We start from the raw sequence: 141,099 nt of genomic DNA on the forward strand, positions 1-141,099 counted from the left end.
TAGTGTAAGAAATATACATGTCAAATGGTTTGCAGCAATTATCTCCAGCTGAGGGTGGGAATATGGATAATTTCTATTTTCTCCTTTTTTCCCTTTTCTGTATTTTCTGAATTTCTAGTGTTATTATTGATTGTTACCGTAATTTTTAAGTTATTAGAAACACATCTATATCCAAATACATACAAAAAAACTATCAGTAAAAGGAATGTGTTGGTGGATGGGGAGGTGACCAATTGCAAACATGTTTAAACTGCTTAACACCTTCATGTTACTTAGTAAGGCACACTGAAAGGAAAAAGAGTCAGAGGAAAATTCCTGGCTCTAAAATAATTATAATAAAGATTCTGTAGTGATTACTGAGAGGCTGATATTACATTGGAAGAGAAGCAATCAACAAAAAGGACCACATCTGAATACTGGGGCTCCACAATCCCTGGAGCTACTCAAGACCAAGTTGGAAGAGTTTCTGGCAACCTGTGAGACAATATCAAGTGATTTAACATGCACATAATTGGAGTCACAGAAACAGAAAGGAGGAACAAGAGAGATATATATGAATATACATAAGAGTGATAACAAACTTCTCACCAGAAGCTATGCAAACCAGAAAACAACTGAACAACAACTCTAACGTGCTAAAGAAACTGTCAACTTAGAATTTTATACTCAGGGAAAAGAGCTTTTGGAAATAAAAGTAAAATAAAGAATTTTCCAGACAAAATCTGACATGACTCCTTGCCATCAGACCCACACTACAAGAAATGTTAAAGGAATTTCTTCAAGCAGGAAGAAGATGATACCAGATGAAAACCTGGACCTCTGTACAGAAATCAAGAGAACTGGAAAGGTTAAATATGTGGGTAAATATTTAAGTGTTTTCTTCACATTCTTTTAAATTTCTTTAAGAGCTGAGTGACTGAAGCAGCAATAATTTTGCATTGTGGTGTTAGTAACATATGTAGAAGGAAAATGTATGAAAATGATACCATGAAGGATAGGAAGGAAAATGGAAGAACATGTTGTGAGGTTTTCGGTGTATTAAGGGGTGTAGTATCATTTTAAGATAGATCATCATAAGATAAAATTGTATACGGCAAATATTAGGCAATTACTGAAAAGATAAAACAAAGAGGTAGAGCTAATAAGCCAAGAGAGGAGATTAAATGGAATGCTAATAAAATAATAACATCAAAAAAGTCAGGAAAGGAAGAAAAAATGAAAAAACATATGGGGAAAACAGAAAGCAAATAAATCCGAACAAATTGATAATTATATTAAATGTAAATTTATACAGGAAGTCCACTTTAAATATGAAGACACAAATAGGTTAAAAGTAAAAGGATGGAAAAATATGTACCATGAAAGCACTAATCATAAGAAAGCTGATTAGCTTAATTAACATCAGACAAAGAAGACTTCAGAACAAGGAATATTACCCAGGCTAGGGTGGGACATTTACATTTTATAATTATAAAGGGGTCAATTCATCAAAAAGACATAATAATTCTAGATATATACAAAATCAATAACAGAGCATCAAAATACATGAAGGAACAACTGACAGAAACAAAATGAAAAATGGGCAAATCCACAATTACATTGGGAGATTTCAATATTCTGCAGTCAGTAATTGATACAAGTACACTAAAAAAATCAGTAAGGATATAAAGAATAGAATGACGTTATTAGCCAATTTTACCTACATGACATTTATAAAACATTCCATCCACTAACAGCACAAAGGACATTCTTTTCGAATTCACATTGGACACCTCACCAAGATATCCCATATGTTGGGCCATAAAACATGTCTCAGTATAATTAAAATAATTGAAATCATACAGAGACTTTTCTATAGCCAGAGTGGAATTGAATTAGAAATAAATAACAAAAATATCTGGAAAAGCTCCAAATACTTAGAAGTTAAACAACACATACTACTAAATGTTACTTTTGCTTTCAGTCAAGACAAAATATCATGGAAAGTATTTACCCTCCCACACGAAATAGCTTAAAAAAAAAAAAAACCTAGACAAAATATGCAAAACATGTCACTCAAGACACTGGACATCAGGCAATAAAAAAGAGTTATCCCTGAAATATGGAAAATGAATGAGGTGAGTTTTCATATTGCCCCAGATTACTAGCTGAAGGAAGTTTCCAGGGTTCAGCATAGGGAGGGGAACCTAGGCCGTCTTCCTAAATTAAGTATACAGGGGTGCGAGTCTGAAGAAGTGGAGATGACCAGAGCTCACATGACAGAGTTCCAGAGAGGAAAGAGCTGCAGAAACAGAGAGAGAGAAGTCCAGAGATCTTTGGGTGTCTCCCTCAAATATTCAGAAAACTACTGATCAGTACAAGTGAGGAAACTACCCAAAACCAGGAAAGTAATCACCAAAAAGGATTGTAGGAAGCAGTGCCCAGAGATCACACACAGGCAGGAATAGTATCTATTGTCCAGTTAGTGTGAGAAATCTCATAATTCAGGGAGCATCAGTTAGAGCTGTGATTCCCAATGGAAGGCAATTTTGTCCCCAAGGGAATATTTGGCAAAATCGGGAGACATTTTTGGTTGCCCCAACTGGGGGCATGCTAGTGGTATCTAGTATGTAAGGGCCAGGGATACTGTTAAACATCCTACAATGCACAGGACAGCCCCTCCCTATAAGAAATTACCTGTCCCAAAATTTCAATAGTACAGAGGTTGACAAATCTTGGGTTAAAGTAATACAAAGGATCTTGCCTCAATGGTAATAAGGACTCTGAAAAACAAACTGAGGGTTCTAGAGGGGAGGGGAGTGGGAGGATGGGTTAGCCTGGTGACGGGTATTGAGGAGGGCACGTTCTGCATGGAGCACTGGGTGTTATGCACAAACAATGAATCATGGAACACTACATCAAAAACTAATGATGTAATGTATGGTGATTAACATAACAAAAAAAATTAAAATAATAAGGGCACTTGAAGTAATGAGCACTGGGTGATGTATGCAACTTTTGAGTCACTGAATTTTACCTCTGAAACTAGTAATACAGTATGTGTTTGCTAAATTGAATTTAAATAAAAAAATTTTTTAAAAATTTATTACAGCAGCTATAGAAAAAAAAATTAAGTCTAGTCTAAACTATGTTTTGCCCCAACTAACAAATTTTTGCTCATGTAAGACCTGAAAAGGTCAAATTATTTCCACATAACTGCATCCCAGAACAAAGCTCAAGAATATTTTTATAGGACTATAAAAATATTCAGTATCTAATAAGGTGAAACTGACAATACTTGATATCCAATAAAAATTTGCCAGACAGGCAAAGAAGAAGAAAAACACAACCCATAATGAGGAGAAAGATCTATTAAAATTGACAGAGAAATTAAATAGATGATGAAATTAATAGAAAAGGGCATTAAAACAATTATTTTAATTGTACTCCATATGTTCAAGAAGCTAGAGGAAAGACTGGACATGTTATGTAGAGAAACAGAACATATGAAATGATCCAAATCAACTTTTAGAATGTCTAAGATGAAAAATATACTGGATGGGATTAATGACAGATTACACATTGCAGATGAAAAGATTATGAAGACCGCAATACATACCATCTAAAATGAAACACAGAGTGAAAACAAACTAAAAACATAAATAAATAAACAGCATCGGTGAAATATGGCACGACTTCAAGCAACCAAATATATAGATCAAGTCCCCAAAAGACAGAGAAGGGAAATTCAAAATATATTTGAAGAAATAATGGCTGAAACTTTTAAAAAATTTGACAACTATAAACCAGCAGATCCACGAAGCTCAACAAACCCAAACACAAGAAACATGAAGAAAGCTGCACTAACACATACCATAATCAAATTGCTTGAAATCAGTGATAAAAAGAAAATCTTAAAAGTAGTCAGAAGGAGCGCCTGGGTGGCTCAGTTGGTTAAGCAACTGCCTTCAGCTCAGGTCATGATCCTGGAGTCCCAGGATCGAGTCCCACATCAGGCTCCCTGCTTAGCAGGGAGTCTGCTTCTCCCTCTGACCCTCCCTGCTCTCATGCTCTGTCTCTCTCTCTGCCATTCTCTCTCTCAAATAAATTTAAAAAAATCTTCTTAAAAAAAGTAGTTGGAGGAATGGGGCACCTGGGTGGCTCAGTCGGTTATGTGTCTGACTCTTGATTTAGGCTCAGGTCATGATCTCAGGGTCTTGGGATTGAGCCCCACATCAGGCTCCACACTCAGTGGGGAGTCTGCTTGAGATTCTCTCTCTCTCCTTCTCCCTGTGCTCACCCCCATTTGCACACCCTTTCTCAAATAAATCTTTTTTAAAAAAAAGTAGTCAGAGGAAAGGAGAATGATACAGAAAATAAGTGTTGGCAAGGATATGAAGAAATTGGAACTCTTGTGCTTTGCTGGTGGGAACGTCCAATTACGAGGTGCTGTGGAAAACAGTATGGTGGCTCCTCAAAGAATTAAAAATAGAATCATGTATGATCCAGTATTTTGATTTCTGGGTATATATCTGAAAGAATTGAAAGCAGAAATTTGAACAGGTATTTGTAGAATTATGCTCATAGCAGCATTACTCTCACTAGCCAAAAGTTGGAAGCAATCCAAGTGGCCAACAACAGAAGAATGGATAAATAAAATGTGCTATGTACATACAGTGGGATATTATTCAGCTTTAAAAAGGAAAGAAATTCTGATTCATGGTATAGTGTAGATAAACCTTGAAGACATTATTATGTTAGGTGAAATAAGGCAGTCACAAATGGACAAGTACTGTATAATTTGAGTTATATTAGTTACTAGAGTAGTCAAATTTACAGAGCCAGAAAGGGCAATGGTGGTTTCCAGGGGTTATGGAGAAGAAGGAAAGGAAAGTTGTTTGATAGAAACAGATTTTTCCACTGTGCAAAATAAAGAGTTCTGGGGATGGACGGTGGTGATAGTTGTACAACAGTGTGAATGTACTTAATGCTACTGAACTGGGCAATTATAAATGGTTAAAATGATAAATTGTATGCTATATATATATTTTACCTCAATTAAAAAATGAAAAAAGATGATATTAGGAATAACTTTATGTCAATAAGTATGACAACTTGGATGAGATGGACAAATTCTTGAAAGACTACCAAGCCTCAACCAATAAGAAATACATAACCTGAAAAGTTCTGAGCATATTAAAGAAATCAAATACTTGTTAAAAACCTTCCACAGGGCGCCTGGGTGGCTCAGTCGTTAAGCGTCTGCCTTTGGCTCAGGTCATGATCCCAGGGTCCTGGGATCGAGTCCCCACATCGGGCTCCCTGCTCAGCAGGAGGCCTGCTTCTCCCTCTCCCTCTCCCCCTGCTTGTGTTCCTGCTCTCGCTATCTCTCGCTCTGTCAAACAAATAAATAAAATCTTTAAAAAAAAAACCTTCCACAAAGAAAACCTCTGGCCCAGATAACCTTCAGAGGTAAATTCTAGGAAATATGTTTTAAAAATTCTATTCAAACACTTCCAGAAAATTAAGTAGGAGGAGCAACCTCCCAACTCATTCTATGAAGCCAGTATTACTCTTTTTTAAAAAAGATTTATTTATTTATTTTAGAGAGAGAGAGTGAGAGGGCATGCAAGTGCAGGGAGGGGCAGAGGGAGAAGGGGAGAGAGAATCCCAAACATACTCCCCACTGAGCATGGAGCCTAACATGGGGCTCGATCTCACGACCCTGAGATCATGATCTGAGTCAAAATCAAGAGTCAGACACATAACCGACTGAGCCACCCAGGTGCCCCCAGTATTATTCTTAAACCCAAACCAGATAAAGATTTTTTTTTTTTTTAAGAAAGAAAACTACAGGTGGATATCCTCCCTGAATATAGCTGTAAAAACTCTTAAAAAAACTTATTCAATCAAATCCAAAAGCATGAAAAAAAAAGACAGTATATCAGAACCAAAAGGAGTTTACACCAGGAATGCAAAGTAGAGTTAACATTCAAAAATTAGTTAATGTAATTTACCATTTTAAGAGAATCAAGAAAATTAATGTGACCATCTCAATAGAAAGAGAAAAAGTTATTAAAAAATTCAACATCCAGGGACGCCTGGGTGGCTCAGTTGGTTAAGCATCTGCCTTCAGCTCAGGTCATGATCCCAGGGTCCTGGGATGGAGTTCTGCATTGGGCTCCTTGCTCAGCAGGGAGCCTACTTCTCCCTCTGACTGCCACTCCACCTGCTTGTGCTCCTTCTCTCTCTCTCTGATAGATAGATAGATAGATAGATAGATAGATAGATAGATAGATAGATAAATAAATAAATAAATAATAAAATCTTAAAAAAATTTTCAACATCCATTCATGATTAAATCTGTCAACAAACTAGGAATAGAAGGAAACTTCCTCAATCTAATAAAGGACATGTTTTTTAAAAAATACTAAATTAACATCATATTTAATACTGAAGGACCGAGTGCTTTCCCCCTAAGCAAAGACATCTACCCCCAGCACTTCTGTTTAACATTGTACTGGAGATCTTACCTATTGCAATAAGGCAGTAAAATATATGAAAAAGAAATATATATGATATATATCATATCTATAATCAGAGAAAGGGAGAGAGACAGAGGCAGAAAGAGAGAGGGAGAGGACACTATGTATAGAGGAGTACATATGAAGATAACATTCATCTGAAAGTCTAGAACAGGGATCCATAGACAGAAAATGTATTAGTAGTGGCTTAGTTCTGGGGGGAGGGTGGGGACAGGGTATATGGGAGTGATAGCTAAGAGACAGAGGGTTTTTTTCTTCAGGTGATGAACATAATCTAAAATTGACTGTGGTGATGGTTACACATTAGCAAGTCTGATATCACTATACATGTATACTGGAATTGAACAACCAAGTAAATGGATGGCAACGGTGGAAGCCAGGTTTCTCACTGTCGGCATGGGAAGTACAGATAAGCAAGTGGAGAAAGCTAGAATGATTCATGTGGTAATGGAGAGTTGGCTACATCAGTACGAATCCATGTTCACTTTAATATATATACAGATGGTTACGTATAGAAATATTTACAGATGTGTGTGTATGTGTATATACTCAAGTTAGTACATATGCATATATTTCTTTGTTCTGTCAGCTGAGGAACTAGAAGCAAGAACACCCCAATAGCAATGAGTACACTTAATACCCAGCTCTTGGTCTTACCATTCTCCAATAAAAGGAACCAGGGCTCCTTGGAGAAATGGCTGATTCTAGGAATAGGTCAGGATATATATAAGATGATCCTAGAACACCTTGTACAGCAAGGAAGTGGTCAAAAGAAAACCCTTACATTGACAGAATTATGTCAAAGGGATACACACACGGACTGAAAGAGCTCTCAATAGGCAGAGATGGAACAATGAACAGTAAGATAACTTATTGGATTACAAACCGAAGTGTAAAATAAATGTACACGAGTGCATATTATATAATCATACGATTGAATAAATAAATAAGTGGGAGAGAAGAAATAAATCTCCCGTGTAGTAGAATTCCAAATAATTTATATAAACATTTCCCCCTCAAAGTGGTGGAGCGTAAATGCCCATTCCTTAAATACAAGCTGGGCATAGGGACTTCCTTCCAAAGAGTACAGTATGGGAGAGGTTCCTGGGTGGTTCAGTCAGTTAAGCATCTGACTCTTTTTTTTTTTTATGTTATGTTAATCACCATACATTACATCATTAGTTTTTGATATAGAGTTCCATGATTCATTGTTTGCATATAACACCCAGTGCTCCATGCAGTATGTGCCTTCCTTAATACCCATCACCAGGCTAACCCATCCCCCCATCCCCTCCCCTCTAGAACCCTCAGTTTGTTTCTCAGAGTCCATAGTCTCTCATGGTTCGTCTCCCCCTCCGATTTCCCCCCCTTCATTCTTCCCTTCCTGCTATCTTCTTTTTTTTTTTTTTAACATATAATGTATTATTTGTTTCAGAGGTACCGGTCTGTGATTCATCAGTCTTACACAAATCACAGCACTCACCATAGCACATACCCTCCCCAATGTCTATCACCCAGCCACCCCATCCCTCCCACCCCCCACCACTCCAGCAACCCTCAGTTTGTTTCCTGAGATTAAGAATTCTGCATATCAGTGAGATGATATGATACATGTCTTTCTCTGATTGACTTATTTCGCTCAGCATAATACCCTCCAGTTCCTTGATTTCGGCTTGATCACAATCTCAGAGCCCTGAGACCAAGCTCTGCAGGGAGTCTGCTTGAGATTCTCTCTCCCTCTCCCTCTTCCTTTGCCCCTCCCCCCTCAAATAAATAAACAAATAAAATTTTTTTTTAAAGAGTACAGTATGGGAAGGGAGGAAATAGAGTAGCTTTATGGTAGATAATCCTAACAAACATTCTCTTGACCAGGTCAGCATCAACAGTGATGAGTCCTATCGATAGCCTGTACCTACCCTGGACAAAATGTGATAAAAGGGGCATTTATCTGTGATCTGCCTCCCAAAACCCTGTTAAAAATAAAATCCAACTGGGTAAATTTGCAGATCTGATTGGCTTTATTAAGCAGTTCATGAATTGAGCAGCATCCTATCTATCAAATTAGAGAGATACTCAAAGGAGTTGTACAAAATGGGAGGTTTTTTATAGGAAGGAAGGTGGGGCAAGGAAGTTATTAGCAAAAGAGAAGAAAGGATTGTTTCAGGCAAGATCACCTTCCCTTAGGGGGAAGACCAGGAAGTCTTATCATGCAGATTACCTCACTTTCTTTTGGGAGATGAATAGCAAGGGCCCATGTGACAGATTACCACATTGGTGCTGACCAGAAAACTCCTGACTGACCAGTTAGGACTACATTTCTGGGGGAGGTTGAAACTACAGTTAGGTTAGATATTAAGCCCTAGTTTGGTGACTTGGCCTAGCATCAGTGACTTCATCTTGGGACTATGGTTTTCTTTGTAACAACCCATAACCTCAGTCTCATCATGAGAAATACATCAGACAAGTCACAACTGAGGTTCATTCTACAAAATACCTGACTGGTACTCCTCAAAACTGTCAAGATCATAAGTAACAAGGGAAGTCTCAGAAACTGTCATACCCCAGAGGAGCCCCAGGAGACGTAACAACTAAATGTAATGGGATCCCGGAACAGAAAAAGGACATTAGGTAAAAACTAAGAAAATCTGAATGAAGTATAGTCCTTCATAATAGTAATGCATCAATATTGTTTTATTAATTTTGACAAAAGTACCATACTAACATAAGATTTTAGTAATATGGGAAGCTAGGTGTGGGATATATGGGAACTCTGTAGTATCTTTGCAATGCTTCTTTAAAACACAAAATATTCTCAAAGTTTTGTTTTGTTTTGTTTTGTTTTGTTTTGTTTTGTTTTAAAGAAACCTGATGCCCAATCCCATTCCCCAGAGATTCTGATTTAATTGGTCAGCTTTGTAGCCTGGGTATTGGGAGTTTTAAAAGCTGTCCAGGTAATTCTAAGGTACAGCCAGGTTTGACAACCACTGGATGAAGGCCAGGAGCTACATGCATATCAACAACGTTTCTTCCCCCGAATTTAATCTATAAAATCATATTTCTTCAACAGATAGTGTTTCCCGCTTATAGGATAAACAGGTGGGACCAGACAAAATATCTTTCCATTTTCTCCTACATTAAACAGCGCAGTTCAAAAGAGCTCTCTGTGATGACGAAAATGTTCTATACCTACTCCCTCCAGTGCAGTAGCTACGAGCTACCAAGCACTTGAAATGCGGCTAGTATAGCTAAAGGAGTGAAATTTTAATTCAATTAAATTTAATCAATTCAAATTTAAGGGGCAACACGTGACTAGTGACTACCGTGTTGGACAGCACTGATCTATAAAAACACAATCAAGTTCCTAAGCAAAGATTTCTTAATGTTCTTTTCTGGTTTTGGACTCCTTTGTTCTCTCTCCAACTCCTTTCTTCCTACAAGTCGGAGTCTCTTCTTGGCTAGGAGGCGTTTTTACTTTAAAACAGCAGTGCAGGTGCTCCCGCACCCCCCCCCCAACATTGGCAGCAGAAGGGCTTGGCGTCCTCCCTGGCCTCCCCCACCTGCCGTGCCTGCTGCCTACTGCCGGAAGCAGAGCATTTCCTCCAAGGCCCGACCCCCCTTTAGCTGGAGTATGTTGGTTCAGTCCAACTGTAATTTTTCAACGGCCCTCTCTGGAGTTCATTCCAAACTCCTACAAAAGAAAGGAAAACAGGGTCGCCTGGCAGAGGGCTGCAGATGTTCTGCTATTTGTCTGCGTTTAAAAAATAGCTTCTCCCCAACCCTCGACCATATCCACGAATTTCTGCTATCAGCACAGCTAATGACTACATTAAGCATTTGGAAGGTCTGCATTATTGTATTGCTGACAGCTTGGTGGCAGAATACAATGACGCTATAGATTGCCGAGGCTGGCTGAGTAGTCGGAAGAAATAAGCATTCTGGAGGGGCTGATCATAGACAACTTGCCGACTGCCAGCTCCCCACGCTGACTCCTGAAAGCAAAGACCAAAACCAAGGTTTTTGACGTACTGCTGCCGAGCTGGGGCCGTGACCCTTGTCACACGTGATGCCGCAAGTTCAGCTGTCTTTGCTTTTTAATAGGCGCAGGGTTTGTGTGGCTTTAATGATGCAAAGAGGTGGGGAGAGGATGAAGTTTCTTAAAAGTAACAGCTTCAGCAGTCAGACGCTGTCCCAAGCTTATTTCCCAGATCAGGAAGAAATCTAGGTTATCATGAGCAATTAGCAGAGGACAAAGAATTGCAATGAGCATGAGAAGTAGAGATTCTAAATTGTGACGCGCTTGTCCGCAAGACCTCTGGTAGTCAATTTTGCCACATCCACAGGACTTCGTTCGGAGGCTGTGGTTTCAGGATTTGTCTTATTAACAGCTTCACTGACATATAATTTAAATACTGTACAATTCAACCATTTTCAATGTACGAGTCAATGATTTTTGGGAAATGTATATTGGTGCACCCATCGGCACTCTCGAGGTTTAGAACATTTCTCCCACCACGAGGGTATCTCTCGTGCCCATTCGGTCACTACATGTTATCCCCAACCTTCCCCAGACCTTAGGCAACCACTGATCTGCTCTCTGTCTCTATGGGTTTGTTCGTTCTGGACATTCCATGTAAGTGGAATCAGCAATATGTAGTATTTGGGGCTTGGATTCTTTTACTTGGCATAATATTTTCAAGGTTCATTCATAGCATAGCCTGTATCTGCACTTCATTCCTTTTTATGGAGGAATAATATCCAATCCTATTATATGGTTAGGCCACATTTTGTTTATCCATTCATCAGTTGATGGACATTTAGGTTGTTTCATCTACTGTGATTAATGCTGCTAAAAATGTTTGTGTACAAGTTTTCGTTTGGACAAATATTTTTAATTCTTCTGGGTATATCCTTGGAGTGGAATTGCTGGATCATATGGTAACTCTAGGTTTAACTTTTTGAGGAACTGCCAAACCATTTTCCAAAGTGACTGTGCCATTTTATGTCTCCACCAGCAATGTGTGAGAGGTCCATTTTCTCCACATCCTCACCAGCATGTTATTTCCCATTCTTTTTTTTTTTTTTTAGGATTTTATTTATTTATTTGAGAGAGAGAGAGAAAGGGAGCACAAGCAGGCGGAGGGGCAGAGGGAGAGGGAGAAGCAGGCTCCCCACTGAGCAGGGAGCCCGACGCGGGACTCAACTCCAGGATCCATGACCTGAGCACAAGCAGGGGGAGCGGGAGAGGGAGAAGCAGGCTCCGCACTGAGCAAGGAGTCCTATGTGGGGCTCGATCCCAGGACCCTGAGATCAGGACCCTAGCTGATGGAGCCACCCAGGTGCCCCTATTACCCATTTCTAAAACTTAGAGCCATTCTAATAGGTGTGAAGTGGCCTCTCATGTTTGGATTTACATTTCTCTAATGGCAAGTGATGTTGAAGAGCTTTTCATGAGCTTACTAGCCATTCATAAACGTTCTGTGTTGAAATTTTTAATGGAATCAGTTGGGTTATCTTTTTGTTATTGAAACGTTAAGAGTTTTATTTATATTGTGGATCCAACTTCCTTATCAGGCCTATTTGCAAATACGGTCTCCAATTCTGTAGGTTATCTTTTTACTTTCATTGTTTTTTTAAGATTTTATTTATTTATTTGACAGAGAGAGAGAACAAACAGGGGGAGCAGGAGTGGGAGAGGGAGAAGCAGGCTCTCCGCAGAGCAGGAAGCCCGATGTGAGGCTTGATCCCAGGACCCTGGGACCATGACCTGAGCCAGAGGCAGAGGCTTAACGACTGACCCACCCAGGCACCCCTCTTTTTACTTTCTTAATAATGCTTTTGGAATAGCATAAGTGTTTAATTTTGATGAAGTCCAATTTATGATCTTTTCTTCTTTTATGGATTATGCTTTTTAAAAAATCATATCTATGCAATTCTTACCTAATCCAAGGTTAGGAAGATTGTCTCCTATGTTTTCTTCTAAAAGCTTTACAGCTAACAAATTGTCCTATCCTTCTACCTCAACAAATATACCTTCATAACAACCTGGAAGGCCAGGTTCAAAATTCTTGGACTCAAAATTCTACACCTAAATGTAGTGACATGGAAGGGCACCTGGGTGACTCAGTCAGTTAAGTGTCTGCCTTTGGCTCAGGTCATGATCTCAGAGTCCTGGGATCAAGCCCTGTGTCAGACTCCCTGCTCAGTGGGGAGTCTGCTTCTCTCTCTCCCTCTGCCCCTCACCCCTGCTTGTGCTCTCTCTCTCTCAAATAAATAAATAAAATCTCAAAAAAAAATAAATGTAGTGACATGGAGAATACCAGCCTCCAGCAAGTGACCCGCCAACTATCCCACTCCTCTCCTCACTCTGGGCTCTCCCCTCACTGAGATGCCTCACACATGCTTGTGTGGACTTACAAGTCCATGCTTCTAAGTTCCATCTCCACTCTTCCCAAAAGACAAACAGTCGCCTCCTGGCCACCCCTCAGGCAAATAAGTGCCCACACTAACTGTGGGTGTCCCCGGGAAGGCAGGACCTGGAAAGGAGCTTATGAAGGCTCTGGAAATGGGCTTGTGGCTATTCAGGCAGGGAATTTCAGCTTCTCAGGTATCTACTGTGTGGTCTAGAAGGGGGCCAAGGGCCCTGTGCAGGCACATATCTTTGTTTCCACTGTCTCCTTCGCAAAATGAGGCCCTCTAAAGCACAGGAACCAGAGTGGGGCTCTTCTCGCATGGGTCTAAGTGTGGTACTAAGCCTGCTAAATCCTTACGGGGAGAAAGATAGAGGAGAACTAATGGCCAGTGGCCCCAAGGACTTGCCCACAGGAAGCCTTGCTCCTCCGTGGACTCCTCTCCAACACTGAAGACAGAAATGGGCACCAGGGCAGGATGACCAAATTAATTCATTTCCATCAAGGCAAAGGGTGGGGGGGCAAACTCAGAGGGAATGACTCGGTGTTGGGCCTTGCAAACCTGGGCTACTGTTTACCTCCACTTTCCTGTCTTCTTTCCCAGATCAGATTTCAACCTACATTCCCACAATCTCATCTGTACACCTAAGGTTTAACAGGGCTGTCTATGGGTCTCCAAGGCCCAGTGGCTGGGACGGGGGAAGCCTATTTTGGGGTAAGGACCTCCTGGCTCCAGACTCTCCTCACTGGTTGCATCCAAAAGCAATACCCCTTTATTTTAGAACTGTAAGTTTGTACCTTTTGACTCCCTTCACCCATTTCAAAACATACAAACTTCCAGTTATAAAATAAATAAGTCCTGGGGATATAATGTACGGTATGGTGACTATAGTTAATAAAACTGTATTGCATATTTGAAAGTTGCTAAGTGAGTAAAACTTAAAAGTCTTCATCACAACAAAAAAAAAGAAAATAATTTTTTGGTAATTTTTTGTGGTGATGGATGGTAACTAGACTTACTGTGGAGGTCATTTCGCAATATATACAAATATTGATCATTATGTTGTACGCCTGAAAGTAATATAATGTTATATGTCAATTATACCTCCATTAAAAAAATGTCTCCGAACATTGTCAAATATCCCCTGGGGGACAATACTGCCCCTGGTTGAAAACCACTATACTAGATGGAATATTATACAACCTTGACGATAGGTTTACAAATTCTATGTAATAGAAAATGTCTATGTAACAATATTAAAAAAGCAGAACAAAAATATATATTCATAGCAAGGCCACAATTATGTAATAAAACAGTATGTGGATAAAAGTTGTAAATGTAATAAAACAATGAATGAAAAAAAGGCAATGTGTCTTTAAATGGTTATAAACACCAAGACCATTGCTAAGTAGTCATTCCTCTAGTTGTGTGGATGGCCTGAAGTTCCTCCCAGAATAGACACCATTCCCACCTTCACAATGAGCTGCCTGGTTTGAGCAGAGCCAGCAACTCTGTTTATTCATGCATGAGCAAGCTGCTGATAGCAAAGCAGTGCAATGCAGGGAGACATTCAGCTCTGGACTGGCCATGAATTTGTGTGCTTCTGTGTTGCAATTCCCTTGGTGCAGGTGGGACATATGATACTCATTCACTCAGCACCAAGGGCTGGCCAGGGACTCAGGACCAACTCAGCAGCAGCAATCTGTCATCTGTCACACACCTTCTTGTATTGCCTTTCTCAGCTTGGCTGGAGCCTCTGAGCCATGCACAAGTAACCATTTCAAAGACTGCCCTAGACACTCGGACTCTGTTGCAGTAGAAGCTTACAGAAGACAGATGCCTCCAAGAGAGGGATGGCAAACAAGTTTGGGGGCATGCTGACACCCGGCAACACAAACTGGAAAGATTTTGAAGAGGGAGAGGAATTAGAGTTGACCCATGCACAGTGATGTGGATGGGTGCTTTCAGGAACAAAGAAACATATAGCTGCCAGGATCTTAATGAGACAGAGACAGAGGATGATACCTGACAGCGTGAAAATAAAGAGGGAGAGACGGTGGTGGGCTATAGCATCCCAGAGAATGGCTGTCTAGGTCCCATTCAGAGCACTGATTTCTATTCTTTATGGATTTCGGGAAATTCTGGTACTATCACTCCATACAACAATTATGATCAAGCTCTTAAAGTCCTAATTTTTCCTCTCCCTAGGGTTCTGTTCACCACCCATCTTCCCTTCCATTGCCCATGTCCAAAAAAGGTGATAGCGTATGGTATAGAAAGTTCATTTCAGTAAATTTGGGGTTTTTAAATTACTTGTGCATTTAACAGACACTTCCTGAGATTGTACCATGTGCTAAACCCCATGCTGGATGTTGGGACTATCATGACGGATGGAACAAACATGGTCGCTGATCTCATGAGATTTACATTCTATCAAGGGAGAAGGGTAGACAGAAGTAAACACAGAAGCATAATAGAAATGTTATCAAATAATGACAAATGACTATGAAGACAAAGTAGCAACTGGAGGGAGGGTAGGCAGAGAAAGCATCTCCTGAGATAACCTTTGAGCTGAGAACTAAATGATGAGAAGGAGGAAGCCCTGCAAAGACCTGGAGGAAAAGCATTGCAGGCAGAGGAAACAACTGATAAAAATGTACTGAAGCAGGAACAAGCTTAGGTTGTCTGAGGAACAGCAAGGAGGAGAAGGAGGAAAAGAAAGAGTGACATTGGAGAGGCAGGCGGTAACGGGTCATCTAGGGCCTGGCAGTCCATGGTAATATGTTAGGATTTTACTGCAAGTAAAATTATAATTCTTGGGAGGGGTTTAAGCATCCATCCCTCCATCTTTTGGTAATAGCACCCCAATTTCCTTGTTGGAAATGCCTTCTTTCCCCATTGGAAACAGTCCAGTGGGACTGTCAGTCTAGACGTACCAGAACCTTGGCACAAGACTCTAAATCAGTAGAGTATACTCTTGCCAAAGATTTTTTCCTATTGATTTTTTATTTTATTTTATATTTAAATTCAATTAACATAGTGTACTATTAGTTTCAGAGGTAGAGTTTAGTGATCCATCAGTTGCATATAACACCCAGTGCTCATTACATCACATGCCCTCCTTAATGCTCATCACCCAGTTACCCCATCCCCCCACCCACCTCCCCTCCAGCAACCATATAGGAAACAAACTGAGGGTTCCTGTTGATTTTTTAACAGCTTTCTTGAGATGTAATTCACAGACCATAAAATTCACCTATTTAAAGTGGACAATTCAATGGTTTTTAACATATTCAGATCCAGGCGACCATCACCCCAGTTGGTTTTGATTTTCACCACCTCAAAAAGAAACCCTGTACACTTTAGCTGTCATCCCCTCCACCCTCTTTCATCCCTCTCCCACTCCAGTTCTAAGCAACACTAATCTACTTTCTGCCTGTGAAGGATTCCTTTTTCTGGACATATAATATGAATGAATTCATATAGTATGTGGTCTTTTTGTCTGGCTTCTTTCGCTTAGCATCGTGTCTTCAAGGGTCATCCATGTTGTCACATGTATGAGTACATCACTGCTTTTAATGGCTGAATAATATTCCATTGTATGGACAGATCACAATTTGTTTACTTGTTCTTCAATTGATGGATGTTTGGGTTGTTTTTACTTTTTGACTATTATGACTAGTGCTGCTATGAACACTTGTGTACAAGTCTTTGCGTGGCCATATGTTTTCCATTCTCTCAGATACATAGGACTGGATTTGCTGGGTCATATAGCCACTCTATATGTAACATTTTGAGGAAAGGCCAAACTAGTTTTCACTTTGGCTGCACCAACTTACATTACAAAGAGCAATGCTTGAGGGTTCCAATTTCTCTATATCCTCACCAGCAGTTGTTATTTTCCATTTTAAAAAAAAGTTACAGCCATCCTAGTGGGTGTCTAATTGTGTTTAGAAATGTCTAGAAATGGTACCTAACTGCGGTTTTGATTTTCATTTCCCTGATGCCTAGTGATCTTGAACATCTTTTCATGAGTTCACTGTCTTTATTGTATGTTTTTGGAGAAATAGCTATTCAAATCCTTTACCCATTTCTTTTTTTTAAGATTTTATTTATTTATTTGACAGAGAGAGAGAACAAACAGGGGGAGCAGGAGAGGGAGAGGGAGAAGTAGGCTCTCCGCCAAGCAGGGAGCCCAAGGCGGGGCTCGATCCCAGGATCCTGGGATCATGACCTGAGCTGAAGGCAGATGCTTAACCGACTGAGCCACCCAGGCGTCCCTCTTTAGCCATTTCTTAATTGACGTATCTTTTTTTTTATTGAGTTTAAAGAGTCATTTATATATTCTGAATACTAGATCCTTATCAGACATATGACTTGCAAATATTTTCTCCAAAGATTTTAATTACAATTAACCAGAGATTTCAATCATGATGACATCTAATTTATCTATTTTTTTCTTTGGTTGCTTGTGCTTTTGGTGTCATATAAAAGAAACCATTGCCTAGTCCAAGGTCATGAAAATCTACCCCTATGTTTTCTTCTAAGAGTTAAATAGTTTCAGCTCTTATATTTAGGTCTTTGATTTATTTTTTATATATGGTATGAGGGAGGGGTTGAATTTCCTTCATTGAATGTGGATATCCACTTATTGGAATATGTTGTTGTTTGGCGGTTTGGTGACTTTGCTGAACGAATTCCATAAAGTTTTTATTCTTTGTTGTGTGTAGCCACTAAAGTATCTCTTCTTTTAGCTTAAGGGTCAGCTAATGATTGGACAAAGGTTTCCTTAACCTAATAGGACACTGCTCCATCCCAAATTTTCTTAGCAAGAAAGGGACCTCATTTGTATTGGGTTTGTGGCATCTAAACACCATTTTAGTCCTTGGGAGTGCTGTCAATAACTTTCATTAGAATGCATTTAGGGTTCTTCTGAGGGCATTTATTGTTTCCTGCATACTGTGGGGGAAATCAAACACTGCTATGAAGTAGGTGGCCTAAAGGTAGTTTCTTTGTCTACCTTTTATTAGGGGGTGACCCTTTTACCCACCACCCATCACACCTCTCCCCATTCAGGTTCTGGCAATCTAAACACTGATGTTGTCTCTCTCTCTGTCACATGCACACACATACACACATGTGCACACACACACACACCAAGCACTTTTTCCTTCTTGCCTATGGGTTAAATGTTAAGAATGGAAGTTTGTCTTCAATGTTCAGTCCTCAACCACTCTTTATCAATAATGTCTGGCTAACTGTGGACCTGTCACTGTAGCCCCCAACTGTCCAGAACCTCTCCTTCTCCCTTCTCACAACCTGTCTCTTCCCTTCTTTCCCTTGTTCTTCATGATCAGAGAACCTGCGTGCATGCGCGCGTGCACACACACACACACACATGCACACACATCTCCTGGAATAAGGGGCTTCTCAAAAGTTGTTGATTTCATTTTAATCACCACCATCTCTGTTCCAGGATGGTGTCATACCTTGTAGGATGGTGATATGCCACTGTAGGGTCTTTCAGCCCTGGCCTTAGTGCCTTGGACTTAGGCTACTATTCAATATTTGCTAAAGGCCGAAATTTCTTGGCCCTTTTCACTCTCTTCACCTTTCTTGGACTTTTTGTACTAGAACGAGAGGATTTTTTTCTTGAACTTGTATGAAGCAGTCTTTTTATTCCCCTCTGCATCTTCTTCACCTGGAAGGGCAAACAGGGTGATTCCAGAAGGGCAATAGGTTGGAAGAAGATGGGGGACTGAATGGAAAGGAAGGATTCATGAGGAGGGGCAAAGGCTAATGAGGGGTTTTATGCCAGATAAGGAAAGGGTGGGAATCTTGGGGGAGGAAATCAATGGGAAAGAAGAGGAGGCACCTGAGTGAGGTGGTCTTACCTTGCCACTACCTATGGATCTGGGTCGACACTGGCTCCTCCTCTTCTTTCTTTTTGTGCTTCGAGTTAATTGTTTTGTGCTTAGGGTTGGTTGTTCCATAACTGTGCTAGCTTTCTCTGGCTTCCTGGTAACTTTAGCTATGTTGAAGTCTCCCAGTGGTCTTCTCCAGAGCTCCTGACCAGACTGTAAAATACCCCTTACCAGTACAATGAGGAGCCACACCCTTTGGCTTTGTTTGTTCAGCTAGGGGATATGGGCAGGTGGGTGGTAGCTTAGACATCACAAAGCACCACTCTTGGCTCCTCCCTGGGGGGTGGGGGCGCTGGGTAAACCAAGATGCTCTGATTGGAGAGAGTGGGCATTTTCTCAACAACCCCTTCAAGAGCTTTTCTGAACTGACCCGCCAACCTTTCTCATCATCTGCACACTTGGCAGGCAGAAGGTGTTTCCTCCAAGTTCTGCCCTATAGCCAATCTCATTCCTTGTTTCATTCTCTTCTCTCCCATCTTTCAGCATTGCCTAATATTTTGGATGTCTTACCTAAAATGCTTCCAAGATAATGTGACTGTATTTTTCTATGGAGATGCTCATCACCCCACTTCTTTTCAACAGTTTTCTCTTATGCACCTTGAAGGCCATTCACTTCTTGGCTACTACCAGGAAACTGTCCCATTCCACCCATCTTTTTTTCCCAGTGTCTTTGTAGATCTCCTCAGTTTTCTATTCTATAGTATGAAATTACTGCCTTTATCAACAGTCAAAACAGTGTGGTACTGGCATAAGGGTAGACCCACAGATCAATGCAATAGAAGTGAGAATCCAGAAATAAGCCCATATAGCTAAAGACACATTTGTTTTTGAGAAAAGTGCCAAGAACATTCAATGGGAAATAATGGTTATTTCAACAAATGGTGCTTTGACAACTGGATGTCCACTGGAGTCTGCTTGAGGTTCTCTCTCTCTCCCTCTCCCTCTGCCCCTCTCCCTTATGTGTTTTCTCTCTCTCTCTCTCTCTCAAAAAAAAAGAAAGTGAAGAGACAGAAGTGGATGCATAGAACAGGAGAAAAATTTTGTACGTCATAAACCCATAAGGGAAATTTATCCAGAATATATAAAAGAACTCTTTCAACTCAACAATAAAAAGACAACCCAATTTAAAGTGGTCAAAAGACCTGAAAGGCACTCGTCCAAAGAAGATATACAAAGGGTCAATAAGCATATAAAAAGATATTCAACCTTATTAGCCATCAGAGAAATGCAAATCAAAACCAAAATGAGATATCACTTCACACCCACTAAGATAGAAATAATTAAAAAGTAAGATAATAACATGTATTGGTGAGGTTGTAGAAAATTAGAACCCTCATACCCTGCCTGTGGAAATGTAAAATGGTGCAGTGGTTGGAAAAAGTCTGGCAGTCCCCAAAAAGCTAAACATAGAGTTACCAGCTGACCCTGGAATTCTGCTCCTAGGCATATATCCATGAGAAATGAAAACTACGTCCACACAAAAACTTGTACACAAATGTTCATAGCAGCATTGTTCACAATAGTCAAAAGGTGGAAACAACTCAAATGTCCATCAACTGGTGAATGGATAAATAAATGAGGTATATCCATATAGTGCAATATTATTTGGCCATAAAATAAATGGAATTCTAATACATGCTATAACATGTATAAACCTTGAAAACATGCTAAATGAAAGAAACCAGTTGCAAAGGACTATATATTATATGATTCCATTTATATGAAATATCCACAATACGCAAATCTATAAGCACAAAAGATATTAGTGGCAGCTTAAGGCTAGTCAGACAGATTGGAAGGTGATGACTATGGGATGTAGAGTTTCTTTTGGTCATCATGAAAATATTCTACAATTGATTGAGGTGAAGGTTGCAGGACCCTGTGAATATATTAAGGCAATGATTGCACACTATAAATAGGTGAATTGTATGGTATATGAATTATATCTCAATAAAGCTATTTGAAAAAGGATGAATAAGAACTGCCCTCATGAAGGTAGTTTACTAGTTAGTGCTTTATAATCAAAAAATGCTTTGCAATCAGACCTGGTTCTGAGTCTTGACTGTACCACTCACGAGCTATGTGACCTTAGGTGAATCATTTCCCCTTTCTGATTCTGTTTCCTCATCTGTAAAACAGGGTTAGTAATAGTACCTACCTTATAAGATGATTGTAAGGATTAAATAAAATAAATGGTGATTTTCAAACATGAAAATATGAAGACCCCAAGAATATATTTGTGGACTCTTGAGAATATGTCCCATGGTCTCAAGACTGAGAAACACTGCCATTTCCATTCATCACCATCACCAAAACCAATGCTGAAGCAGACAAGGTAACACAATTCACTTATGTCAGGTCCCCAAGATCATCCAGAATATACTTACTCTTTAAATCTAAACAGAACATTTTATACTTACCATAGAGAACTCACTGACCTTAACCCCCTTGAGAATATCTCCATGGCAACTGTAACTCTCACATTCTGCTGGAGGAAGTGTAAACTGTTAGAACTACTTTGGACAACTGGTTGGCAGTCAGTATACCTACAATGGAATATTACTCAGCCTTACAAAGGAAGGAAATTCTGAACCATTCTACAACATGGAACCCTGAGGACATTACGCTAAGTGAAATAAGCCAGGCACAAAAAGATAAATACTGTGGGATTCCACTTCTGGGAGGTACTTAGAGTTGTTGAAATCGTAGAGACAGAAAGTAGAATGGTGGTTGCCAGGGGATGTGGGGAGGGTAGAAGGGGGAATTGCTATTCGATAGGGATAGGATTTCAGTTGTGCAAGATGAAAACATTCTAGGAATCTGTTATACAACAATATGATATTGTTAATACAACTGAACTATACACTTAAAAATGATTGATGGCCAATTTGATGTTTTGTGTTTTTTAACCACAATTTTAAAAAATTTTTAAAAATAAAACACTATCGACATTAAAAAAAAAAAAAAGAAAGAAAGAAAGAAAAGAAAAAGGGTGTTTGTTTACTGTTGGGCCACCACAGCCAGAACTGCAGGCTGCTGGGAAAGCGTGTGGTACTAACCCAGCGCTAAAGTCCATCATCTCCTCTGTTTATTTGCTCTGGCATCAGGGTCCAGCTTCTCACCTCAAGTCCAACACAGTGGTCCTCCACCTTGGCTGCATTTGGAATCACCTAAGATTAAAAGTTTCTGATGTCTGAGCCCCACCCTAGAGATTCTGACCATCTCTGTCTGGGGCAGGGCCTAATAATTTAAAAAACAAAGCCAAGTGATTCTAAAATATAGCCAGGACCACTTACACCGAGATGTGAGCTGGTGTGCAGGTCTCCTTGGGGACTTCAGATGGAGTTTCCAGGCCCGGTGCACTTTAAGGGGCTGAAATGGAGTAGCTGGTGGGGATGGAGAGGAGATGGAATCAGCTGAGCTTGGGGATGGTTGGAGTGGTTGCAGGGCTCCATGGGTAACTTCCAGGTTCCTGGCTGGAACAACAGGAAGGGTGGCAGTGTGACTGCATCAGGTGGGGAGCCTGGAGAGCAGGGGGTTTGCAGGGAAAGACCCCGAGGGTTTAGGAGACCCATGGAGCCTGAGATGCCTGTCAGGGCTCCGTGGAGAGATGGTGAGTAGGGAATCGGATCTTGCAGGCTGGAGCTTGGGGACAGGTCCTTGGCAGAGGTCAATTTGAGTATCACTGAAAGACATAGGGATTGATGCAATCACCCTGGAGAGGAAGTGTAGTGGGAATGGGGAGTTTCAGAACCAGACTCATGAGGACTCCAATACTGGCTTGGGAAACTGAAAAGGGAAGTGAATTCAAAATGGTAAAAAGTAATAATGGGTAATATTTATTAGCAACTCATTTGTGCTGAGCACTGTTCCCCGAGCCCTGTTCTAAAGGCTTTACTCTTTTAACTTGACACACAACAACCTTATGGTCATTGGAAATGAAGCCTCTAACCACTTTTTGATTTTGGGCAGCTGAGAGCTTTCAAGCCCCACCCCTCCTTTTTTCCTTTCTGCCCCATATCTGCACCAGTCAGGTGCTCTGTCCTTGGGCATCACCGGGAATTTCCAACCATGAACGGCCCCGCGTCCATGCATGAACCCCCACTCCATCTCCACCCCTCATGACAACAAGCACCCAATGTTGTTGTTCCCCACAAAAGGGAACCTGAGCCCTTCTCCTTGGGGAATCCTTGTGCAGGTTATCATGTGAGTAATCAACTGTACTCGTTTCCTGCAGCTGCTCTAAGAAAGTACCAGAAATTCAGTGATGTAAACAACAGAAATGTCTGTCCTCACAGTTCTGGAGTCTGGAGTCCAGAGTCAGTTTCACTTGTCTGAAATGGTCTGAAATTAAGGTGTCAGCAGGACCACACTGCCTCTGGAGCCTCCAGAGAGCAATCTGTTCTTAGCCCCTTTCCGTCTCTAGCAGTTGCTGGCATTCCTTGGCTGGTGGCCACATCTCTCCAATCCTCAAAAATAGCACCTTCGAATCTCTCTCTGGTCCATCTTCATATCACCTTCTCTCTGTGTCCCTCTTATAAGGATACATGTGACAGCAATGAGAGCCCACCCAGATAATCCAGGATAATGTCCTCATCTCAAGATTCTTCACTTCCTCACATCTCTAAAGACGTTTTCTTCCAATAAGGCAACACAGGTTCCAGGGATTATGGAGGACCCGATGTCTCAAGGAGCTGTTTTTTCACCCTACCACAACACATGTGAGTGCCTACATGTCTTTTGTCCCAATGTCCAAAAATTCTTGCATGAGTGAGGACTCCCCAGTATCCAGCAAGGGATGGTAGGCACCCGAAAAACCAGAAATATTATTCCCAACTCACAGATGATGGGACTGAGAGAACACCTGAGGCTGGGAAAGTGGGGCAAGATATGTTTGGTTCTGTTTTCTTTCCATGGGACCCCTCCGTCATTTACCTGAAAAATCTCACAGGTCCTTAACAGGAAACAGGCAATTAGTGAAAAGGCCATCTGCAGGGCAATGAACTGGCCAGGACGTGTTGGAGGAGAAGAAAAAAAAAAGTTGAGGCCCAAAGGAGCCCACGGATCCCTAGGTATAGAATGAGCTGATGGTACTGTTGAGAAGAGCGAATGCCCTGAATGCTCTATTTATATGGAATTAAAGCTACAGTTGTGTTACATCATCCAACGTTCGGTAAGCAGCAGATATTCAATTTGCATTAGTAGTGGCCTTGACGGTAGTTACCCTGACCTACTCTTTTCCATAATGATCAGGCTTACTTTGACGTTTTGTTCTCCCCAGTGCCTTATCAGGTCCTCCTCCGGTTTCCCCTGACAGTTTATCTAGCACATATGATTAGCTGCATCCTTCAACATTCCTCAGTGAGGTCTGATTCCGTTCAGTTTTCCCACCAAAGTGAGGAGATCTGGGTTCAAGTCCCAGTTCTACCACTAACTGGCGGTGTGCCGGACACAGAGCAAATCCCTTCTATGTGGATTTCGGATTTCACATCTGAAAAGCACGGGAGGTGTATGGCCCTGTCCAAAAGCACACAGTTCTTTATGGTGGCTGGAGCACCCTGGACCATCCCCAGACAGAACTGAGCTAAAAGGAAACTCTTAAGCCACAGCGTCGCTGCCCCCCACCGGCAGCTGGGGACTCTGCAACGGCTCAAGCTGGCCCTGCATCGACTACGTGGCGTTAGGCAAAGAAAGGCAATCATTCTTCTCTGGAATGACTGTAACAGATTTCATTCTTGGCAATTACTGTAGATGGGAACGAGAAAATTCTTTCATGATGAACAAAAGCTTTTGTGTCTTTTCCAAGCAGTGGAAAACTGCCTAGACGGATACACCAAACCGCCCTGATGGAAGACTTTGGAATGTCTAATTTGAAAACCAGGCACGTGGCAATACAGTGAAGGCCTCTGCCTGCTTTCTCCTCCATCTCTTTTCCTCTCCCTCGCTGGCGCCAAATGTAAACAATCTCTCCTCTGGAAACTCTAAAATTTCACCACAATCATTTTGTATTGGTTTTAAGCAAGTACCAAATTAATTAGCAAAATAGCACAGCCAAATAAGCAGCTTAATGTGTTCCCGGGGTAGACAGCCTTTAAAGAGTCTCTGTATTCCATACTGGCTAAACCATCTCCCTCTAGCATAGGACGCTGGGGAAAGCATGGGCTCTGAGCCTGATAAAGTCAGGCTGGAATCCCAGCGCTAGGATTTCCGAACTGTATGACTTGGGGCAAGTCGTTTGTTAACCTTTCTGGGCCTCCACTTCCTCATCTATAAAATTAGCCTCGTAATAGCTACTCACTATAGCAAGTGCTAGGTACTGTGGAGGTACTCGCTAAACATACATTGAGCATGTGCCATGTATTTCTTTTAAAAAGTGGAGCAGGCATGGTCAAAGAAGGTACATGACTCAGTTTCTCCATCTTGACTGGTTCTCTTCTGTTTGGAAGGATTTAAGGTGGGTTGAATTAAATTCCCATTCCAGCCAGATGAGCCTCCAGGAGTCATAGGTTTCTCTCCTACATTTCCTTGTTGTCTCCTATAGTCTCCTGAGCTCAAGGCTATAAACTGGGACATAACCTTCTGGGGTGAGGGGGAAGTGTCACCAGCACTGCTAACAAGGCTGGATGTAGACCACCCCAAAGGCAGAAAAGATTTAGAACATTCAATTGGTCTCTGCAAGAGAGGGCAGGGGCTTATACTCCCCTCCTGCAAACCCTTCACAGAATGGCCACCCCCCAAGTTGGCCTTGATCCACTGACTACCCCTCCCATTTCCTCCTCTGTCACACATGCTCCTTGCAGAGCTTGCCAAACTCCCACTCTTTGATCTTCTTGGCATTCATCAGGTTATTCCCTAGGTCTGGCAGAAGACTTATATGCCCACTGAAATGCAACTCATCTTACAAGTTCGAATGGCCCCTCTGGGGACAGTATCAGGACTGAAAGTTGAGGTGCCTTTCTGTGGCATATAGTGAAAATAACAGCTCTTTAAAATGATGAGAGCTGATTAGAGCAGTTTAATCCCTATTAAAGCCATCACAAATGTAAGGTTAATTTTTTAAACAAAAATGAGAGTGATATTTATGTAGTATGCATAAGCCAATTATGAACATAAATCAATTAATAAAAAGTTAGTACTACACACCAGATGTCAGCTTATTGCCAGATGCCAATATTTATAACCGTATCTATCTATATCACAAACATACCCTGCTGCATAGATGAACATATAATCACTTTTGAATTATATGATTACATGTGATTTATAGATTTATATATGACAAAACACAATTAGCCAAGGGAAAAACCATAAAGATGGTTGAGGTACTCAGCAGCCTAAACAATAAAGGAATACCAAAAACTAGAATATGGTACCCAAGCAACAATGATTTAAAGTCAGAAATGTAGTATGTAAAGACCTCACACTCAGGTTTGAGGTTACCATGACTGAAAGGAAACTCTGGTTCTAAACTGTAAACGATAAAATAAAATAAAATAAAATAAAATAAAAGTTTTATCCACTTAATTTGACTGAGCCACTCTAGTGGGTTAAATAATGCCCCCCCCCCCCACTTAAGTCCACCTGGAACCTCAGTCTGTGATCTTATTTGGAAGTAGAGTTTTTGCAGTTGTAATTAGTTAAGGATCTCAAGATGGAATCATTCTGGATTTAGGATAAGTCCTAAATCCAATGACTAGTGTCCTTATGAGGAGAGGAGAGGACACAGAGAGATACACAGGAGAAGGCCATGTGAAGACGGGGGCAGAGCTTGGAGTGATGCAGCTACAAGTCAAGAAATAACAAGCACGAGAAGCCAGGAGAGAGGCAGGGAACAGATTCTCCCTCAGAGCCGCCAGAAGGAACCAACCATACCTATGCCTTCATTTCAGACTTCTGGTCTTCTGAACTGCAAAAGAATACATTCCTGTTGTTTCAAGCACCCAGGTTGGGATTACTTAATACAGCAGCCTCAGGAAACTAATACAGCCACCTCAACTCTGATATCCAAACCTGAAAAAGCACAAAACTGAGAACTAAAAACCCTATCTAATTTGTGAATATAGAAGCATAAATTCTAAATGAAATATTAGCAAAGCAATTCCTGAAGAATAATACATACTAGTTCACTATGACTGGGCACGTTTTTTTGTAGGCATACATAGGTGTTTGATTATTAGAAAAAACCTATGAATAGTATTCACATCAGAATAAAAGCTATATGACCATCTTGATAGGTGTCGGGAAGGCAACTTCTAAAATCCACATACAGGAGTGCCTAATAACTTTTCTTTTTTCTTTTAAAGATGTTATTTTTTAAGTAATCTCCTCACTCAACGTGGGGCTCAAACTCATGACCCCGACATCAAGAGTTGGCACTCTCCACCAACTGAGCCAGCCAGGTACCCCCTAATAAGTATTCTTAATACAGTATGATTATAAAGATATTTCCTTAGCAAGCAATACAATATACATCTGAATGCATATATGTGTGTATAGATACACACATATACTTCCTAGCTCTAGCCATTGAGAGGCAATGAGCACACCTAGTGCCTAGATCTTGATTTCTAAGTACTATTATCTTTGGAGAAATGGACTGGGGCAGCAAATGTACAAGATGAGCCTAGAGCACCTTGTAGTAGCAGAAAGTAGGAAATGCTCAAAGGATAAAAGGATGGGGACGTGCCAACGGGATTCAGGAGGCAACCTGAAAGAGCACTTAATGGCTAAAGTTGAAATGACTTGAGCAACAAAATAAAGTCGTATCAGAGTATAACCCAAAGTATAAAATAAATATCCATGAGTCCGCACTGAGATAAATACACGATTGAATAAATAAATGAGAGGGAAAGGAAAGCTCTTTCAATTCATAACTAGAAGGGATGATGAACATAGCAAATTACCATTTGGCAAACACCACAGTAATAATTACTTCAAGAAAAATCATCAGCAGATGCTAAAATTAGTGGGTAAAAGTATGATGAGAAACAGGATATTTACATAGTCTCAAAATATATTACCATAAGATATTTATAATTACTGAGGGAAAAATAGTAACTCCACAATGAAGAAACCTGGCAAACAATGATGATCAGCATTACCATCATTGGTATTGGGACATAACATCAGGCACCTCTTGACATGGTGCCCTAAGAAGGGCGCAGCACCACTTCTGTGGTGTTCTTGCCAAAAATGCAAAATCTGAATTTCACCAAGGAAACCTCAGACAACAAAATTGAGTAATGTTCCACAAAATAATTGGCCAGTTCTCTTCAAAATTTTCAGAATCAGTAAAAGTAAAGCCTAAGAACTGTCCCAATTCATAAAAGACAAAGGAGACATGACAACTACATGCCATGTGCGCTCCAGATTGGATGCTGGAGCAAAATATATATATATATATATATGTTAGTGGAACAATTAATAAAATTGTTTTTATCAGTTTGGTTTTTAACAATCTGTAGACCTTGGTTTAATAATATTGCATCATTTTAATTTTCTGGTTTTGATATTTGTACTATGATTATATAAGATGTTAACATTTAAGGAAGCTGGATGAAGGCTATATGAGAATTCTTTGGACTATTTTGCAAATTTTTGCAAATCTGGAATCATTTCAAAATCAAGAGTTAAATTAAGAAATAAATTTAAAGAAACTAAAACTTTTTAAATTATAGTGTATCTCATACAGTGGAATTTTATGCAAATATTAAACTTAGGTTTCTCTTAAAGTAATAGGGTGTCAATGAGGAAACACTCACACTATTTTAAATGGAGATATATATGAAAATTTTCTGTTTTGTATGATCCCAATTTTGTATAAGTATCCATAGCTATATGCATAGCAGAGCAAGAAAAATAAAGGAAATATGTCATCACAGTCTCCTTCTACTTAGGAATGCAAGAGATAAACTCTAAGAACTACTAGGATAATTCAGTTAGGTGGTTGTAAAATAAATGTACAGGATTTATGGTATTCTGTATGCCAGCAATAACAAGTTAGAAAATACAATGTTAAAAGAAAATCCCATTCACAATAAAACCTTTAGAATACTGGGAAGAAGCTTCCACTTTAGTAAAAAGGTTGTGAAATCCAAGTAAGTAAGGAGAGCTGGTAGAATTGGTTAAATGTGAGGGGAAAAAAAGAGTGAATCAGTATCTTGCACTATATGTTATTGAGGGTAGCAGAGTATACCACCCCCAAATATGCCACTTTGGCATAAGGATTATTTTGAGCTAATTATTTTAAGACACTGCAGGCACAGAAGGGGCTCTGAAGACAGAGTAGAAGTGACCCTTTTGTAAAGGAAATTTACATTAGAAAGATGGCCTGTACCAGGAAGAGAGTTATTACCAGAGATCCCTTTTTCATCTTAGAGACTTATCTGCAGGAGACAGGGCAAATTTGGTATACTAAACATCTTCTCTTCTCACCTTCCTGTGAGTTGCCTCTGCCCCACCCCTTAGAAGCCACAGGCCCCTATCCCCTTCCATAGCTCAGGATGGTTTACTAATCTCAATAGTGTGACCACCTTTTGGGTCTCATATCTTTGGGGGGCTCCCGTATGTGCATGCATGTAATTAAAATTGTTTATTTTCTTCTGTGAATCTGTCTTTTAATATAAGGGGTTCTCAGCCAAGAAACTAGAAGGGTAGAGGGAAAATTGTTTCTCTTCCTCTACATCATTATAAATACCCCATAACTATGAATTAAACAGTTAAATGTGAAATATTTAACCACTGGGGTAAAATAAGCTGGGCATCATTAAGGTGAATACTTAATCTTAGAGGAAGGAATAATTCTTTAAGCATAAGTAGGTAGAAGCTGTAAAGAAAAAGACTCCTAATTTTGACTACACAAACATTTTAAATTTATTTATTTCAACATGACCATAAATAAGAATAAAATAGAAATGACAAATTTGAGGGGGAAATGTGATATGTGACAGACAAGGGTCAATAACCTTAATATATAAAGAGCTCTTACAAATAAGCAGGAAAAAAAAGACCCCAACACAAGAAAAAAAATTGGCAAGAGACACGGACAGAAAAACTACAAATGGCAAAAGAAAGAGTGGGAGAGAGAGACAGCAGGAGAAAGAGAGGGAGAGGGAGGGAGCGGGGAGAGAAAGGGAGGGAAGGTTGGAGGAAAGAACAGAGGGAAGGAAAGCAGAGAAAGAATGTATGACTTCACTAGTAAGCAAAGAAATGTAAACAAAATATATTTTCACCTGCGAAATTGGCAAAAAGTAAAAAGACTTACGTGAGTTTGGTGAGGATGCAGAGATAAGTATACTCCCATAATGTAGTGTGAATGATGATATAAATTAGTGCAACTTTTCTGAAGTGCACTTTGGCAATATAACAAGAGCCTTAAAAGAAATTCATTCACTTTGATCTAGAACATCCAAGTATTCAATGGATATATCAGAACTGTTCCCAAGAAAGTATGCATAATACACAGCGGTATTTATAGGAGCAAAATATTGAACACAGTATAAATAGGCAACACTAAGGACATGGTAAAGGAATCTTGGTCCACTTATCTTTAAGAAAAAATAGCACGCAGCCATCAAAAATTATCTGACAAAAATATGAGAATTATAAGAGAAATACTTTTGAAATACAATATATTGTTAAGTAAGATACAATATAGGGTGAAGTGAGAAAAAGCATGCTACAAAATAGTACTAAAATATAATCTCAATTTAAATATATATATATATGTTTAAAATATATAAACACCTCCACCATTTGGCTTATTTCAAATGTAACAGGAAAGTCTGTTTTGAATATATTGGGAAATTCTAAAAGCAAAAAATTTTAAAACATAGTTGAAATTGAAATGCTGTGATATTTTAATAGAAGAAAGTTCAATTATATGATTTGAAATCATATATGCATATATATATATAATTCATTTCTTCAATAAATATTTATCAGGCACTGATTATGTGGCAAGTACTCTAGTAAGCTCTGGGGACACAACTGTGAGCAAGAACACAAACCTGTGCTCCTGGCATTTACATTCTGGTGCAGCAGTTGTATTCAACATATAAACACACAAATAAATATATATCTATGGATTTCAATAAGTGCCTTGAAGAAATATTACAAGTTTCTGCCACCACACATAAAGGGGGCTGATTTGTTAGGAGGGTGAGCATGGTGTGCAGAGCATACCAAAAGAACTATAAGTTGTTTTCTGTAATGCTGAAGGGATTCTTATTTTAATGGGCTCATTAGCAATTATTAGTGATTTTGCCTTTTTATCACTTTTGCTATATTTTCCTAAATTTCAGCAATGAATATGTATTACTTTTATAATAAAAAATAGTAAAATACTTAGCAATACACTTAACCAAGGAGGTAAAAGACTTGTACACTAAAAACTATAAGACACTGATGACAAAAATTAAAACAGACACAAAGAAATGGAAAGACATCTCCTGTTCATTGAGTAGAAGAATTAATATTGTTATAATGGCCATACTACCCAAAGCAATGTACAAATTCAGTGTAAGCCCTATCAAGATCCCAATGACATCTTTTACAGAAACAGGGAAAACAACCCTAAAATATATTTGGAACTACAGAACACTCCACACAGCCGAAACAATTTTGAGCAAGAACAAAGCTGGAAGCATCACACTTCCTGATTTCATAATATATTACAAGCTACAGTAATCAACACAGTACGATACTGGCACAAAAACAGACACATAAACCAATGGAACAGAGCAGAGAGCCCAGAAATAAACCCACACACATACAGTCAACTGATGTTCCACAGGGTGCCAAGAATGCGCAATGGGGAACTCATAGTGTCTTTGATAAATGGCGTTGGGAAAACTCGATATCCACGTGCAAAAGAGTAAAAGTAGATCCTTATCTTACACCACATGCAGAAGTAAAATCAAAATGGTTTAAAGCCTTAAAACGTAAGACCTGAAACTGTGAAACTCAAAGAAGAAAACTGAGGGCAAGAGCTTCTTGACATTGGTTTCAGCACTGATTTCTTGGATGTGATAACCAAACTCACAGGCAACAAAAGCAAAACTAAACAAGTGAGAGCACATCAAACTAAAAAGCTTCAGCACACAAAGGAAACAATCAACAAAATTAAAGGACATTTTCGACCTACAGAATGGGAGAAAATATTTGTAATCCATATATTTGATAAAGAGTTAATACCCAAAATATGTAAGGAACCCTTAAAACTCAATAGCAAAAAAGCAAATAATTAAAAACTGGGCAAAGGACTTAAATAGACATTTCTCCAAAGAAGACATACAAATGGTCAACAGGTATATGAAGAGGTGCTCAATGTCACTGATCATAGAGAAACACAAATCAAAAATCACAGTGAGATATGTCACTTCAGACCTATTAGGATGGCTACTATTTAAAAAAAACACAAAAGATAGCAACTCTTTTTGAGGATGTGGAGAAAAGGGAACCATTGTATACTGTTGGTGGGAATGTAAGTTGGCGCGGCCACTCTGGAAAACAGTATGGAGGGTCCTCAGTAAGTTAAATAGAACTACCCTATGATCCAGCTATCCCATTTCTAGGTATATATCCAAAGGAATTGAAATCAGGATCTCAAAGAGATACCTGTGTTCCCATGTTCATTGCAGCATTATTCTCAAGAGCCAAGGTATGGAAACAACCTAAATGTCCATCATTGGATGAATGGATAAAGAAAATACGGTTGTCTTCATTAATTGGGGATGCTCTGACAAAGTACCACAGACTGGGGGGCTTAAACAATTTATTTCTCACAGTTCTGGGGGCTGGAAGTCTGCGATCAGGGTGCCAGTGTAGTTGAATTCTGGTGTGGGCCCTCTTCCAGGTCACAGTCAACTCCTATCCTTGCATGTCAAAAAGAGCAAGAGAACTCCCTGGGGTCCCTTTTATAAGGGCACAGACCCCATTCATGAGGGCTCTGCCCTCATGACCTGATTAGCTCCTCACCTTCTAACACCATCACATTAGGAGTTAAGATTTCAAAGTATGAATTTGGGGGGAGACACAAACTTTCAGTTCATAACAGTGGTATATACATAGGGTGGAATATTATTCAGCCCCCAAAAAGAAAAAAAATCCTGCCATTTGTAACAACATGGATGAACCTGGAGGATATTATGCTAAGTGAAAGAAGCCAGGCACAAAAAGACAAACACTATAGGATATCACTTGTAATGAGGAATCTAAAATATCAAACTCATAGGAGCAAAGGGTAGATGGTGGTTGCCAGGGGCTGAGGGGAGGGGAAACAGGGAGTTATTAGTTAAAGGGTATAAAGTTTTAGTTCTGCAAGATGAATAGGTCCTAGAGATCTGCTGTACAGCATAGGGCCTATAGTTAACAATACTGGATTACATACTTAAAAATTTGTGAAGAGAGTAGATCTTGGGCTCCCTGCTCGGTGGGAAGCCTGCTTCTCCCTCTCCCACTCCCCCTGCTTGTGTTCCCTCTCTCGCTGTCTCTCTCTGTCAAATAAATAAATAAAATCTTTAAAAAAAAAAGACTGAAGAGAGTAGATCTTGTATTAAGTGTTCGTATCATAAAAAATAATAAAGAGATAGTGGAAAACTTTTGGAGGTAATGGATATGTCCGTGGTATAGATTGTGGTGATGGTTTCACTGGTGTATACTTGTCTCCAAACTCATCAAGCTTTTTACATTTAATGAGTACAGCTTTTTTTGTATGTCAATTAGAACTCAAAATAAAGTGGTTTTTTTAAGAAGTAAACAGTAAGTGTAAAAGAAAAACATACCCAAAATAGAATAAAATAGTTTAAACATTACTCCTTAGTTTGCCAATCCTCCAAAAGTCATATTGTCTAACAAAGGCAAGCTGACTTGTCTAAGAAGGGTCCCTGTATATGCCTCATTCCTGTGTCCTGATGAACACATAGCCTGTCCAAAGTGCCTCTCAAGTCATCTTTTAAACTTTGTCATGATGTAAATACCCCTACCGTCAGCTTACCACAAATACAAAAAGGAAGTCTACTTTGAATATACTGGAAACATCCTAACAGCAAAAATTTTAACATACTTGAAATTGAAAGTTGCATTGAGTGGGCTACAATAGGATACTAACAAAAGAAAAAGGAAATTCAATTACAGTTGACCCTTGCAAAACACGGGTTTGAACTTGAACTACGCCATTCACTTATTTGTGGATTTTTTTTATGAGTACAGTACTGTAAATGTATTTTCTCTTCCCTATGATTTTCTTAATAACATTTTTTCTCCAGCTTACTTTATTGTAAGAATATAATGTATAATACATGTAACATACAAAATATGTGTTAATCGACCATTTATGTTATTGGTAAGGCTTCCAGTCAACAGTAGGCTATTAGTAGTTAAGTTTTGCAGGAATCAAAAGTTACACGGATTTTTGACTGCTCAGGGGCAGGGCATCCTGTTGGCACCCCAATCCCTTGCATTGTTCAAGGGTCAACTGTATATGATTCAAAATCATCTTTGGAGTAAATCCAAATTATACAAAAAAGATACTGGGATGATTTGTGTATAGTAGTATCCTCTGACATTTATAGAATGTAGATGCAGAAGAGAAATCTGATAGTGAATAGAAAAGAGGCTGGTTCAGACAAGGTGTGATTCTAAAGAACAATTAATTACATCAGAACAGCAACAACAAGGCAATGGGAATATATTGTAGCCCACTCAATGCAAAGGTATGTTTTAGGACCATTTGTTGTAATCTCAAACAGAATGGGAGAAAATATTTGTAATCCATATGTTTGATAGAGTTAATACCCAAAATATGTAAGGAACCCTTAAAACTCAATAGCAAAAAAGCAAATAATTAAAAACTGAGCAAAGGACTTAAATAGACATTTCTCCAGCAATGCTCACTGAGCAAAGGGCCAGAAATCATAGGCTTTCAATCAACTACTGTAAGTTGCTTCAGTGGTTAACTAGAGCTAGTTCCAAATATTTCGGCGTTCCTCCTTCTGGTCACACATGTGGTAGGATTGAAATTCCTCAACCCATTTGGAGAATTTAACTTGTATCTTCCTGTTTGGGCTGGCTAAGTTCTTGCCTGAGCCAATGAAATGTGCAAGGAAGTAAGGAGGGGCTGGTGCCATTGTGGTCATTGAAGTCTGTATCGGAATGGAAGCTCCAGCAGTGCAAGTGATTATAATGAGCAGAATTCCTGTGAGCTGTCAGGCATGTAGCATGGACAATAAATATGTTTCTCTGCTAAGCCACTGAGATTTGAGGGTTATTTGTAACTATATCAAAACCTAACCCATGCTGACCCATACTGTTATTAATCCAGACCATCAGCTGTCCTGGATCAAATTTATCTAAACCTTTACTTCTAGTAATAGAAAGTTTAATTGTTGGTATCCAGCTGGTAAAAAAAAAAAAAAAAGGATATTGGTCTAACTTGCACAGGACAGTGAGAGAGAATAGCTCATAAATAGCTATTGTACAGGCTTTGGGGTCTAAAAAAATTAAGAACAGTCTGCTCAAGTTCCGGCTGCTATGAGCTCTGTGCCATGGGCCAGTCATTGACCTCTCTGAGCACGAATTCTTTTTTTTTTTTTTAAGATTTATTTATTTATCTGGGTGGGGGGAGAGAGAGAAAGTGTGCATGCACACTCAAGTGGGGGGAGGGGCAGGGTGGGAGAATCTCAAGCAGACTCCTGCCTGAACACAGAGCCCAGTGTGGGGCTCCATCTCATGACCCTGAGATCATGACCTGAGCCAATACCAAGAATCGGATGGATGCTCAACCAACTGAGCCACCCAGGCACCCCAGAGTACCAATTCCTTTTAATCTGTAAATCACACAGTAACTATTCCTCAGAGTTATTGTAAGGAGAAAATAAGACAATGGATGTAAAGCACTTGGCACAATGGCCAGAAGACAGCAAGTGTTCAGCAAATGACCATCAACATCATCATCATCATTATTACTTCTCAGTATGTCTTTACAATCTTCCTCTTGAAATACCATAAGAAAAATAACTTGTCAACCTTCTGGCTCCCCACATATCAGAGATAAGCATTTTTTTTGCATGCAAATATGCCATATTTATTGATTCCTCTGTCTCTGCTCAACGGAAGAAAGTACTGTTGGTAGAAATAAAATATCAGCCTCAACTTGTACATATAACCAAGATCTTGTAAGTCATTACAATGTGTTTTTGAGAGTTGCCACTTCACTGCTCTATAAAAAGCTTCCTGGAAAAAGTATTAACAGATGGCCTCTTACTCTCTGAGACTGTTAGTAGCACACCAGATGGCAACCCAAATGAGAAGATTCAACTTAAATTCTCCAAACTGAAGGAAATGTGACACTAGCTTTTTAATAGGTGTGCAGCCTTAGAGGTAGCAAAGAAATGATTAGTTAAGATAAAGACTCATTTTCTCTCCTTATTTCAATGTGGAATATAGTCCCCATTGTTTCGCCAGCTTGCCAGATAGTTCATATAAAATGCTGGAAATGGTTTGCCCAACACAAACAGAAATTTTATTTGAAATGACTGACAGATTTATGAGGTGTAAGGCCAGTCCAAAGAATGAAAATACAAGGCAGTGCCCCAGGGATGAGCGCTCTGTGCCACGGACACTCCTTTCTCTCCAGGATCAGTCATTAGTTTGCAACATTTTGCTCTTATTGTTAGAAATATTAGGCTTTTGACAGGGAGGTAATAACTATTCCAAGAAACTTATCGTCTTTCCAGATGCCCAGGCATCACTACTATCCAAATTCTCCCAGGTGCCTTTGCATTCCAAAACAACCCTGTCCCATGAAGGTTCAGGAAAAGCCAACAGAGTCTTCATATTGGCTTAGGAAGGTGTCCTTCTACTATCTTAGGTTACATGAATCAATGAGGATGTCTTTCGATACCAGAGAATCCCCAAATATCAATGTTTGAAGAGGCCATGGACCCCAGCCCTAAAGTTGGTACTCAACTATACCATTCTGCAGGCCACTGTGGATCTTCACATATGGAAGTCAGTTAGGCACATTGTACAGATGGATTTTCAGCAGAGTACCTGAAAATATGGTCTGCAGCATGAACACACAACATTAAAACATGCATATATACTCTCTGAATCAGTCATTTGGGGGAATTGGTAAATCACAGCCTCCCTGACTACACAAGGTCCTCAAGGGGTTAAACCTGGAGATGGTTTAGCCTTGACCACTGCAGCTGTCGTGCAGGGCTGGGGTAGACACAAAGGCAACATGACTTCCACAAACCGCATCAAATTTCCAGGAGCTCCTTCCAGTTTTCTTGTGAACTCTTAGGCCTTCTGGAGATGGTGAAACCCAAGGATTGGATCCACCCCCTGCTCTCATGGACCCTCCATACCTGTGAACTATAAGCTAAGGCTATGGGCACCCTACAATTGGCAGAGACCACATGGCTCCTGGGCTCTAGGGAACAGGAACAATCTAAAGAAAGAGTGTGTCCAGCAAGGGAACTGACCAGCATAGGAAACCAAGTTCAAAGAAGTACAAATTGTCACGTATACTCAGCACCATCTAAGAGAGAGAAATCCTGAATCTGGGGTCATTAAAGAGGCGATCTTTGCTGAGAGACAGAGACAGATCACTGAGCTCCCTCAGTGCTGGAGTAAAAAACCTACCCCCTGGCCACCTACCTCTCCGAGTGATATTTGGATCCATGATTCCGCTTCCCAGGTCTGTGGATACAGAGAAGGAGACACGAAAGCATGTGGCTCCTGGAAAGAAGGAAGGCCAGTTATAAACCCTTTCACTTTTTGCTTTCTACATCACTGTCTGGTGTTTCAGTTACCTGACCGTATGCTCATTTCTGATACCCTGACGCAGTTCAAGACTGAGAACCAGACTGTAGAACTGGAATTCTTAACCTGGGGGCCATGATCTTTTAGAATAGGTCTGTAGGAGTTCAATGAACTCCATGGAACCGTATGTATAAATGTATACATATGCGCACATAAGCATGCGAGGATATGAAGTAAACCATAGGTTCTTGAGATTCCCAAAGTGGTCCATGACTCAAAAAAGGTTAAAAGCCACTTTGCTACCTCCCTCATTGGTGAACTGGGAGGGTGGCATGCCTGGAGCAGGCCTGGGAGCTCCGTGCTGCCCCCCACTCCTGTCATACCTTGCCCTGTGCCTCTCCTCCGTCTGCCTGCTCCTGAGCTGTATCCTTTATAATAAACCAGTAATAAGGGGTGCCTGAGTGGCTCAGATGGTTAAGCGTCTGCCTTCAGCTCAGGGCGTGATCTCAGGGTCCTGGGATCGAGCCCCATATCAGGCTCCTGGCTCAGCGAGGAGTCTGCTTCTCCCTCTCCCTCCGCCTCTCTCCCCTGCTCATATTCCCTCTCTCTTTCTCTGTCACATGAATGAATGAATGAATGAATGAATGAATGAATGAATAAATAAATAAACAAACAAACAAACAAACAAACCAGTAATAAGTGTTTTAAAAACACTTCTCTAGAATATGGTGACCCAACCAAGAAGCTGCTCTTGAGAAGCCCCGCCCGCCACTCTCCATCCCGCTTAAATGGCACCCAGGTACCTAGAGGGCACCATCGTACCCCCCAAATGACAACAACACAATGCCTAAACCACAGCAGGAGTGCTGTTTCTGCTCTACTCCTACAGATTGGCAGCATTTTGCCACCTCTCTCACTTATAATCCACACAACTGTCCTCAAAGTAAAATAACTCTTCTATTGTTTGCTAACCAGTTCCTTGCCCCACAGATCAGTTTGTCTTTTCCGTCCTGCTTAAGTCAGTATAATTGGCTCATCTTCCAGGAGTTAGAAGAGAGAGCCCGTAGAAGGCTAGTTTTTCTCGATCCTAAAAACGTCTGGATTTTCTTTACCATGTGATGTGTTAGGGCTCAAAAAGAGGCTACATTAATCTCATAATTAAATGAAAACACGATTGCCAATTAATGGCAGAGGACAATGCATAAACCTGCAAACCACACAGCTCTCCTCTCAGACAAAGAAAGCATTGATATACAAGCAAATATACTGATAATAACCTCGCATATTTATCATGGTGGTGGATATAGGCAAATCCCACAGAGAAAGCCTTCCTTTTGGCTTTGGCGTTGGCCGCCATCCAAAATTCACAGACTATAAACAATGAAAGCCTTTCCATGAAGAAAGTTCAGAGTGGAACTCACTTGGGGTCCCCAACTTTCTGAGGAAGTGCTCAAGCCATAAGTCAAAGGACCATTTTCATCAGCCCGGGGTGGCAGGCAGGATAAATGGCCTGGCCGTGAATGCGCGCCTTGAGAAGGAGCTGAGAGGCGCCGAGGGGAGGCCGGCCGGACGCGGCCGCCTGTCTCCGCGGGCCTGCGCCACGGAGGAAGGCCCCGGCAAGGTGTTAGGCCGCAGGGGGAAGCCCGGCTCCTCCAGGCCCGGCTCACTCCGGTGACACACAACGGCTTCATTGTTGACTCTCTGCTGAAACGGGTCTGCGGTTTTACTAGCAGCCTCGTTCAGGGGCACGAGCCGGCTGGGCTTTTCTGTTCTAGAAAGCTCCGAAGGTGGAAGATGGCCCCGGGTCAGGTCATGGGCGCTGAAGCCCGCTGACGGCCTCGTCCGGAACATTCGAAGTTGGGTGCTTACACCGTATTTTCCTGAGGTGTTGACGGGTTGCAGCTTTTGAAGACGTAAATTTGTGATGTGTGAAATGAAAAGTACAGTACCAGGTCCTTTGAAAACCAAAAAGAAAAAAGTGATTTAGAAGAAGATCTTTCCCTTTGAGGTCACTGGGTTGATTTCAGCTCGGGCGGGCCGTTACCAAACCTCATCATGAAGACTTTCTTTCTAAATGTCGAAGTTGGGGATACTGAGGGGGAAGAAGTCACCTCCTCCTGCCCACTGAATCACAGTTGAGCCCCGCACCTCCTCTGGGCCGGGGTCTCTTGCTTGGGGAGGATGGAAAGTTGGAGATAATGATGGACGCCTATGCCTTCCAGAATACTTGCAACCAGACGTAGGGTTCAGAGAGGACTCTTACACGTAGATCCCCCACAAAAAGGAGTATGGTTGAGGAACTTGGGGATCCTCAATTAGAGCTTTTCTGTGGGCAGACACTGGGTGCTGGGCTAGACTCCTTCCCACACACCAACCTTCTAGGGCCTCCATCAGCATTACAAATGGCTCCGTGTTGTAGAATAGTCTACAGAGAATAAACACACATGCAAAGGCCAAATACATACTTTACATATACTGAATAGGTAAAGTGTCGGCACAGCTGAGAGGGCTCAACACATCATAGATATTGAGTGTGATTATCACATGATCCAAACTGTGACCAGGTTCTACCACTGGACCGAATTCCCTGAGGTCAGACAATGCAGTCAGGGTTCAGTAGATGTCTTTTCAATGAATGGATGAATAAAAGAAAGAAAGAATGAGTGAATGAATGAAAGGAAAAGCACGACATAGACATTGCAGGAAAGAAAAGAACTTTCTCTCATCCTCAGTGTCAAATCAATACTGCTGATCTTACCTCCTAACATCCTTAAAGCCATCCCCTCACTTCTGTCATCACTGCCCCCACCCTGTCGTTAAGTCCAGCTTGGTGTCTTCACAAGCCTCCTAGCTGGTCTCTCCTCCACGTATATCAATTCCCTTTCCAATTTATGCTCCACTCTGCAGTCACCGGAATCGATCTAAAATTCATAACTGATCATCATGTCACCCTTCTTCTTAAAACATTACAATGGATCCTTTGCCCTTGGGATAAAGACCAAACTCCCTACCACGGTGTGGCAGGTGCAGGCTGAGGCTGAGCTGTTGGAGAGTAGAAGATCTGCGTGCCCACAGTCACGGGACTCTTACAAGCAGGGCACAAGAGAGACGAATTCAACTTCCAGGTAAGAATACCTACACCTGGGGAGGGCAGCCCAGGCAGCAGCTGCAGAAGAGAGCCCCACTCCACCCAGATACCGAGGACAACGTGTGGTGGAGGCTGAGCGGAATAAGAAATTTGAGAGAATCAACTTTGGATTTTAATTTCTTTGGAGTTAAGAATTCTGAGCTGTGGACTTCACTTACAAGGAGAAGGGATTTCAATTTGGGACCTTAACTTACAAAAATAAGATTTAATTTATCTTTGTTTTCCAACATGTTAATATTATATGCAAAATGTAATCTAACGCAGCATCTATTCTAATCGGAACTAAGCTTTCAAATATAGATATGTATATATTTTGCAACTCATCTTACGTTTCCTATCCTTGGTTCCATTTTCATAATAAAAGGAGTATAATATTTTCTTTTTTTCAATTTTAAAGTAAATGCTTTCCCTGGGAAATCTTCTGATTTGTTTATTTTTCTGATGTTTTATTGTGCTAAAATTCATATAACATAAAACTATCTTGACAATTGTTAAATCTTTTAATTCATTTTTATTTTAATTCCAGTACAGTTAACAGTCTTATATTAGTTTCAGGTGTAGAATATTCCATACATCACCCAGTGCTCATCACAAGTGTGCTCCTTAATCCCCATCACCTCTTTCACCCACTCCCCCCAACCTCCTCTCTGGCAAGCATCATGTTCTCTATAGTTTAAGAGCCTGATTCTTGGCTTGTCTCTGTTTTTTCCTTTGCTCGTTTGTTTTGTTTCTTAAATTCCACATATGAGCGAAAATATATGGTATTTGTCTTTCTCTGACTGACTTATTTCGCTTAGCATAATCCCCTCCAGCTCCATCCACGTGGTTGCAAATGGCAAGATTTCATCCTTTCTGATGGCTGAGTAATAGTCCATTGTATATATGTACTACATCTTCTTTATCCATTCGTCTATTGACGGACTGCCTCCATAATCTGGCTACTGTAGATAATGCTGCTATAAACATCAGGGTGCATGTATCCCTTTGAATTAGTGTTTTTGTATTTTGGGGGTAAATACCCAGTAGGGGGATTACTGGGTCATTGGGTAGTTCCATTTTTAACTTTTTGAGGACCCTCCATACTGTTTTCCACAGGGGCTGCACCAGTTTGCACTCCCACCAACAGTGCAAAAGGGTTCCTTTTTCTCCACATCCTCACCAACACTTGTTTCTTGTGTTGTTGATTCTAGCCATTGACAGGTGTGGGGTGATAGCTCATTGTGGTTTTGATTTGCATTTCCCTGATGATGAGTGATGATGAGCATCTTTTCATGTGTCTGTTGGCCATCTGCATGTCTCCTTTGGAGAAATGTCTGCTCATGTCTTCTGCCCATTTAATTGGATTATTTGTTTTTTGGGTGTTGAGTTGTTATCTTGACCATTTTTAAGGACACATTTCAGTGATATTCAGTACATTCAGATTGTTGTGAAATCTTTACCACCATGTATCTCCAGAACTCTTTCTTCCTGTAAAACTGAAAGGCTATACTCGCTAACTAACTCCCCATCACCCCCTCCCTTCGGCTCCTGGAAAAGACCATCCTACTTTCTTTTTTATTTTTTTAATCTCCCCTTTCCCCCTTTGCCCTAACCGCTGGTAACAACCATCCTACTCTCTGTTACTCTGAGTTTGGCTTTTTTTTAAATTCCACATTTCAGTGATATCACGCAATATTTGTCTTTCTGGATCTGATCTGTTTCACTCAGCATAGTGTCCTACAGTTTCATCCATGCTGGTACAAATGGCAGGATTTCCTTCTTTTGTGAGGCTGAATAATATTCTGTGTGTGTGTGTATGTGTGTGTGTTGTGTTCTTTATTCTTTCATTCATTTTCTTTATCCACTCATTCACTGACAAACATTTAGGTTGTTTCCATATCTTGGCTATTGTGAATAATACTGCAATGAACGTGGGGGTGCAGATACCTCTTGGAAACAGGGATTTCACTTCCTTGAATATACACTCAGAAGCAGGATTGCTGAATCATATGATAGTTCTATTTTTAATTTCTTGAGGAATCTCCATGCTGCTTTCTATAATGGCTCTACCAATTTACATGCCCACCAACAGTTTAAAAGGGTTCCCTTTGTTGCCACATCCTCGCTAACACTTGTTATCTTTTTTTTTTTTTTTTTTAAAGATTTTCATTCATTTTTTGACAGAGAGAGAGAGAGACAGCGAGAGAGGGAACACAAGCAGGGGGAGTGGGAGAGGGAGAAGCAGGCTTCCCGCCGAGCAGGGAGCCCAACGCGGGGCTCGATCCCAGGACCCCGGGATCATGACCTGAGCCGAAGGCAGACGCCCAACGACTGAGCCACCCAGGCACCCCAACACTTGTTATCTTTTGACTTTTTGGTAATGGCCATTCTAACAGGTGTGAGGGGATAGCTCGTTGAGGTTTCAATGTGCATTCCCTGGTGATTAGCAGTGTTGAGCTCCTTTTCATATACCTATTGGTCACTTGTATGTCTTCAGTAAAGTGTCTGTCAGGTCCTTTGCCCATTCTTAATTGGGTTATTTATTAAGTTGCTGTGTAGTTGTATGAATTGTTTATGTCTTTCAGATACTAATGCCTTATCAGATATATAACCACGTCACTTTTGGTGGACGCTGGAAGAGCCAGGGCATGATGCTCGGTGTTCCTGGCTGCCACCATGGTGACGATGAAAGCAGGGGTGGACAAGGGAGCTTCCACCAGCCTGCATTCCAGCAACTATGAAGAGCAAAGCCCCCTGCTGATCTGCATTGGAAAATTCATGTGAATGAGAAACTGAACTTAGTTGTGTTACCCAATGAGATGTGTGGGGTTGTTTGTTACCACAGCATAACCCAGCCCATGTGGACTGACACAGACTACCTTTGATGAAAGAGTTTTCCCAGGAAATTAGTAGTGTAAACATAATTTCAGGGGTCAATCTATGTAAGGGTGTAACTTCCCTCCAGTACTTGAAGAGTGCCCATTTACTTAACACATTGATAAAAGTGCTATTGCCTCCTCATTAAAGCAGGTTCCCAAAGATCCTTTCTGATCCCAGTTTGAGTTATATGAATTTATTTTATAGCATTCATCAATTGGTAATGAATTCCAGTAAAGGTTTTCTGCCACATCTCCTTCATCTTTTTGGTCAAATGTTTACTGAGCACCTACTATGTTTCAGGTACTTGTTATCGGTATTGGGGTATCAAGAGTAAACAAGAAAGACATGGTTCCTTCCTTCACGGAGCTGGGAAATGTTCTAAAGGAAAAAAATAGGGTGCTTGGAGACCTACCTGGCCAGAGGGGATGAAGAAGGCCTCCTGGAAAATATCACATTCTCACTGAGACTGGAAAGATGAACAGGAATTAGCCTGAGATGGCATCCATCGGTACAATCTGGATCAAATGGAATATTCAAAAAACAGGGTATTTAGGTTAAAGTTCTAACTTTTTAATTAAATAATTAACTATACCTCCTTTATAAAGATAAAAGTTCCAGTACTCTCATAGCTATTTTCTCGTCTTACTGTTACAAACTCTCAATGAGGTGGGGGATTGAGGATGTACTATTTATTCTCCCCGGTTTTATAGACATCTTCGGTGCCCCCCATGTCCCTCAGCCCTGTTTCCATGCATACTGGCCCGACTTCCCGCTGCCAGCACCTGAGTCCCTTTGTCTGACCACTAGTGTCTGCCCCCTGCCCACGTGGCAGCCCGGAAGGGTGAGGAATTAGCCACAGCTCTGAGCGTATGACTGATGGGGGTTCGTGTATGAGTGACCCAGCTCCTTCACCCCTTGGGCAGGACAACTCAGAGGCACGTGCTCTACTCTGGTACCTAGAGATCGCCAGGATTAAACCCCTCTTGCCCTCAGTGGTAGCTGGCTTGGTAACATGTCCTTTATTGGCTAGTTTCCTGTATCATCTCTTCATTCCTCTGCAGGTGTTTCCTGAGAGCACCTCTGTGATGGTTAATTTCATGTCTCAACCTGACTAGGGCCTGGTGCCCAGTTGTCTGGTCAAGCACTAGTCTACATGTTTTATGAAGGTATTTTTTTTAATGTGATTAACATTCAAATCAGTAGACTTTGAGGAAAGCGGATCACAAAGCAGATGACCCTCCATATAGGGGAGGGCCTCATCCACTCAGTTGAAGGCCCTAAGAGAAAAAGACTGAGGTCTCCCAGAGAGGAAGGACTTCCGCTCCAGACGGCCCTCAGACTTGAGTTGCAAGAGCAGCTCGTCAAGGCCCCCAGCCTGCTGGCCTGCCCTGCAGATTTCAGACTTGCCAGCCCTTGAGTCCTTAAAATGAATCATAAATCTCTCTCTTTTTCTGTGTCCCTCGCTCTCTCTTTCCCTCCCTCTCTTTCTATATATATATGAGTATATATTCATACAAATATATATACATACACCCAAACGTATAGCCAAGTGACTTGCTGAAGTCACAAAACTACTGTGATATAGCGCTCAGCCCGAGGCCCTATCTCCTCGACGGCACCATTTCCACCCATGAAGACTGGGCAAACACTTGCCTCGAACGCCCTTCCGGTGTCCATGGCAGACACCATGAGTTGATCTTTCTTTTCCTCAGAAACGTTCTCAAGACGCGCCCTAGGCAGCCTTCCACAGTCAGTGGGGCTTGGTGGGCCAGAAGGCACCTGTTGGCCGCCCCTTTCTGAAACGCATCACCGTGCTTTCGGAATCTGGTAGCAGCTCAAGGTGTCTGCCTCTTTTTCCCACCTCTGGTGTCTTACCAGCCCCTTGAAGCTGGAGCCAACTGTGCCTCCCAGCCCCACCGGCCCCTGCCCGCCCCCCTACCACCACTCGGGTGCTGATTCAAGCCTGCTCTGTTTCCTGCCGGGCTGCAGAGACCGCCCCTCCCTGCAAAACCTCACACCCGGGGGCCTGGAGCTGGAAATGAAGCGTCACTCCTCGAGCCCAGATCTGCAGGGCCACTCACAGCTGAGTCTAGTGCGGCCCCAGCCAGGAGTGGACCGGACCCTGTGTTGATGGGCTGAGAAAGGGGTCACGTGGGTGAGTGGACACCTCCAGGCACAGTGAGTTAGTGCAAAGTCTCTCACTCCAGGGGCCTTTAGAGGAGCTGGCTGAGAAAAGAACAGAGTCACAGAGCTAGTCCTGTTATTCTCGAGGCTCCACATGCGAGCCTAGAGCTCATTCGCCTGTCCACCAAAGTGCTTCCAGAACCCACCAGCTCCAGAGACCACGCTCTGTTGACACTGGGCCGGGCAGCCCCTGGAAGATGGAGCCCCCATGAGCTCTGCTTGTGGTCATGGAAAGGCGGGCCCTCCCGAGGCCGACGGCAGGGCCGCAGCATGCACAGCCACAGGCGAGTGGGACACGGTGACGGAGACGGACACAGCCAGAGCCTTCCACGGAGGCAAAATAGCAACACAGACCCCGTGTAGAGAAGAGTTGGCCTTTCACAGGACTCTGGAGTATGACAGCTGGGAAGGATAGCCCCTGGTTGGGGAGACCCAGATCCAGGAAGGAGATTTGTCCCAGGTCACCCCATGGGGCACTGTCAGGGTCAGGGTCAGGGCTCGAATTTCAGTACTGAGAGGGCAGAGATGGAAACACAATCCCTAACCTGCAGGTCCTCATGACCTCGGCAAACAATGAAGAAATATTCCAAATAATTGTCCCGGACCTTGACACTTGCCAAGTGATAATTCGATTAACTAGCTGTTTGTTTGTTTTCAGAAGTACCCCCTAACTAGAGACCCGCTTCCCTCTTAATTGTTTCCACTCCGGCAGTGGTGGCCTGGGATGTGCAGAGTCATCACTTTCAAGAGAGTCCCACCTTCTCCTCCACCTTGTGGAGTTTGGGAAAAGAGGAGAAGATGCCAGATGCAGCCCGGGCGTGGTATGGTCTCAGCTCACCGAGGGCTCCCAACACCCAGCACGAGGAGCTCTGCCTCCCCCTTCCCCCCCCCCACCCTGGGGGGAAACAGGCCCAGAGAAGTTAAGTGGTTTGTGCAAGGTCATCCAGCTCTCACGTGGCAGAATGGGGTCAACCGAGGCTCAGGTTTTCCCCGAGCCAGCTGATGTTCCAAGCAGACCCAAAAGAGGGGACCAGAGGACCAGAGATTGGGGGCTCCTCAGGAAATCTGGTTTATTTGCCAAACCAGAAAATAGAAATTTGGGGACCGCATGTCTCCACTGAGTCCTGGAGACCTCCAGTCAGATGGGAGGGCCTCGTGAGGAGTCAGAGGCGGGAAGCATTAATGCATTGGGACCTCAGGAGCCCCACATTCAAAAGGCCTGATGCGCCACCTTCTCTGGCAGCTCAGAGTTAAATCTACTGCTGGTCTTACCTGCAGCCCCAGGCCCACCGTGGGGCCTGGGGGGACCACACCAGGGGCAGGACCCGTATCAGCGCAGCCCGTGTGCACAGGGCCTCCCAGAGCCAGGACATGGTGACCACTGGATGCACTCAGTGGGGCTTGGCGTCGAGTCCCCCAAAGGCAGTGCGCCCGTGTAGGTGTTACAGCGAGGTCGGTAACCAAATAGAGAAAAGGAGAACCTTACCTCCAGTTGCTGCTCCTAAGTGAGCAAATCCCTTCGTCTGAGACCCCTAACCGCTAGGCAGGTCTGAGAGCCTATTCGTTCTCTGTCTGAACATGTGGCATTTATTACGGCGCACCTTGGATTAGGATTGTTGTGCCCAGCTTCAGCCCTGGCCACGCCAGTCTCCGAGTTCCCTCAGGGCAGCTCGTTGCTACCCAACCCGAGTCACCCTTCCTGTGTCAGGTGCCCAGAGTTGGCCAATCAAAACCCAAGACGCCCAGTTAAGTTGGGATTTCTGATAAACAACAAATCTTTGTTTAAGTATGACCCACGCGATATCTGGGACATACTTATAGAAAGCAATTATTCATTGTTCATCTGAAATTCGTATTTAATTGCACGTCCTAGATTTTACCTGCAGCCCCCTTGGTGGCTGGTACCTGCTGCCGATACCGGGTGATGGAGAAAACACGGTAATATTCTGTTTCACCAAAGTATTTGGGGCTCAATACTACAGGCTGCCGCCGCGACATTTCTTCCTCTTGTGTCATTTTTGGAGGACGTTTTCGCCGTATCGAAAGCCTGCCTCGTGTGGGATGCAAATGAAACCCAGTCCCAGAGGGGGGAAAATGAGTTAGAAAGCAGTTAGAAAACAACCCCAGGGGATCCGAGACCCGCGCTTCATCTGCCGAGTCTTTTATTCTCGTTAATTCATAACAGTGTCTTTTAAATCCTGGACTAGAATTCGAGAACAGTCGGCGTGTGAGTGTGACAGTCATTACTCCTAGGACACGCCCCGTCCGCCAGCTGGGCGCCCTCCGCGCGTTCTCGGTGCCACAGCGGCCTCCAGTGGTCACCCGGGGAACCGCACGCTGTCGGCACCACCCGGCGAGGGACCAGAGCCTGGCCCCTGGGCTGCGGAAGACACGGCGTCCCTTGGCCGCCCAGGGGCCCGGGCTGGGTGGAAGGATCTCCGCCCAAAGACACAAATCCAAGTGCGCCACGTGGAGACAAAGCTGCGCTCTGCTGCTGTGAAGCTCCGACCAGACCAGGGTTATATTTCATCTTGCATGCCAGTGTACCATTGCTGACCCAATTTCACAGATGTTCTCTTCAAACCGGACTGGGCTTTGTGAGTAGTTTTAACTATCAAGCTGCGGTGATGGAAACGTCAAAAAAAAAAAAAAAATCCTTTAAATAGATGAGAGGCGGCTGGGCTCAGAATTGATTCTTATTCTGCCAGTTGGTTACACTCAAATGGAGAGCTGGGGGATGTGGGCAAGGCAAAAGGAGTGGAATTAAGACCCCCCACTCGTACCCGTTGCTTCTTACCTCCAACTAGCAACAGTCTTGCTTCATTTCCGAGAAAAGGAGGCACTACTGATCGGTTATTGAAAACACACACGACTCCCATAACCTTGTTCATTTTCATATATGTAGCTCGGAGCAAGGGGCTCTCTGCCTTTGATTTGAAAGGAATACAAAGAATAAAGGGAAATGAAAAATATGACCACAGAGAGGCGGGCGCTTGATCCTTCCGCACACTCATACACACACACCTTGGTGCCTTCCAGGTACACACAAAGGCAATTTTTCACAGCTTTCGGCTGGCTCATTTGCACATCATTTCAGCTGAAATCTCCCTCCTTGGTGGGGACACCCACGGAGAGGAATGTTGCCCGGGGAAGCAGCCCTTGCCGGGGGGCCGTGCAAAACTGGACAGGGAGGTAACCACAGAGTAGACCTGGTAGGTTGGGTCTGAGGTCTGCTCCTCTAGGCTAGCTGCGAATTCTTGGCTGAGTGGCTTCCCTCCTCTGGGCTTTAGCTCCCTTCCTGGAATGAGGAGCTGCATGGTTGGCCTCCCGACTCTGAGTCTGTAATTCTAGCTATGAGGCCTCTGGTCAAACTCTTAAAAAGAATTATTTTCCTTCCTTCCTTCCTTCCTTCCTTCCTTCCTTCCTTCCTTCCTTCCTTCCTTCCTTCCTTCCTTCCTTCATCCATTCAGCAAACACATGAGTGCCTAAAATGTGCCACACGCTGGGTTAGAGGCTCAGCATAGAGAAATTCATAAGGAATGCCCCCTTCTAGAATGAGGTCATTGCAAAGCGACAGAAGTATCAGAGGAGGGGTATAAACCCAGGTGCCAGATGCCTGCTGATGGCAGTGTAAATTCGTGCAACCTCTCTGGAGGCCAGTTTGGCCCCAGCTCCCAGATTGCCAAATGCACACACTACATGAATCGGGAGCCCGATCTAGTTACCTGACCGACTCTAGTTACCTAAAGCAGAAAACGGGTTTGTTTGTTTTTTAAAGCTATTGAGTCCCAGGGAACCCAAGGGAAGGCTGAAGGCTGCAGTCTTAGGCCCAGGTAGGGACACAGGTGACCAGGCAGCCGCCATGACCACAGTTGAAATCACACTGTAAAAACTGGCGACACCAGGGCCATTACCGTGGAGCCTGGCACAAAGCTGGAGTCGCCAGAGTTCCCGCTTTACACACTGGGAGGAAGGCGTCTGCTTAGCTAGGTCAAGGTCACATGCCCACATTCGAGCCACAAGGGTGCCACAGGGAAAGCGGGCACCCAGCATTTTGGACCTCTACAGTAGCAAGTGGACTCTGCCTCCCCCCCCCCCAAAGTAATAGCACGGCCAATTTCCCATGCAGACGAAGACACTTACGATCCCGGTGGCCGAAATTGTGACAAGTGTCCTCTACACACACCTTTGACCCGAATTTCCAGTTCTACAATTTCCACGTCTGCAGAGAAACGTTAATGCTTACACAAGGGCACACAGATGATTGCACAGCGGTGTTCTCTGCGGAGAAACGAAATTGTAACAGCTGAAGAGTCGGCAGTAGAGGCTTCGGGGGGTTCTGGACAACAATGCTGCCATTATAAAGATTGTCCTCATTCATTCTCCAAATATTTGTTACGGGCGTCTTCGGGAAGACAGGGTAGGAGTTGGGACAAGGAGTTGTGGCCAGTCGGCAGGGGCCAGACCCTGGAGGGACTGCATACACAAAGGCCAGGTGAAAGTATTTTTCTGCTTGTCCTCATTTCAGTGGGGAGCCATTGAAATATTTGAGGGTGGGGGAGATGCAAACAGCGGGCAGTAATACCATCAGATTTGCGTTTTTCCAAGATCATCTTTTCAAAGAACCCTGCGAACTGGAAGTGGTTGCATGTCCCAGTGAGAGGGGATGGGGACACAAAATGGTACTGGTAGAGATAGAGACCTGGACGGGTTCAGGATATACTCACAGGGGTAAAATCCACACGGTCTGCGGGTGGATGTCTACACCCCATGGCGCTGTGACGGCCAAGGCTGGGCAAAGCAGCAGTCTCAGTCTTAACCTTGGTAGAAATACTCATGTTTACTAGCTGAAGGGGAAGAGGAAGGAAACTCTGTGGTTTCTGCTTTTGTCTTCCAGGAAACTGTCACATGCTCACAAGGAAAGGCTTCAGATTTGGGTGTCATAGAAAGTTGGAGTTGAGAAAGCCCTTAGAAATTATGCAGCATGAAAAACAGGTTGTAAAATAGAAAAACAAACAGGATGTAGAATAGGGTCCAATGGTTTAATATATTCTGCCTAGGAAGGGCTACGCCAAGTAACTGTGCTGGTGGATTATTGCCTTTGCTTTTGTACATTTTTCTAATTTTTCTGTGATGAATATGTAAAACACTTTTGCAATAACGGAGAATCCAATATAGTTTTTGAAAAGAAATTACCTAGTATATAGAACTCCTCTTCTCTAGGGGGAGCAAACTGAGACGGGAGTCTCTCTGGACAGGGAGAAAGGAGAAATTCAACCATTACTAGAGAAGTGTTTTGTTGTTGTTGTTTTAAATTCTTCATCTTGATTTGAAAGCTCCTTGCCCTCTTTAAAGATTTTCAAGGGGTGTCTCAGTGGCTCAGTCAGTTAAGTGTCAGACTTCTGGTTTCGGCTCAGGTCATGATCTCAGGGTCGTGGGATCGAGCCCCATGTCAGGCTCCGCACTCAATGCAGAGTCTGCTTGGGATTCTCTCTCTCCCTCTCCCTCTGCCCCTCCCCCTGCTCACTCACTATCGCGGGCACTCTGTCTCCCTCTGAAATGAATAAATAAAATTCTTTTTTTTTTTTAAAGATTTCATTTATTTATTCATGAGAGACAGAGAGAGAGACAGAGGCAGAGGGAGAAGCAGGCTTCCCGCGGAGCAGGGAGCTGGATGCGGGGCTCGATCCCAGCACCCTGGGATCATGACCCGAGCCGAAGGCAGACGCTTAACTGACTGAGCCACCCAGGCGTCCCGAATAAATAAAATTCTTAAAAAAAGATGTTCAAGTCTACATGCAAAGGGCCACTCACCTTGTGTAGTCAGCAAGTTCTTTTAATAATTGAGTGTGTACTCTCCAAATCATAAATGTCTCAGGGACAGAAGGGGTCTTAGTAGTTAGTTCTCTGGCAAATGATTGCCTGTGTCGGCTCTCTGTCGTGGGGGCTGCCCTGGGCGTGCCTCTTGTCATTTCTGGCCTCTCCCCTCCTTGACACCAGTAGCTGCCCCCTCTCGATTATGACAACCCAAGATGAGTCCGGAAGTTGCCAAATGTGCCCTGAGGGCAGAATGGTCCCCCACCCCCACAGAGAACCACCAGCCCAGGCGAAGCTGACGTACCTTAGGTGACAGAGTTCTCCAGGTGCAGGACCAGGCTCTCCCCACCACGAGCTGCTGTCCAAAAGCGCACCCCTGCAGCATCCAGTGCTGGTGTTTCCCTGGGGGCCGTGAGAGCTGCTCCGATCTCTCTGGCCTAGGGTGGTTCTGCAGAGATTTCAAGACCATGCCATGCTCTGCCCCTCATGCCTCATCACCCCCCACCCTACTCCCAAGTCTTCTTTCCTCCAAGTTGAACATTCCTCCTTCAACGGTTGCTCACCTGACACGTCGGGGCTCCCGTGGGTCCGAATTTCCACGACAGCTCCAGGTCCTCAGCTAAACGCAATTCTCCAGGTGCTGGCAGAGCAGCCGACAGCCTCCCTCCTCCCGGATTCCCGGATGGAGCCAGACATCGCTTTTACTCCTGGCACCTACATTGCATGAAGTCCCGCACTGAGCCGCTGACCAAAATGTTGAAGGTTCATTCGGACACGTGACACTGCTCCCTTGGGTCATCCCTCCTTAGCACCTTGGTCCTGGGGCCCAGTTGTTAGGCCTACATTTATCCTTCTCAAACTTCACCAGTTCACAAGAAATGGGTACCCATGCTTGCCTCTGAGGACAGAGAGCTGGCCGGGCGTGGGATGAAATAGAAAATGCCTTGTTGTTGCATACCTGTGTGTGCCTGTTAAACTGCGGACCAATAAACTTGGTGTATTGCCTCATCACAATGAATAAGTCAGCAAATAAATCCACTGGACACACTTCACCTGCTTAGATGGACCCAATCCTCCCCGCCTGTCCTGACCCATTCAGAAGTTTATGACGTCTTCCGGTGTTCTCACTTTCTTCCCCAAATGTGATAGGCATGCCTTCCCAATCTTCACTCAAAGCCATCGATAAGGAAAGGTGGAAATGACAAGCCAGGGTTTGTTAAAGCCCTTTTAAGTCAAAAGCACTAAGTGGGCTCTTTTCCAGTTGGCACCCCACGAACCCACCCTTTTCCCTCAAGAGGACAAGTCAGCCTTCCTTTCAGTGGTTTCCCTAAATGGAGGCCTACCCGATTGGTGACCCCCCTTCCTCCTTCTTTCTGGGGAGTCTCTAACTGCAGGGCAAGCTGAGAGAAATCAGCTGCCACCAATAACTCGGCTCTTTCAGAACCAGCCCCTCCCCCGCCCCCCTTGCCTGGCCTGGCCTCCCACGGGTGGGAGCAGGTCGGGTACTGTAAGGGGGCGAAACTGCACGTCAGGAGGGAGGTCTGTTAACCGGCTTCACGGATTTTCAGGCGGCATCAAGCAGTCCCAAAACAGCAGCAAGAACTGCACACACAATGATAATGGCAAATTTAATATGATTTATTCATACAATAACTCATGCTGCACTTAACACAAATACAAGGATACCTTTTTCAATAGTGTGGAAGAGATGAATTCATAAAACCTGTTAAGTAAATAATGAGTTTTGAATATAAATCACCTGCAAAGGTTCTTTCCAAAGCACACCCGAAACGACAATAAATTAGGGCAAGGGTTTTGTAAATGTCAGCCTCAGTCCTGCTTTAAACCGTCTTACCCGCATAAATCACAGTCCCTGACTTTTACAGACAGGAACACACAAAAGCTGCTCCTCTCTCTGCCCACGTCCTAAGTCTGGCTTCCTTGCAGGTGCCAAATACACTGGACAGCAAGCCTTTGTTCCCCACCGCCGGCGGGGCTCCGCTCCTTCCGCCTGGGCTCTGCCGCACCGCCCCCTGCGTGCACCTGCAGGTGGCCTCCCAGACACCAGAGCCAACCCAAGCCACGTTTGTTTTCTCCAGCCTGGAATCACCCCCATCAGAGGCCTAGGACCGTTGTCCGGAATCCAGAGATCCCCACCAGTGGCTGCCAGCGATCCTGGGTGGGACATGGAATAACAGCCCCCAAGCAAAGCCCTTGAGGATGGGCTCTCCACCACATCAGACTGCCTGGACTTCAGCAAACACTCGAGAGGAAAACAGCATCTGCCCTACCGGGTAGGTAAGTGGACGGGATATCAGCAGGAGCTTCAGGAGCACATGGGAGGCAGGTGCCAAGAGCAGTGGGGACTCTGACCCATCACGGCAACATTGTAGGCGATCTGAGGGCACCGACTAGTGACAACCCTCTCAGCTTCAAGTTCTCGTGTCTCAAGTCTCCCAGGAGAGACTGCCCGGGCAAGGTAAGGGGACACCGAGTGCACTGGGGCGGGAGGGGGCTGGGCTGACAGCAGGCTCAACCACGATGGACTATACCTCCGGCCAAAAGAGATACTGGGCGGAGCCAAAGGGGGCAGCTGGGTTCTAGTTCAACGCGCCATCCCAGGCCAGAATTCAAGAGACTCCTCAAAGGAGCTGTAGTGTGAAGGCTGGACTTGGGCAAAGAGAAGGGATGCCCAAAGCCCCTCACACAGTGAGGCCTGACACTGTCCCCATTAAACACTAACTCCCCATGTCCCCCTCTCCCCGGCCCCTGGTAACCACCATTCTACTTTCTGTTCCTATGAATTTGGCCACTCTAGGAACCTTACAGAAGTGGAGTCATACAGTATTCATCAGTCTGTGTCTGCTTTCTTTGACTTAGAGCAGTATCTTCAAGGGCCATCCATGTAGTGGCCTAAGTCAGAGTTTCCTTCCTTTTGAAGATGGAATAATGCTCCATTGTCCAGATAGACCACATGTTGTTGTCTCTCCATTCACCTCCTGATGGACACCTGGGTTGTTTCCACCTTTTGGCTATTGTGAATAATGCTGCTGTGAACATAGCTGCACAGTTATCTGTTCCAATCTCTGCTTTTAATTATTTTTGAGTATATACCCAGTCTTAATCAGTTAAAAATGTTGGGGGTGTGTGCTGCGAGATGAGCGAGGTGGCTGGAGGAGCCTCACCCTGGCTACAGAGGGCAAGATTTCTCTGAATGATGGCAAGGGGTGACCTCACTGACGCCTCCTGGGCAGGGTGAAGGAGGGAGGAGCAGAGGGAGAGGGACAAGCAGACTGTGCTGGGCATAGAGCTTGACCCGGGCTCCATCTCACGACCCCAAGATGATGACCTGAGCCAAAATCAAGAGTCAGACACTCCACCGAGTGGGCCACCCAGGTGCCTCACTAACATTATTTTAGATCACAGAAGCAGGATACAGGATTGGATGTGATAGATTTCATCTATGTAAAGGACATTTGTGCATATGTATGTGGGCAGGAAAAAGAGCGGGGAGAAATGCAAGAATGTCACAATGGCTGTATTCTGGAGGGGGCTCTTCCTCTCATCCTCACCATTTTCCACATCTTCCACATTTTATACAATGAGCATATGTGACTCTGATAATCAGTGAAGAGACGGGGTAGATGAAGTATAAAACCGAACCACAAAAACAGCAAAGGAAAATGAATATGTGTTCAATCTCCAGATTGGGAAGGGTCTCCATGTTTAACAGGAAAAAAAAAAAAAATCAGACAGGAAAAGAGCAATTTGTTTATTTTAAAAAGTGAAATCCATAACCAAAATTTAAAGGCAAATTCACATGACTGGAAATACACACACCCAACAATTTTACAAAGAGAACAATGATCAAGGTCACTGATAAGCAGAGAGTTACAAGGTCAAACAGGATACCACTTTCACCCATTATCATTAGGGGTGGGGGCTTTTTGGTTTTATGGTTTTTATTATTTGTATGCTTGCTTTATTTTTAGTTTTACTACCTTAAGGTAGCAGAAGAGTGGGGAGAGGGGCCAAACAGAGAAGCTTTTGACAATTTGGCACAGAGAGACAAGCCTAAGGGAATAATTTGAAATACATAAAAATATTTTATTCGCCAAGTTGTTCATCACAGCATTATTTACAATACCGAAAATTTGGAAATAAGCTGAATTTTCAATCATTGAAAGAAGGTTAATTATGAAAAAAGCTACACAATAAAATATATTACCATCAGTATAAAGCATCTTTGCAGAAATTTGTAGTAACCACATATAATATTTAGTGAGAAAAAGAAGAATATAAAACTATAAGATAAAACACACAGGATGACCACAGCAATGTAAAAAATTCGTAGCCCAAAGAAGGCAAGATATTAAGTGACCATCTTGGGGCAAAATACTGATGCGTTTTCTTGCCTTTAACTACATTTCTGTTTTCCAGTTTTTCTATAATTAACACTTTAACTTTGCGCTCAGAAAAAGATACCTTTTTTCCAAAGTGGCCACAAGACTGATTAGCGATGTTCCTGTTCATTTCATGCCACGACGCGGTCTAGAGTCACAGAGTGCCAGCCTCATGGAGATGGTGGGGGCGGGGGAGTGAGTGTGAAGAATGGTCATGAACGGCGAGGGAAGGGGACAAGCTAGGGCGGGCAGGGAGGCAGGGATCGGCAAGGGAGAGCCAGGGACCAGCGTGCACACTGGTCGGCCAAGGAAAGGGGCTTTGTGGAGCCAGGGAAGACTCTGACTGCTCAGCGAAGGTCTGTGTGGACCCCGTAGTAGGCACTGACGGTGTTCGCAGAGGGTGGGGTCAAAGAGGGAGTTCAGGAAGACACGTGGATTCTTCAGGAGCAAGGGAGGAAAGAGGAGGGGAGGTAAGCTACGTGGGAAGTAGGTGAGAGGGCTGGTGATGGTGATGGCGATGGCACTAGCCCTGGGGGAGGTGAGCGCCGAGGGCCAGAGGGCACACTCCCCGAGCCGCGCTTCAACCAAACAGCCTTGGCGCGCCTCTGGACAAGCCTTTGTGCACGCAAACACCGGGTGGACAATCAGCCCCCGGGCGGAACTTGCCAGCCGCTGGGTGGACCCGGCTCGCGTTCAGAGTTAGTCTAGGGCAGCTCCGTTCCACTTTCTGCCACGATGGAAAGGTTCTAGATCTGTGCTCTCCAATAAGGCAGCCACTAACGGCGTCAGGCTGATGAGCGCTTGAGATGTGGCAAGCCTAACCCAGATTCTGCTTGGGAAATGTTTATTTCATCTTAATTCATTTAAACAGTCGCGTGTGCCTAGTGGCCACTGGACAGCACACACCGAGGAGCGGTGATTCTCAAAGTCTACTCTCGGGGGGAGCAGCGTAGTTTGTAGGAAATGCACATTCTCAGGCCCCACCCCAGCCGCGATGACGCACAAGCTCTGTGGGCGGGGCCCCGCACGCTGAATTTTAGCAAGGCTTCAGGTGGCTCTGACGCACCCTCCCGTTGGTGAGCCACTGAAACGGGGCCACTCAAATTTCCTGGGCTCGCTAGTTCTGGTTTCACCCGCACTGTATGCAAGAAGCCCCGCTCGGGTGAAATGGGGGGGGCTTTCTACAAACCATGAAGAAAACGTGCCCAGCTCGGGGGCACGAGAAGGGCTGTGTGGAGCCACAGAGCTGTGCTCACTCTGGGCCGAGTCAGGATAAGGAATGTGGTCAGCGCTGACGTCTGAAAACCAGACCGTGGCTGTTCATCGCAGCGTGTGCGGGAGACGTGCAAAAGGAAAGAAAATGTGGCTCTACGTTGGGTTCGGTGTCAAAAACAGTAACCACCCATAACCTGTGAGACGATCTGGAAGAGCGTGCCACTGAACGGGAAATGCAGGCTTTGCTTCTAACAGGAGAGAGGTTGTAAAGGGAGGCCGAGAGAAACCAAAAGCAAAGGAGAGCTGAAGCACTCGGCCAGTGTCCTCGCATAGAAGAGAGGAGACAGAAGCACTTCCGGTAGAGACAGATCGACACACAAAAGCGCCCCGTGTAGACCCAGCCCCAGATGTGGCTTTGGTCACACGGGTGAATTACTGCCAGAAGGGCAGCCGCACCCCCGACCTATCTGTCACTTCACTCTTCTCTGGCACAGTTCAGCTTTCAACTTCAGCTTTGGACTCTCTGCTCAGCGGAGAGCCTGCTTCACCCTCATTCTCTGCTCCTCCCCCCTGCTCGTGTTCTGTCTCTCTCATGCTCTCTCCCTCTCAAATAAATAAATAAAATCTTTGAAAAAAAAGTGGGGGGGCGGGGCGCCTGGGTGGCTCAGTCGTTAAGCGTCTGCCTTCAGCTCAGACCCTGATCCCAGGGTCCTGGGATCGAGCCCCGCATCGGGCTCCCTGCTCCGCGGGAAGCCTGCTTCTCCCTCTCCCACTCCCCCTGCTTCGGTTCCCTCTCTCGCTGTGTCTCTGTCCAATAAATAAAATCTTTAAAAAAATAAAAAGAAATAAAGCGAGAAAAAATGATGGAGTGTACACACTGCGGCCAACAGGAGCAACAAACGGATGTGAAATAAAAGCCCGTGTTAAAACTTATCATTATAACTGGGGAGCAGGAGATAAAGCTAAATACACTGAAAATATGTCACGAGGAATTTACAGACTAGATTGTAAAAATCTTAGTGGAAGTGATGAGAGCGATAAAGAGGATGAAGAAGGAGAAATAAAGGGCCCAGGGAACCCATCTACTAGTAAAGCTGAGGCTTCCAGAAGAAAGATGAGCCTCAGGATCGGGAGAGATGAATAGGGCCCTTCACTCTTCAACTAGAAACTGCTGTTGCCAGGACACTAAGTCACTTAATCACTTCGAAGATTGCTGTGTTACCATATATACCTCTGCTGTAGGCTAATTAAAAAAAAAAAAAAAAAAAATTCCTGAAATTACTGATTTGAAGTCATCTTTTACTATAATATCTTGCCTTTTTTGTTACAATTTAATACACTTAAGTAACTTAACCTAATTGGCTGAAGAATTTTCTTTCACAAGCATTTACCTTTAAACACTGAAGCACTTGTAAAGAGAGAATTACTAGAAATAAGTCACTTCGATACAGGGACTACGTAAGATGTTTATTTAGAATGTGGTTGACTCCTCTGATGACTACTGGTAACTGACCAGCTTCCCCGTGTTATAAATATGAGTTGTGACTACCCCATCCTTTTTAAGATGATGTAGGCTAAGCTTATTATAACTACCACCTGCCTTTCTGGTTACTTTCATATTTAGGGAATACAGAACTATGTTCTGGGGGATTAGAAATTACCTAATATTATACTAAATGAAGTTTTCCCAATGCTCAAAATAATTCAGAATTTAATAAAATTAGTGTTGTCTTTAATTAGCAATTAAAAGTAGAGTATCTCCTGCCTCCTGGATAAATGAATACCTGCAACCAACCATTCCTGAAGAAGGAGAACACTAACAGTTTTGAGTGACTCAATTCATGGATACAGTTATGCCTTTAAATGTTTTCCACTGTGAATAACAGTGCCTTTCAATAGGTGATCTTTGAGATCAAGGGTCATATTACTTGCTAACAAATTATTATTTGGGCCAGAAGTTCCTGAACATTTCTAACTGAACTTCCCAAATATCTCATGCCCCTACTTTACTGAGCATTATTTATTATTTGATGTAGAAATTCCACATAATCACTTCATGCACATTATATCTCTGGATTTTGAAAATTTGCAATCTTATTAACAAAAGTTGAAGGTAAGACTTTAAGGCCCTAGCATCTAGCATTATTTAACTGCACATTTTACAAACCTGAAACCTGAAATATTGACATAATATTTTGAATATATTGGGCTAAATAATTAAATTATAAACAAAAGAACCAGGGACTTCATGTGAAACCTAATGGGACCAATGGCTACTTTTTGAAATGCACTAAATTCCAGAGATAATTACAGTATTTCTTGAGTACAGTGTTATGTTTGGTTATTATGGTCTTGATGGCTAAAAGCATGACAATTTTCAGTTGCTCCCTTTACGCTTATCCACTCAATAAATAAGCTGTGATTGTCCAAAAAAGGAAAAAATAGTTCAGCCTAGCCCAGTCCGATTACCAAGGAGAAATTAATAAAGACTCTAATAAAGAATCAAAAGGTTAGGCTATTACATAGTCTTAGGTCAAACTGTTGACGCATGCTTTGATTGCCTACCCCTCAGGTTGCTTCCATTATGGGTGATCACCAAATGACCAGCCCTAACTCCCCCTCTCCCCAGGTGGAAGGGAGCACGTGATACCCACCCTCCTCGCTAGTTGGCAGGAGTCAAGGCATCAGTGATCGGAGGAGGTCTCTGCCCTGGGAGTCATTATACATGTTGTGGTCCTGCAAAGGGTCAGAATCAACAAAATACAGTTCCCCTGCGTGGACGTCAGAAAAGTTAGCCAGAAATTCATGGGGATTGAAGCCAACCCACACAGTGTACCGATAGTCTATCGTGCGTATGGAATAGCCCATGACTTTTATATCTTTTAAGCTCGGCTTGTCAGAATTCCACTGGGGAGAATCTGCAGGCCGGGGGTACTGGCTATAGGCAATAGACTCACGGGGATTATCACGAAAGTACGGGTCCTCTTCCAGGTCCTGGAATCGGAAATGCTTCACAAGGCTCTGGCCTTCTCGGCACCGCTCGACATGAAATGAGGGAATGGGACAGCGAGGTGGCACATGCAGTCCCGCAAGTCCCGCGAGTGTGGGGGAGAGAGAGAGAAGTTCCACGAGGTCTGTGACTTGCCGGCCTGAAACGGGAAGCAATCCAGCTGAACAGACTACTTTACAGAAGCCTGCACAGCTCACAGGATGAAGAAGGGAGCATGTCTGGGCTCCACAGGTTGTCTTTTGTTCTCTTGCATTTATTTTGGGCCCACGAGTTTAGGAACAACGCCAACTTGGCACCTCACCGCACAAGAGGATGCAAAATGAAGGTGCCCACAGCCGGTTGGCACTTGTAAAAATCTGTGACTTTTGGAACCATCCGTGTAATCACTGATTCAGGCAAGGATCACCAACAGAAGCCCTAACCATTGGGTAAAAATCTGTTGGGGGACAGGATATTCGGAGTCTCAGTAGTACTACCCTGCAGATCACTCCCTCCTGGACATCAGCACATGCCCTTTAGACTGTGGCAGACTACAAACAACATCACGTTTACCATCTTGATGTTCTGTAGTGTCCCGTTCAGGGGCATTAAAAACATCCACCCTGTTGTGCAGCCGTCCCCACCATCCATATCCAGAACGCTTCTCACCTTCCTGAACAGTCATCTGTCCTCACTGAACACTCCCTTCCCATCTCCTCCTCCCACCAGCCCCTGGCACCCACTATCCTACTTTCTTGTCTCTATGAACTGGACTCCTCGCGGGACCTCGTGTAAGTGCAATCACACGGTATTTGTCCCTTTAGGACTGCTTCCTTCAATGACCACGATGTCCTCGAGGTTCCCCCATGTTGTAGGTGTCAGAATGCCCTGCCTTTTTTAAGGGTGAGCAACATGCCACTACACGGAGAGACCACGTGTGGCTTCTCCATTCATCTGGCAATGGACATGGGTTGCTTCCCCCTTCTGGCTACTGTGAAGGATGCTCTGAACATTCACGTACAAGTTTTTGCTTGAATACCTATGTTTAATTCTGTGGGATATCTACCTAGGAGTGGAACTGTGGAGTCACATGGTAACTCTACGTGTAACTTTGTGAGGAACCACTAAGCCATTTTCCACAGTGGCTGCGCCATTTTACCTCCCCACCAGCAATGTGAGGGTTCCACTTTCTCCACGCCATGCCAGTGCCGTAGGTTTCTATTTATTTTGAGAATGGGTATGAAACGACATCTCATTGTGGTTGAGCCATCTTTAAAGTCTCAATCCTATACTTTATGTTGATTCCTGTTAAAACAGATCTGGGCTTTGAGCCATCATTCTGGCCTTTCTGGATCTTTAAGAGTTAGCTTTATACAGCCCAATTTTATTTCCTACACATTTGGTAAGTAAAAGAAAAAGAAAAGAAGTAAAGCAGCTTAAAAAAGATACTTTCTACAATGGCAAGACCTGGCTGGCATGACCACCTTCATCAGGTGATCAAATCTGGCACCACTAACAACAGCGAAGGCCACCATGAAGTGCCCCCACTGTGACCCCACCTCACGTGCAGTGCACGTGTCAAAAATGTTTACCCTGAATCTAGTCATGAGGAAGCAATGAGATAAATCCAGACTGTGGGCTGTTGCAAAGACAGCTACCTGGAATGCTTGTAAAAAGATGAGGGCAGGGAGAAATGGGGGCCCAGATCACGTCAGGCCTTGTTGGCCATCATAAGGGCTTTCACTCAGTGAGACAGGGGCACAGAAGGCTCCAGAACAGGGCTGTGACACCCCCTGACTCGGGTTTTGACAGGATCACTTTGGCTACTGTGAGGAGGAAGAACTCCAACGGGCCAAGGGCACAAGCAGGATGACTTCAGGAAGCTGTTGCAGGAATCCAGCAGGACATGTGGCACTGTGATCCAAGGTGGCAGCATGAGGCGGTGAGAAGCAGTATGGCCAGACTGCATGGAGAGCGATAGGCTTGCAGACAGACTACATATCACATATGTAGGGAGGATGGGAGACAGGCAGGGGTCAGGAGGACTCCACAATTTTTTGGCCTGAGTAAGCACGGCCATTCCCTGAGAGGGGAAAGACGGTCAAAAGAAAGGCTTACAGTGAAAGGCCAGAAGCCCAGCTTGGGCATGTTAGACTGGCCAAGTGGAACAGGCTGTTGGAAATCCCAGTCCAAAGTTCAGAGAGGAGATAGAGGCTAGAGATAAAATTGGGGAATAAACTGGGAATAGTGCAGTTACATGAATTTACAACTTGCTGAACACCTCCCCAAAAAAGTTTCAAAAAACATTCTCAACCTGTCAGATTTCTCCAAGCAAACAGAGGGCTATAATCATGCCCTGATGGGTTAAGCTTTTTATCAATGACTTGAAAGAAGACAGAGTATGCAGCATACAAAAATCAAATGTAGAGAAAATAAAATCGGGCCATATGAAGCAAACTTGGAAACATCCAGAAAGGCCAGAATGATGGGCCAGAACAACAACAACAACAACAAATCAACAAAAATCAATATAAAGGACAAGATTTAGATGTTAAGTGGATTTAGATGGATTAAATGCAGAAGTCCAGAAAAGGGCAACCTGGTTTTGCAGAGTTCATGGAAAAAGTACTCTAACTCATACACAACTCGTCTCTGTGCTGAGCAGATCAACTCAAGAAAGAACTGGCAAAGAACCTACACAGGTCGCCCCATGCGGCAGCAAAGGGTATCTTGTTCCAGGGACACTTCTGGAAATGTTTTCTTTAAACTGGAGCTTTGGGGAAAGCAGAGACCAGGATAACCATGGGTCTATCACTACTGTGAAGGAACTGCAGGCCTGGGGGTTTCCACCTAGAGAGGAGAGGTATCAGTGTCGTTTGCAAGGCCGGGACTGACTGACACGTGGAAGGCAAAGTAAACGTGCCCTTCACTGCTGGGGAGGGCAGGGCAGAAGCAGAGTCACCTGGCAGACCTTATAGGTCTAGTGGCTCACTAGACTGCTGAGCTGCCAATGTGGCAAATGCCTCCCTCACGAAGGGCTGCGTCCCTGCCCGAAGGGTGCGGGTAACGGAGTTCTGCTCATCTGTCGGGGGCAGGCTCCTGCCCTGGAGGAGTCTGCCGCCCCCTTCCTCTGAGCCTCGGAGCACACGGTCATCTCCACCACGACAGTCCTCCTCATCCTGGGGATGCTGCCTACTCCTTCGTCCCACCCCCTCTCCAGGCTCCTCGTGGACCGGGGCCGTACGTGTTGGCTCCGGCCCTGCCACTCCTCCCGGACCCAGAGGTACTCAGGAATGCCAACCCTGGACAGGAAGACAGGGCTGGGTAAGGCCCGGGCTATGAATCGGTGAGATGGTTTGCATATAAAGTAGAGGGAGTTTACTATCAAGCAATATCACTTCAGCATATTTTATACCTGGCTCCATCAATTCCAAGACAGAATCGAAAGGGTCGATGTAAGGGAAAAGCTTCTCGCCTGCCTCTGGAAGCGGAGCTGTCCTCCCGGGAACATAGAACATCAAGGGCACGCGAGTAGTGACGTCAAAATTGCTGTATTTGGCCCACTCTCCATGTTCACCTAGAGCCCACCCTGGTTCACAAAAAGCACAGAGTAAGAGAAAACAAATAATGACATCACAGCTCAGCTTGTTCATTTAAGATACCATTTCACTCCCTGCTGTAGAAACCAGAGGAAGCAAAAACTCATCACATAGGAGAAATTCCTCTGTAATTACCACAAACAAGGTGATCTTCCCTAAATACTGCTTTATTTGAAGTTAGACATTTGTCTTGAATGAGGAAACCTCTAGAAGGAAAAAAACATACTAAATTCCCAAACAAAACTATCTTCTTTTAGCAAGCAACTAACACTTGCACCCAGCTTGGGCTCCGAGGGCCCAGCGCCCCCATCCCCCCAACCCTGCACGCAGGCCAGGCCTCCCCTCCTGAGAGGGGCTCGTCCTGACTGGGCGGGGATGCTGCCCTGTCCTGTGCTGCCCTCTCTGGACACAAGTCCCACGGGTTCCACTTTCCACTTGAGGGGGTGCACCACCAAACCATGAACTGCGATGCTGCCACATCGCTCACCTTTTAAAAAGGCAGAGATATCTTGTTCAATTGTTAAAATAAAGCACAGACCAAAAAAATAGAACTTGATTGCAGACCCTTAACCTTCATGAAAAACACAACCCTCTTAACCCTGATTGAAAACCTTCCTTGCAAAAGACAGCTTGACCACTCGAGCTGGAAATTTCTAATGCTGCTTCTAAGCACCCTTTTTGATATAAAAAAATATATAAAAAACAGAGATTGCACCTTGAGCATTTCATGTTACAAAATAACCAAAGCCACATAAAGCTGCCATGTATGGATTCGAGAGGCTTTTGTGGTTTGGAGGCAGGGAATCTCAGGAGGGCCATTTGAGAAGAGCCATTTGTAATCAATGCAGCGGCCTTAGAGCAAAGAGAGCTTCTGAGTGGGCCTTGCCTTCTTCCCGGGCACAGCGGATTGTGCTGGCGCTGGGACAGGAAACTGAGCACTGACAAGAGGGGTCAGAAGTGGATGGCAAACCATTAGGGAGAGAGCGAAACATTATGACGCCTCCGTATATAACAAAATAATGTGGGTCTTTACAAGGCTTAAGGTAGGCCCGTGAGAAATCACATGGAGAACTGTCCGTGACATCCAGTGGAAAAAGCAAACCAGGGAACAAAAGAGTTGATAAGCACAATCGATCCTGCCTCGTCCCATGACTATATATTACATACATCCCCACGCCCGCACACACCACAGCCACCTGTCGCTGCACAACCAAAGGTCTGTCAGCACCAGGTCGGCCTGGGCAGGTGGGATAAGAGGGAAGGGCAGGGTGCTCTGGCCCTACATTGTATGCTCTCTATCCTTTTTTCTTTTTACAACGACTATACGTTGATATCGTCCCATTACACAGTTGACGATACTAAAGAACCGTTTTCTTATCTCTAAGTATGATAATGGTAGTATGATTATATTTTAAAAGAGCTAAATTTTTTAGAGATACTGTTCAGAAACCTAAACAACCTGGGATTTGCTTCAGAATAATTTGGGGGGAGGGGAGGGGTGAGGATGAGCCAAACAAGACCACCGGGAGTGGGTAACTGGGGAGCACAGTGATGGGGACTGGGGGTTGTTGTTTATCCTCTATTCCTGGACATGTTAAAAATTTTCCAATTAAGAAGAATCTTTTTAAATAAATTGTTTCCATTTTTGGAAAAAGTGGGAAACTGCCTTAAAAGAGAGAAAGCATTGCAAGCCCCAGGCTCTTGGCAGAAAGAATATAGGGACTGGGGGTGGAGGAGTGAAGTCAGGTCCGAGGGCCTTGCTGGGCCGTGCCAGGATTGTTCCGGATCCTCCTAAGAAAAACTAAAAGTCCTCCAACCCTCTAGATTGGAAGCATGGGTTAAAAGGGCTCCCCATACAAATGAAGGGTTCCTGCTGAGTTCATCCAGAAAAAAAAAGGTTCCACGAGGTCCCCACCCAAGCATCCAAGATGCTCCTTGGACCCAAAAGGGGCCCCACCTCTACGGAGAGAGGTCCCAGGACTAACAGGCCATCATAAAAGCACCTCAAGACCCCAGACTTGGGGCACTGCTGATTCCCAAAAGAGAACACGCCTGTGTTGAAGGCAATCTAGAAAAGCATGTTTTGCAGAGAAGTCCAGGTGCTCTGAGTGACTCCCCAGGGGACCGGAAAATGCTTACCGTGATCGGAGACAAATGCAATGATGGTGCTGTTAGCCAGCTGGAGATCATCCAAAGCACTCAGAAGGCGGCCAACCTGCGCGTCCAAGTACGAAACGGAGGCAAAGTAGCTCTGGCGGATTTTCCGCTGCACGTTAAAGGAGGAGAGTGATGCCACTTTAACCGTGTGCACAGAGCCGTGTCACCTCTGCTGATGCCCTTGACTCGCTCAGCCAAAACATAAAGCACATTTCCCCCCCATCTGTGCCCCTGGGCCCACATGCTCCTGGCGAAATCCAGGGTCCACAGCAGATCCAAAAGGGAGATTCTTTTCTAAGCAAATCAGATTTCACTTTAGGGCACAGGTGACAGCGGACGGATGTGCCACTTACTGTCCCTTTCTGTCTCCTTCACCTATTCTTATGGGTCCCAGGAGGTGACCATGTAAACTAAAACGCACCCCTCCCCCCCCCAGTTACTCCAAACTCTGCTGAGGGTGGCACCAAGGACCCAACGAAGTTCTATTCCTTCCCCAAGGACCAGAAACCGGGGGGCTTAGAACAAGAGACAGCTACTGAGATGCAGCGGTGGGCAGAGCCACGCTCTCCCCCAGGGCTCTGATGGAGGGGCTCGTCTCGTGCAGCTGCTGCTGGTGGCTGGCAGCCTTGGTGTTCCTGGGCTTGTGGCCGCATCACCCCCGTCTCTCCCTCCATTCCCCCATGGCCTTCTTCCCGGGTGTGTCTCTCTCCTCTTCTTATGGGGACACCCGTCATACTAACTCGAGTATGACCTCATCTTAACTAATGACATCTGCAAATGACCCTAGTTCCAAGCAAGGCCCCATTCTGAGGGGGTCAGGACTTTAAGTTTTCGAGGAACACAACTGAGCCCATAACAATGGCCATGGCTGGGTCTTTCCTCTGACTACCTTTTAACCCAGCAGGACGGCAACTGCTTGTCCTCACAGACTGTGGCTTGCATGTGAGGCTCATGTCTAACAACCTTCCAGCAGGCAGGAGAAGAGCAATGGAGGGACCCAGGCTGGAGGCCAAGGGAGGCACTGAGGCGATTCAAGGTGAGTTGATGCGATCTGGGCTTCACGTGCGTGAGTCTGACAACAGCCCAGAGCACCTGTCAGGGGATGAATGGCGCTAGATCAGTGCTGGGCCCGTAGGAGGAGCTTGACAGACACTTGTTGAATGAACAAATCGAACCCAGACCGACTGCAGTGGTCATGAAAGACATGACAGAGCAAGAGGGCAGTACGGATCTGAAGGGAATGCAGGGAAATCCAGTAGGAGTGCGGGCAGTGGAGGAAGCCGGCGGGGAAGGAGATGAGGATTCCCAGGCTGACTCCAGGTTTCTTGTTCAGCTGGTGGCACCATTCAATGGCATGGGGAGCACAAGAAGAGGAGGAGGGGGAGGAAGGAGAAAAGGAAGAGCAGGAGTGGTGGCGTGGCCCCATGGGTCCTAGGAAGCAGAGGTCTCCACAGGCAATTGCGTGGCAATGACCCTCACAGGCAAGTGGACAGACATGTCTGAAATCAGGAGCAAGACTGGGATAGGAGGAGAGAAGGGGCAGGAAGGTTCCAGTGGGGGCCCTGGGGCTGACCCAGTGGAGCAGCACCTCCTAAGCAGCAGACACAGAAAGAGGAGGGGGGCAGAGAGGGCCCAGGAGGACCGGTGAGGGGGCCAAGGAGGAGTGGCACCAGCCAACAGTGAGAAAGCAGCAGGGACTTTGGGAAGGTTAGGTCCCACAAGGATGAATTTTATTTGCCAAGGTCAGTGCCGACCTAGGTAAGAGCGCTGAGTGGGCTGGGGAGGCAGGAGGCTGGGCAGAAGCGAATGAAGAATGAACGGACACTAAGGCCACATTTCCCTCCTTCTCCCTTGAAGGGCAGGTGCGGGCATGGTGTCATCTGCTGAGAGATGGTGAAGAGGGGTGTAAAGGACAGGAGGTGAGCAGCCGCACGGGGCAAGAGAGTCCTGAGCAGAGAGCCCTCGTGGGTGGACTGCTGGGGCTGGAGGCTGGGCCTGTGTGTCTCCACCTCAGGGCTGCACGGATTCAGTCCAGCAGTCTCAGGACCTTGGGCTTGAGAGCAGAGTGGTGGCTGGACCGTCCTGTGATCGGGGCACAAGTATTTCGAGGGGCTGGCGAGAACAGTAAGCCACCTGCCCAGGAGCGAAGCCCAGGGGGAGAGGAGAAGTCCCCACTCACAATCGCCAGGAGGCGTGTGGGGAACGAGTATGTGGAGTGAAAGGGCTGTGAGAAGAGACTGTGGTCAGGGTGGTGACCGAGGAGGAGCCGGCCTAGGAGGTGACACACCCCCGAGGGTGGGCCCTGAGGTCCCTCCCTCCCGTGGAGCAGAGCGAGAGGGCTGGAGGCTGAAGAGGGCAGAACTGAGAGGCTCAAGAGCGCAGGGAGATGCGGCCTGGGCGCAGACACCCAAAGCTGCCAGAGAGCAGTGAGCAGGGCCCAAGTTCAAGGAGAATGTGGGGCAGGGAGCAGCACGCAAGCACACCAGGGAGGTCCTCTGGGCGGCAACAGCACCAGTGGGCAGGGGGGTGGGGAGAGGGCATCTGAAGGAGCCCTCACATGAGGCTGGCACCATCCTAGATGTTTTCTCAGGTTCGCTGTGCTCCCTGCTGGAAACCTTTCTCCACCTCGTTTCCGTTTTACAGATAAGGAAACAGCCTCAGAGAGGTAAAGGGACTTGCCAGGGGCTGCGCAGCTGGTATGGGGGAGAACGGGAATTCGAACCCAGGCTGTTAAGAACTGACAAGACAAAGCACGAGGCTCTGGCATTCCGTGTCTCCAGTGGGGAATTTGGACTCCCCATGGCACTAACTCTGTGATCTGGGCCAAGTCACCACACCGCCCTGCCTGTAGTTTCTCCACCTGGACAACAGGGAGGGCATGTACCCCAGTCGGTTTCCATGGGGACCAGAGGAGATGACACACAGAAAACACTAAGCACCCTCCTTGGGACACAGTCCATTTTAAAGGGACATTTTAAGTGACCGGCACTAACAAGGCATCCGGGTGCAGGCTCGGAGATGCCATTCGAACAACCCTGCTCTCAGAACCCCTGTGACGGGAAGTCAGGGACAGAGCCACATGATGAAGCCGCTCCCTTCCCAACTCTCACCACTGCCAGGTGAACCTCGGGAGTCCCACGGACACAAGGGGCGCACACCCCTCACCACCCAAACCCTCACTGTCCAAACAGCTCTGACTAGCAAGAGACGCCTGGATATTTTGTTTTGTTCTGAACTATACCCTATGGCAGTATTTGCAGGCTTCTGCGTGCATCCAAATTGCCAGGGGTGCTTTTGCAAATGCCAGTTCTTAGGCCCCTCCTCCAGCTCCCAATCCCCCAAGTCTGAGTTGGGCCAGGATGCTGCACTTCCAACAAGCCCTCATGGGGATTCTGATGCAGGTGGTCCAGGAAGCACCCTTTAAAACCATTGCCCTCTACCTTTCACTGCAGGCTGCCTGTGGAATATTCCAGAAAGAGCACTGGTCAGCATGTTTTCTGCACTCCAGGGAGAGGGTGACTGATGAGTCAGCTGAGGAGTCTAACTCTGTGGCTACTCCGCCTCCACACAATGGCAAAGGGACATCAGATGTTGCAGCTGGATGGCACTGGCCACGTCGGCGCCCTGGCTCCCTCTGCATCAAGGCCCTACTCAGTGCACCACCAGCCGAGAGTGATAGGTGCCTGCGTAGGCCTTCCCACAGAGGGGCCGTGCAAGTGCCAGCAAACTGAACATTTGGAGCTGCACGGTAGCCACCCGCCACTCTACAGCTGATGAACTGTCACATGAATTAAACAGCATCCCCCATGAGTCAGTGAATGGGTCATCCAGACCTCCTCCCTACCCCAGTGCCAACATCCAGTCAATCACCACATCTCCAGATGCCCTCCCCCCACCGCTTCTTTGCAAGTGGAGACACGGCTTGGGAGACGATAACCACCCAGCACTTCCCATATCCTAAATTCCTCCAGACCACCCCCAGCCCCAGCGCCTCAGAAGACACCTAGCACAGAGAAGATTCTGAGTAAGACACGATAGGTGGGGTGCTGTCACCGATGACATCATGCCATACATAAGAGCCCAGGAATTCCCCCAAATATGTCCCTGGTACCTGAAAATCCACAGGAATTGGGCCATAGGGCACACTGAGGTTCAAGGCCTGGACGTCCTCCCGCTTCCTGATGTCCATCCAGGGGTTGTAGGCCACGGGAGGAAGGCCAGCAGGGACGTGGGGGTCAGGAGCCAGGGTGATGTTCTCCAAGGGATACAGCTTCTGAAACTCCTTGGGGGAAAAGCACACAAAGACACCAGGTTGTCATTCTTTCAGCAAAGGCACAAGGCTGGGAATCTCCAGGTCTTTCTATTGCCTTTTCTCTAAGCCCGGGATGTGTTTACACGGTGACTCACTGACACTCCCCAGGTAGCTTCCCCTACCTGAAGGTCAGGCCTAAGGTCACTGTCACAAGATGCCCATGGTAATGAAATCATGCCACTTGTTTCCTATAAACCAAGCAGCAACAGCTCTTTTCTCATACAAATCAACGTCATCCTATTTCTGTCCCCACTTCCTACTTCCCCTCCAGCTGGAAAAGGGGTAGGGGATATTTCCAGTTCCTAAAACCTCCCTCAGGTTTGGCAACTCCTCAGGAGTGCTCACAGAACTTAGAACAGTCCTACCTGCGGCTACCAAACACAATCAGCAAAGGGCAAAGCCACGTGAGCGAAGCCCAGGGAAAACCAGGCACAAGCTTCCAGAATCCTCTCCCAGTGAAGTCATACAGGACGTGCTTAATTCCCCCAGCAATGAGTTGTGTAACAACGTGTGTGAGATGCTGTTGCCATGGAAGCTCATTAGAGCCTCAGCACGCGGGCTGTTTACTGGGGCTGCCCACCCAGGCCCCCTCTGCCTGCACATATCGACGCCACAGACTTTAGGCGGGAGAGCAGGGGTGTGCGTAAACAGTGTGGGCACAGGGAGCCACTCCTCGCTTGGGGAGCGGTGCGAACTCTCCCAGGGTCCAGGTTCCCAGAGCCCGGCCAAAGGCCAGCCTTGCAAGCAGGCCTTGCTAAGGAGAGCAGCTAGGCCGGCTAGGTGAGCTCCTGTCTGCACAAGAGGCAGAAGTGAGTCTCCCTCCGTCAAAGGGGGACAGATCCTGCTAGGAAGGTGAGATCCCCTGGGCCAATCGAAGCATCAAAGAGCACGCCTTTGGCTCTCCACTCCCAACACAAATGAGGGGCATTCTTTACAAAGTCAAAAGAATGCGCTGCTCAGGCCCAGGGAAGACACAACAGGGAAAAACTGAAAAAGATTTTTAAAAAGAAGAGATTATACACTCTAAATGATAGACAGGTGAGCACAGCACTCAGGTTGCAACGAGCAATGCAGCACCCTGTGTGGAAGGGGTCTCACGTGCCAGGCTCAGGGGGAATGCCAATTACTGAAGAGGGCTTCACGGCCCTTGGAATTGTGCCCCAAGGACCGTCCCTTACCACAGGCATCAGCGGCCAGCTCTGACTTCTCCATGTTGATGTTACCGTCCAACCCAACACGTGCTCCCCGAGTTCAAGGAAAAGAAATAAAACCCTCCAGTGGAGAGGGAGGAAGCCGAGCATTCCCAACAAGATTCTTACATGCCCTAAGCCTACTTCTTAGCCTTGACCTCTGAATCCCATCTTCATGCCACTAAGTACAATAGCACCATCAGGCACCCCTGGTGACCAGGGATGGCAGGACATGGCCCCACTACACCAACCCCTCCTTCAGCAAATGACACAGCTGTCACAGAGGTGTGGGGTCAGCTGTCAGGCAGCTCTTCACCTTGGGGTATCTGAAGGGGATGTGCGGCTTATGATACCCAACAGCCAGGAAGAAAGGGCGGGCCGATGTTTTCGTCTTTTCCAACAAGCGGATGGCTTGCTCAGTGCTCTGTTTGTCAGGCAAGGTGCCCTCTGGCACATCCGCCACATCCACGGGGCAAAGCAGGTTGGCATGGAGTTCTCCATCCGGCCCCCTACATGTCTTTCAAGACAAAACATATCAAGTCAGCTCTTTAAATGCAAGAAAGAGAAGTCAGGAAGGTTGGTGTGCACGCACAATGGATTTAGCATTCACAGCAGCTGCCCTCTAAGTCCGCCTCATGTACCCTGGCCGGGCACACACGAAGGAGAACTGAAACAGAGAAGCATCTCCTCTTCTCCAGGCAGAGGCCAGAAATCCCCAGCACTTAGCTTCTTGCTGTTAATCTTCTGTCTCCAGGTCATAATTAATTAAAGGAAACCCATGGAAACTAATGATCAAAACAAATCTGTCTCCAGCTCAATAATTTTAAAAAAAGCCAATTAAAAAATGGGCAAAGGACTTGAATAGATGTCTCTCCAGACAAGACAGATAAATGGCCAATAAGCACATGCAAAGATGCTTCATGTCATTATTCATCATAGAAATGCCAGTCAAAACCACAGTGAGCTACCGCCCCACACGTGCTAGGATGGCTAGAAATTTTAGAACTGGACAATGACAAGTGCTGGCGAGGACGGGAAGAAACTGGCACCCTCATCCATAGCCACTGGGGGTGTGAAACAGGGCAGCTGCTGTGGAAAAACACGCCGGCGGTTCCTCAAACAGTTAAACAGAGCGTCATTACATAACCCAGCAATTCCACACCTAGGGGGACACCAAGAAAAATGAAAACCTAAGTCCACACAAATACTTGACCTAGCAATTCTACCCAAGAGAACAGAAAACTTAAGCCACACAAAAATGTGTCCGTGAATGTTTGTAGCAGTACTGTTAGTAGTAGCCACAGAGTGGAACCAACCCAAATGTCCACCAACTGGTGAATGGATAAATAACATGTGTTCTACCCACACAATAGAATACTATTTGGCTATAAAAAGTAACGAAGTTTTGGGGCACCTGGCTGGCTTGGTCGGTAGAGCATGCAACTCCTGATTTCAAGATTGGGTTTGTTTTTTGTTTTGTTTTTTTAAGATTTTATTTATTTCTTTGACAGAGAGAGACACAGCGAGAGAGGGAACACAAGCAGGGGGAGTGGGAGAGGGAGAAGCAGGCTTCCCGCTGAGCAGGGAGCCCGATGTGGGGCTCAATCCCAGGACTCCGGGATCATGACCTGAGCCGAAGGCAGACGCTTAACGACTGAGCCACCCAGGCGCCCAAGGTTGGGGGTTTGAGCCCCACTTTGGGTGTAGAGATTACTTAATAAAATCTTTAAAAAGAAAGTAATGAAGTTCTGGGGCGCCTGGGTGGCTCAGTTGGTGAAGCGTCTGCCTTCGGCTCAAGTCATGATCCTGGGGTCCTGGGATGGAGCCCCACATCGGGCTCCCCTGCTTCTCCCTCTCCCTCTGCCTGCCACTTCCCCCTACTTGTGCTCTCTCTCTCTGTCTCTGTCAAATAAATAAATAAAATCTTTAAAAAAAAAGATCGTAACACCCGTCTCTGTCAAGTCATGATCACAGACAAAACCCACAAACTTCACTGTATAACCAGCTTGAAAGAACGTGAGGTATACGCAACAGTTAAGCTTAATCCCGCTACACAGGGAAAAAGCAGTTCCTCTTCAGAACAGTACCCCTTTCACATCCTTACCTTGGTGTTTTCATACTTTTCAGAGGAGGGATGATAAGGTGGAATAGACCAACTATACGGAGAATCATCACTATAATTGGAAGATATTCCTTAAGGGGGGGAAAAAGAAAGTCATTAAATAAAACCTGAAGGGTCCTTCAATGCCCTCCCCACTCCAAATCAAAACTTCGTGAACAGCTACAGAAGTATCATCTCCCGGGCGCCTGGGTGGCTCAGTTGGTTAAGCGACTGCCTTCGGCTCAGGTCATGATCCTGGAGTCCCGGGATCGAGTCCCGCATCGGGCTCCCTGCTCGGCGGGGAGCCTGCTTCTGCCTCTGACCCTCCCCCCTCTCATGTGCTCTCTCTCTCTCATTCTCTCTGTCTCAAATAAGTAGAATCTTTAAAAAAAAAAAAAAAAAAAAAAAAAAAAGAAGTATCATCTCCCTTCTTTGGGACTTTTTCCTCATCTATAAAATCAAGAGCTTAGGCAGATGATGAGAAGTCCCCATTAAAGCCAACTCTCTAGGTTTCTATCTGAGTACTAGGCATCTGACCTCCCAGTCCCTTAAGCCCTGGCAATTCATGCTACGCTCTGAGGAAGAAACCCAAAAGGGTAGGATCGGCCAGCCTGCTACAGCAACGCGGCCCTACAGAGCCCTTGCTGGAGCCTCTCCCAGACCCTACAAAGAGGCAGCAGCACCACCATGCGCCAGGTGCAGAAGGGGAGGCTCAGGGAAGGCCAGTGCCTAGACTGATACCAACCACATATTAGATAAGAGAGCTGGGACTCAAACCCAGGCCTTAGGACCCCAGGTTCAGTGCTCATTCATGAAGCAGAAACCCGGCCCTAAGTGCAGCAGTTTGTAGTCCATTTGGGAAGAGAAAAGAACAGTGAAACTACAGAAGGCTGGCCAGCCATCTAGAGAGCAGAAGTGCCGTGTAAGGGGGGGGGGCCACAGAGGTGATGGGTCAGCGAGGGCTGTGAGGAGTCGGTGAGGCTTGTGCGGGATCTGAAGGGAAGCGTCGCCTAGCGGGATGAGACAGGAGGAGCAGAGACGGTAGTGTAGGTAGAAAGAACCACAGGAGAAAGCGTCACCAGCATAGTGACCATCAGGCTCCAACAGGCAGCACCAGGCAAGGTGGGACTGGAGGGACAGGGGGCGGTGGGTGCAGGGCTTATCAACACAGCAAGCACAGTGGAAAGAGCAGCGCGGGCCAACAGAACCGGGTTCAAATCTCAGCACTGCCCGTATTACCCGCGCAACCTTGCACAAGCTCCTTGACTTCCGTAAGCCTCAAGTTCCTCCTCAAGCAATGATGCTGATGCTAAAACCTCCCCCAGCCTGCTGCTAAGGAGAGGACTGTGGGAGCGGCCAGCACAGGAACTGGCACGTCGCTGGCAGTCGATCAATGGTAGCTGCTGTCTTCCTTGAACAGGTCCCTGCCTCGCAGGCAAGGTCGTGAGAACAGAGACCCAGCTGAAAAACATGTTTCCACAAGGACTGCAGCCTAAGCTCTCGTTCTCTGGGTAAGACATGCTGCTTACAGCCTGATTCCCCAATCTAATAATCAACACCACTCGGGCCTTCCTTAGCCTCCCTTCCTGAAGCGCGGCCTTCCCTCTGCCCTACTTCCTCTTCTCCCCAAACGTGTCTCTCCCCTCCTGCTGTGCTCAGTCAGGCAAAGGCTGTCAGGGTGTAAGCGCCAACTGCGGAAAGTTCTGATGGTGGGCTTTTGGCGACACACGATTCCTGACAGAAACACTTTCCAAAACTGGGCCCCACTTAGCCCAGCCAAATGCTATCCTCAACCTGGACTGGCCAGCTGGGTTCCAGAAGGCTGCTGAGCCTGCTGATGTCACCAGTGAGCAAAGGCAAAGCTACGGAAAACGTTCAAGTCCTCGTCCTTAGCAATAAGCACTACTGTCGTATAAAGTGGGCTTTCAACCCACTTTCACACCCTTGAACTACCAGAACTGGGACGCTACCCTGGGAGGTAATCCAAGCAGCTATGACTCATTTGCCAGGGAAGGAATCTGAGGCTGAGAGAGGAAGAACGATTTGCCCAAGGTGAACTGCACAGCTAAGAAGTGGCAGAGCTGGGACTGGAACCCGAGAGCCCGAATCCCTGGTACCGCTGTCCATCGGTTCCCTCTACAGAGACGTTCATCCCAGCAGTACGTGTGACAGTGGAGACCTGAAATCAACTGGAGACTAAAGTACAGTGGATTTGTACGTGAGACGACCGTGCTGTTGTTAAAAAGTGACATGCACGAAGGGCAGCCATATGGCGAAAAGTTTGTTTAAAACGTTCACAACATAAAACTGTATACACAGGAAAATCTCAAATCAGAAAAAGAATACGCCTGGAATGAGGGAACATCAAACTTCAGCCCTCCTCAGTGTGGTGCAATTACAAGTAATTCATATCCTTTAGTTTATACTTTCCTTTTTTTACCCCCAACTTTTTGTCAAATAACCATGCATTACTTCAATAGGTTTTAAAAAAGTTTTAAAGTTTGTGTTTCAGCATTCTCATTTTGGCATTAAAAAGAGCCAGTTTATCAGGCCGTGTTGGAAGTCAGCACTGGTGGCCCCTGGCACCCTTCAGGCCTTGGGCACCAGCTTACACTCCTCTTGCTGACCTAACTCACAGACGATGGGCAGCCGCGCCCAAGTGCGGGCCTCTTCACTGGCAAATCCTCATAGCCACCCTGCTCTCCCTTTACTGACAGGGATTCCGGGGCCCAGAGGGTCAGTCAGGTGCAGAGCTGGACTCGCACCCAGCACTGCCACCTCCCCAGCCAGTGCCCTTCCTTCCGGCTGAGAAGCCAAAGGAACCAAACAGCACCACGACTAGTTGCCGAAAGAAAAAAGTCCTACTACCCTTTTTCACTTTCGGTGAGAACATGAAGCTAAGGTGAGAAGTAGTATTTTGTACAAAGACAGCAGTGACTAAGGAGGTGTCCACCCAGCCCAAACAGGCCTCTGCAAACACAGCCCCAGCCCCCAGAGGGGGATTCCAGCCCTTGGGCACAAAACAGAAAAGAACCCAGATTTTGGACAGCAAACAGTACCAGGGTGAAAGACTTTTCCAACCGACATGGTCACGTAGCCATTCTCCTTGAAGTACTGGGGGATGGTAGAGAAGTTTCCAGCATGTACCCTCCAGTAGGAATTGAAGTCATACAGGCGGGTGGTGTCTGGTCTCCTCCCAGTGAGGAAGGACACACGGCTCGGGGCACACACTGCTTGCTGTTAGGGAGCAGAAGCAGAGGGAAATGTCCTCAGAGGCAAACAAAGTCTGGATGCTAAAAGGTAACCAGGCAACCTCAAGAGTCCTCAGCAAAACAGCTTGGCAGCTGAGTCATGCAGATCAAAGCCAACCAGTGGGACAAGGGCCTCACTCAGACACCAGGAATAAGTCTTCCCACAAAGAAGCAGGAAAAGACTCAGCCCCTCAAACAAGCAGATGTTTGTGTCCTGTGTGCTGGTGTCCCACAGGTGAACTGAAGCAAGGGTCTTAAAGGCTGCCCCGTGAGGGCAAGCTGCATGGTGCTTGCCCAAGGTCAGTTAGCAGACCTGAGAGTGCCATTCTGCAACACCCCTTCCTTCTCAGCACCAGGCAATCCCCTTTGGGGAAGACAGCTGGGCAGGACCATCCTGAGCATGTTAGGGTCAAGGGACAACCTCTGCCCAAGCTTGAAGGCACAAGCTTCCTTGCCGGTACACAACCAGGTTTTCTCTACCACCATTTTCCAGAGATGCCTGGCCCAATCGGTGCCATCTAACCGTAGCTGGGAGGACCCCATCCCCTAACCCACTGCACAAAGCACACACCCACACCTAGAGGTCCCCAGACATACCTGGGCAAAGGCATTCTGGAAGAGGAGGCTGTGGGATGCCAGCTGGTCGATGTTTGGGGACCTTACGAGCTTGTCCCCGTAACAGCCCAGGGAAGGGCGCAGGTCATCCACGATGATTAGAAGGACATTCAGAGGAGCTGTATGGGAGGGAGGAGCTTCAGTGAGATCACCTGCACTGACAATGAACCCCCAGCCATGGTTGGTGCTAGGGTACTGAGTGGCCCTAGGCTGGCCCCTGCACCCTGGACAGCCCCGCCAACCAAGCCAGGGAGGGGGAGACTAGGGTTGTGCCTCAGGGAGGGTGGGAGTAGGTGCACAGAAGCTCCAGTCCCGGGTGGCAGAATTAGGCTCTGAGCATGGCCTCAAGCCTGGATGAGGGAGGGAGGGAAGGATAGAGGAAAGGAAAGAAGAATTTAGGGGGGGAGAGAAGGATGGGGGGGAAGAAAAGATCGTAGGAGGGAGGAAAGGAAGGATGGATGTTATACGGAATAGTAGATGGGACAGAGACAGGAAGTTAAGGATGGACGTAGGCAGAGGAGGAGGTAGGGAGACCGCAATCTGAGCGAGGGCTAGGGCTGCACCTATGGTCCAGTTGCCAGGCGCCGCAGACTCAAGGGAGGCGCAGACCGAGGCCAGGACTAAGCCAAGCCAAAGCAGGCACCAGCCGGCCAGCAGCATTTCTGCCCCGGCGCGGTCACTCCGGGGCGACGGCGACAGGCTGCGGCGGACGGGCCGGACGCGGGCCCCACGTCGCCGACGCCGTCTGCGCGAAGCGGCCGCCGCCGGCCCCACAGGCCCGGGCACCGGGGCCCGAATGCTAGTGCGCCTGCGTGCCTCGTACCCGCCCCGCCCCCTAGGGGGGCGGGGCCTGCTGGCCCGCGAGGCCCCTGCGCGTAATCCCGGCCACAGAGGGCGGGGCCGGGGTTCGAGCGCCGAGCCTGGAGCGCGGACCCGGCCCCGCCCAGCTGAGCCGTCCGCCTCACAGGCCCGCCAGCCCGCCGGCAACTACCGCCTTGGGGAGCTGCCGTGAGAATCTTTCCGGGTGTTTCCAAAGATTTGCGATGCAACCACTGTCCTTAACCAGCAGTTTTCTGCCTCTTTGCCTTTGCTTGTGTTATGCTTTCCACCTGGAAGCCCTTCCCTTCACCGTAAATGTCACACTTCCTCGCAGACCAGCCCAAATGCCATTCTCTCCTCCATCTAAAAGGAACCCCCTTTTTTTGAAGATTTTTTTCATTTATTTGACAGAGAGGGGGGGAGGGAACACAAGCAGGGGGAGTGGGAGAGGGAGAAGCAAGCTCCCCGCTGAGCAAGGAGCCTGATGTGGGGCTCCATCCCAGGACCCTGGGACCATGACCTGAGCGAAGGCAGACATTTAAACGACTGAGCCACCCAGGCGCCCCTAAAAGGACCCCCTTTTAATGCATTTGTTCAACAAGTACTTATTAAGTACTGCAGATATGTATACCAAGCTCTGCTGGTGGCTCAGGAATTCTAAGTCCCTGCCCTGGTGGAACTTGCCGACAATAAATAACCAAATAAAAAACGGCAGTGGGCATGCCCAGTCTGGACAAAAATAAGGCAAGGAGGAGTTGCTTGTTATTGTCTGTAGGGTGGCCAGGCAAAGCCTCATTAGTAAAGTGACATTTGAACAGAAACTTGAAGGAGGTAAGGGAGCAAGCCACACGGATGTCTGCAAGAAGGGTGCTCCAGGCAGAGCGAGCAGCCATTGTGGGGAGCCCATGTGATGGTGTTAGGGGACAGCACAGAGGCTGGGGTGGTTGGCAGTGAACTGGAGATGGGGAAGGCATAGGAGATGGGAGGAGTGAGGGTCCTAACTCCTTCCATGGCAAGAAACCTGAATTCACCGTCTGCCTGGGACTGAAGGTTGAGAAGGACATCACAGTCCCTCTCTTCCCGTCTCTGACTCACCCCCCACCTCCCAGTGAAATTACCTAACACAATGCCAGGAAGATTGCAGATCTCTCTCTCTCTCTCTCTCTTTTTGCATACAGGAATGCATAAATACTAGTATTGTTATTGGGGGCTTCCTATAACCCAGGCAACATGCTTGTTTTCTTCTCACAGCAACACTGTGAGCTAGATGCTACTACTATCATTCCTATTTTGTAGCTCCAGAAATTAAAACTCAAAGAGGCTACATCACTTAACGAAGCACACACAGGCAGGAGGTGGAGGAGCAGGGCGGTTCTCCATGAGAGGCCTGCTTCCTCAGGAGGGAACCAGAGCCCGGTCATCCCAGGCAGCCTGCTGCCAATTGCTGCCCCACCTGCTTTGCTCTTTCCTCAGGGACCCGCGTGGGCGGCTGTTCACACCAGAGCCTGGAAGCCACGCTGCAGCGTCTGCCTGCACTCCCCACACCAGAGCCTGCCGGGTCCCTCAGGGTAGGCCAGCTCCAGCCAAGGACCCAAGTTGTCAAGCCTCAGGTGGCACCTCAGCTGCCCCTCCTCATCCTGACACTTCCCTTGTATCAGTGGCTGCTCAGGGTCTTACCCTTTCCCTCTCAAAAGTATGGCCTTAATGTTTCAGGAAACTCTGAGCCTGGTGTCAACAAAGACTCCGGTGGATGTTTAGAAAATTTCTCTTACCCTTTATTTCCTTTCCTTGGCATCTGCAATACTTTCTCATAGCAACAGATGTCTCCCGTGAGCTTGTGAACTGAGGACCTTATAATATCATACTTGTCTTTATTGAAAAGCCATTAATAAATAATTATTCACTAAGCCCCAGGGTTAACCAAAGAAGGGAATGAGGCAAGTCACACACAGTTCCTGCCTCCAAAAAACATCTGTTCTTTTGTGGACTCCTTTCAAGTTGGCAAACATTTCCTGAGCCACCCCATCCAGGCCCGTGGGCATGGGGCGGGGATATATGAGGAAGAAGGAGGCAGACTGGCCCTCACCTGCTCCCCACCCTCCACCCCCGGGAGTGCACAATCTGTGGGGAGGAGGACAGCAGCATAACCAGATCGCCGTCATACAGGTGGACTTCCGATTTGTCAGAAAGAAAAGTTTCTCCAGAGGAAGCAGTTGGATGTGAAGACAAGTTCATGCACTCCAACATTGATTCAAGCGCCCTCTGACATACTGTTGAGTTGTTGGAGTACATCAAACTGGAAAGCCTGTTCTGTTGAACAGCTGGGCCTCTACTGGCAGATATGAGGGACCTGATATGGGGATATATGATGCATTTGAGATGGAGGCTCATCTGGATCTTTCTGGGAGAGTTTAGATTTGAATAAGGGTGAACAGCTAGCATTCATGGGCAGCTGTGGTGGACATACCTGAAAGTAACCCCCGAGGAGTCACACCCTTGTATAATCCCCTCCCTTTGGGTGTGGGTAGAACCTGAGCTTCTAACCAATAGAATATGGCAAAGGTGAGACAGTATTTCACATCTGTGACTACATTTTGATGTACGTATAAGTCCATCTTGCTAGCACATACGAGACTTCTCCTGCTGGTCTTGGAAAAGCCATATTGTAACTGCCCCTGGAGAGGGCCACATGGCAGGGAACTTTGGAGGGTCTTTATGACCGGAGGGTGGCCTCCAGCCAACAGCCAGTAGGAAGCTGAGAACTTGGTCCTAGAACCACAAAGAAATGGATTCGGCCAACAACCGCATGAGCTTGACAGAGGACTCTGGACTCCAGAAGGGAATGCAGCCAGGGTATGTGACGCTACCCAATTCTGGGCAGAATGGATGGCCTCTCTGTCCTCAATCTAGCTATGGCCATAATCAAAGAAAAGACTGAGGGAAAAGGGGATGTCTTCCATGTTTCAACAAAGCCCAGGAGGCCACAGACACAGCTGAGATTGAACTTGCAGGGCAACTGGAGAGGCTTGGAGGAGGAAATGCTGAAGTAGAGGGACATACGATGCAGAAGACCTGAAAGCGAAAGCTGAAGACTCACTCTGTTGGCCACGAAGCCCCATGTAAGGAAAAAAAAAAAAGCAGATTTTTTTTTCCCAAGTAGTTACTTATCCCAACAGACCAAAATATGAAACACCCTCCTAAATATCAAGGCCATTCACATGGTAGCTTCAACTCACTGAGAAGTTTTTAAGGGAGCAGATTGGTTTCCCTAAAAATGAAAATATCTTGTCTCCCATGTCTCCAGATTGGCACCACTTTGTAACTCTGTGCCTACATGAGATTTAATAGGGGCATCCAAAGAAAACAGCCCCAGTCTTTCTATACCGAATATGTACAAGCAAGGAGTAAATACGTTTCTGGAATATTAAAGAAATAATTATTGGTTCCACCCTCCAGTTCGAGTTAGTGAACCAGACATAGGCATTTATTGTCTTGTACGGTCTGCGTTCCTCAGAAAGCTGACTAACACACAGTTAAGTGTGCGGGATGTCTGTCGGCGAGTGCCTTTGGGAGAAATCCGTGTAGAAAGGATGAGAAGGGAGCAAGAGTGGGAAGAAGCGGCAGTTGAGCTGTGATACGGGCCCTGGCTAACCCCGTGGGCCAGTCTAGAACTCGAGCAGCCCTTCAGAGTCGTCTCAAGTTAGGCCAATATGGCCAGATATGTATACATCACCTTCATAAGTCATTGGACGCAGCTACCCTGGGAGGGGTCCAAGCCTGGGCAAGGTGGCTCTCTGCAGCTGCAGCAAGCCCTAAAGGGGTGGACAGCCTTGAAGGAGGTGCCCTCTCAGCAACTGGAGCAAGAAGGCCTTCGCCGGAAGGGGGTTTAGGTGGCACATCCCTCTGCCCACCACACCTCTTCCTCCTTTTAAAATAATCATGAAGGAACAAAAACAGTATAACCTGACAGCAAGAAAGAATGGGAAAAGATGCTCAAGTTCATCAGTTCTTAGGGAAATGTAAATCAAAACCACAAAGAAGTAGCACTTCATACCCACGAGGATGACTGTTATCAAAAACTCTTACAATAACAAGTGCTGGTGAGGATGTGGAGAAAAACGGGAACTCTCATACACTTGCTGGTGGGAATGTAAAATGACTCAGCTGTGGCAGAAATAGTTTTGCAGTTCCACAAGAAGTTAAACATAGAATTATCATAGGCTCAGCAGTTCTGCGCTTAGATATATACCCAAAGGGTTGGAAAACTGGTACTCAAATTTGTGTACATGCATGTTCATAACAGCACTATTGACAACAGCCAAAGCTAGAACCAGCCCAAATGTCCATCACCAGATAAATGAATTGCGGTCTAGCCACACGGTGGAATATGACACAGCCATGAAGAAGGCATGGAGCCCTGGTGCGTGCTGCAATATGGAGGACTCTGGAAGGCATCATGCTAATGGAAAGAATCCGGACACAAAAGGTCACATATTGTATAATTCCATTTACATACAATATTCTGAGTAGGTAAATCTATAGAGAGAACACACATTGATGGTTGCCAGGTGTTGGAAAAGGGGTTGGGGAGCAACTGCTGAACATGTACGAGGTCTCCTTTGGGGCTGACAGAAATGTTCTGGAACTAGATAGAGGCACCACTTGTACAACATTGTGAATGCACTAAATGTCACTGAATTGTTCACTTTAAAATGGGTAATCTTGCCTTACATGAATTTTATCTCAATTTAAAGAAAGGAAAAGATGGAAGGGAGCCTGCAATGGCTTAAGAATTCCAGCAAATTCCTTGAAGCTGCCACAGTGGAGACCAATGAAGCCACAGCTTAGAATACCTACAAAGGGACTTCAGCTAAGGAGGGGGCAAACTCAGCCTAGCCAGTCCCCCAACTCACAGAGAACAGGTATAAGTAGAAGTAAGGGTAGAAGTAAGGAATGGGATTAAGACCAGAGAGATTAATTGAAGGCTTCTTTTTTTTTAAGATTTTATTTATTTATTTATTTGAGATAGAGTGAGAGAGAGAGAGCCGGGGGAGAGAGGCAGAGGGAGAAGCAGGCTCCCCACTGAGCAGGGAGCCCAATGTGAGGCTCGATTCCAGGAACCTGGGATCATGACCTGAGCCGAAGGCAGACGCTTAACAGATGAGCCACCCAGGCGCCCCTAATTGAAGGTTTCTATGTGGATGTTAATCTCGTGCCATTAGGCCCAAAAGCCAGTATTTAACCCAAGAATGGAAAAAAGAAGGGTTCTTCTCTAAATAAATTGAATAAAGTCTCTGGGGAAGACTAGGAAAGCTGAGTGGGTATTGAAACCACCAGAAAAACCCCCACCTCTCCACATTATTACATTTTGGTGGGCCCCCACAAAACTGTCGGCTTACTGCCTCTTCATCTTACAACAAGGCCTGCAAATCAATAAGTCCCATGGCCACAGAGCTGCCAGTCTCATTCATAAGCATAATCAGACAACAAAGAAAGGCTAAATATTTGAGGATGGTATACAGGATGACAGAGAAATATCAAGAAGTAGAAATAGCAAAGCTGGCCCTAGAGGAAAGAGATGATTAAGGGACAGAAAAGAACAATTTAAAAAGGACAAACAAAAATACCTTTTATTGGGGTGCCTGGCAGGCTCAGTATCCAAAATCTATAAAGAACTTCTTAAACTCAACACCGCCCCCCCCCCCGAAAAACAAATAATCCAGTCAAGAAATGGGCAGAAGGCATGAACAGACATTTCTCCAGAGAAGACATACAAATGGCCAACAGGCACATGAAAAAATGTTCAACATCACTCATTATCAGGGAAATACAAGTCAAAACCACAATGAAATACCACCTTACATGGTCAGAATGGCTAAAATGAACAACTCAGGAAATAACAGATGTTGGCGAGGATGTGGAGAAAGGGGAACCCTTCTACACTATTGGTGGGAACGCAAACTGGTACAGCCACTCTGGAAAACAGTATGGAGGTTCCTCAAAAAGTGAAAAATAGAACTACCCTGCAACCCAGCAATTGTCCTACTAGGTATTTATCCAAAGGATACAAACATAGTGACTCAAAGGGGCACATGCAGCCAAATGTTTATAGCGGCAATGTCCGCAATAGCTAAACTACGGAAAGAGCCCAGATGTCCACTGATGGATGAATGGATAAAGAAGATGTGGGGTGTGTGTGTGTGTGTGTGTGTGTGATGGAATATTACTCAGCCATCAAAAAGAATGAAATCTTGCCATTTGCAACAACATGGATGGAACTAGAGTGTATCATGCTAAGTGAAATAAGTCAAACACCATATGATTTCACTTATATGTGGAATTTAAGAAACAAAACAGATGAACATAGAGGAAGGGAAGGAAAAAGAAAACAAGACAAAATCAGAGAGGGAGGCAAACCATAAGAGACTCTTAACTATAAGGAACAAACTGAGGGTTGCTGGAGGGGAGGTGGAGGGATGGGGTAATTGGGGGATGAGCATTAAGGAGAGCACTTGATGATTTGTGCACTGGGTGTTGTAAGCAACTGATGAATCAGTAAATTCTACCCCTGAAACTAATAATACACTACATGTTAACCAACTTGAATTTAAATAAAATCTTTTAAAAAATACTTTTTCTTTTATTAATATCCTCAGAAAGATTTGAGAAGATATGGAATATATAAAACAAAAACAGATTGATGGGCCCCTGGGTGGCTCAGTTTGTTAATCGTCTGCATTTGGCTCAGGTCATGATCCCAGGGTCCTGGGACTGAGCCCTGCATCAGGTTCCCTGCTCAGTGGGGAGCCTGCTTCTCCCTCTCCCTCTGTGTGCTTTCTCTCTCTCTCTCAAATAAAAAATCTAAAAAAAATTTTAAATCTAAATCTAAAAAAAATTTTAAAAACAAAAACAGATAGCTATGAAAAAAATACCATAGAACAGGAAAGATCACTTGAAATTAAAACTATAATTGCAAAATTAAAAATTCAATAAAAGAATTAAAAAACCAAGTTGAGAGGAACTTCAAAAACGTACAACAGAAATCCAGGAAAGGACACCACCACAAAGTGCTGACAAGAATGTGGTGTACTTCAAACTCTCCTACTTGCTTGCGGCAGTGTGAATGGATACAACCACTCTGGAAAACTTTGTGGCAGTATTTACTAAAGCTAGAGCTGAACATGCGCCTACCCTATGAGCCAGCAATGCTACTCCAATGAATATACCCAAAACACATGAGTACTCATGGCCACCAAAAGACACATACAATTCAAAGTAGCATTATTCATAGTAGCCCCAGACTGGAAGCAACTCAAAGGTCCCTCAACAGTATCCAATGATTTGGATAGACCGACTGTGGTATGATCACAAAATGGAATACGATACAGCAATAAAACAGAATAAACTACCCATATGTGCAACAATATAGTTGAATTCCACAAATATGCTGACTGAAAGTAGCCAAACATAAAAAAAGTACCTAGTGTGCAATTACATATATATGAGGTTCTAGAACAGCAAAATTGATCTATGGTGATAAGGTCAGAATAGTGGTTACCTTTGGGAAAGGTACTGACCAGGAGTGGGGCATGAGGACATCCATAGGGGTGCTGGAGATGTTCTAATATTTTATCTGATTAGTGATTACATGAGTGAGTACATATGAAAAAAAATATGCTCTATACCTAAGATTTATATACTTTACTGTACATTATGCCTCAATACAATATGGTAAAATACAGTCTAGGAAATATGAAACAAAATATGAGTCATTTAGGAAGACCAACATCTTCCTAAGTTATAGAGGTGGAAAAGAAAAAATGGACAGGAGGAAATTATTAAAGACATATTAGAAGAACAACTTCAGAGCTGAAGAAAAAACTGAATTCAGACTGTAATGACTTCTTTGAGTTCCTAGCACAATGAATGAAAGCATACCCAAGGTTATGCATAGTTTTGTGAAAGTTCAGAACACCAAGGATAAAAAAAGATTCTAAAAGCTTTCAGAGATTAAAAAATTATATAAAATTTCAGTGTAAGTTCTTATATATAGCCAAACTGTCAAACAGGGAAGAGAATGAAGACTTTTCCAGACATGCAAGAATTCAAAAACTTACCCCCTACTTGACCCTTTCTTACAAGGCTTCTTGAAGATGCACTCTAGCAACTGAAGGAAGTATGGAAGAACACCATCATCACTACCACCACCATAGCTAATATATATGTATATAAAATTAGGAAATTATAGATACTAATTACATTAAATATAATTAGGTTAAGTTATTAATCATACATATTTGTTTAGGAAATTCTCCAGTATGACAACTGTGCAGCAGACCTAGAGAGTAACCAGTCCCGACTGAAACAGAAGGTTAGAGACTCTGGGAGGAAGATCTCCAGGAAATAAAGGAATTGCATCCAATAGATAATGTAACTGAGACACTAGAAGAAAAATATATGCTAAAAGCATAGAGTGCCTAAAGCAAAACAAAACACCAAAAGTCTCTAAAAGTCTCTGTCCAAATATTAAGCAACCAGTTCAAATTGAAACAGAAGTCAGTGACCTTCAAGAAGAAGAATAGAAGGGATTTCAGGACATACATAGAAAAAGAAGCTAAAAGATATTAGGGCTATGGCTAGAAGAAGAAGGCTTTTGTTCTTTCTCCCATCTACAAATAAAAATTCAGTTAGCAATTCCAGAAAAAACAAAAACTATAAAAGAAAGTCATGGTTTAATATAACACAAAGGAGAATGTGGTAAGATTTGGAACAAAAAGTAAAAGGTACAAAAGAGGAGACTCCATTTGAACATTGTCATTTGAGCAGCAAGGGGGTCATGACTAACTATAGAAATGGAATCAGAAACAAAACCAATGAACAAACAAACAAAATAAAAACAGAAGCAGACTCATAAATACAGAGAACTACCTAGAGGGGAGAGGTGGGGGGATGGGCGAAATAGGTGAAGGGGATGAAAAGGTACAAACTTCCGGTTATAAAATAAATAAGTCATGGAGATGAAAAGTACAGCATAGGGAATACAGTCAATAATATTGTAATAACCTTGCATGGTGACAGATGGGGACCACGCTTCTCGTGGTGAGCACTGAGTAATGTATAGCAATGTCCAATCCCTACGTTATACACCTGAAACTAATATAACATTGCTTGTCAAATGTCCTTCAATTAAAAAAAGAAATGGGAATAGTATCCTAACCCTACACTGAACTGTAATGAATAATATGACCACAGTCAAAATATTGCACTGCTGTTTGCTTTTCAACTTTGAGAATCAAGCTGCAAGAAAGCCCAGAAGACTTAATTACAGTTAACAAGAAATGAACAATGGAAAAGTACAAACACATCTGTGGTGGTGCTGTGATGCACTGCTCAGAACTCCCTTAAGACCAAAATTCTTATTTCCCTAGCTGGCTTGAGTGCTGTCAGCTGCTGTCAGCCCTCCTCAGGAATTGCGTTGGATAAACAGCCACCTCGACTAAGTCACACCAGTCCTCAGGAAGCCCACCTGCACATCGTTGCAAGGCCACCCCAGCTTCAGAGCTCCCCAGGGGATGGGCCAGAGCATGTTTTGAGACTGCATCACAGCCCACCTTCTCCATCCGTACAATCTCTTCCCTTCCCTTCAACAGGTGTTGATCCTGAGACAACTCCCTACAAAACTCCTGCACATTCATCTCCATCTTAGAGCCAGCGCCCCTGGGAACCTGACCTGCACCAATTGTCAGGGAGTTGGGAGGAGGAAAGGAAGAAGAGAAGTGGAGGGAAGAGCTGGCACAGTAATATCATCCTTGCAAAGTAGAAAACCAGTAGTTATTGTCCCCGGTTGATGGGAAGAAAAATCGAGGTATAGAGATATTATTTAAAGATACAAAGGAGCCAACAGAAAACCTGGAGAAATAGTGATCTATCTATATATTAAGAGAAGGGAGAATGTAGGGAGAGAGGAAATTGGTCATGAGTCAATAACTGGTAAATTTCAGTGATGAGCACTGGGCTTTAGTATACTACTTTATGTACTTCCGTATATGTTAGCTCAATTACTGCAGTCAAAAGTTTAAAATGTAAGAGGGAACAATGAGTGAACTATAATCTCCTCTGTCACCACAGGAAGTCAGCTGAGAATGTCTAAAGTTAACATAAAAAGTTGAAATAAATGTAAGCATAGTGTTTTACCCAGAGGCAAACTACCAGAAGAACTGAAACTAGAAATATTCAAAATAAGACTAGAGATGCTGAGGGGTATGGCACGGGCCCTTTGCTTTGTATTATATGCTTTTTGTTCTCTTTGACTTCTGTTATGGGTTGAATTGTGTACCCCTACTCCCACCCCCCCAAAAAAAGATTTGTTGGAGTCCTAACCTCCCAAACCTCAGCATCTGACCCAATTTGGAAATAGGATCTTGACGAGGTCATCAAGTTAAAATGAGGTCGTTAGGTGGGACTTCATCGGATGGCGATCCCTATAAAAAGGGGAAATTTGGACACAAACACAAGCACACACAGAAGGCAGATGTTCACGTAAATGTGGAGGATTGGAGTGGTGCATCTCCAAGCCAAGGAATGGCAAAACTTGGCAGTAAGCCACCAGGGGCTGGAAGAGGCAAGAAAGGGTCCTTCCCCTAGCAGTTTCAGAGGAAGCATGGCTCAGCCAACACCTTAATGTCAGACTTCTCGCCTCCAGAATTGTAAGACAATACATTTCTGTTGTTCTAAGCCACTTAGTTTGTGGTACTCAGTCACAGCAGCCCAAAACACTAATACGACTTAAAAACATTTCGAACATGATGAGATGGATGGGCTGTGCAGAAGGCCGGCAGAGGTAGAAAATTACATGCAACAGTTGGCACAACACGGGCCACGCGTGCGTGTGTGTGTTTTGTTGGGCAGGAAGAAGCAGCAACAGGACCAGAGTGACAGCAAGTGGAGAGGGCCAGTGAGAGCAGTTTGGGCGACAATGGTTAAGACTCGGGGTGTAAGAGAACTGGTTTTGGTCAGTGGGCTCCTGAAGTTTAAGACATGTGAGGTGGAGCAGATCCCAATGACGAAAAGGTCTAGGCTATGGCCTCGAATGGGGGAGGCCAAGGTGGAGAGGAAGAGAGGTTGTCAGAGGTGAGGAAGAAATCAAGGGGCTGCCCAGGTAGACGCTGAAGTTGCCCAGGATAATGGCAGGGCAACAAATCACCCCAATCTTAGTGGCTGGAAACAACACCCATTTCGTACCTCATAGTTTCTATAGGTTAGAAGTCTGGGGGCAGCTTAGCAGGGCCTTTTGCCCAGCTCAGTTTCACACGGCTGTAATCAATATGCCGGCCGGGGCTGTGTTGTCATCGGAAGCTCTGGGTTCCCTTCCAGGCTCATGCTGTTGGCAGAATTCAGTTCCTTGTGGATGGAGGGCGGAGGTCCCCTTTGCCAGCTGGCCATCGGCCCGGGGCCACTCTCAGGTCCTAGAGACTGCTCACAGTTCCTTGCCAGACGACCCTCTCATTGGTGCTCTCACAGCCCAGGGGTTTACTTCTTCAAGGCCAGCCAAGGGGATTGCTCTAACTTTGGCCTCTTTTGAAAGGCTCATCTGATTAGGTCAGACCCACCCAGGATAATCTCCCTTCTGATTAACTCACAGTTAACTGATTAGGGGCTTTAATTATATCTGCAAAATCCCTTCACCTTTGCTATGTTCTATTCCTTTTAAGCAATAAGGGAGGGGATTATACAAGGACATGTACACTATGGGAATAGGACACTTGAGGGCTATATAGACTTCTGCCTACCACAGATGAACCCCATCTTGAGCCTTAATTCCGTCAGATAACAGACAATTTAATCTAGTCCATTCCATATTTTTCCAGTTACCTCAGGGTTTTCTTACTAATTTCCAATTATCATTATCAAGCAATTCAGAATTTTCTCCTTCTTGACTCAGGCTATCACCTAAATTCTGTGAGGCAGAGTTTCATGGCATTTGGAGAGAGAGCGAGCAAGCACATTTGATCCTTGTCCTTGGTCATTGTCCGTGCCAGCATCCACCGCAGCGTGCAATCCCACCCCGCCCTGAGGTAGCACCCCTTCATGCTGGCTTCCAATGAGGGGTCAGCCTAACCTGGTATGCAGTCCACACTACTTTCTACTGTGACATTCTTTGGAGGGTGACACTCTCTCTCTCTCTCTCTCTCTCTCTCTCTCACACACACACACACACACACACACACATACAATTTCAATGCCCTTCTTGGGGAACAGGTAAATCCAGCCACTTTCCCGTGCCACTTTAGTACCACAAGAAGGTCGGGGGGGCTGCCTCGGGCACGTCTGCAGCTGAGCCCTGGTGATCCGGTGTGAGGAGAATTTTAGGGCTCTGTTCACTCTCCGGGGGACGGTCCAGCAAGGGAGCACAAGTCCCTTGCCCTTGGACTTCTACTGCACTCCCACCTTTGACCCTAACTCCAGGGGCTGAAGGCAGCACACATCAGTACATTGGTAAATACTACACAATGCCTTGCCACAGCAGAACGGTGAGGGTTCAGGGGAGAGCTCGAGGCTTCTCTCTCATTCCAGATCCAGGGTCTTCAGGTGGGCCCTCCTTGAGGGCAGGCTCTGTGCCTTCAACTCACTGCTGTGTCCCCGGGGCTAGCACTGTCATTGGGTTCCCAAGGATCATGGGATGAGAAGCGTGATCAGAATTATCTGGATGAGAAGACAGAGCGGCCCAGGCTGTACACAGCCTGCTGCCAAGAAGGGCTCTCTCACCCTGCAGAGAGAGGCAGGCAGGGCCCTGGTCTCTGTGAGTGTGTGAAATGGTTCTGAGGAGCCTGATGTGGGCTGTGACTGTCACCAAATATGCCAGGCACCAAGGGCCCTGGTCCTAGAAGTGGCCGTGTCAGGGTGTGTGAGGCAGTTCTGGGAATCTGTTCTCCAACCGCCTGAGGAGGGCCAGATGGACAGGGCTGGGTCTGGGCTGCCCCCAGGTTTGTGATGCAGCAGGAACAGCCTGGCCCCTAGCTGGGAGCCCAAGGGGGTGAACTTGAATCGGATCACAACCAGCATCTGATTCTGTTGAAGTAGAAGCCCCGTGGAGCATGCCCCATGGAGCATGAGGGGCAGCCTTAAGAGTTGCTGAGCTTCTACCCTGGGTCACACACTGAGCCAAGGACTTTGTAAGGCAAAATGATGTTCTCAAATGGAAGGGGTTAGTCATAGTCCCATTTGCCTCTGGACATCTTACATTATCCTGTAAGCAATCTTTCCCTTCCCTCCCCCTCCTCTCTCTTTCTTTTCAAGCCCAGACTCTTCCATCTTGCTATCCGTGGATTCCGCCAGCACAGCCCAGGTTGGGTGGACGGCAGGGCTTGGAGTGAGCAACCCTCCTGCTGTTGGAGCCAGGAAGCAGAGCGTTTCTAAAAAGCCTCCACCAGGGGTTGCCCAAGCCGGGGTTTGAAAGCGCAGCTTCCTAGGTGATTCATTTGCTCAAAAATACGCATTTTGTGTAAAGCATAAGCTTAAAACAAAATGAGTACAACGGAGATGCCTAATCAGATATTTGTAGGCATCGCTCTGTCACTCAGTGAGGTATGACTGGTTCTTTTCCCATTTGCGTTGCATTCATTTGGATGAGGAGTTTACATTTGGTCACTCCCTCTCTTCCTGGCTTCCCGTTCCTCTTGGATTCAGGGAGAATTTCTGCGTATTCCCCCAGGTCCAGCTTTACAAAGAACCTCAAGGAAGGGAAACAATGACAGCTCTTTGGGAATAAAAAAGGACTCTCATCATGGAAGGCTTCCTGTGCGCGGGGAGGGGCTTCTGGTCCCTGGGTCTGCAGGGAGTTCACCAGGCATTGCCAGCCTGCACTCTCAGGCTCTGACAAACAGATGCTTCTTGCAAAGGGGAGCCCACAGCTGGATGGCCAAAGTGACCCCCACTGCCTCCTGCACTTCTGAAGTAAAAGCCAGAGGACAAGTCAGACTGGGAAACACTGCAAGGCTTTGGTGATGTTCCTCCAGGGGCCCTTCTCCTGGTGTCCTATGAAACACACCTCAGGCATGAATCCATGTGTTGATAGAAGGGACAGCTAAAGACAGCCTGAACTCTGACACCACCAAGGGATAAAAACCAGAAGCACAGAAGAAATCTTCGGAGGTGCACCAAATTACCATGTGCCTTGTGTGACAGATGACTTCATGAAGCTAACAGTTGACACCAAAAAGGTGGTAGGAGAGCAACTTTGCCAGCTGGATGAGGAAAATCAGCCCTAATCTGCTATGACATGAGGTTAATTACTGACAGGGATGACATGTTTTGCCAAGAATTTCAATTCTGTCTTTACCAAGACATGACGTCTCTATTTACCACATGCAGTCACCTGCTTTTTACTTGAAGAAGTGTGGCATTTGGGAAGCAGTGGGCGTTACTCTTCATGGAACTGGCGGGACGTGATTTTTCTGTGACATTGTTAAAAAGTCTGTCAATATGGGAGACGTCTCTAAGGGTCTCTAAGGGACGACTGAAAGCACTCAGGGGTGGCAGGCATACCAAAGGGGGTTCTTGCTAAAGTGCATACGTTGTTCACATGTAAAGTTTTCAAAAGTCCTCAAAGTGGGGATTTCTCTCCATTGAATCTTGGGGCCCAAGTGCTGTCTTTGAATCCTGGGCAGGAGCAAAGCCTTGTACCTCCCGGTCCTAGCCTTGAGTGGCAAGACGCTGAGGGGCCACATGATGATGGCGCAGCTGAAGGAGCATGGGCTCAGCCATCAGACAGAGCTGATTTCAACCCTAGCTCCACAGTGGACTTCGCCCACTGCTAAACTTCTCTGGACTTCACCTGCAAAGGTGAATGCCACAAAGAGACCACCTAGGGGCCCCTTCCCAGTCTCAAGCAGGCACTTAATAAACAGGAGCCATGCGTCGCAGGCTCTCCTTGCCTGGCTGGACTCTGGTGGCCCATGGAGACCCAGATCCCAGCCTACCCAGCCTACCCCAGCTCCAGCCCCACAGGGGCACAGCTGCAGTGATCGCTGGCTCACTTGAGCCCACACCATGGCTTGTGAACCTCAGAGAGACGCCGGCTGCGCCAGCAAAACGTGGCCAGTTATAAAGCCACAGTCTGTGGCATGGGGGGCTCAGCCTTCACTCAAGTGCATGCTGGCCCAGATGCCAGGCAGGCTCCAGGGGGCACAGGTGGCATGTTCCGGGCGCCCCTTTCATGGTACTAAGATTGGGGGGGGAATTCTGGTTGTCCGTTTCCTGTGTCACTTGTCTTCTCCATCAACAACAAGCTGTTTGAAGACTAAGTCCCCAGAGACACAGGCTGGCGGTGGGGTGGTATCAGCACTTCTGTGCCATCGTCAGCTGGTGCGGGGGAGGCAAGTAAGGCAAAAGACCCCAACACCACGGTCTCACTTCTCTTCCCAATAACATCTTTGTGCACCAAATCCATTCCAGCCTTTTCAGCTCATTGAGTCCTCACGGCAGCCCCAGGGACTGGGCACTGCTATGGGCCCCAGCACACAGATGTTCAGACTAAGGCTTGGAGAAGGGGCATCACCGGCTCAAGGCCGCACAGCCAACAGAGCTGGAACCTAAAGCCTGACCCTCTAGCCACGATGTCCTTCAGGCTGCCACAGACAGACCCAGGCCGGGGACCTGGTCTGGGTGGCTCAGCCTTGTGCCGTGAGGGTGATCACTGTGTATCTTCACAGGCAACCAGGGTAACATGGAGGGTCACGGAGGCAGGGTGGGCAGGCAAGAGAGGGCTTCCAGATCTTGGGCTGGCACAAAATCCTAATTTTGCTCAGGGAAAACGTGTGCTTGGCAATTCAGGGTCCACATTAATTCTAATGAGAATATTATTAGCCACCAAGGATGCGGTGAGTGAGAACTGGATGCCGCTGCCTGAAGTTTATGTCCCAATAGCACTACTATCCTCTTGTCACATGAGAAGAGGGAGGCAAGCTAAGGTCTCGCAGCTTGTCAGTGACCAAGACTGACCGAGCTAGGACTCCAGCCCCGCTCCCTCACTTAGCCTCCGTGCTCAGCACTGCTTTGCTGAAGAGAGACACAATGAACAAAGCCACGTGGGACCGCGACGCGCTACCCCGCGGTGGGCACTCGCCACGTGCCAGGCCCCGTGCTGCCTGCATCGGCCTCACCTCACCTCGCCACCCCACCTCCTTAATGTTCACCCATGTTGGCTGCAAGACATGAGCTCTCCAGTCAAGATGCCTCGAGGTGAAGGGAAAAAAAATCCCTGAAGAAAACAAATGGACACAACGAATGAAAACGAGACCCCGAAGACCAGCCCAGGCAAGCTGCTTTCTGGCGTCTTATTGTCCTGTCCAGAGAGGACCACCAGGCTCCTCAGGCAGAGGTCCACGCAAGAGTCACCAGCGCAAGCTGAGCAGTGCCCTCTCTGCCCCCCTCCTCCAGCCATGCCCAGTGCGCACTGGGAAAGCAGCAGCCGGGCATCTGGGGCCGCCCAGCTGCCTGCGTCGTTACCTTCATCTCAAAATCCGACTCCGAATCATACAGTACCCCAAAATCGAGGGAGTGGGCCCAGGCTCGGTGTGACCGCACTGGGAGACGGCATGGGGCTCAGGACCGCCTGAAGCAAGGCTGAGGGCAGACTATCGGTAATATAAATGACTAGTGTACACACATGCCTGCCAAGGGGCCTTCCTATTTCGAACTCCGTGTCCATCCACCATGGAGAACTGTGGTGGGTACCAAACGAGATTTCCCACCATGGTGCGGGTCGGCAGCAGGTGAGGCATCCGGCCATCCAGGCTGACCCAGGGAGGGCCTCAGTCCTGCCTAGCCCAGGGAGGGCATCCCTGCTGGCTGAAGGCTGGAGGAAGGACATACATCCAGGAACCCTGGCCCTCCATAAATCCTCATCAAATGTTGGCTCTTACTGGTGTTAGCATCATGTGTGCACACCATCTCATCCAGAACCTCAGGGCCAGATGAATTTCAGAATTCAGAAAGGTGGTGGGGACAGTCCATAGGTCAGTGACACCCTTGCACGGTCTAGCAAACACATGGACAGCACTGTAGAGAAACATGTGACTATTAACACCGAGCGTTAATAATAAGACAAATACAGAAATAAAGAAAATTCAGGATTCTCTCAATAGCTTCATGTCATCCATTTTTGATTTGACCACCAAAAGGGTTTAGGTCAAGCTTATGAAAACACTTGTGGTTACCAAAGCTTTATGGATGATGACATTGTGGGTAGCAGATCCTGGACCTGTGTTACCTGCGGCAACAGGCTGACATCGACTCCCACACAGGTCTGGGAAGAGGCTCCAAGCTTCATGCATTCCCGGCACTGATATAGCCCTCAATTCTCAAACCCTGTCAGTTCAAGTAGGTTCACAGTGCCTCCCAATTGGCCCCAGGGGCCACTATACATCTTTGGTCAAAATCCATGCATAGCACCTCAGGCCCCAACCTGTAGCTTTGGGACTGGGGGCCAATGGTGTCACTGCTCTTCCTTCTCTTCTACCAGCTAGAGAGTTTTCAGCATCTGCCCATCTCCCATCAGCAGGCTTCAAGGCACAGGCCAGCACCCCCATAGTCTTTCTTACTTAGCAAAGCCTTCTTGGGAAGAGATGCCTCTTCAACCATATCAGTAATAGAATGCTTTATGGCTTACAGATTACTCTCACAGGAACTACCTCATGTCATCCTCACCCCCATGAGGTAAACTGGAAAATGCTATTACTCCTTAGGGTAAGATTTTTATATTATGCCCATCTTTCAGATGAAGGAAATTGAGGCTCAGAGAGGTAAAGTGATTTGCTTGGACTCACACTGGAGTAGAGGGGGTGCTGCAGATCAATCCCTGGTTTTTAACCATAGAACAAACATTGTACTTCCTGCCACGCTCCCCCTGTGCAGGACAGGAGCCTGACCAGCCTCATCTAGGTAGCTTTGTGCATGCGCGCACACACTTCCCTCTGTGGGCAATGAATGCAACTTCACAGCGCATCAAAATCTCCCAAACTCCTATGCCAAAAATTGTACATTGGACCTGAATTGATGGTGCCAGGTTGGGGGTGCTCCACAAATGTGTCCACTCCAGCCAGGAACCTTCCTCCAATTCCCTGCATGTATCTGGTCCTTTCTGGGGCCCTTCCCCCACTTCCCACCCAAGAAGCCCCTATTTACCTTCAAGGCCCAGCTCTTCTTCTGTGAAGCTTTCTGCAGCCCTTTTCCCTATGTTAGTAGTTCCTTCTTCCTCACATTTACCTAACCTCATTCTGCCTCATCTCAGGGTCCACAGCTTACGGGTCTGCCTGGGAGTTGCCTCTGATCAACCCAGAATCACACAGAGGTGAGTGCACCCCGTCAAAGAGCTTCTTTGACTCAGCACAGATGGGTGGCCACAGACTTCAGGATGCTTTGCCTTACAATGTTGCATACCCAGATCTGCCCTTGCTCATCAGGCAATGTTTACACCAATGCTAACAGATACCTGGTTAGCAAATGCCCTTCCTGACCCAGCAGTTATGTGATGTACAAGAGGCCAAAGCACCTCCCACCACGCCAGCCATAGGGTAGAGTGCAGCTCTGCCCCGAGCAAAGGCGGCCGCTGCCCTACATGGCCGCTTAGCATGTACCCATTCCTCAGGCACACCTCCTGGGTGTTGAGTCATCCATTCAGTCAATATGGATTGCATGGCCTCAGGCACTGCGAGAGCCTGACCACACAGGCCAGGCCGGATGTGGCCCGGGGAATGACGATCCTTGCTCTGCAGTTCCCTGGTGGGCTGGTAGAGACTGGGGGTCAGCATCTGGTTTGAAGGAACACCCTGCCCAACCCTGCTTCCTCCCTCCTCTAGTGGGTGTTAGACACCAATCGGTCTTTGGCATTCCTAACTCTCTCTTAGGGTCAGCTTCCTGAAGGACTTAACCTGAGACTATTGGTTCCAGAGTGGTCCAAAAAGCAGGTGGCAAGATGGGGTGGTCTAGATACGGGATTACTCTTCACCCGCCCCACCGGTAATGAGGACCCATCCCAGAGGACAGGTGGTGTGCGGATAGCCCCAGGCACAAGGCTAGAGTCCAGCTGCTAGAACCTTCACACTGGGCTGGCGGTGGAGAGTAATTTCCTGGCAGGTGAGAAGACCCAGGTATGTGGAATGTATGAAGATGGCAGCTCTGAGGACGATGGGAATGGATGGAGGTGACTTCTCTGCATGGATGGTTCACGAGGAAATGAGAAGCTTAGGGTGATTAATAAGCTGAAAATGAAGTGAGAGCCCCAGAGTTTCCTTGGTAGCTTGCGAAGTAGCCCCTACCACAGGCTGGAGGCAAAGGTCAAACTCAGGATTTGATAGGAATGGCTGAACTTCAAAGATGGTTAAACATTCAACTAAGACAGGTCTGTCATGTCAACATCAGAAGCCCACTTGGGAAAACTTGCATCCCTGACACAAGGAACAGGGACATCTAGGGGAAGGCCCCAGAAGAGCCAGACTCCATAGATGTCTCAAACTTCTGAGTCTGTGGCAGTGGCCCATGCCTTCCCCTAAAGAGCTAGTACATCAACCACACTCCCAAAGGAGCAAAAAACTACACAGGTCTTTCCCCACAGGTGCCCTCCATCCCAGGAGGCAGGGTGACCAACCATCTTGATTTGCTATAGAACTTGCAGTACTACAACCAGAAGAGTCCCAGGAAAACCAGGAAGAGATGGGCAGCCTACTGCCAGGCCCCCAACCAGAGTGAAGTCATCATAGAACAGAGGCAGGGCATACTGAGCCTGGTCAGGGAGGAAAGGGACTAACCCTACTTGCCCCCCACCCTGCCCCACCACCAGAACTGCAGTAGAGGCCCTGGGATGGCACTGAATGGCCAGAAGCTAGGGGCTCATGATCCATAAAGTGATGGAGGTGGAGGCCTTCCTGGGGACATAATGGATAGGCAACCGACCAAGATACAGCCCAAAATGGAGATTCACAAGAGCAAGAACAGACAGCAAGAAGCTGAATGCAGCCACCCCAATAAACAAGTCACGACCCCTTAGCCCAGCTTCTGCCCCTGAGCTAGTTTTGAGACGTGGAACTGAAATAGGGAAACTGAAGGACTCCGTAAAAATCTGCTTTTTGCTCCTTTTCCTGCCTCTATTCTTGCTAGGACCTGCACCCCCACTTTACACATGTGTCATAATGCAAATAGTGCATGTCCTCCTTGTAAAGGACAAGGAATTAATGATTTCTCCAGAATTGATAACATCTAAGGAAAGACCAGATAAGAATGACCAGACAAAGCCATCATAGGCTGATTCCAGACCACCGGTGCTAGACGTCTTGATGCCAAGGCACCTGGCTCTAAGGAATAACACCTGGATCCTCGCCTTTGTTCTAACCATTCCTGGATGCCTGAGGGGACATGTACACCAGACCACCATCCTCAATAAAAACCCCAGACCCCAAACAAAGACAAGACTCTCTCCTCTCCTTTCAGAGTCTCCCAGACACTCTGTTCCTGCACTTTCTCTAGATCTTCAATAAACTCTGCTTTCACCTCCTGCTGGCTCACGTTTGATTTCTATTCTGTGTACAGCCAGAGACCCTCCTGGCTGGTCCTGCAGGAACCCTCTGGGTCCTCAGACCTGGCCTGGTGGCATCAGAACCATGGACTAGGAAAGTGGCCAGGTCCCCAGGCAGAAGGACACGACAGCACCATGGCAAATAGACACTAGGATGATCCCCCAGCCCTTCCTAAAGGGACCTCTGGCTCTGCACTGGGTGAATGAATGCAGGGAAACAGGATAACCACAGTTCAAGGCTGTTGGGCACAGTGTCCAAGTTGACATTGATATGGGAGACTCAATACACTGTGTCTCCAAATCAGACAGCTTCAGGAGGACCCCCTGTGCTGGAGCTTCTGAGCAGAGGATGTCATTGGGTCCAAGGTATGCTGGGCTATCCCTGAGCATCTGTCAGTTGGTCTTGAGCAGGGAGAGTCTGGAATCCAATATACTCCAGGATGATGTGCAGAGCTTAGTGAGATGTCTTCTGAGGAATCTTTCAGAACATGGAAAAATACTTAATGTTAAATGAAAAAGTATATGACAAAATGGTAATACAGCATGAATTCACAGAGAAAGAACTAGGGAAACATGCCCAAATGGTAAACCTTCTTGCCTTTGGATAATGCTGAAGAGCTCAGGAGCGATGGAAACATGGAAGGGAGCATCTCCCTCCCCCAATTAAAGTTGATACAGTAAGCTGTAATAGAAATGCAAGGGTGGGGGATGCCAGAAGCCTACAGAACTCCTAAGGTCCCAACTCTGTTGTGTCATATTCTGTTAGGCACCAGACCTGACCAGTGGCATCCAAGTAGCCCACCTGTGTCTGCAGGTTCCCCATGGTACAGCTTCTTCCCATGCACTTGGAGTGTCATTTAAACAAAACCAGAAATGAGTGTAGTTCTTAGGCTGGATGGACCACTTGATCTGGGCCATGTTGGGAGGGACAAAGCCGACCAAAGCTGCCCAGGGGGCAGAGAGAGGAAGGCAGGGCTAGGGGAGTATGCATCTTGGAAACGGGCCAGATGAGGATCTGGAGGTAAAATGGGAGTGCTGGAGCAGAAGAAACAAGGCTTGCTGTCTTTCCACAGCCACACGACTGCCCCAGGGCTTCTCCCGTGTGAATCCAGGGTGCAGAACTAAAGCTAAGCAGTAACCAAGTCCATTACAGAGACAAGAAGAAGCCCTTTCTCATGGGCAGAGTTCTGGATGCTGGGGCACCTCCTCTTAGGACTGCCTGTCTCAGGTGGCAGGGCTGGGGGTGGATGGCAGCCTCCGGTAGGAGGGGCCCTGGGGCACTCCCTGACCTTTGGGGTCACTTACAATTCGTAGTCTGTGCAAATACTGAGTTGAAAGCAGGCCTACAAAGAGAGGAGGAAACCAGTCCGCAGGGGAGGAGGAATGTGAGACACAAACAAAGGTGATCCTAATTCCACCTTAGAATTAGGATCCACACTTCAAAAAAAAGCTCCCACTGCCACTCTTAGTCATGAGTTCGAGCCCCACGTTGGGTGTGGAGCCTGCTTTAAAAAAAAAAAAAATTAAGAAAAAAAAAGAAAAGAAAAGAAAAAGGAGCTCCCACAAATCGGTACAAAAACCACAAGCAACCCAATAGAAAGATGGGCAAAAGGTACTTCAGAGAGGAGGAACCAGACCTGCAAGAAGTGAGGGAAACCAGGGATTGGGTCAAGCCGGTCCCAGACCAGTAGTGCCGGAAAACACGTAGCAGGAACAAACTAGAAGCCTCTCTGGGCCTCAAAGTCAAAGAAGCACATGGGTGGGGGAGGCAGTGGCATTCTCCACCACACAGTCTGCACCTCCTGGCAAGTGAAAGAATGCGTGATAGGCTCAGGGAAGGAGAGAAGGGGAGGTGGTGCATAGGGATTGCACTGAGCAGAGAATCAGCTAGGCAGGAGAACATCAGGGCCAAAGAGGATGGCAGAGCCAGAGTGATGAGCACCAAGAGAAAGAGTGGTGGCCAGTTCCGAAGGGGCTGCTGCAGCCAGGGGCCTGGTGGACAGAGGTCACTGGACAGAAGCATGAGAAACTGCAAAGGCAAGTGCTCAGACCGGCCATCGGGGACAGGGAGCTCTGCACTGAGCGGGTGCCATGGGCTCAGAAGAGGCGATGTCCTGGGGATGTGGGCACGGCAAAGAGCCAGGGTGAAAACTGGCAAGGACTTTCTAAAAGGAACATGTGGTATATTATGGGGACAGAATCATGGTGTGGAGAAAACAGTCTCTGCAGCCCTGAGGCCTAAACTCCATGAAGATACCCTCTGGCCCTAACCTCACGGCCAGCACTCCTGTTCCTTCCAGATTCTGCAAAGAGAAGGTACGGCTCACTGGAAGACGAAGCAGTCCTCTCTGTGTGACTACCGCGTCCTGGGCACCTGGGTTCCAGAAATGAGGAAGACACAGTCCTTGCCTGCGAGGAACTCGGTGCCCCTGAGGGGGCCATTGACTCTTGGAGAGCAGTTAGAGCACTGGGAGGTGAGAGCCCAGTGAAGGGAGGTACGAAGGAAAGTACAGAGTGCTCCCAGAACTGGCAGAGAAGAGTGCCTGATACTTGGATGTGGGGCAGTACAGGGGATGCTAAAGTTATGGTTGGAAGGAGGACAGGAGTTGGTCAGGGGAAGAGGAGGTGAGCATTCCAGGCAGCAGGGAGTCTTGGTAGAGTATGTGTGCTCAGGGTACAGGGACTCCGCAGCACAGTGACCCAGTGTTGGCCTATAAGGACAGAGAGGGCTGGTGCCACTGGAAGGCCCTCCTGGGGCCCTGAGGTGATGGAGTGTAAATAGGAGAGCACTCACCAGTGTTTTCGGTACGGGGTTGATGAGGACAGATGTGCAGCTAAGAAAGCAAACCGAACTGATGGCATGTGGAGGATCTACTGGCAGAGGAAAGACAGGAGGCATCCAGGCCGGTGTGGAGGCTCAGGTAAAAGCCAAAGAAGATATGGTATATATATACAATGGACTATTATGAAGCCATCAAAAAAAATGAAATCTTGCCATTTGCAATGACGTGGATGGAACTAGAGGGTATTTGCTAAGCGAAATAAGTCAATCAGAGAAAGACGTGTATCATATGATCTCACTGATATGAGGAATTCTTAATCTCAGGAAACGAACTGAGGGTTGCTGGAGGGGTTGGGGATGGGAGGGATGGGGTGGCTGGGTGATAGACATTGGGGAGGGTATGTGTTATGGTGAGCGCTGTCAATTGTGTAAGACGGCTGAATCACAGACCGGTACCTCTCAAACAAATAATACATTATATGTTAAAAAAAAAAAGATAGCAGGAAGGGAAAAATGAAGGGGGGGAAATCGGAGGGGGAGACGAACCTTGAGAGACTATGGACTCTGAGAAACAAACTGAGGATTTTAGAGGGGAGGGGGTGGAGTGACTGGTTAGCCCAGTGATGGGTATTAAAGAGGGCACGTACTGCATGGAGCACTGAGTGTTATATGCAAACAATGAATTAAAGACACTATATCAAAAACTAATGATGTACTGTATGGTGATTAACATAGCATAATAAAATAAAATTTAAAAAAATATATTAAAAAAAAAAGCCACCAGCCCCAGACCACAAGCCTGAACTCAGGAGGTAGCAGTGGGGACAGGAAGAGGAGAATTTATTCTGATCAGGCATGTGGGAGGCAGGGACACAGGACTTGGTCACCAAGCAAATGCGGAAGGAGGGTGAGGGTAAGGGGACCCCAGGAGCAAAGCACGGCGACACTGAGTGTGTTGAGCCCCTGACTGAGAGGCAGAGGACAGGAAACAGCTCTGACAGGGAAGCTGGCTTTGTCTGGCTCAGGTCAGGTCTGACGGGCAGCAGGAAACAGAAGAGGAATTTCTCTTCTCACCTGCAAAAAAGGTTCATATAAAGACCGTCCCTCAGGACCCCCGCTGGCCGTCCCAGGGTGGCTTGGAAGGAGAGCCCGCCCGGCCTTCAGCGCCCAGGTGCACGACTCAACCTACAGGTCCCGCCCTCTCCCCGCCTCCGTGCTCTCCGGGGTCCGTTCTGAGGGTCACCTGAGGTCGCTGAGGACGCTGGGGCTGCCACTTTGCTGCCTACCGGTGCGGCGCCGACCGGACGCCTATGGCACGGGAGGCAGAAGGGAACTGCCTGGCCTCGGCCACTGAGCCGCCCTTGCCCAGGCCCCGCGCTGTTCCCCGGGCCCGGCTCTCCCAAGGTCCGACTCTCCCGCCTGCTCCGCCGGGCTCCGCCCGGCCCCGCCGCAGCTCCTCCGCCCGGCCCGCCCTCGCTTCCGCCCCGCCCTCGCTTCCGCCCCGCCCTCGCTTCCGCCCCGCCCCGCCCTCGCTTCCGCCCCGCCCCGTCCCGTCCAGCTCCTCCTCCCAACCAGCCGACAGTCCCGCCCTGCTCCTCCCCGGCTCCGCCTCCCTGCTATCTTACGGGTCCCACCGTGCCACTCCCCAACCGCGCCCCGCTGCCCTGCAGCTCCTCCTCCCAGCTATACCACCAGCCCCACCCAGCTCCTCCCTAGCCCGCCCTGGCTCCTACCCCAGGCTTTCCTCCAGCTCGCCCCGCTCCTCCACAGCACCTCCTGTCAGCATCCCCAGGCCCGCCATGCTCCGCCCTAGCCCTGCCCCAGCTCCTCCTCGCAGCTTTTCCCCCAACTTGCCCTACCCCTCCCCAGCCCCATCCTGCTCCGCGCAGCTACCCACCAGCCCTGCCCCGCTCGTCCCCAGCTTCTGCTTCCAGCTTTCCCCGACATCGCTCTGCTCTGCCCAAGCCCGCTTGGCATCGCCACAGCTCCTCCTCCCAGCTTTCCCCCAGCCCCACACCCCGTTGGCAGCTACTTCGCCAACCTTTCCGCCAGGCCCTCCCTGCCGCTTCCCAGCTCCAACCCGCTCAACCCCAGCTCTCCTCCTACGTTTCCGGCAGCCACGCCCTACTCCTCCCCCAGTTTCGCCTTTCCAGAGTCCCCCGCCCTGCCCTACAACTGCCCAGGTCCTCCTCGGCAGTGATCTCCCAGCTCTTCCCAAGGCTCCACGTCCATCTCCACCTCCCCAGCTTAATCCCGCTCCTCCCCAGCACTGCCTTCCCAACTTCCTCAGCTCCACCCCGCCCAGCTCCTCCTCTCAGCTCCGCCCTGCTACTCGCCAGGTCCTCATCCCCAGGGGTCCCCGAGCTTCTCCTGTGGCTCCGCCCCAAGCTCCGTTACCCCAGCGCTCAGATCCCCCCGCCTACACCTCCTCAGGCCCACCCTGCTCTTCGCACAGCCCCTTCTCCGCAACATTCCCCCCAGCTCTGTCCTGCTCCTTCCCTGCTCCTCCCCTCGCAGTGCCCGAGCTCGTACCCAACTCTTTCTCACTCGCCGCGCTCACCCCTCTTGCAGGTGCGCCCCAGCTACTCCCCCAGCCCTGCCTCACAGCTCGTCCCCCAGCTCGTTCCCACAGGTCGACCCCCACACACTCCTCCCCCTGCCCCGCCTCCCGTAGCCCCGCCCACGGAACAGCCCCCCCCCCGCTCGCCTCGCCCCGCCCCTTCCCCCCCACCCCATTTCTTTCCTGACTTCCGGTTCCGCTCGAGCCGCCGGCGTCTACCTCCCGGTCCACCGGGGTCCTCCCCCGCGAGTCGGGGCCGGGTGAGTCCCCCACACGTCTCCTGGCGGCCGGGGCTTCCGAGCCTATGTGCGTGTGTACGTAGGTGCGTGTGTACGTAACTGCTCGGCTGCGTGCCGACGTGCTTGCGAACGGGCGTGTTCCGTACCTCCGAGTGCGTTACGTGGGTTCGAGCGGGCGTACGCCCCGCAAGGGAGGGGCGCCGGCGTCTGTGCGAGCCTGTCGGCTGAGGGACCGCCGACGCCTGTCAGCTGTGTGCGGTCCCCGGTGCCGGGCCGCGGCGATGGCGGGAGAGCCCCGACGCGGGCCGAGCGCTCTGTCCGCTCTCCGCGGCCCGCGTCGTCTCCTGGCCTGGGCGTGGGAGGCGGTCGTCCAGGCGCTGGCGGCCTCGCCGGGTCACGCGGAAGCGGACGGTCCCGCCTGGTGGCCGCATCCGGGTCAGCCAGGGGCGCCCGCGACTCGGTGCCGGGAGACCCGCCCGCCACAGAGGGAGCCAGGAAGCCCCTGCTGCTGAGGCCTGCTGGGCCCTCCGCGGGCTGGTACCTCTGTGCTGGGGTTTTCCGGGCCTTTGCGGGCGGGGGGGGTGGGGGGGTCTGGAAGCACGCGCAGAGCTGCCCAGGCCACCCTTCGCTATCCCCTCCTCCAGCCACAGTCACACGCCCGCCATCCTTCTAAGCGCATGTACAGGCAGTGGACCTGTGCACATAGAAACAGGAGCGCGCGGGTCCACGAGCTCCAGTCCTCCCTCACTGCGTCCCTCCCCGCCTCCCCTTGGCCACCAGGCTGTGACCTACCTGAGGTCCCAGGCTGTGCGGTGTTCCCCTGGTTACCCGTGGCACTCCTCCCAGTGGGGCCTACTCAGGATTTTATTGAGGGGACCGGGATCGTAGGGCCCCCAAGTCCTTCCCCTGTGACAGTGTGAGGGAGTGGTGTCATCTTTCTCCTGTTGGATAAGGGGTCTGCGAGGCTGTGAGAACAGGATCCCTCACATGAGAGTTTTCTCAGCTGCTGGCTAGGGCATCATGTGATTAGCAGAACCAAACCTCGAGTGAGGTGTTAACCATCCAGCGGGCCCGCCTGAGTCCCAGGGGTCCCCCATCCCTGCTGAGCAGAAAACCTGTTCTGGCACATTAGCCAACATTGTCCTCTTGTACCTAATGACTTTTTCTTCTCCCCCCCCCCTCCCCACTCCAGTCCTCGTGCAGGCGAAGAAGGCCAGACAAGTGGAATAGCGTTTCCTCGTCAGACCACAAAGCAGGTACTCTGCATGGCGAGACAGGAGGGCAGCTTTACAGTTCCATCCCTCTAGGGGTTCCGCCCACACAGTTCAGTTCTCCTTGTGTCTTTGTGGCCCTGATGAGAAAAAGGTTGGCCAAGACACTGAATGAGGCAAACCTGCAGTCCAGTTATATACCGTCGTAGAAGAAAGAGAAAGGGCCAGGCCACAGGGGGATATCCAGCCTCCCTCGTGAATAATCCGGACCCAGTGAACAGGGCGACCCTTTGTCACCCATCGGGTTGGCAGAGCTTAAGCGGAGGAACGATGCTCAGGGCCGACAGTGGAGTGAGGCAGTGGACCCCTTGCCCGTGGTTGCTGGAGCATACACGGGGGAGCCTTTGTGGAAGGCGCTCTGCTGGCCTGTATCAGCATCTCAGACGTGCATGCCGTGACCCTAGCCGCCTACTAAACACGTCCTCTGCCAACGGGCGTCCGTGGTGATGTCCTCTGTAGTGGCAGAAAGTGCAACGCAGTCTGTGAGTCTCCGTCAGTAAGGGACTAGTGAGCAAATGGTGGGACAGCCAAGCACGGGATGCCACGCAGGCAGTGAAAAAGATGATGGGTGAAGATGTACAGACATGAAGGAAGGGGCTGGGTGTGCCCTTGAGGGAGAAAGCACGGTGCACCCTGTGGAGACGTCCAGGACAGAGCTTACCCCTACCCCTGAATTAGCTTGCCAGGGTGGTTGTGCCAGACTGCCACAGACTGGCTGGCTTCAGCAACAGGAATGCATTGTCTCCCGTCTCTGGGGGCTGGAAGTCCGAGCTCAGGGCCTCGGCTGAACTCGCCTCTTCTGAGAGCTGGGAGAGAAGGTGTTCCGCCCCCCCCCCCCCCCGCCCCCCACCTTCTGGTGGTTCCCTGGCCATCTTTGGCATCCCGCAGCTTGTAGATCTCTGCCTGTGTCTTCACATGCCTGTCTCTAAACTTCACCCTTTCGTATGAACACCAGTCATACCGGGTGAGGGTCTGCCCAGCTGAGCTCACTTGAACTCAAAAGGTCTGTAAAGACCTTTCCTTTATGTATGAGGTCATGTTCTGAGGTGCTGGGGATCGAGACTTCCAGCACACGAATTTGGTGGGGACATAATGCAACCCGTTAACAACCTACGAAAGCCCCGAGGGAGGGATGAACTTGGACTGTTCCGGGGATGGAAGGAAGGCCTTCGTGGCTGCCGGGTGCTGAGTAGAGGGGTGAAGGGAGCAGACAGCGGGGTGGGGGGTTGGGGGGCAGATCACGTGGGGCCTTTAGGCCCTGGCGAGAAGTGTGGATCTGTCCTGGACGGGACAGGAGGCCCCTAGAAGGTTTTGGCAGGGGAGTGACACGATGGATCACTCCTGTACCAGAACCACCCTGTCCTCGGTGCGGACCCGGGAGTGCTGCGCTCCAGCGGCGAGGCAGAGGGTGCTCGGGAGACGGCTCGAGAGGGCAGCGGGACCTTGGGAGACTGAGGCTGGGATGGTGGCCGTGCAGACGATGGAGACGGGTCAGGCTCTGAGTGGGTTTGGGGACCGGCGCCCACGTGATGTGAGTGCCGGGTGCGGGAAAGGGAGCGCAGCGGCTGCTAGGTCAGGGGGACTGGAACAACAGATGGGTGGTGAAACCACTTGCCGAGGTGGAACGGAAGCGGATTTGGGGTGGCGGTGGTTGGGGACCTGGGGCTGCTGGCTGTGGAGGCTTGAGACGAAGCGGGCATGGCCTGTGTGAACGGGGGCAGAGCGGGCGAGCGTGCGATGCGCAAGCCTGAGAAGAAGGGAACGAGAGGTGGTCGACCGCGTCCGGGCTGTCCGGCCACGAGTTAGATGAGGACGAGACAGGCGGGTCAAGGGTGTGTTCGTGGAAGGTGGGGTGCGGTGCATGGCGAGGAAGTAGAGGCTGCGAGTGTAGACGGCTGTTCTGGGGGGACCTCTGCTATGCACAGGTTTGGAGAAGGCCGCCGCAGGAGTTGGAGGCCTGTGTGGGCCCCGGGGGGAGGGGGGGCGGCGGGGGGGGCGGGGGGAGTCTTTGTCCCTGCGGTGAGGGAGACACAGGTGTGGCTCTCTGCAGACGGGACCGCCTACTCACGGGGGACGGGAGGGAGGCTGCCTGAGCAGGAGCATGACCGAGCCAGGCCCCGGAGTGAGCCAGAGTGCTAGACCCCAGAGCACAGCTGAGGGCAGCTCGGCCGGAGAGACAAGACGGAAGGCAGCGGGTCTGGACGTGGCGACGGGCAGGACGGTGGATTGGGAAGGGGGTGAACGTGAGGCAGCTTTTGTGATCACGGGGCCTTGTCTCTGAGAGTGGATGTGTTTCCTTAAACAAGAGAATGTCATTGAGGCCAGGTTTATGTACTTGAGGAACTGGGAGCAGAGATGAGCCGGAGTAGGTGGTACTCATGGGCTCAGTGTAGAGCCCCAGGCCCGATGATGATGATGATGATGATGATGATGATGATGGGAGACACTGTTTGTAACTGTCCTGTTAGGTGCCATGTACTGGGCTGGGTGCCCTTGGCACCTTGTCCCCGATCCTCACAGCCACGCTGGAGACTGAGGCTCCGTGAGGTACCGGGACCCAGCTGAGGTTCAGGCCCGGGGCCCTGCTCTTCCCACTGCACAGCTCTGTCCTCCCGTGAGGAGGGGGGACCCGCCCCCCCCCCCCCCCGCCCCGTCCAGGTGCAAGGGCAGGGGGTACAGGCACTCAGATCCCCTTGCAGTCACGGGCCATCTGTCTCTTCCTCGGCACCTCCTCCTCAGATGCGGAGAGGGGTGATGGTAGCGCCACCGTACCGGGTGATTTGAGGATTGAGTCCCACGGTGTGTGGTGCGTGCCCCTCCCCTGTGCTTGGCGTAGAGACAGTGCGTGCGCCCCGGGACCAGTTGGTCCTGCTCTTGTATTTCCTTTCTCTAGGCTCAGGTCGGGGTTGGGGGTGTCTGTTGATAGTGGAGAGCAGTGGGGCAGGAAGGGGTCAGAGGAGGGTGGCACCCAAAGGGGCCGGGGCCATCTGAGATCGCGGGGCGCCCCCAGCGCCGAGCTGAGGTCAGATACCAAGGATCTGTGCTCCGCCGCCCCAGGACAGGAGCCCGGGGGTGTGCAGTGTGTCAGCGGTGGCAGGGCCAGGGACCCGAGTGGCTTGGCAGGAGAAGCAGCGAAGCCCAGGACTGGCCCTGTCTGTGCTGGGAGAGGGCTAGAGCCAGCTCGCTGAGTCGTTCGTTAAACCCAGGGGCCTCTGTGCTCTCCTGGGGCTCCGTGGCCTCCGTCGTAGCACTGACCACGTGCTGTCCTGGCCATGCCCTTCTCTAGCTGTCTGCACCGTCGTCGGTGCGCTCGCCCAAGACTCCATCTGATGGACAAGGAGGCCTGATCACCGGCCCCTTCCTTTGGGCCTGTCGGTTGACTGTGTAGTGATAGAAGGAAGGGGCCAGGGCTCTCGGCTGCCCCACCGTCCAGGTCAGTGGGGTCTCAGGGCAACCCGGGGGACACTGGGGAGAGGCCTTGCCCGCGGGTCATGGGCTTGGAGCGCTGGGCGTGATGCTCATTGACATTCGTGGTTCCGTGTTCCCGCAGGCCAGGGGAGGCCCCAGGAGCTGTAGGGAGATGAAGTTCGGCTGCCTCTCCTTCCGGCAGCCTTATGCGGGTTTCGTCTTAAATGGGGTCAAGACCGTGGAGACGCGCTGGCGTCCTCTGCTGAGCAGCCACCGGAACTGTACCATCGCCGTCCACATCGCCCACAGGGACTGGGAAGACGCCGCGTGGAGGACGCTGCTGGTGGAGAGGCTGGGGATGGGCCCCGCTCAGATTCAGGCCTTGCTTCGGGAAGGGGAGAAGTACGGCCGTGGCGTGATAGCTGGCAAGTGATGACAGGCCGCATGCTGCTCAGACACCTCCAGGGGCTACGCGGCAGGACCTCGCTCGGGAGTGTTGCGGCTTGTTTTCCTTTGAACCGCTTGGTGTGTGAGCCGAGCAACACACCGTTCGGAGGGGCAGCGAGGGGCCGTGCGCTGGGGGTGGGGGGGTCGCCGAGGTCCCACGACCTCAGGGGAGCCCTGCGTCCGCTCTGGGCCTCAGTTCCCATCTTTGATCTGAGAGGCAGGGACAGCTTCCGAGTCTCCACGTGGCATTTGCCTGTGGGTGTGTCTGTGTACCCCCGTGTGTTTGCGCACGAGTGTGTGCGCGTCTGTGTGTGCGTGCGCGTACACGCGGCAGAGACCATGGGGGGCGGGGACCGCGGGACCCGGGGTGGGTTGGGGTAACCTCCAGATTCAGGCTGTTGCCTGGCTTCGTGGGCGACGCCCCACCCCCACGGTCCCCGCATCCCGGGTAAGTTCCCTGCGCCCTCGGTGGGTCGGGTCCCAGCGCCGCACCTGCCACCTGCCGAAGTACTCGGGGACCTGATGGCCTGTTCCCCCCCTGGCGTCTGGAGCCCTCCTGCTCTCCGCCTGCTGCCCTGAGCAGTCTGGCTGGGACCAGCCCATTGTTCGGGCGTGGTCGTTGAGGACAAGGCCCTCCGCTTCTTTCTCTCCGTCCCTCGGCCCCACCCAGAACTCCCTGAACAGAGTTTGGCACGTCGCAAATGCTCGGCCAGAGGGGCCCAGTGTACTCCGTGGCCCCTTGGTGAGACCCTCGTGGTCTCTGGTGGGTGTCGCTTTCGATAACCGTGTTCTCCCAACAGGCGGGCCTCGGTTTCTGGAAGGAAAAACCAGCGCGTGCTTCTCTTTGTGCACAGGGCTTGTTGACGTTGGGGAAACGTTGCCGTGCCCAGAAGACTTAGCTCCCGATGAGGTCGTGGAACTGGAAAACCGAGCTGTGCTGACCAGCCTGAGGCAGAAGTACCTCACGGCGCTTTCGAACCCCAGGTGGTTGCTGGAGCCCATCCCCAGGAAAGGCGGGAAGGATGTCTTCCAGGTGGACATCCCAGAGCACCTGCTCCCCTCGGGGCAGGAGGCCTGAGGAGCGTGCGGGGTTACGGAGAAGCCAGCTAAGTCACGACCCGTGAGCTGACCGTCGTGCCGCAGGCGGGGACCGCAGCTCTGGTCCGGCTGGGCCCTGCCGCGGAGAGCGCTGCCGCTGCGTGCTGTTCGTGGACACAGATTTCCCCGCTCCCGTGCGGGGGACGGGCCGGCGGGACTTTCCTTGTGAGCTGCCCGTCTGGGCTCCTCGACAGGCTCGAGGACTCTGAGCTTCAGGAGAAAGGGAAAGCGGCCGTAAAGGCCTCTGCACCGCGACTAATCTGGATTGCACCAGGAAGTACGTTTCGGGGCGCCTGGGTGGCTCAGTCGTTACGTGTCTGCCCTTGGGTCGGGTCATGATCCCGGGGTCCTGGGATCGAGCCCCACGTCCGGCTCCCGGCTCCACGGGGAGCCTGCTTCTCCCTCTGCCCCTGCTTGTGTTCCCTCTGTGTCTCTCTCTGTGAAATAAATAAAATCTTTAAAAAAAGAAACACACCTTAAGAGAACTGGTTAGTGTATCCCCCCGTCTTCGTTCTGGTCAAAAGTCGGAGAGCGAACAGCGTCCAGGGGATGTTGTGGGAAGGCTGGGAGCCGGCGCTGAAGGAAGGCCCGGGAGGGAGTGGCCAGCCACGGACGGCCCCGTTCACGGTGACGGGGACATCAGCCCGAGAAACAGAGCACCCGTCCGTCCTCGCAGGTGACTCTTGCTCTGTTGTAAAGGCGTCCCTCGGCCCGTGAAGCGTGCGTGTTCCACACATGGCACGGCTGCTTCGTGTGCAGGGAAAGGATCCTAGATACAGCACTGATGGAGAAGTGCTAAGTTGGGTTGTGTATTTTGTGGGAAATCTTTTGTTGTTGGTTTTTGTGTGTTCCTTAGCCAAGGTTCTAGTGGCTGTTACCCACGAGGATGGTGGGCCAGCCCCGCCCGCGCCCCCCACCCCCACCCCGCCATTGACTGGAATGGCCTGTGTCTTCTGAGCTCGACTAAAGGGGTCCTACGTCCCTGCTTTTCCGGTGGGCCTCTTTGGAAGGCCCCTGGCCCCCGCGCTAGAAGCACTCAGCTGCTGATCAGAAACTTGCTGGCATCACAGGGGGACCCACGAGGAAAGCCCCTCCTGTCTCAAGCTTCGTGAATGCTGGAAAGGGGGACGGACAGCGCCAAGGTCAGGAGTGAGGCTGTTGTGTCTCCTGGCCGGCAGGCAAGGCTCAGGCGACCAGATCTCCCTGGGCCTGCCTCCACACTCCCTAGCCGCTCGACACTCCTTGGCCGAGTGGGTGAAAATGCCGCCGCTTCAAAGACAAGAGGGCCCACGGGGGCCAAAACCGGTCCTGGGCCAGGATCCGCAGCCTCCTCGGGTTTATCCAGTGAGGTGTGTGTAGTATCGCAAGTGAGAAAGGACACAGACTCGCCGTTGTCATTGCTTATTTACTCCTGCGGAGCTTTGCTTTTCTTTATTCAAGCCAAAAATAGAGCCAGGGCTACACAATCGTGATTTTTATCTGTCACCAGTGGCCTGTGAGCTTAGGGACCCGGGTTGTCCTTGAAGTGTTCACAGAGTGCACACTTGTAGTCTGAGGAATCCTCCTGCTCCTCGTTCTCACTGGGGGCCTCGTGTGGGGACATGAACAAAAGGGCAGCCAGCAGGATGGAATAACAGGTGTTGTACAGCGACAGCACGGACTCATAATCTGGGTAGGGCGGGGGGGCAGCGGGCAGCTCCCCCGCGCCGCCCCTTCCGGCAGTAGCCGGGGGCGCAAACATCACATTCCTGGAGGTGCCCTCCCCACTTGGGCCCCCCGGCTCACTTGGGCCCCGATTTGCCATGGCATATCTGGCTACGCCGCTCAGGGCCCAGATCCCAGTGAAGGAAAAGGCCTGGGTGCCACTGGGTCCCTGAACATTTGGGGCTTCTTTGGGCTCCGCCTTGTCCTCCTGGGTGGATTCGTTGTGATGGGTTCGTGGGGAACGTCTCGTCGCCGCTACCTGCTTCTTCCTCTTTAGAGGTGTTGCACTGCTTCCTAGCCACCCGGTGCCAGTTCTCAGGTTACCTTTTGCCTGAATATTCTCGAGCAGCACGGGCCTGTCTCGCCGGAAGTTGGAGTTGCGGTACATCTGAAACGAGATTCATCCTTTTAGTCATTCTGGAAGGAAAGAACCGCGTTCCCGGCTACTGCCGCCGTTGCCACGGCCACCGCGGCCACCACTGGCGCCACCACTACTCCCAGCCCCTCCCCCCCCCCCCCCCCCGGCTGTCATAATGGCCTAGATAATGGTCTAGTTCTACTATGGAGGAAAGGTCCTCTGAGGCTGCCTGCGAGGCTCCTCACGCCCTAGAGCCTGGGCTCACCGACGACACGGCACGCATAGGTTAAGGGGTTCACACACCTGTCTGACGTTCCCTGGCTTCTGTTTAGGCACAGAGAAACATGTTAATAAAGTATCAATAAGAAATTAAACCCTTTCGGGAGATCCTTCATCTGGGTCTCCTGGGAAGCTGTTGGAAGGACAGAAAACAGGGGAAACGCAAGGACTTTGTACGTTACCATCATCCTCTTGTTCCCCGGGGCGTGAACCGGAGGGTCGTCCGCGCGTATTTTGCTGAACCCGTACAGGTTCATTAGGCGGATGAACCCCTTCAAGCTGTCAGTTTCAAAGATTCTCTCTGGGCCCCTCCGGCGAAGAATCTCCCTCTGGAAAAGGTCTTCGTCGATGATCACGGTGTCGCCGTCGTCATTCCAGCGCAGGGACGTGAAGGTGGTGTCCTCCACGACGCTCCAGAGCTTCCTCGGGAAGGAGAGCCCGAAAATGTTTTGTCCCACATTGGCGGCACCCAGGTTTGGGGCCTGTGGCTGTGGGTCGTCTTGGGGATCTGGATCTCGGCTCCCAGCTGGGTCCTCATGCTTCTCTAAAACCTCCCTGGAATCCAAATTTGGTTCCAGGGAGGACTTAGGTGGGACCTCTGTTGCTGCCTCCCCATCACCAGGGGGAGGCAGCTTGACTTGGTATACCTTGTCGGTACTCTGACCAGCCATGGAGCTAAGTCTAGATCGGGAGCATTTTCACCCCGAGACCATCTCACTAGACTCTCGAGTCAGAAATGCCTTCGGCCACTACAGGGATGCCCAATATATACTGTTCACAGAATTCTGGAGTCTTGTAGTGGGGCAACCGGGTGCCTGAGTCATCGCCCTCTTTATTTGTCATGTGATGTCACAAAGGTGACTCTGAGCTGGTCTGGAGAGGGAGCCCTGGCCAAGTGTGGGGGAGGGGAGGGGTACAGGCCCCCAGCTTCTCTCTTTTCTACAAGGATACAAAAGTATGGTTTGAGTTCCCCAGGAGGGCTCCTGTCTACAACCAGGCACATTGTTTCCCGGGGCCAGGCCCTGGATGGGTAGAGAAACCACAGTCCTAGGTCCACTCCCACTCCCTGAGGACGTGGCGGGGGGGGGGGGGGGGGAGGAGGGGTACCTGTTGTTGGCCTCTCTGATTAGCTCAAGGGCCGGGCCCTGGTTAGCCCTGGCTTGGCTACCACCGAGTCTGCCCGGGTCAGTTGGGCCCTTGGGAGACTGTATCTCTCAGAAGATGGCAGTCCCTAGCGATCTGGTTGGCCTAGTCTCAGTTGGTAGCCCCCCTCTTCTTCCTGCCCCCCCCCCCCCCCCGCCCGCACTTCCTGCTTTGGTCTCTTTCACCTGCTCCTGCTGGTTAGTTGGTCCTGCTCAGATGGGCCTGAACCAAGAGCCCTGTTTTCTTGCCCCTGGGTCAAGTTGTCCCCAGAGTAGGGCTGTGCTAGAGCACGGTGAGAGCATTCCTCTTCGTTCCTCAACCTCAGTGTTACCCACAGCACCTCAGACACACTGCTAACCCAGAGCGCCAGCGCTGTCAGTGAATGGCCGCCTCCTCTGCCGAGCTCGAGGGTCTCCTGTTGAGCTCTGCTTGTCCCCAGATCTCATCCCTCCCCAGATCACAGTGGGATTGTCTTTAGTTTCCATTTGTTCCCTATAGAAACTCTCCTCGTTGCCCAAGATGTGCTCACTTTGGGGACACTTGTGCTCGCCCTTTGCAAATCTCCTCCCGCGGACAGGTGGATTCAGCCTCCCCTGAGGCTGCCTCGAAAGCCCTCTCTCCTTTCTTCAGTAGAGTGGTTTGGCTTCAGCTCTCCCAGATTTCTGGCCACCCGCTTCCAAATTGGATCTCCCTTGGCACTTCCCCTTTTAATTACTTGATTTTGGGGTTCAGCGTGTATTCTGTTCTGTTGAAACAAAGCATTTCACGGACCCACTCCCATGCCAGCCCTGCTCCCCTTGCCCCGAGCCCACCCCCACCCCTGACTCCTGTGTCCCTCTCCTGCCATGACCTTGATGGTAGATACCTTGAGTAATGTCATTTGCTCTGGGGTTGCTTTTCAAAGGGCCTGTTTTATACAGTCTCACTCCCCAGGAAAACTCCTACTTGTTTAGCTAGACGTGACCAGAGGAGGCCAATATGCAGTATCTGAAAATAGAGGGGAGTCTGGGCGTGGGATGGGACAAAAACCTAAACGAAAGTCACCTTCACCATAGATGAGAGGATGGGACGGTGGTTGGAGGGACGCACGTTCCCTAGCCACCTGGACAGCTTTGTCCTTAACCTTCACTGTGGTGCCGTGGACAGGCCCCGCCTGCGAGGATCCTAGCTCCTTGAGCCAGCTCTGCCACCGAGGAGGGTCATTCGCCCTCTCTGAGGGTCAGTCCTTTGTGTCTAAACAGGGAGCACCAAGAGGGGTCGAGAGAGGGTCTCCCGAGGGGGCTTTCCATCCAAGGGCTGGGACCCTCGATGGAGCCCCCAGGTCGAGAATCGGGCTGGCTTCGTGGTCTCTGTGCTTCTTGACAGTTTGCCAAGTGTTCATTCCAGAAGTCAGTGTGCGCTGCGGGGGCCCGCCTCGAGAGGCTAAGGATTTACACGGGAGCTTAAAAAAGGGCCACCGTTTAAAAGCCACTGGTGGCTTCCCGGAAGGGGGCTCCTAGAGTCAGTCTCTGGTTAAACAGCCCAGCTTCCTTCAGTTGCATACCTAAGAATTTTCTCCTCAGTGAGCTCTTTGAAGAATGAAAATGAGATTTTGCCGTGGCCTTTGCGAGCCCCTGAGCTCCGCTGTTTACTCAGAGGGACTGGACCGTGTGCTGGGGGGGGAAATGGGAGAGATGACCAGTCGGGAAGCCACGGTCTGGCGCTCCACAGAGGTCAGGCAGGGATGTGATTGGACTTGATTTGGGCACTCTCAGGTCCTGAGTCTGGCGTAGGACCGTTGCCTAACGTTCTTGGTCTCAGGTCGCCAAATCTCCCGCTGGGGCTCAGCATCTAGGACAGCAGGCTCATCTTGTCCCCTGAAGAGGAAATGTCCACAGTGCCGTCTTCAGTGTAGTTGAAGGGCGTGGTGGAAATTTCAGCCTCCCTCAGCTAAGCCTTCTCAATCCCAGCATTTCAACCCTAGGACCTGTGGCTGCCACGCAAGACAGTCTTTCTTAGACAGCTTCCATGCTCAAGACCCTTGGAGAGAAACGACTGCTCTTCGGTGCTCCACAGGCCCCAGGGATGACCGGGACGGGTGGCCGCCTTACACGGGGCCAAAGCCCCAGGCAGGCGGCTCGGCGGAGCACAGCCGAGGGGGCTGCGAGGACAGCCACCCCGAAGGGACTCGCCACGGCTTCTGCGCAGCCCTGTGGCCATCGAGAAAGGGGCCGAGCGCTGGGCTGTGCGGCCCAAGGCCCGGAGCCCCCGCCAAGCGAGCCTGGCTCTGTGGCCGTGCCTGCCGCCCCTGCCTTCGGGCCCCCGTCCTTCAAGCCATCCGTTGCTCCCTGGGTCCCGGGAGCTGCCCCCTTCCTGGTCTCCATGCCCGCAGGCACCGCCCTTCCTCTGCAGTTGGCTCAGGTCCCAGCTGACGGGACTTTCTCAGCCACCGCTCAGAAGGAACGCATCTGTGGCTAGACGCAAGCCCTGAGACCTACATCCGGGGCCTGCCTTCTCCCGCCCCCCCCCCCCCCCCCGGCCCCCGCTCTCACCTTCCCAGGGCCCACGCCCGCCAGCCCGGAAGCCCTCCGGCGCCTCTCACTCAAGGTGTGTGGGGCACCCGCCGCCGCCGCGGTGCGGTGCCGGCCGGCACTGTTCTCTTATACGCCTGGGGCTCCTGTCAGGGGCGGACCCCAAGCTGCCCCCTCCGGCGGTGCTGCCTCCCTGAGGCCCCCCTCTGGGGCCCGGGCCCCCTCGGGGCTCCCCGCCTGGGGCACCCACGTGCAGCCCAGCTCCCACGTGCAGTCCCAGTCGAGATGCTCCTGTCTCCCCCCTCCAGACTGGGAAGGCAGTCCTTGAGGGCCGCAGAGACCACCATGGGAACCTGGTCCCCGAAAGTTCTGTGCCCCCCAGCAGCAGCTGGGCGGCCTTTCGCGTCCTGGAAAACAGCTCTGTGTCGTAACGGGGCAGGAGGAGCCGTCAGCGAGGACACCTGCCTCACCGTGGCCGTGCTGAGCACTCCCTGGGGTCTGGGCCACTCACGCGGGACCACGGTCCGTCGGGCAGGGATCAGGAAAGGCCCAGCCGAGGCCGTGGCAGGTGGAGTCAGGGGCCCAGGTCCCACCTGAGCAAGTGGAGCCAGGCCCTTCGGTCTGCCCTGAAGCCGTGAAGCCCCCCCACCCCTGGACGCTGGGGGGACAAGCAGCAAAGGAGGCTTCCTGGTCTGGTTGGTGGTGTCACATTTCTGTAGCGTCCGAGGCTCAGGGGACAATGGGAAGCATGTCCTTAGAGGCTAAACATGGCCCGGGGCCGTCGAGTAAACCGTGCCTTTCTAAAGGAGCCCCGTGCAAGCTTGCTTCCCAGCCAGCCTCCCTCCCTGGCTGTACACGGCGGGGCTAGGGGGGCCCGGAGTCTCCCGGTTCCCAGCGGCCTGCCTTTCCGCAGTCTCTCAGACCCGTCTCCTTCAGGGACCTTCTCCCCGCGGGAGCCCGGGCGTTACAGTCACTCCACCACCGTCTCTCTCTGCTGTGAACTCTGAAGCTTGCAAACAGAACCCGTCTCCTGGTGCTTTCTGCCTACTGGAGCCCCTGGAAAAGGAGGCCCACGTGGGAGGGAGAGGCAGCCTGCCGAGAGACAGAGACGTTGAGAGACTGGAAAAGCAGGGTTCAGGCCGTGTTCCCAAAATGAGCCAAACGGGCCCTGTGTGCGCGGGCCCCTAGGTGGTGGATTTCCTCACAGCAGACCGCCCCCCGTGGGCCCCGGCGGCCCCGGCACCCAGCTCAGGTTTTCTTTCATGTTGACGACGGCTTCACATGTAGCTCAAAGCGGCAGACTCGGGGCCGTCTGGAGGCTGCCTGCTTGCCATACCCCACCAGGCCTCAGCCCCCGTCTGCTAAGAATACAGAAGCGAGAGCTTTGTGGTTCGCAGACCCCAAGCCAGTCCCCCGAGCTGCTGAGCTGAGCCCCCGCCCCGAGCAGGTCCTTCCCTGGCCTTTGTCCGTTAGCCCACGGGGCCGCTGTGGCCAAGCGCCACGGCCTGAGCGGCTTAGGAATACGGGACATCGCTGCTCTCTCTCCTGGTGCTGGGGGTGCAAGGTGCCAACAGGGTGCCAGCAAGGTGGAGTGAGAGCCCCCCTCCTGGTTCACAGCTGCCCCCTTCTCGCTGTGTCCTCTCCTGGTGGAAGGGGCTGGGGAACTCTCTGGAGCCGCTTTTACAAGGCGCTACTCCCATCCACGAGGCTTCCACCTTCTTGACCTAAACACCTCCCAAAGGCCCCACCTCCAAAGGCCATCATGTTTGGTGCTCAGGATTTCAACAGATGTATCTGGGGGGGGGGGGGGGGGCGGAACTCCCTGAGACCGTAGCACTCCCATCCTGCATCGAGCCCCCCTGACCATAAGCCCCTGGGCAGTCTCATGCTGTGAGGGGGCGCCCCTGTAATGGGACTCTGTTCAGGCGCCACCCGGGAGAGCCGCTTGTGTTGCTGCCTGTCCTGGTCTTGTCCTCTTCCTGGATCAGCCCCCAATCCCTGGAGCCCCCTGCAGTTTGCTCATGAGCTCTTGGGAAATCACAGGTCTGACCCTTAGAGGCTGATGTTGATCCAAGGCGAGGTGCATGCAGGGCTTTTAGCCCAGCTCGGGGGGACGCGAACGATGGCAAGGCCAAAAAGGCTTGGGAAAGCATGTGCTCGTCACGGGGACTTGGGCAGCCGCTGTCTGGCCTGGCAGTGTCTCGACTTTCTGCAGGAAAGCCACTGACTTTGTTAGACCCCGAACTCACAAAGCCTACTTGGCTGCCTTGAACGCTGAGCCCAAACCTGCAAGCGTGCCCTGTGGGTGGGCCTGTTCAGCCTCAGCACCAGCTGTGCTGAAAGGAAATCAGGCAAAGCTCCACGAACAGATCTGGAGCTCTGGGATCCTTGCAGGTTTGGGACCCTCCCTCTGGGGGGGGGGGGGGGGGAGGGTCCAAATCTGTCCGCATATCCTGGGGGCCGTCCTGGACCGTCGCGGTCCCTTGCAGATGTGCACGATAGAGGGCCTGTTCTCTCCTGCGACCAAGGGAGACAGAGCCGCCCAGGGGCGTGGCATTTCCGACACAGACCAGTGAGTGCGCTCCTGACGCGGGATGCCCACGGAAGCCGCACGTCCCTGGAGGGCCCATCACCAGGACCGGGAGGCCTCCGTGCGCTCTGCACAGATCCAACGCAGGCCCCCGTGCCCTGGACTCATCGTGCAGGCCTAGCCTGGCTAGTTGTAGTCTGCAACAAGGACTGCTTGCCTGGGCCCCTCGGCCTGCTCCTGCCGCACCCACCAGGTGGTGAGGGTATTCACTCAGCCTGCCCGGGAAGGCCTTGCTCTTTTCTCTGCCCCGCACGTGATAAGCGAGCGGGATGCAAAGGGTTATGGACACCTGTTTCAAAAACTGCCAGCAATTCAGGATGTCGTCATCCTGACCACCTCTTGACCCGGATGAGTCTTTCTGGTTCCCTCCTATGACAGCGCTGGTCTGCGAAAATGCTTTAGACCCTCTTGCATAGGAGCCCTCCAGACGAGAGGGTCTGGGGGAGAACGGGGGGGGGGACGAAACAATGCAGTTTGATTCCTGAACAGACACACTCATCTTGGAACCGTGGAGGAAAGACAAGCCCTACACCCGGGACGTGCGGGGCGGGGGGCGGGGGGGGCTCTGTGATCCTGGTGTTTCCGAAGCGCGCCTAGAAGATTGCCCCCTCCTGAGGAACGCTCCGGTGCCGCCCCTGGAGCTGCCACAAGGCCGGCAATCGAGAAGGACAGCCGACGGCCGAGCCCGCGAGCAGCCGGACAGCCGTGTGACACAGCTGGGGTGGCTCCGGCGGCGCGGGCACCGGTCACCGGTCACCTCCCTTCTGCCATTCTCCACCCGGAGACAGCAGCACGGTCCACAGGGTAAGGGCCCAGTCCTACCAGGAGGCCCACCCCACTCCTGCCCGTCCCAAGCCCTGGGCTGTTCTGGGTGCTTGTGACCAACAGGCCCTAGAGCAGAGGTTCCCAGGACCCCGTCCGCCGGTGCCCTGAACGGGCTGGAGCAGCTCACAGACAGGCACACAACTCCCTTCCGAAGACCCCCGGCTGCTTGCAAACGGATGCAGCTCAGGAACAGCCGGACGCAAGAGCTGCGCGGGCCACGGGATGTGGGCAGGGGTGCGGAGAAGCTTGCATGCCCTCTGAGTGCGCCCCTCCGCCCACACCTCCACGTCACCCACCTGAACGCTCTCTGAGCCTGTCCCTTTGGGGTTTGATGGAGGCTCCCCCACTCAATCGCCAGCCCCTCTGCCCTCCCCCGTGGTCAGGGGGTGGGGGAACTGAAAGGTCCCACCCGCTAACCCCCTGGCTGGTGCACTTAGCCATCAGGCCCCCTCCCTAGGTGCTGCTCAGAGTCACCTCACGGACATAACAAAAGACACCTTCATCGCTCTCCAGGCTTTGGAATTACAAGAGGGTTTGGGGAGCTCAGAGTCAGGACTCTGGACCAAGACCAAATATATATGAGAAATGCATTTTGGTCATTGAATGACCAAGCGTATATCTTCATTATGAATCACATGAACATACCTACATTTCACCTATTAGGAATCCTGTTGCCGTGAACATGGGTACACAAAGCAGTTTCGAGACCCAGCTTCCAAGTCCTTAACTGCACGCTCAGAATTGGGATTGCTGGCTCATTACAGTCATTTCCATTTTTTATTTTTTTGAGGCCCCGTCACACTCTTTTCCACAGCAGCTGTTATCGGGTTACATTCCCACAAAAGTGTACAAGGATTCCAATTTCCGCACAGACCCTACATTGGAAAGGCAACAAAACGTTCTTTCTTCTGCTCAAACTTTCTGATGCAGTTGAAAGGTAGCAAACACCCTTCCTTCCTGTCACAAGAGAGTGCTCTGTCTTCTCCAGGATCCAATGGCTATTCTCAGAGCAATTATCCATTTCAGACTATGCTCCGACACCCGAGGCACCCCTTCTCCAAGTAGGACCGCTGTCCTACCCCAGCTTCCCGGTGACCAGCCACACAGAAGCAATCACAGGGACCAGACACGCCCAGCCGCCAGGACTCAGGGCATTTCCACTGCAGCGCTCGCCCCGGCACCCACACCCCCCTCACCCTGCCTCCGCTTCTTCTGCGGGTCTCAGGGCACCCCTCCCCACCTTCCTGCCGGGACTGCGGCTGCTAGACACGGTCCCCTATGGCTGGCACGTGTCCTGCTTCTCCTAGTGTCCTCACTGCTCACCCACAGGGCCTTCCAGAGAGCAGAGCTCAGCCCATGGCTGGGAATCACGGAGCCAGTGAGCAGGGCTCCCTCTGTGCTGGGAGGACGTTTGCCCCCCTTTCTGGAAGAACCGGGCCAATGCACGAGCACGCGTGTGTGTGCCTTTGGCATTTGCAGAATGACGGTCAGGAAGGCATCAGAAGCAAGAACCAACAAACTTTTCCTTTTATTTCTCTATTTCCTGACCCCATCACTTCACTCCTCCTTTCTTTCGCCTTTTCAACCCATCGCTAGACCAGTGCCCTGTGATTTGGGTCCGGAGCCCAAACAAGGAGGCAAGGGGTCCCAAATGGTTTCCAGGACATGACAAAACTCTTAACTCTTGAACTGGGTACGGACAAATGCTGCGGGGTGGATGTCACTCACACGCTCCGCCGCTGAAACGGATGAAACCTTCTATGGCAAGGAACCCCACAGGACAGCCTCCTCAAGGACACCAAGCCCTGGATGTGGGAGTCACCCCAGGGAACAACCCCCCCACCCCCAGGAGGCTCCTTGCCCTGCTTTCTTCCCCCAACCCTCCCTGGCCCTGCACTCCTTAAAACGCCCAGGGCTCTGTCTTCACGCACACACACAAACACTCACAGGGAAGGACCAACAAGCGGCCTCACTTCATGCCCAGCACCCTGGAGGAGAAGCTGCCGACCCCACCAAAGCCTGGAAAGGGCCTGGCGGACCCCGGGGCTCAGGCCCCGTCTTCCTCATCTCTCACAGCCCCTTCAGACACGGCCAGGGAGGAAGCCGGCTGCCCGAGATCGAGCCGGAGGAAATACTCCGTCATTTGCAACCTGCTGGTCTCGGCGTGGGCCCTGGGACCCCACAGGAACTCGGAGCGGGCAGGGTCGCTGCCGGGCACCTGCCGGTACTCCACGTACCCTTCCTGCACCAAGACATTGGTGAGGAGCTCCCTGGGCTCCCCATAGATGACGTGCTCCTGGCCGGCATACACCCCCATGACCCCCAGCGCTTCCCACACCTCCTCCTCGGGGGCATGGTCGTCCTCCAGGAGGATCACCCCCAGGAGCACCACCAGGAGGCCGGTCTTGGGCATGCCCTGCTCACCGCTCAGCATCCCATCCCAGGTGAGGCCCAGGACGGGGACCAGGATGTAGGAGTGGTCGCCGGGGTCCACTTCCTTCACATCCACGCCAAAGACCAGCTGCATGCACTTGGAGGCTTGGCCCAAGATCACGGGGAAGGCGTCCTGGTCATCCTCGCCGACGATCTCCAGCATCTCTGCCTGGCTGGTCGGCTGCTGGGTGCGATACTTGAGGAGCAGGAAGGCCACCAGGTGGACTGCCTTCCTGTGGAGTGCAGTTTGGAGCAGGGGCTGGGCCACTCCCGGCTCCAGCCCAGGGCCGGGCCCCTCCTCGTTGGATGAGCCGGAGCTATCTTCAGACAGGCTCCAGGGGGTGGCTGCCGCGGCACTGGGGGAGGGGCAGGCACTCGGAGGGCTCTGGGGAGGACTTGGGGACCCAGCGGCAGACCCCTCCTCTGGGGTAGCAAAGAACAGCAGGGCAAAATAAGAGGAGGAAGAGGAGGAGGAAGAGGGGGAGGAAGAGGAGGAGGAGGGGGAGGAACAAGAGGAGAAGAAAGAGGGGAAACTGGAGGAGGAGGACGGGGAGGGGGAGGAGGAGGGGGAGGAGGAGTGAGACAGGGCCTCCTCGTCCTCCTCAGCCCCATACAGCTGTGCATCTACCAGGCGCTGGGCCTCTTTGGGGTCCTGAATGTCTTCCTCAAACTTCCGGAGCTCATTCCTCTCACCCAGAGGCATGATGACTTATGTCTGGCAGCAGGCACCCGGTGTGGGCAGGTGGGGGCGAAGGGACCCAAGGGCCTGGGAGAGAGACGGAGTGTGAGGAGCCTCAGCTGAGGAAGGCACCGTTGGCAGCTCTGACAACGGTGACTCCGGGTCTCCATGTGGGCACTCTCTGGCCTCACAGGGGTCTCGCCCCGTGGGCCGCCTGTCCTCTAAGAAACTCAAGGGGGAGGTCAAGGGCCTCCTCTGCCCTGTGACCTTAGGACTCCTGCCTCACACCAAAGCCTTTGCCTCCCAGTTCCTGAGTCCCCTGGAGGAGGGCAGGACGGGGCACCTCAGGGTGCAGACTGGGAGTGCAGCCCAGGGTCCCCGGGGCAGAAAGGAGGGCTGGGTCTGACTCTGTGAGGTTCCCCACTGCCGGGGACGGGGGGGGGGGTGGTCCCCACTCTGCGCACTCGGGGGACTCACCTCTGCCCTGGCAGGGCCTGGGCCCCACCCCTCTGCTAGCCTGAAGCAAAAGTCTCAGAACAAGACCACACAGCCCTGAGACCGAACAGAAGGAAGTGAGGGTGTCCACATCTGACCACAGCTACCCAGGGCCTCCCAGGTTCCTGGGAAGGGGAGGCCGCTGAGTCCTTGACTCCTGCCGGGGCCCAGGATCCTGCCTCCGCTGACCTGAGCTCAGACCCTCAGACCAAGGCCTTTGCCTCCCTGAGAGCAGGGATCTGGAAGGAAGAAGGGGCTCAGCCAGACTGGCCCCGCCCACAGTTCCCAGGGCCGACAGTAGGGGCAGGCCAGGCTTCTGGGGGGTCCCCTCCTTGTTCTGGCAAGTGGGGTCCACTCTCTTCCCTCGGGGTCCTCACCTGGGACTCCTGTCTGTCACCCAGGTGGGCTTCCTCAGATAACCTGATGCTGTCCTCTCAGAGCATGGTCCTCGGCTCCCTGAGAGCTCCAAAGGGCCCGAAAAGGCACCTTGGGTCCTGTGATTTATAAGTAAATACAGGTTTGCTCTCTGTCCACAGTTCCTGGCTCTCTGCTCTCAAACTCTTGGAATTTCCGAAGTGTGGGGAATGATAAATGTGTCTTTCGTTAATGTCCAGGAGGTGACTTTGGGCAGCACCTTTGGATGGGGGCTGGATGCCAGGAGAACCAGCCAGGGGGTGAGAGGGTGGGAACTCTCAGTCCCCCCACCCACTGACCACAGGAGAGGGCAGAGCGGGGTAGCGAGTGAGTGAGGGAGCCCCCATAAATCCCCAAAGGGACAGGCTCAGAGAGCTTTCAGGTGGGTGACATGGAGATGTGGGGGGAGGGGCGCACTCAGAGGGCATGGAAGCTTCTCCGCACCCCTGCCCTCCCGTGGCCTCCGCAGCGCTCGCGTCTGGCTGTTCCTGAGCTGCATCCGTTTGCAAGCAGCCGGGGGTCTAGTGAGTGAGTTGTGTGCCTGAGTTCTGTGAGCTGCTCCAGCCCGTTCAGGGCACCGGCGGACAGGCTCCTGGGAACCTCTGCTTTAGGGCCTTTTGGTCATAAGCATCCAGAACAACCCAGGGCTGGCCAAGTGACCACTGAATGGTGGGACGCTCTTGTAGGCCTGAGCACCTGCTCTGTGGAATCTGCTGCTGTCTCTGGATAGAGTGTCAGAGCTGCCCTGAATTCCTGGACTCTTTGTGGGCGTACGAGATTCACTGTCGTGGGGAACGCCCCCTCCATCTTGCAGTTGGTACCAAAAGGTAACTACACCACATCCAGGCCCCCACCCACAGAAAGATCACAAAGGGCTGGCAGGGGGGCCCGGCCCCCCTGTCCTGGGGTGGAGAGTCCCTCAATCTCCGAGTAGGTACTCTTTCTTCCTGCCAGGGCCTGCCCTTCCTCCCGGCCCCCAACCTGAGCCAGAAGCCATGTGCCCCTCAGACCAAGACCTCAGCTCCCCGAGGACTCCCCACCTTCCGGCCCATGGGACAAGTGAGCATGCCACTTAGGGCCACCGCTGACTGTTCCTTCCAGGGCTGACACCAGGGCAGAGTTGGACTCTGTGCAGTCCTTTCTTTTCTGAGATGGGGGCGGGGGTAAGGTCAGTCCCCCTCCAGGGTCCTCATATTGCTACCTGGGTGATCTTGGGATCCTCCCTCTGCCGCCTGGATGTTTCCCACAGGCCAAGGGCCTCACATTCCTGAGAGCCCCCAGGCCCAACCATGTGGCAGAGGTGCCACATCCAGCCATCCCTGCTAGGGCCTCCCTGGGCTGAGAACAGGGAAACTGGACTCTATATAAGGTCCCTTCTCTCTTGAAGTCGGGGGAAACGTTCATACCCTCCATCCTCCCAAAGGGTCCTTTTCCTGAGTCCTGGCCGATCTTTGAAGTTTTTTTCTCTGCTGACCAGGTGTGGCTCCCTCTGTTGACCTCAAGTCAGCCCTCTGAACAGAATCTCACCTCCCTGAGAGCGGGAGGGAGTGGGTGCGCCACCTGCAGCCTTCCCTGCTTCTATTCTTTGAGGATGCCAAGAGTGGGAGAGTGGGGCCCACCCTGCCTGCATGGGGAATGCCCTCAGCATCCTCAAGGTGTGCATACTCATTCCCATCAGGGCCTGCAACTCTCTCTTCTGACCCAGAGCATCCTGCAGAGCATGTCCCTCAGAACCTGAAGAAAGGTGTGGGACGGCTCCTCAGGGAGCAGCCCAGGCAAGAGAGGCCTGAAGTCCCGGAGCTGACGGTGCGCTACGTCGGGCTTGGATGCTGAGGGGTCCCCTCTGGGCTGGGATGGGCGAGCCCCTGGCTCCATGCTCAGAGCAAGTACCTCACTTTGACCACCGGCACTTCCCTGCACCTCCCCTGCTCTGGGACCTTAGAGGCTCCTGCCTCAGACCTAGGCCTCAACTCTGACTTCTTGAGGCCCCTGGAGGACAAAAGGAGGGGTCACTTCAGGGTGCAGGCACAGAGCACAGCCTCCGGGGCCCAGTGGGGAAGGAGGGCTGGGGCGGACTCTGTGAGGTCACCACCAGTCCAACTTGGGTGGTCCCCTCCTTGGCCTCTCAGGGGACTCCTATTTCCCCTGGCAGGGCCTGGGCCCCACCCCCACACACTCAGGTCAAAGGGTCACAGCAAGACCACGCAACCCAGAGACTCCACGGAAGGTTAAGGGAGGGGGCCCACATCTGCCCACACCTGACAAAGGTCTCAGGGCTCAGCACGGAACCCCAGGGATGGCCAAGCTCGGGGTTCCATCTGTGCTGGGATGGGCGCTCCTCTCCGTCTATACCCTGACCCCACGAAAGGCCTGGGAAAACTCCCTGTGTTGACCTGAGGCCACCCTCCTGGTGACGAAGCCTCATCTCTGGGAGACATCAGAAGGAAAAGCCAGGAGAAATAACTTGGCTCACCGATTGTCTGGCTCCCCATGGCCAACAGAAGCGGCAGGGTAGGCCTGGGCCCTGAGGATCCTGCTGTGGGAGGCATCCCCTCATTTCTCATCTCCCCCCAACAATCAGGGCCAGACGCAGAACCAGGGCACCTGCCTCCTCTGCTACCTGCGTCCAGACTCTCAGGCCCTGGCCCTCCCCATCCTGAGAGGAGGGATCTGGAAAGCAGGAGGGACTCAGCCTGACAGGCCCCACCCAGGGTTCCCAGGGCCGCCAGGCAGGGGCTGGACAGATTCTTGGGCCATCACTTCCTTGTCCCGAGGGGTGGGTTGGGAGTCCCTCACTCCTCCCTCGGGTGCCCCCGCATTGACTCTCGGCAGGAGCAGGGACTCCTGTGTGTGTCCAAGGTGGGCTTCCCCAGATGACCTGACCCCGACCTCTCCCAGAGTGGTCCTCACCTCCCTGAGAGCTCCGAGAGGAGGGTGAGGGGCCACCCCGTCCTCGTCCACGGCCACGTCTACAGCCCCCACCCTCAGCCCCCGGCAAGATCCCAAAGGGCTGGCAGTAGGGACCGGCCCCTCTGTCCTGGGGTGGGGATGCCCTCAGACCCCCAGGACACTAATCCTCTTTCTTCCTGCCAGGGCCTGCCCTTCTTCCAGGTCCCCAAAGTGAGACAGAAGTCAGGTGCCCCTAGGACAAAGACCTCAGCTCCCTGAGGACTCCCGCCTTCTGGCCCAGGAGACAAGTGAGCACGCATGCCACTTTGGGCCACCGCTGACCGACCCTGCCTGGATCGGGCACGGCCAGAGTCCAGTGCACTGGCTTCTTTGCTGAGATGGGGTGGAGGGGGTACGGCCAGTCCTCCCCCAGGGTCCTCACCCTGACTCCCAACCGAACCTGTGCCCCGCTGCCCCCGACGCCACCCTCCACCCTCACACACACACACACAGGCCCGCTACACCCCAGGCCCGCTCCTTCTCACCACAGGCCCTCAGTCTCTAACAGCCAGATGTGGACCTCAGGACAGGAGGCATGGGCTCCTCCTCCACAGGGGCCTCCTCCCTGGCCTGAACGTACTGCGGCCCAGGTAGTCCTCCCTCTAGTCCTCCCCTTCCATCCTGGCAGGCCCGGGGTCAGCCTGGGCAGCCCTGAAGCCTGCTCCTTCCACCCAGACCCCAGGCTCTGGGAGATGTGGCTGGGAAGTCAGGGCACGCCCTATGGGATCATCTGGCCCCGGGGCCTCCCGGGACCGAATCTGTTCGCTGTCCCCAAAACCGCAGTCCTCCTTCTGGTCCTCGCATTTCTGCCCAGCAACACGTTGGCCATTGCCCCCACCCCCACCCCCATGCTTGACGCAGTGCTCCATCCAAATGGCCATGGGTTCTCGGGTGCCCTGAAGCCAAAGTGGCCGTGTACTGTGTGGGCGCATCCATCCCAGGAGACTGCGGTGGCTGAATCAGGGCCGCGGTCCTGTGGGCTCCCTGGGGACTCCCTTGGGGGTCCTCGCCTCGAGCCCTAGCAGGTCCTAGGCCCCTTCGTCTGCTGTCCCTAGGCCGTCCGCCAACACCAAGGCCCTTCCTGCCCTGAGCCCACCGGGTTAAGTCTGTGGCCAACTCCTGCGGCCACGAAGCCTAGGGCTTCCCGGGGCTGAGAGCGGGGCCTGAGATGGGGCGTCCAGGTCTCTCGGGCCTTCCTTGATCTCCACCACGACTCCCTGGGTGCCTATGCCTTGGCCTGTCTCTACTGCCTATGGATCCGCTCCCGGGCACCGGGTCACCCAGCCTCTGGGAGACCCAGATAGGCAAGTGGGGGACACACAAACGCACGCACGGACACAAACGGCGTGTCCCCGTCCTCCACTCGGGCCTCTAGGGACTGACTCTGGGCTGGGGTACAGGGTCTCTCAGTCCTCCCTCGGCAACTTCAGGGTGAAGCCCAGCAGGACCTGGGCCCGCCCCTCTGCCACCCTGAGGGAGGCTCTGCTCCTTCAATCCGTCAAGACCCCAGGTTCTCGGGAGTCCCAGAGGCAGAAGTCCGGCCAAACTGGCCACGTGTCCCCATCCCGCCCAGGGGGGGCCTCCCTAGACTGACGTCATGGGTGGGCTTCTAGGGGGCTCCCCTCTGTCCTTCCTCAGGGTTTATCCCTGGCCTCCCCACGCCCCCCCTCCCACCCCCGCCACTGGGTCACCAGGGCCCTCCCCTCTGCCCACCTGAGCATCTGTTCCTTTCATCAGGCCCTTGCCTCAGTCTCCCAGAGACCCGGATGCGGAAGTGCCCACTCACCACATGTTCCCATCCCCCCCCCCCCCGCCCCGCCACGGAGCTTCCCTGAGTGACATTGTGCCGGGGTCCAGGGTCCCTCAGTCGTCCCTGTGCATCCTCACCATAAAGCCCAACAGGACCTGGGCCCGCCCCTCTGCCCACCAGAGAGTCCCTGCTCCTTCTGCCAAGGCCCCCAGGGTCTCTGAGACCCGGATGCGGAAGTCCGGACTCACCACGTGCTCGATGACCCCCCTCCCCCTCAACGGACCTTCCCTGACTGAGGCTGTGCTGGGGTCGACGGTTCCTCAGTCCTCCCTCTGCAACCTCACCATGAAGCCCAGCAGGACCTGAGCCCTCCCCTCTGCCCACGGGAGGGAGGCCCTGCTCCTTCGGCCAAAGACCCCAGAGTCTCTGAGACCCGGATGCGGAAGTCCGGACTCACCACGTGCTCCTATCCCCCCCCCCAACCGACCTTCCCTGACTGACGCTGTGCTGGGGTCCGGGGACCCTCTGTCCTCCCTCTGCATCCTCAGTGAAGAAGCTCATCAGGACCTGGGCCCGCCCCTCTGCCCACTTGAGGGAGGCCCTGCTCCTTCGGCCAAAGACCCCAGAGTCTCTCGGGAGACCCGGGTGCACCAGTCCGGCCGCACTGGCCGCGTGTCCCCATCCCGCCCGGCGGCCGTCCCGGACTCACCCTGGGGCCCGACCTCGCTGAGGTCCCCTCTGGCCTGAGCTCGAGAGTCCCTGGGTCCTGGCCGCGATCGATCCCCACCCCGTCCCCACCTGGACACCCTGGGGCTCCGTGCGCCCCCGCCGCTCCCCGACCTGGCGTCCTTCCCCGCTGACCAAGGTCCTCAGCTCCCTCTCAGCCCCGAGGCGCCTTTCAGCGGACGGCCGCCACCTGGGGCCACCCTCCCCGGGGGGCCCCCAGGGCCTGGCCGCGGCAGGGCCCGAGGGGCTGGACCTGAGCGGGGAAGAGGGGCCCCCACAGTCCTCCGTGTGCCCCCGGAGCCCGCTCCAGGGAGGGCCCGGGCCCGTCCCTCTGGGGACCCATGTCCTTGGTCCTGGGCCCCGGCGGGAGGGGCTCAGCGGGACGACGCCGTCCCTGCCCGGGGTCTCTCGGGGCTGCCGGCATGGGCCACCTGGCTCCTGGGGGTCCCCCCACTCTGTGCTCCCGCACGGGCGGGCCTACCTGCACGCCTGGCCTGGCCCGACCGAGATCCGGCCTCGCACACACGGAGGTGCTGGCGTCGCTCACGCCTCCGAGGCGGAAGTCGGCGCTCGTCACATCCGGACCCCATAGGAAGGGGTCCCCTAGGGCTCACAGCACGTCGGGCCGACATGGGTTCCGCGCTGGGCTACGTGGGGGCAGGAGACGGGAGCGGGCCGGCCGGGGGTCCCTCGGGCCTCCCTGGGCTCCTCACCTGGACCCCGCCCGGCAAGGTTGGGGCCCCGCCCCCGGCACCCCGCTGAGCCCGTGCCTGTGCACCTCACACACAGGCTCGCACCCTGCCCCCCGCCTTCCCTGACACGGAGGCAGAGACGGGACTCTGGCAGTGTCGCCACCCAGCTTGCGGTGACCAGCTGCACAGAAGCAATCTCAGGGACCCTCTGGTCACCCCAGCCCCCCGTCCCAGCCCGGGCCGGGGGCATTTGCATTGCAGTGCTCGCCCCAGCACCCACACCCCCCTCACCCTGCCTCCGCTTCTTCTGCGGGTCTCAGGGCACCCCTCCCCACCTTCCTGCCGGGACTGCGGCTGCTAGACACGGTCCCCTATGGCTGGCACGTGTCCTGCTTCTCCTAGTGTCCTCACTGCTCACCCACAGGGCCTTCCAGAGAGCAGAGCTCAGCCCATGTCTCGGAATCAAGGAGTCAGTGAGCAGGGCTCCCTCTGTGCTGGGAGGACGTTTGCCCCCCTTTCTGGAAGAACCGGGCCAATGCACGAGCACGCGTGTGTGTGTGCTTGCGTTTCGCATTTGCACAATGATGGCCGGGAAGGCCTCAGAAGCAACAACCAACAAACTTTTATTTCTCCAGCTTCTGACCCACGTCCCCTGCTTCTTCCATTCTTTTGCCTTTTCAACCCATCCCTAGGCCAATTCCCTATGATTTCGGTCCAGAGGCCAAACAAGTAGGCAAGGTGTCCAGGACATGACAAAACTCTTTTTTTCTTAAAGATATTTATTTTTTATTTTATTGAGAAAGAGCACACACAGAGGGAGAGACAAGCAGAGTCTCCACTGAGCAGGGAGCCCAATGTGGGGTTCGAACCCAGGATCCTGAGATCATGACCTGAGCCAATGGCACATGCTTAACCAACAGAGGACCCAGGTGCCCCCAGAACATGATAAAACTCTTTAACTCTTCAACTGGGTACGGACAAATGCTGCGGGGTGGATGTCACTCACACGCTCCGCCGCTGAAACGGATGAAACCTTCAATGGCAAGGAACACCACAGGACAGCCTCCTCAAGGACGCCAAGCTCTGGATGTGGGAGTCACCCCAGGGAACAACCCCCCCACCCCCAGGAGGCTCCTTGCCCTGCTTTCTTCCCCCAACCCTCCCTGGCCCTGCACTCCTTAAAACGCCCAGGGCTCTGTCTTGACAAACACACACAAACACACACAAACACTCACAGGGAAGGACCAACAAGCGGCCTCACTTCATGCCCAGCACCCTGGAGGAGAAGCTGCCGACCCCACCAAAGCCTGGAAAGGGCCTGGCGGACCCCGGGGCTCAGGCCCCGTCTTCCTCATCTCTCACAGCCCCTTCAGACACGGCCAGGGAGGAAGCCGGCTCCTCGACATCGAGCTGGAGGAAATACTCCGTCATCTGCAACCTGCTGGTCTCGGCGTGGGCCCTGGGACCCCACAGGAACTCGTAGCGGGCAGGGTCGCTGCCGGGCACCTGCCGGTACTCCACATACCCTTCCTGCACCCAGACATTGGTGAGGAGCTCCCTGGGCTCCCCATAGATGATGTGCTCCTGGCCGGCATACACCCCCATGGCCCCCAGCTCTTCCCACACCTCCTCCTCAAGGGCATGGTCGTCCTCCAGGAGGATCAGCGCCAGGACCAGCACTAGGAGGCTGGTCTTGGGCAAGCCCTGCCCACCGCTCAGCATCCCATCCCAGGTGAGGCCCAGGACGGGGACCAGGATGTAGGAGTGGTCGCCGGGGTCCACTTCCTTCACATCCACGCCAAAGACCAGCTGCATGCACTTGGAGGCTTGGCCGAAGAGAACGGGGTAGGCGTCCTGGTCATCCTCGCCGACGATCTCCAGCATCTCTGCCTGGCTGGTCGGCTGCTGGGTGCGATACTTGAGGAGCAGGAAGGCCACCAGGTGGACTGCCTTCAAGTGGAGTGTAGTTTGCACCAGGGGCTGGGCCACTCCGGGCTCTAGCCCAGGGCCGGGCTCCTCCTCGTTGGATGAGGGGGAGCTATCTTCAGACAGGCTCCAGGGAGTGGCTGCCCCGGCACTGGGGGAGGGGCGGGCACTTACAGAGCTCTGGGGAGGACTCTGGAACCCAGCAGCAGACCCCTCCCCCGAGGGGACCAGAAACAGGGCAGAGCAGGAGACAGATGGGGCAGTGGACTGGGAGGAGGCGGAGGTGGAGGAGGAGGAGGGGGCGCATGGGGCCTCCTCCTCCCCAGCCCCAGACGGCTGTGCCTCCACCAGGCCCTGGGCCGGGCCTGGGTCTTCCTCCAGCTCCCAGAACTCACCCCTCTGACCCAGGGGCATGGCGTTTGTGTCGGGCTGAACCTGAAGAAAGATATGGGACGGCTCCTCAGGGTGCAGCCCAGGCAGCAGAGGCCTGAAGTCCCGGAGCTGACGGTGCGCTACGTCGGGCTTGGGTGCTAAGGGTTCCCCTCTGGGCTGGGATGGGCGAGCCCCTGGCTCCATGCTCAGAGCAAGTACCTCACCTTGACCACCAGCACTCCCCTGCACCTCCCTGCTCTGGGACCTTAGAGGCTCCTGCCTCAGACCTAGGCCTCAACTCTGACTTCTTGAGGCCCCTGGAGGACAAAAGGAGGGGTCACTTCAGGGTGCAGGCACAGAGCACGGCACACGGGCCCCAGTGGGGCAGGAGGGCTGGGGCGGACTCTGTGAGGTCCCCACCAGTCCAAGCTGGGCGGTCCCCTCCTTGGCCTCTCAGGGGACTGCTATTTCCCCTGGCAGGGCCTGGGTCCCACCCCCACAGCCTGAGGCCAAAGGGTCACAGCAAGACCACGCAGCCCTGAGACTCCACGGAAGGTAAGCGAGGGGGCCCACATCTGCCCACGCCTGACAAAGGTCTAAGGGCTCAGCATGGAACCCCAGGGATGGCCAAGCTCGGGGTTCCATCTGTGCCTGGATGGGCGCACCTCTCCGTCTATACCTTGACCCCACGGAATGCCTGGGAAAACTCCCTGTGTTAACCTGAGGCCACTCTCCTGGTGCCGATGCCTCATGTCTGGGAGACATCAGAAGGAAAAGCCAGGAGAAATAACTTGGCTCTCCGATCGTCTGTTCCCCATGGGCGAAAGAAGCGGCACGGTAGGCCTGGGCTCTGAGGATCCTGCTGTGGGAGGCATCCCCTCATTTCTCATCTCCCCCCAACAATCAGGGCCAGACGCAGAACCAGGGCACCTGCCTCCTCTGCTACCTGAGTCCAGACCCTCAGGCCCTGGCCCTCCCCATCCTGAGAGGAAGGATCTGGACAGGAGGAGGGACTGAACCTGGCAGGCCCCACCCAGGGTTCCCAGGGCCGCCAGGCAGGGGCTGGACAGATTCCTGGGCCATCACTTCCTTGTCCCGAGGGGTGCGTTGGGAGTCCCTCACTCCTCCCTCGGGTGCCCCCGCATTGACTCTCGGCAGGAGCAGGGACTCCTGTGTGTCTCCAAGGTGGGCTTCCCCAGATGACCTGACCCCGACCTCTCCTAGCGTGGTCCTCACCTCCCTGAGAGCTCCGAGAGGAGGGTGAGGGGCCACCCCGTCCTCGTCCACAGCCACGTCTACAGCGCCCACCCTCAGCCCCCGGCAAGATCCCAAAGGGCTGGCAGTAGGGACCGGCCCCTCTGTCCTGCTGTGGGGATGCCCTAGACCCCCAGGACTCTAATCTTTCTTCCTGCCAGGGCCTGCCCTTCTTCCAGGTCCCCAAAGTGAGACAGAAGCCATGTGCCCCACAGACCAAGACCTCAGTTCCCTGAGGACTCGCACCTTCTGGCCCACGAGACAAGTGAGCACGCATGCCACTTTGGGCCACCGCTGACTGACCCTGCCTGGATCGGGCACTGCCAGAGTCCAGTGCAGTGGCTTCTTTGCTGAGATGGGGTGGATGGGGTACGGCCAGTCCTCCCCCAGTGCCTTCACCCTCACTCCCAACCGGACCTGTGCCCCGCTGCCTCCGACCCCACCCTGCACCCTCACACACACACACACAGGGCCGCTACACCCCAGGCCCGCTCCTTCTCACCACAGGCCCTCAGTCTCTAACAGCCAGATGTGGACCTCAGGACAGGAGGCATGGGCTCCTCCTCCACAGGGACCTCCTCCCTGGCCTGAACGTACTGCGGCCCAGGCAGTCCTCCCTCTAGTCCTCCCCTTCCATCCTGGCAGGCCCGGGTCAGCCTGGGCAGCCCTGAAGCCTGCTCCTTCCACCCAGACCCCAGTCTCTGGGAGATGTGGCTGGGAAGTCAGGGCACGCCCTGTGGGATCATCTGGCCCCGGGGCCTCCCGGGACCGAATCTGTTCGCTGTCCCCAAAACCGCAGTCCTCCTTCTGCTCCTCGCATTTCCGCCCAGCAACACGTGGGCCATTGCCCCCACCCCCACCCCCATGCTTGAGGCAGTGCTCCATCCAAATGGCCATGGGTTCTCGGGTGCCCTGAAGCCAAAGTGGCCGTGCACTGTGTGGGCGCATCCATCCCAGGAGACTGCGGTGGCTGAATCAGGGCCGCGGTCCTGTGGGCTCCCTGGGGACTCCCTTGGGGGTCCTCGCCTCGAGCCCTAGCAGGTCCTAGGCCCCTTCGTCTGCTGTCCCTAGGCCGTCCGCCAACACCAAGGCCCTCCCTGCCCTGAGCCCACCGGGTTAAGTCTGTGGCCAACTCCTGCGGCCACGAAGCCTAGGGCTTCCCGGGGCTGAGAGCGGGGCCTGAGATGGGGCGTCCAGGTCTCTCGGGCCTTCCTTGATCTCCACCACGACTCCCTGGGTGCCTATGCCTTGGCCTGTCTCTACTGCCTATGGATCCGCTCCCGGGCACCGGGTCACCCAGCCTCTGGGAGACCCAGATGGGCAAGTGGGGGACACACAAACGCACGCACGGACACAAATGGGGTGTCCCCGTCCTCCATTCGGGCCTCTAGGGACTGACTCTGGGCTGGGGTCCAGGGTCTCTCAGTCCTCCCTCGGCAACTTCAGCGTGAAGCCCAAAAGGACCTGGGCCCGCCCCTCTGCCCCCCTGAGGGAGGCCCTGCTCCTTTGATCCGGCAAGACCGCAGGTTCTCGGGAGTCCCAGATGCAGAAGTCCGGCCGCACTGGCCACGTGTCCCCATCCCGCCCAGGGGGGGGCCTCCCTAGACTGACGTCATGGGTGGGCTTCTAGGGGGCTCCCCTCTGTCCTTCCTCAGGGTTTATCCCTGGCCTCCCCACGCCCCCCCTCCCACCCCCGCCACTGGGTCGCCAGGGCCCTCCCCTCTGCCCACCTGAGCATCTGTTCCTTTCATCAGGCCCTCGCCTCAGCCTCTCAGAGACCCGGATGCGGAAGTGCCCACTCACCACATGTTCCCATCCCCCCCCCCCCCCCCCGCCCCGCCACGGAGCTTCCCTGAGTGACATTGTGCCGGGGTCCAGGGTCCCTCAGTCGTCCCTCTGCATCCTCACCATAAAGCCCAACAGGACCTGGGCCCGCCCCTCTGCCCACCAGACAGTCCCTGCTCCTTCTGCCAAGGCCCCCAGTGTCTCTGAGACCCGGATGCGGAAGTCTCAACTCACCACGTGCTCGATGATCCCCCTCCCCCTCAAGGGACCTTCCCTGACTGAGGCTGTGCTGGGGTCGATGGTTCCTCAGTCCTCCCTCTGCAACCTCACCATGAAGCAGAGCAGGACCTGAGCCCTCCCCTCTGCCCACGGGAGGGAGGCCGTGCTCCTTCGGCCAAAGACCCCAGAGTCTCTGAGACCCGGATGCGGAAGTCCGGACTCACCACGTGCTCGATCCCCTCCCCCACGGACCTTCCCTGACTGACGCTGTGCTGGGGATCCGTGTCCTTCGTCCTGGGCCCCGGCGGGAGGGGCTCAGCGGGACGACGCCGTCCCTGCCCGGGGTCTCTCGGGGCTGCCGGCATGGGCCACCTGGCTCCTGGGGGTCCCCCCACTCTGTGCTCCCGCACGGGCGGGCCTACCTGCACGCCTGGCCTGGCCCGACCGAGATCCGGCCTCGCACACACGGAGGTGCTGGCGTATCTCACGCCTCCGAGGCGGAAGTCGGCGCTCGTCACATCCGGACCCCACAGGAAGGGGTCCCCTAGGGCTCACAGCACGTCGGGCCGACATGGGTTCCGGGCTGGGCTACGTGGGGGCAGGAGACGGGAGCGGGCCGGCCGGGGGTCCCTCGGGCCTCCCTGGGCTCCTCACCTGGACCCCGTCCGGCAAGGTTGGGGCCCCACCCCCGGCACCCCGCTGAGCCCGTGCCTGTGCACCTCACACACAGGCTCGCACCCTGCCCCCCGCCTTCCCTGACACGGAGGCAGAGACTGGACTCTGGCAGTGTCGCCACCCAGCTTGCCGGTGACCAGCTGCACAGAAGCAATCTCGGGGACCCTCTGGTCACCCCAGCCCCCCGTCGCCCCGGCACCCACACCCCCCCTCGCCCTGCCTCCGCTTCTTCTGCGGGTCTCAGGGCACCCCTCCCCACCTTCCTGCCGGGACTGCGGCTGCTAGACATGGTCCCCTATGGCTGGGACGTGTCCTGCTTCTCCTAGTGTCCTCACTGCTCACCCACAGGGCCTTCCAGAGACCAGAGCTCAGCCCATGTCTGGGAATCAAGGAGCCAGTGAGCAGGGCTCCCTCTGTGCTGGGAGGACGTTTCCCCCCCTTTCTGGAAGAACCGGGCCAATGCACGAGCAGGTGTCTCGAGCTCAGGGCACTCGCGCCGGCATTTGCCTTTGGCATTTGTACAGTGATGCCCGGGAAGGCATCAGAAGCAAGAACCAACAATCTGTTATTTCTCCAGTTCCTGACCCCCGTCCTTTGCCTGCTCTGTTCTTTCTCCTTTCCAACCCATCCCTAGGCCAATGCCCTGTGATTTCGGTCCAGAGCCCACAGAAGGAGGCAAGGTCTCCCAGCGTGTATAGTGTTGCACTATAACGGTATATACGTGGAGATTACATATATATCTGTGCAGATTATCCTGTCATGTATTCTCATGCGTCAACTGGCTCACTTATTCATATACTCTCCCACTATCAACCTTCGCCAACAGTCACTCCTCTTGTGACAAAGCAAATATTGGGGGTGATGTGGAGAAGCAGAAATTCTCATTCTCAGTTGGTGGGTATGCAAAATTGTTCAACCAGTTTTAAGATAATGATGCTGTTTCTTACATATGTAGACGTATTCTATCATATGATCCAGGAGCCATATGGGTATTTACCCAAAGAAGTTGAAAACTTCTGTCCTCGCAAGAACCTTCGCATTGATGTTTATATCTGCTTTTCTCATAATTTCCTAAACATAGATGCAATCAAGATGTCTTTCAGTTGGTTAATGGATAAACTCTAGGACATCCAGATAATGGAATATTAGGGGGTACTCAAAAGAAATGAGCTATCAAGCCATGAAAAGAACTGGAGAAAACGGAAATGCGTATTACGAAGAGAAATGGTCAGTGTGGAAAGGCTCCATTTTCTATGTTTCCAACTCAATGACATTCTATGAAGGGAAACTTATGGAGATAGTAAAAGGATCCCTGGTTGCCCAGGGCTGTGTGGGGAGGAAGGAATCGACAGAGTCGTGAAAATATCTGATACTGTCCTGACGGATACGTGTCATCCTGCTTTAGTGCAAACCCATAGAAAACAAATACCGGGTGTGAACATTAGTGGGTACTATGGGCATTGGGTGATTATGATGAGTCCACGGACCTTCATCAGTTATGACCACTGTGGCACTCTGGCGGGGGATGTTGATATTATGGGAGTCTATGTAGGTGTGTGGCAGTTGATAAGTGGGAAATCTGTGTACATTCCTCTCTGTTTCTGTGCACCTAAATGTGTTCTAAAACATGTAAAGTCTTTTAAAAGACACACAGTATGAACAGCAATACTTGAACAACAAAACAGGAGAAAGCCCTGGGGGGACACTTAAGAATGCTGAGCAGGTTCTTGTGTCTGGGGCGGGGACGTGGGGAGCAGCAGGGATGTGGGGAGGGAAGGTAGGCTGCCTGGATGCAGCTGAAAACATGGGTACTGGGAATGATTTTCAAATTCTGCCCCTACTTCCTTGCACAGATCTGACGCACGACCTCAGAGGACACATGCCAGTAGCCTTGGGGAAGTATCAGGACAGCAGAGAACATGGCATTGATGGAGACAGATGGTTCTGGATTCTGTGCTTTAGCTATCTCAGATCAGCTTACTAGGTGAGGATGGCCCTTTCAAAAAATTATTGGAAGAGGATAGAAAGACTAGACCGGAAATAGCATAGTGAGTATCAAAACCAAATGCCATATACTATGAGCAGTTAGTGTTTCCTAAAGGAAGTATATACACAGTCTACTCATGTATAAATACATACCTATAAAAATGCATCTATAACCAGGACATAAATGCATATTTACCTGTCGATGTCCATACCTATGTGATACGTACATGTGCGTGTACCTAAGCACATATCATGTACACACGTCATATATAAACCTAGGTCGTACACACACTAGGTAGAGATGGACAGCGTGTTTCTAACGATGATGGCGCACGACAAAGGACACCTCCCTGCAGCAGACCCTGCAATAGTGGATAACCCTAAAAACGTAGGACCTAACCCCAAACCTCCTACAGGGGCTCAGCCTCTTCAGTAAACTAAATCTTTAACAGAATGTTTCTGAAGTCTGGCTGCTGGCCAAGGGACCCCTTGGGAAGGAGAGCTTCTCCTCTGACCCTGCCCCACGGTCAAGGGCACTAGAGCTTCATACCAGGCATCTGTCCCATGACTGTGTGTGTCACACAAGGGTAGAGGAGGGCCTCCTGGGTGAGGATAGAGAAGTCACATGTCCCAGAACACTGGGGGCCACCGAACCCTGCTGTGTCCCTGCCAGCGGCCCTGAGAGACCCCGGGCCCTGTGAGCAGGTGAGGCACAAGCCCCGCAAACCATCCGTCAAGTGCTCAAGGATGTCGGAGCCTGAGAGCCTTGGTCTAAGGGGCACAGACTCAGGGCTGCCGAGTGCGGGGGCTCCATCCTGCCAGAGTCCAGGTGAGGAGCCCAGGGAGGCCCGAGGGACCCCCGGCCGGCCCGCTCCCGTCTCCTGCCCCCACGTAGCCCAGCCCGGAACCCATGTCGGCCCGACGTGCTGTCAGCCCTAGGGGACCCCTTCCTGTGGGGTCCGGATGTGACGAGCGCCGACTTCCGCCTCGGAGGCGTGAGCGACGCCAGCACCTCCGTGTGTGCGAGGCCGGATCTCGGTCGGGCCAGGCCAGGCGTGCAGGTAGGCCCGCCCGTGCGGGAGCACAGAGTGGGGGGACCCCCAGGAGCCAGGTGGCCCATGCCGGCAGCCCCGAGAGACCCCGGGCAGGGACGGCGTCGTCCCGCTGAGCCCCTCCCGCCGGGGCCCAGGACCAAGGACACGGGTCCCCAGAGGGACGGGCCCGGGCCCTCCCTGGAGCGGGCTCCGGGGGCACACGGAGGACTGTGGGGGCCCCTCTTCCCCGCTCAGGTCCAGCCCCTCGGGCCCTGCCGCGGCCAGGCCCTGGGGGCCCCCCGGGGAGGGTGGCCCCAGGTGGCGGCCGTCCGCTGAAAGGCGCCTCGGGGCTGAGAGGGAGCTGAGGACCTTGGTCAGCGGGGAAGGACGCCAGGTCGGGGAGCGGCGGGGGCGCACGGAGCCCCAGGGTGTCCAGGTGGGGACGGGGTGGGGATCGATCGCGGCCAGGACCCAGGGACTCTCGAGCTCAGGCCAGAGGGGACCTCAGCGAGGTCGGGCCCCAGGGTGAGTCCGGGACGGCCGCCGGGCGGGATGGGGACACGCGGCCAGTGCGGCTGGACTGGTGCACCCGGGTCTCCCGAGAGACTCTGGGGTCTTTGGCCGAAGGAGCAGGGCCTCCCTCTGGTGGGCAGAGGGGTGGGCCCAGGTCGTGCTGGGCTTCAGGCTGAGGATGCAGAGGGAGGACAGAGGGTCCCCGGACCCCAGCACAGCGTCAGTCAGGGAAGGTCCGTGGCGGGGGATGGGAGCACGTGGTGAGTCCGGACTTCCGCATCCGGGTCTCTGAGAGACTGAGGCGAGGGCCTGATGAAAGAAGCAGATGCTCAGGTGGGCAGAGGGGAGGGCCCTGGTGACCCAGTGGCGGGGGTGGGAGGGGGGGCGTGGGGAGGCCAGGGATAAACCCTGAGGAAGGACAGAGGGGAGCCTCCTAGAAGCCCACCCATGACGTCAGTCTAGGGAGGCCCGCCCTGGGCGGGATGGGGACACGTGGCCAGTTTGGCCGGACTTTTGCATCTGGGACTCCCGAGAACCTGGGGTCTTGACGGATCAAAGGAGCAGGGCCTCCCTCAGGGGGGCAGAGGGGCGGGCCCAGGTCCTGTTGGGCTTCACGCTGAGTTGCCAAGGGAGGACTGAGAGACCCTGGACCCCAGCCCAGAGTCAGTCCCTAGAGGCCCGAGTGGAGGACGGGGACACCCCGTTTGTGTCCGTGCGTGCGTTTGTGTGTCCCCCACTTGCCCATCTGGGTCTCCCAGAGGCTGGATGCCCCGGTGCCAGGGAGCGGATCCGTAGGCAGTAGAGACAGGCGAAGGCATAGGCACCCAGGGAGTCGTGGTGGAGATAAAGGAAGGCCCGAGAGACCTGGACGCCCCATCTCAGGCCCCGCTCTCAGCCCCGGGAAGCCCTAGGCTTCGTGGCCGCAGGAGTTGGCCACAGACTTAACCCGGTGGGCTCAGGGCAGGGAGGGCCTTGGTGTTGGCGGACGGCCTAGGGACAGCAGACGAAGGGGCCTAGGACCTGCTAGGGCTCGAGGCGAGGACCCCCAAGGGAGTCCCCAGGGAGCCCACAGGACCGCGGCCCTGATTCAGCCACCGCAGTCTCCTGGGATGGATGCGCCCACACAGTGCA

General features: G+C 50.3%; 5 protein-coding genes and 2 long non-coding RNA genes across 12 annotated transcripts; 1 reads left to right on the top strand and 6 right to left on the bottom strand.

Annotated features, from left to right (window-relative positions):
* Positions 1-18,489: 18,489 nt before the first annotated feature.
* On the bottom strand, positions 18,490-25,697 carry LOC135361884 (spermatid nuclear transition protein 3-like). Its single transcript, XM_064573631.1, has 3 exons — positions 25,644-25,697; positions 18,827-19,009; positions 18,490-18,633 (listed from the first exon to the last, which is right to left on the bottom strand). Exons 1-3 carry the CDS (start codon positions 25,695-25,697, stop codon positions 18,490-18,492), a joined length of 381 nt encoding a protein of 126 aa, XP_064429701.1.
* A 22,028-nt stretch (positions 25,698-47,725) lies between these two features.
* Positions 47,726-50,640, bottom strand: LOC135362042 (uncharacterized). The gene is made up of 4 exons (XR_010406330.1): positions 50,543-50,640; positions 49,959-50,096; positions 48,613-48,742; positions 47,726-48,434 (listed from the first exon to the last, which is right to left on the bottom strand). It is a non-coding gene; the product is annotated as an uncharacterized LOC135362042 (long non-coding RNA).
* A 352-nt stretch (positions 50,641-50,992) lies between these two features.
* Positions 50,993-52,867, bottom strand: LOC135362043 (uncharacterized). The gene is made up of 3 exons (XR_010406331.1): positions 52,196-52,867; positions 51,937-52,080; positions 50,993-51,065 (listed from the first exon to the last, which is right to left on the bottom strand). It is a non-coding gene; the product is annotated as an uncharacterized LOC135362043 (long non-coding RNA).
* Positions 52,868-55,390: 2,523 nt separating this feature from the next.
* On the bottom strand, positions 55,391-78,261 carry IDS (iduronate 2-sulfatase). The gene is made up of 9 exons (XM_045883586.3): positions 78,028-78,261; positions 77,447-77,583; positions 76,658-76,835; positions 73,602-73,690; positions 71,814-72,014; positions 70,107-70,277; positions 65,978-66,104; positions 63,655-63,828; positions 55,391-60,399 (listed from the first exon to the last, which is right to left on the bottom strand). The coding sequence occupies exons 1-9, from the start codon at positions 78,122-78,124 to the stop codon at positions 59,927-59,929; spliced, it is 1,647 nt and encodes a 548-aa protein (XP_045739542.1). The 5' UTR covers positions 78,125-78,261; the 3' UTR covers positions 55,391-59,926.
* A 25,251-nt stretch (positions 78,262-103,512) lies between these two features.
* Positions 103,513-111,127, top strand: EOLA1 (endothelium and lymphocyte associated ASCH domain 1). Of its 6 annotated transcripts, none has more exons than XM_064574652.1 (5): positions 103,513-104,516; positions 105,626-105,689; positions 108,991-109,137; positions 109,255-109,537; positions 110,360-111,127. In XM_064574652.1, exons 4-5 carry the CDS (start codon positions 109,285-109,287, stop codon positions 110,635-110,637), a joined length of 531 nt encoding a protein of 176 aa, XP_064430722.1. In that variant the 5' UTR covers positions 103,513-104,516; positions 105,626-105,689; positions 108,991-109,137; positions 109,255-109,284; the 3' UTR covers positions 110,638-111,127. The 6 variants fall into 6 exon arrangements, with proteins under 6 accessions (XP_064430722.1, XP_064430720.1, XP_064430721.1 ...); XM_064574653.1 differs by lacking the exon at positions 103,513-104,516 and adding an exon at positions 104,599-104,970; XM_064574650.1 differs by lacking the exon at positions 108,991-109,137.
* Positions 111,128-122,113: 10,986 nt separating this feature from the next.
* On the bottom strand, positions 122,114-123,202 carry LOC123842300 (melanoma-associated antigen 8-like). The gene has a single exon (XM_064573632.1). The coding sequence runs from the start codon at positions 123,200-123,202 to the stop codon at positions 122,114-122,116; it is 1,089 nt and encodes a 362-aa protein (XP_064429702.1).
* Positions 123,203-131,451: 8,249 nt separating this feature from the next.
* On the bottom strand, positions 131,452-132,544 carry LOC123842674 (melanoma-associated antigen 9-like). Its single transcript, XM_045871922.2, has one exon. The coding sequence runs from the start codon at positions 132,542-132,544 to the stop codon at positions 131,540-131,542; it is 1,005 nt and encodes a 334-aa protein (XP_045727878.2). The 3' UTR covers positions 131,452-131,539.
* Between the last annotated feature and the right edge of the window lie 8,555 nt (positions 132,545-141,099).

This window comes from Mirounga angustirostris, unplaced genomic scaffold, assembly GCF_029215605.1.
Source record: "Mirounga angustirostris isolate CCGP_5_RB_7025 unplaced genomic scaffold, mMirAng1.0.hap1 SCAF_11, whole genome shotgun sequence".
Classification (NCBI taxonomy): domain Eukaryota; kingdom Metazoa; phylum Chordata; class Mammalia; order Carnivora; family Phocidae; genus Mirounga; species Mirounga angustirostris.

Excerpts from the sequence above, each read along its gene's own strand:
- LOC135361884 (XM_064573631.1), bottom strand. The coding sequence starts at position 25,697 with ATGAATGCCAAGAAGATCAAAGAGTGGGAGTTTGGCAAGCTCTGCAAG. Across the intron at positions 19,010-25,643 it reads GCAAGCTCTGCAAGGAGCAT|TCTGGTCAGGAGCTCTGGAG; the intron begins GTGTGACAGAGG and ends GGTATTTTACAG. Across the intron at positions 18,634-18,826 it reads GATCCATAGGTAGTGGCAAG|GTGAAGAAGATGCAGAGGGG; the intron begins GTAAGACCACCT and ends TTGCCCTTCCAG.
- IDS (XM_045883586.3), bottom strand. The coding sequence starts at position 78,124 with ATGCTGCTGGCCGGCTGGTGCCTGCTTTGGCTTGGCTTAGTCCTGGCC. Across the intron at positions 76,836-77,446 it reads TCCAGAATGCCTTTGCCCAG|CAAGCAGTGTGTGCCCCGAG; the intron begins GTATGTCTGGGG and ends GCTCCCTAACAG. Across the intron at positions 66,105-70,106 it reads CAATTCCTGTGGATTTTCAG|CGGAAAATCCGCCAGAGCTA; the intron begins GTACCAGGGACA and ends TTTAACGTGCAG.
- EOLA1 (XM_064574652.1), top strand. The coding sequence starts at position 109,285 with ATGAAGTTCGGCTGCCTCTCCTTCCGGCAGCCTTATGCGGGTTTCGTC. Across the intron at positions 109,538-110,359 it reads CGGCCGTGGCGTGATAGCTG|GCGGGCCTCGGTTTCTGGAA; the intron begins GCAAGTGATGAC and ends TTCTCCCAACAG.
- LOC123842300 (XM_064573632.1), bottom strand. The coding sequence starts at position 123,202 with ATGCCTCTGGGTGAGAGGAATGAGCTCCGGAAGTTTGAGGAAGACATT.
- LOC123842674 (XM_045871922.2), bottom strand. The coding sequence starts at position 132,544 with ATGCCCCTGGGTCAGAGGGGTGAGTTCTGGGAGCTGGAGGAAGACCCA.